At 38.3% G+C, this 144,179-nt stretch overlaps 2 protein-coding genes across 2 annotated transcripts; both read left to right on the forward strand.

The window, feature by feature from the left end:
* The first annotated feature begins 6,339 nt into the window (after nt 1-6,339).
* On the forward strand, nt 6,340-91,305 carry LOC142346284 (uncharacterized). Its single transcript, XM_075398798.1, has 6 exons — nt 6,340-6,453; nt 7,393-7,462; nt 56,976-57,067; nt 65,787-65,878; nt 67,657-67,724; nt 90,528-91,305. Exons 1-6 carry the CDS (start codon nt 6,340-6,342, stop codon nt 91,043-91,045), a joined length of 954 nt encoding a protein of 317 aa, XP_075254913.1. The 3' UTR covers nt 91,046-91,305.
* Nucleotides 91,306-94,650: 3,345 nt separating this feature from the next.
* LOC142346285 (trypsin alpha-3-like) lies at nt 94,651-97,204 on the forward strand. Its single transcript, XM_075398799.1, has 2 exons — nt 94,651-94,744; nt 96,687-97,204. The coding sequence occupies exons 1-2, from the start codon at nt 94,651-94,653 to the stop codon at nt 97,202-97,204; spliced, it is 612 nt and encodes a 203-aa protein (XP_075254914.1).
* The last annotated feature ends 46,975 nt before the right edge of the window (nt 97,205-144,179 follow it).

Here is a 144,179-nt window from a genome sequence, read left to right on the forward strand (position 1 = left end):
AGAGAAATCATATATCTGGTTGTTCTTTTTATCAGTTGCTCAAATTTAAGACTAAAGGGATTATGTAAAAATAAATGGTTTTAAAATAAAGGTACTTATAAATTTGTTTAACAGATTACGGTTAATTTCTAGAATCAAACAGATCGAAAATTTGTTTAAAGCATACGTGCAAGCTGTTCTCCAATATGAAGCACGGATCTATGAAATTTGAAACAGTACAGCTATTCGACTGATTGATACAAAATTTAGGCAAATCAACAGAAATATTTCAGAAAAATTTGGCTATCAACAGATAAAGAGCGGACAAGTCTGAATTTTTTAGCATAAGAACTGCATGTCTATGAACTATTGAACTTTAGAACCAAAATATTAAGACCTGAGCAGAAAAGTTATAAATTATGTATAGAAAAACTGGAACAAAAACGAATGGTCAGTAAAAAACTGAAATCTATTAAATTTTCTCCAGAGTTTAGTCCAAACGAATTGGAATACGAAGTAGAAAAATGCTTAATTTTTCTAAAAAATTTGATTCTAAATATCTTGAGTCTGTACCTACTAATAGCAGATCAGAAACTAGCACTCATAAGCTTACATTCTTCATCAATTATATACGGGGAAATGACAACATCGCCTATCTTTATTTTTAGTTTTCTTAATTTTTTTATTAATGCAGTACATAGATAAAAGTTCTGGTTATTGGTATCCTCAATATCAGTTCTTTGCTGAAATATTGTAAAAAAACTCTGTAACTATTCTTTTCGATTGCAGTCTCATAGTCTCTAATCATGCCAAAACAGACTGCTTCACATAGGCATCAGCCGACTGGACGTAAAAGCCTTTTGATGTCCTTTCAAGTATGTATGTAAATTAGTTATATCAACTAATTGTTTATATACAGAGAACAATTTCATGCTCAACGTAACGATTTGTGCACTCACTTATTTCATCCAAATTAATTATTCAACGTCCATTTAAAAATAAAACAAAAAAAAACAGCTTTGTAGCTGGACATTACCAAGGGCATGGTTTTTCTAGCTGAGCGAAATTTGGTGTTTAATTGATAATTTTAATTTTTATTTTGATGAATGGCATATGCTTTGACTGCCTCTTTTTCAGCCAAAAAATTTTCTGTCCTTTTAGTAAAATAGGAAATTACTGTCATCGCTGACCTCATTGCTATAGACGTTTATCTACATCAAGCTTTCTGTTACAAAGCATGAACTGATCTTTTTTTGGTATATTGAACGCTTCCTGTCTTTGCTTCAATTTTAGACAATTAAGCCAAGAATGGGTTTGAGCACGAATAGATTTTTGTTTACAAACGTTTATTACCGAGCATCATTGACAAGCTACCTTGTTAAATTAAGCAAAGAGTCACAAAACCTAACTTCTTGTAGTTGCATAAAGCAGATTTTTGTACGGTGTATTTTATGTAAGAGTTAAGATAGTTCTTAGAAACTTACAACTTGTAGCTACGTTAAAGGATGATTTTATCTGAGACCTCATATAATTTACCCGCATTATCTGAAAAAATTGTTTTACATAACTTCAAATCAATTCTGCATTGGAATACAGACAGATTAAGAAGAAGATTTCTATCAACTTTTTTAAAAAAAATCTCAGAACTTTTGACTTTCGGGACATGCAGGAATGATTTTTCAACTTTTCGCGGTTAAGTGCAACTTAAATATCAAGTTTTTTCACAGGGTCATTTAAGTTATTCTGTTGGTCGAGAGAAGCCTAGCTCAAGAATTGCTCAGCAAGATGAAGATGATAAGGAACCTGGTTTTTCTAATTAATATTTGCAACCAAGTTTTTGGTGAATTGGGTGACGATGAGATGGGTGAAAGGGCGATAGTGAATGGGTATAAAGCGCCCCAGAGACCCTTTTACGTGGCAATCAAGTGGGCTAACTTTTGTGGAGGAAGCATTATATCCCACAAACATGTCCTCACTGCCGCACACTGCATCAAAGGTAGTTTAGAGAAACAAGATTTACAGGATCTCTTCTGTTTCGACCCCCCCCCCCCCCCAGTGTTTTTTACGCCCCCCCCCCCCCCACACACACACACACACATTACAAATTATATGTTGTTATATAGCACGTTACTATGTAAAAAAAATAGCGCGTGGGGGCAGCATGCTTAGAGCAGTTATTAATTACAGTGCCCACCTTCACGAAAACAACCCCCCCCCCCCCCCGGATTGTTTCTAGACCCAGCAATCATAAGGCCTTATGAATGGTGGGTCTAGAAAAAATCCCACAGAAATGAACCCAAAAGAAAACAATCCCGAGTTAATACTTCATTTGTGACCAGTAATTTAAAGAAAAATCATTTGGACGTATGCCTAAAAACACCTGGATCGTGTTATTTGTTCAGTCCTGCTGGTTTCACATCAAGTCCCTCGGTCAAATGAGATAATTCCTCTAATTTCATTGACTAGTTGAAATGAGGTTCGATCCAGATTAAAGAGTTAAGGCACGGAAGTTGCAGTCACTGTTGCAATCAGACACTCTATTTGCAAACATTAATGATACTTTTAGATTAATTTATCAATATGTACGTTATGCAACCCCCTCTAGTTGAACATCATATGTTGTTGCAGGTGATTTCGCAAAGCTTTCATAGCAGGAAAAATATACCAGCATTAAAACTGAGAGTGGAAAACTATTTCGTATTAGTTGATTTTTATTGTTCATTTTCTGTTTATACCCAACTTAAGTTTTAAGTTTAGATATTTTTGCATAAGCAGGTCATATATCTTTGTTTTTGATTTTCTTCGCTATCTGATTGAACTGGTCTACATGAAGAAATCACGTATTGTGTGATCTGCAGCACACCCAGTCCAAATTCATATTGAAAAAGTAAAATTAGTAAACAGTCACAAAACAAAAATGTAATTCAACGGTAATCATATAGCGGACGTATAGCTATAAAATCCAACTACATATACAAAAAACCAGGACAGATTTGGAACCGCTGAAACAAACTGGGTGGTGTAGCGTTCCTAGTGACCAATGATTGGGAGAGCAGCCGTTACCTTTGGTCCTAAGGCTTTGTCAGTGGAATTAAAACTGCTTGGCAATTTATCAAGAAAATTAATAAGTTGTCTCTTTGTAGACAAAACAATCATTCAAGGATCGAACTGCTGCTTAACTTATGAAACAAAGTGAATCGATCACAAAATTGCAGCAACCTGGAAAATCAAATTAAAATATGTTGTGAGCAGCTGCAACATAAATGCACAAAAGCTGCAAAAAAGTGGAAAAAAATTCTCCAGCAAGTTCAAAGCAGTCTATCAGCAAAAACAAGAGACCGACAACCGATTTCAACAGCTCCCTGAACAACTAAGTAATTTGAATTTGATTAGAAATTTTAAAACAAAAAAAGTATTCTGCAAACTAATCGCCGTCTGCTTACCATATACATCCGGGGACTAAGAACTATGACATATTAACAAATTGAACCCATTTGTTCAATCAATCAAGAAGAACCATTGTAAAACAGTTGCAACGGATATAAACTCTCCGTCAGTCAATAGGGAAAGATAATGAAAGCAAAGGCGGTGGATCAAAAACCTCAAGCATGCTGTCCAAGAAGAGATGAGAAACTTGCTGCATTTGAGAAGAATTAGTCGTCAAAGCTTCGTTTGAAACATGAAAAGGAATTTCAGCAAGAGATGAACAAGCAATTTCAGCTGTAGCTAAAATTTGAGCTAGATCTGAAAAACGTGCCTGAGCTAGATCTGCTTTTGTTTGAGTTGATTCCTATTCAAATGCAGAAAAACAAGAGGCAGTCAAGTATCCTCTTGACTTCACCAGACAGCAAGATACAAAAGAAAGCTACAGTCACAAATGGAACGTTCAAAAATGGACACGGGAACACTTACCCAGAAGCAACATTTGATTGGGGGTGGCCATGCAAGCCATGACAATGAAGTAGAGGGCGTTACAGATTAAACCACGGTCAAGAAAACTTAATGCACGACATACCGAGTAGAAGCAGTCAACTACCAAATGAGTTCTTTCAACTGTAATCCAATTGAATGGCCAGTGTGGTCAAGTGTATTTGCCGCTACCATGCATCCATGTAATATTCCTTATAAAGAGCAAATGAGTTTTGCGAGAAGAGTTTTAGTTGGTAACGCCAAGGCAGCTCTTACGGGCATGGGTTTTTTTTACAATTCAAAGAATTTGAATTTAAATGGGGCGCTGTTTCTTTTTAAGATGTGTTCACACATTTTTCAATGACTTTGATCTTTCAAAACGGGACATTAAGTTTCATTAGAGCCCAAAGTTGGCTCTAGTAGTCCTTCAAGTGCTTAGAGGGGTGCAGTTGCTGGGATTGCCTTAATTTAAGGTGAAAAGTTCATATTTAGGAATTTTTGGGCTCAAAATGGTTCAATTTTTCATGTTTTTTGTGTGATTTTTTTGAGTTTTTTGTTTAATTAGCTTAGGTTGAAGTTTTTAAAACTTGATGAAGGCTTTTTGCGAGACAAAATGACTTGCTATGATCATTTTATGAGCTATATGATTTGGTACTGCAAACACAAACACGCTGATACTGATTCAAGTTTTTAAGTGATACTGATTTTTGCAATTTTTTCAAGTTTTTTGAATTTTTTTTTTCATTTTTGTATATTTCCAGCTCCAGGGGCCAGGGATTCTCCTTTCAAGTAATAGGGCACTCTATAGTTTGTAGTAGCAATTTGACAAAATCTGCAACTTTTTAAGCTTTCCTAAAGTTTTTGTCGATTTCTGATATTTGTCAATTACCAAGTGCCAGAAAATTTATTCCACGGTTTCATAAAAAGTTCCTGCATGGTTGTTATTTTCAATGGATTTGGTTTCAACAATTTAACCTTTCGGATTACAGAAAATTTTTGTTAAAATTTTCAATTTTTTTCAAGTTTTTTGCATAATATTTGTCTTTTATTCAGTTTTTCTTGCCTCAGTAGCCAAATAACCTCATCCAGGCTTTGATAGTTTTTCATTAAATAGTTGCTATGGGGAAATTGAATGGTTTTCACCATTTAAATGGAAAGAATTTCTATTTTTTCAAATTTGAAATTTTTTCTAAAACTTATTGTCTATCGATCTTTGAGCCAATGAATTTTTTAAGGCTTGGAATTGGGTTACTGAATAGCCCTTAGAGAAACAGAAATGATTTTGAACATATTAATATCACGAGTTTCAGCAGCATTTCATTAAATTTTGCAATTGATTTCATTTCTTTTTAATTTTTGCTGTCAATTTTGAGTTAATCGATCTTCAAGTGCCAAAGAATTTTTTCAGGTCTTGCAGATGTAATGCTGGACCGATTTCAGAAACAAAAAGTGTTTTTGAGCATATTTTGGAAATAGGTATATTTAAAGGGATCAAATTTTGCCTTAGGGGTAAAAGCTTCAAGAGTTTTAGCAATGAGTATATTTTTGTTTAGTTTGTTTGATTGTTTTAATTTCTCATATTTTTGGGATGATTTTGTTTGTGTTTTGGCTGGCATTGTTCAATTGACCTTATGGTCAGGTAGAGTACTTCTAAGTTTTTCTCACGCTTGATCACTACTAGAACCAAAGTTCGGTACCTCTCAACTGCTTGTGAACCCCGATCTTGATCCGACTCAGTTTTTACAGGCTCGGAATTCATCAGACTCAGAAATGGTCCCTGAATATATTATATGTACTAATGACCGATCACTAGTCAGGCTATCCAAATTCTGTACGGAGTGTCATCAAAAACTTATATCATTAACTTATGCAATCTGGCGCTAGAGTCACGTGGGTGCTTAAATTGTTGCTTTGCTCAGTTACCAGCATTAGCTTCTCGTTTTTTTTAATGTCAGTTGCCATTTTAAACTAATCTCTAATTTTTGTGCACACAATTCTTCCGAGTCAAGATTTCAGCACGATTTCAGCGCATTTTTTTTGCTGAAATCAATTTTTTTGTAACTTTAAAATTTCAGCACGTTTTCTGCATAACTTTTAGCAACTTTTCAGCGAATGTCTTACAAAGTTTCAGCGCATCCGCCTCAAATGTTCAGCGCCTTTCAATGCATTTCTTACAACAATTCAGCACTTTGAAAAGATCAGATGGCTCATCTCTTTGTGATGATTATACTCGATTGAGCGTTTTTCTTACAGCTCTTACAAGTCTCAGCGTATTTCAGATAATTTTTTCCAAAGGTTCAGCACACTTCAGCACCTTTCAGCGCATTTTTATACGACGTTTCTGCGCTAAAACTGTGAAAATTCAGCGCCTTTCAGCGATTTTACATGCGTTTTTAATTGTAACAACGTGACAATTTGCTGTACTCATTTGGCCTTGCTTTGAGTGTGCAAATGAGAACTTGTTTTGTGGAATTGGGAAAACACAAACAGTACAAGCGGTCCTCACTTGACTTGATTGATCTAGATTCTGGTCTTGCTAAGAATCGCGTGAGGTTTCACCACCCGGTATGCAAAGTGGCTAACTACTGAAGAAGTGAACTTAAATTTTAGTGACATTGAAATGCCTGATGGAGCGAATGTAATAACCCAGCTTGTGGTATATCAAAATAACAGTCGCTAATTCATCAGAGCTTTGGTGCAACAGCAGCATACCTTCTGGAGGGCGCCATTCTGGAGATATTAGGTTGGAGTGCTCTAAGTTCTAATTCACTAAGCAGTGTACGGAGGAGTTAGGTGATACAACAATTGGTTTGTTACACTAATAGCACTCTATTTAGTAGCAGAATGATTCACGCTACTGTATAACCCATATTGGTAGATGGGAAGGTGAGAACACATGGGTGGGGATTTGTTGAAAGCGCCTCTTCATCACAATTTCATTGCGCAACACTTTTTTTACGTTTATTAATTATTACACTGTGAATGACTTTAACAAGTGGACTCACTAGTTCTCATAAAATAAAACAAAGGACATACTGCCATAGAAATGAACATTTTCTGCTAAGTTTCCATAATCATTTTCTGCTAAGTTTTTTTGATCACGGGTAAGAAACTCGATCACCGGTATTTTGAGTTCCTCGCCTACAAAAATTGAAGAATTGAACAAACAAATGAACTTTCCTCTTGTAGCTATGAAAAGTTGTAAGATACTTGATTGGTTGATTTTCACATTCGTTTTTTTTTCAACGTATTTTACGGCCACTTTACCGGTAACATTAGGATTATGTTGTTATGGCTACACTACCGTCAGAACAACAGGAAATTTGAGCACAGCAAATGGAATCTATCATAGCATTGGAACACCAATAACTAATTTCTTTCCATTTTTATTGGGTCAACTTTGGAGCGGTTATAGAAGCAAGTTAGCAAATTATTTTTTTTCGCCCAGGCGCCATGTTTGTTTTTTTTTTAATTCAGAAACGCCGGAAACAATCTGGATAACAGCTAATAAGACGCGGGAGGGCAACAATTCCAAGCGAATATGATGGGACGTGTGACGAAAGACTTTTAAAGAGTTAGTCTGTAGAATTGGAATTTCTCCACTTTTTGTAACTTTCTAAAAGCTCTTTCCTCAGTCGATATTTGACAGCGAAGGTTAAAAAAAGCAAAACTGAAATAATTGACTTCTTTGTTAAGTTCATTTTTAAATGACTTAGTGAATAGACGCACATAGGAAAGAGGAAACTGTCCAGAGTATTTTTGAGCAGTGAAAATTGATATTACATTGGTTTCCTTGTTGAAGTTAATAAAAATGCATTGTTTTATTCGGAAAATAAGAAAATCCATCAAAACTGTAAAGCTACATCTTTTCATTTGCTCATGTTCAATACAAAAATTTTGTTCATAGGGTCAACGATCAAGAATATCTACACCGATTTTCGTTCTATTGACCTCAATGAATTTTATTAGAATTTTTGTCATTGAATTTGTCGGATTCTTATGCTTGATATTAGAAAACTGCAACCCTGTAATTTCAGTACAAACTTCTCTGGTTTCATGAAAAAACTAACTAAAAAACCAACTTAATTTTAGATTTGAAATAAACCCCAATTTGAGTTTTAACGAGCTGCGCATTTAGCGCGTTTGGTCATGCCTCGCCAGCCAAGGCCACGGCTTAGCGGCCCACTTGACTTGATATGAAACTATCAAAACCAAACAAACTATCACGACCGAAATTCAAGATTATAATAGGGGTTTTTGTCATTAGGGGTTCATTTCCCATCTTATAGTGTACGGGCACTCCACTGTAAAAAAATTAAAATTTTCCACTGTTAAAAATTTAAAGAAAATTTCAGTTGAAATTTTGTAGAGATTTAACCATAAAAGATAGCAAATGATAGCAAATGGATTGTTATTGTGAGAAGAATTTTATCATCAAATTCGCTGCAAAAGGGAAGCAAGCCATCCTTTTCTATCAAGTGCACAATTTAAGTAAGAGAACCATATTTCCAATTCTGCCCGACAAGAGCGATTGAAAATCATTAGTAAACAACGGAAATTGATGAAACATTTATAGCAAATTACGGATCTTAGTGCATTTCACAGAGATATTTTATCAAATTTTTTTTAAAATTGAATAGGAGTTGAATACATTCTTCCGATAGCTTGTTGCAACGTAGAACCTGCTGGTACTCGCTAACATCGGCTTTAGTTGAAAAAATTTGATTTTAATCTAACCTTCGAATTTAAACTGTGATTCATCAGTCGGTTGTTAGCTTAGGGATAAGTCCAGTTAGGTATTATTGATCCCAATTTTTGGGTGCTTGTGTTAGACTTAGTTAAAGTAACAGATATGTTATTTTGTTACAATTTTGCATTTTTTTGATGCCTGTTTTTTAAATTGTGATTTAGTTATAATTGTTAAATTTTACTTAAAGTGTGTTTACTATCAACACTTGTCAACAACCAGGAGCAAAGTAGGGGAAATATTTTGTTAAAAAGAAGACGGACCACACCTAACTAAACCTTTTGGTATTGTGAGATTTGTGGGCTATTGTTTTCCCGTGATAGGCAGCCTAATTAAAATTCAGAATCATACAGTATCCTTGAGGTTTTCTGGATGATATAACTCTGGATGAATGCGACCATTTATGCAGCAACTCATTTTTTGGTTTTTCCTGGGTTGCCACATTCCAAAGCATGCTACAATTGCAACAGCGTCCGAGTACGACGAGCAAATAAGTGGCAGAGAGCAAGGTTATGTCATTCCTGAAGTCCAAAATCATACCTTGATATGATATTCACGATACATCTGCTACTATCCTGGCAAACTTGGAAAAGGGTCTGCCCTGGCTTTAACCCCGCCAGCAGTTTTCCTTCCAGTGCAACATTTGGAACTGCAGATATTCAGGAGAATACGAAACAATGGTTAACTACTGTTGTCACCTGGCTTTATAACTCCAAGTAAAAACAGCGATGTTGACAATACATATGACTATAGCGAATGTTAGGGTGAACAAGTTTTCGATCTCTTGCTTTGATCTAAATTTCAGTGATCGACCACTTTTCTGTCTTGACTCGACAGTTTTACTAGTGAAAAAGAGTGGAGGAGATTGCCGAATAAAATATGAGAAAGGTAATCCATACAGGTTGTGCAGTACATACCAAATAGGAAATAAAGTAAACAAAATCGGGTTTTTCTTTAGTTTTTTTTGAACCCACGGCATTTCCACAAAGACGCTAACATGAATAAAAAGTGCGTTCTCTGGCTTCAACGGATAATTGTGGCACAGTGATCACCCATGCAATCTTCGATTTCGGGGTTTGTTAAATTTTAGACCGAAACCGAAAAGAAGAAGTTTCTGGATGAAAGCTAAGGAGTATTTTTTTGCGTTGGCAATGTTATTGGGTTGGTAATCATAAGGCTCAAAGTTCGTTTTCTAGAAAAAAGATGAGCACATTAAGCAAAATACTGTCGGCACAGGTATTAGTTTTGGTTTCTCGTGCTTTGCTTTTGCCCTGGTGTGCTTTCGCTCGTTGTGCGAGTAATCAAGTCATCAATCGCAATTTTTCAATGTTTGTTTTTTGCTGCTCTTATGTTGTGTTCACTTTTTCTTTTTTAGGTTTTGATGACAGCCGAGGACAAAGTGAGGACACCCGAAATTGATCTGGAGGGGTAGCGCTAGCTGGAGAATTTTGTGGGTTCTTCAATGCGCTGAGGTTGGTCTTTTTTAAGCCTTTTTCTCTTAGGAATTTTGTCTGGGTTCTGCTTAGCCCACGTGATTGCTTACGCTTTCTTAGGAATGGGGTTTTATAGTGGTTTTTGCGCTATCCCACTCCACTAGACTTTTGGCGCAGGCCATAGGTGTTACTTTGCTTGGATTTGCTCTTGCATTTGTTTGCTTAGTTTTTGGGTAGGAGGGCCCTGCTTGTGTCTTGCCGGTTTAAAGTAACGTTTTTGTTCCCTGCCCCCTTAGTTGCACGGCACAAACTTTAGGTGTCAATTTTTGGGCTATGTTTTTTGCCCTGGTGTGCTCTCGCTCGATGTGAGGGGAACTCACTCACTGCTTTTCGATGATCGTTTTCGCCGTGGTTCTGTTGTGTTCACATTTTTTAGGTTCTAACATCCGAGGAAAAAGAGAGGACATCCAACTGGAATCTGCAGCTGCAGGCTGGCTGCAAGGTCTTCTGGTTTCTTCCACCCGTTGAGTCTGTTTCTTTTTGGCGTCTTTGTTTGCGGTTTCTTTCTCTTAGGATATTTGGATGGGCTCTGCTTAGCCCACTTGTTTGCCTGCGCTTTCATAGGAGTGGGGTTTTATTGCGCCTGTTGTGCTATCACCCTGAACTAGTCTTTTGGTGCGGGCCATAGGTGTTACTCTGCTTGGATTTGCCCTTGGATTTGTTTGCTTTGGTTATCGGTGAGAGGGATCTCCTTTGACTGTGCCAGTTTATTTAAATCTTTTTTGTTCACCTGCGCACTCAGGTGCTCGGCACTTGCTTTAGGTTTTGATTTTTGGTGCTTTGCCTTTGCTCTGTTGTGCTTTAGCTCTGTGTTGGAGTAATTATGCTATCATGCACAATTCTCGTGGCTGATTGTTTTTGCTGCTGTTCTGTTGTGTTCAGTTTTTATTTTTTAGGTGCTGACGACAGTCCGGGACGAAGTGAGGACACCCAAACTCTATCTGGAGCGGCGGGCTAGCTGAAGAACCTTCTGGCCTCTTCAACTCGCTAAGGTTAGTCTTTTTGGCGTTTTTTGTGTGCATTGTTTACTTAGGAAAACTTTCTGAGCTATGCTTAGCCCGCTTGTTTGTTGCACTTGCTTAGGAATGGTTTTTTTATTAGTTTTTGCGTTTTCTCACTAGTCTTTTTACAAAGGCCAAAGATGTTGCTTTGCTTGTCTTTAGTTTTCTTAAATTTTAGCTGGCAGGGCTCTCATTTTGACTGTGCCGGTTTTTTTTAACGTTTTTCTGTTTAATTGCGCCCTAAGTTAATATGCACAGGCCTTAGGTTTTGATTTTTTAGGGCTTTCTTTTTTGCTTTGGTGTGCTTTCTCTCGGTGTGGTGCGGGCATAGGTGCTGGTCTTGTGTTGCGTGTCATAGGTGCTACATTGCTTAGCTCACATGTTTGCCTGCACCTGCTTAGGAAGGGTTTTTTTAGTATTTTTTGATGTATCTCACTCCAATAGTCTTTTGCAGCAAGCCATATGTGTTAACTGGCTTGCCTTTGTGGTTGCCTTTAGTTGTTTTTTTTTGCAAACCCGGCCCAGAACGGGGGGCAGTTTTGGCGGGAGGGTCTTCTGGCTTCTTCAACTCAGGGAGTTTGGTCTTTTGGAGTTTTTTTGTGCGTTTTTTTTTCTTAGTAATTTTGTCTGGGCTTCGATTAGCTCAAATGTTTGCCTGCATATTCATAGAAGTTGAGCTGTACAGCACTGATTGCGCTATCACACTCCACTAGTCTTTTTGTGCGAGTCATAGGCGTTGGTTTGCTTTGATTTGCTCTCAATTTTGATTGCTTAGTTCTTGAGTGGGATGGCTCTGCTTTTGATTTGCAGGTTTTACGTAACTCTTTTGTGCACGGCAGAAGCTGTAGCTGTTGAATTTTGGACTTTGTTTATGACTTGGTGTGCTCTTGCTCGGTGTGAGGAGAGTTCGTGCACTGTTTTCCCATGACTATTTTTGCTGATCTCCTGTCGTGTTCACATTTTTAGGTTCAGATGACAGCCGAATAAAAAAAGGAGATCCAACTGGAATATGGAGCGGCCGGTTGGGTGCAGGGTCTTCTGATTTCTTCAACCCGTTGAGCTTGGTCCTTTAGACGTTTTTTGCCGTTGTGTCTATTAGGAAATTTGCCTGGGCTCTGCTTAGCCCACTTGTTTGCTTGCACTTTAATAGAAGTGGGGTTTTATTGCGCTTGCTTTTTGTTCTATCACCCTGCACCAGTGTTTTGGTGCGGGCCATAGGTGTCATTGCTTGCATTTGTCCTTGTATATGTTTGCTTGGGTTATCGATGGGAGGGATCTCTTTTTGACTGCGCCGGTTATTTAAAGTTTTTTTTGGTTCTCCTACGCGCTTAGGTGCTCGGCACAGGCATTAGTTTCTAATTTTTTTGTGCTTTGTTTTTGCTTTGTTTTGCGTTTGCTCTGTGTGGAAGTAATCATGCCCTCCTGCACTTTTTTTGCATGTTTGTTTTCGCTGCTGTTCTGTTGTTTTCAATTTTTTCTGTGTATAGGTGCTGACAACAGTCGTGGGCAAAGTGAGAAACCCGAACTCAATCCGCCGGAGCGGCGGGGCTAGCTGGAGAATCCCTTGACCTCTTCAATCCGCTAAAATTGTTCTTTTGGCGTTTTTTGTGCCTTTTTCTTTTAGGAGTTTTGCCAAAACAATGCTTAGCCCACTTGTTTTCCTGCCCTTGCTTAGGGATGAGGTTTGTAAATACTTTTTGAGCTATCTTACTTCACTGGTTTTTTGGCGCAAGTTATAGGTGTTGCTTTGCTTACATTTGTCATTTCCTTTAGTTGCTTAGATTTTGGACGGCATGGCTCTCTTTTTAACTGCGCCGGTTTTTTTGTTTTTTACCGTTTTTTTTTCAACTGTGCATTTAGGTGCTCGGCACAGACATTAGGTTTTGGTTCTTTTGAGTTTTGTTTTGCCCATTTAATAATTTGCTCGGTGGCGGGAATTCGTGCTCTATTCTTGCTTGTTTTTTGACCATTTTTTAAACGTTTTTGTCCAGCAGTGACCTGAGGTGCTCGGCAGAGGCATGAGATTCTGGTTTTTTGGGCTTTAATTTTGCTCTGGTGTGCTTTAGCTTGCTGTGGTGCGGGCTGAGTCTTTTCTTTTTTGACATCTTTTTTGCCGTTTTTACTCTTAGGAGTTCTGCTCGTGTTCTGCTTACTCCACTTGTTTGCCTGCATTTTTATAGGTGTGGGGTTTTATTGCCCTTTTTGGACTATCACCTTGCAATAGTCTTTTGATGCGGGCCATTACTGTTTCTTTAATAAGCCCACTTGTTTGCTTGCACTGGCTTAGGAATGAGGTTTTGTTGTTTTTTTTGCGCTATGTCACTCCTCGAGTCTTTTGGATTAGGCCATAGGTGTTGCTTTGCTTATATTTTTCAGTGCCTTTAGTTGCTTATATTTTGGTAGGCATGGCTCTCATTTTGTCTATGCCGGTTTTTTAAACGATTTTTGTTCACCACTGACCTTAGGTGCTCGGCACAGGCATCAGGTTTTGGTTTCTTTGGGCTTTATTTTTGCTCTGGTATGCTTTAGCTCGGTGTGGTGTGGGCCATAGGTGCGAATCTTTTGGTGCAGTCATAGGCGTTTTTTGTATACCCCACGTGCTTGCCTGCACTTGCTCAGGAATAGGATTTTATAAAACTTTTTACTTTTTCTCACTCCACTAGTCTTCTGGCGCAAGCCATAGGTGTTGTTTTGCTTGCCTTTGCTCTTGCCTTTAGTGGCTTAGATTTTGGGTGACTGGTCTCTTAATTCAATTGTTCCGGATTTTTTTTAGTTTTTTTTTGTTAAACTCTGCACTTAGGTGCTCGGCACAGGCATTAGGTTTTGGTTCTTTTGATTTTTGTTTTTGCCATTTTGTTCATTTGCTCGGTGTGGCGGGAATTCGTTCTCTTTTTTTGCATGTTTTGTTTTTGCTGCTGTTCTGTCGTGTTTATATTATTTTGGTTCTGACGACAGCCGAGGAAGAAGAGAGGTCATCCAACTGGAATCTGAAGCGGCGAGTTGGCTGCAGGTTCTTCTGTTTCCTGAAACCCGGTGAGGTTGTCCTTTTGGCGTCTTTTTAAATCCTTTTCTCGTAGGTGTTTTGCCTGGGCTATGCTTAGCCCACTTGTTGCCTGGACTCATATAGGAGTGGGGCTATGTAGCGTTTTTTGACCTATCCCCCTCCACTACTGTTTTGGCTTGGGCCATGTGTATCACTTTGCTTGGATTTGACCTTGCTAGTTGGATTTGAACATTGCCTTTAGTTGCTTAGATTTTGGGCGACATGGCTCTCATTTTGACTGAGCCGGTTTATTTAAACGTTTTTCTGTTCACCGGTGACCTTAAGTGCTCGGCACAGGCATTAGAGTTTTGGTTTTTTTGGGCTTTAATTTTGCTCTGCTGTGCTTTAGCTTGGTGTGGTGGGAGCAATAGGTGCGGGTCGTTTGTTGCGGCCATAGGTGACTTTTGCTTAGCCCCATGTTTGCCTGCACTTGCTTCGGAATAGGGTTTTATAAAACTTTTTACCTTTTCTCACTCCACTAGTTTTTTGGCTCAGGCCATAGGTGTTGTTTTGCTTGCCTTTGCTCTTGTGTTTAGTTGCTTAGATTTTGTGTGGCAGTACTGTCATTTTATTTAACATTTCATTTTGTTCAAGTGCACCCTGAATTGCTCGGCACAGGCATTAAATTTTGGTTTTTGAGCTTTTTTTGCCCTGTTGTGCATTTGCTCGGTGTGGTGGAAATTCGAGCGCTATTTTTGCATGTTTTGTTTTTGCTGCTCTTCTGTCGTGTTCATATTTTTTTGGTTCTCGCGACAGCCGAGGAAAAAGAGAGGACTTCCAACTTGAATCTGGAGCGGCGGGTGTGCTGCAGGGTCTTCTGTATTCTGAAACTCGGAGAGATTGGTCCTTTTGGTGTCTTGTTTTTTTGTCCTTTTCTCATAGGTGTTTTGCCTGGGCTCTGCTTAGCACACTTGTTTGCCTGCACTTTAAGAGGATTGGGTTTATATAGCCTTTTGCACTATCCCACTCCACTAGTCTTTCGGTGATGGCCAAGTGTGTCACTCAGCTTGGATTTGCCCTTACTTTTGGTTGACTAATTTATGAATGGAAGGGATCTTCTGTTGACTGAGCCGGTTTTCTTGAAATTTGGGTTCAACTTTGCCCTTAGATGCTCGGCACTGGCATTAGGTTTTGATTTTTGTGTTTTCCTTTTTGCATTGATGTCCTTCCGCCTCGTGTGGTAGTAATCGTGTAATCAGGGACATTTTTTGCATATTTGTTTTTGCTGCTGTTCTGTTAGCTTGTTCTTTTGTTTAAATGTTTTGGCGACCATAGGTGTTGCTTGGCTTTTTTTCTTGCCTTTAATTGTTTAGATTTTTGGTGACAGGGCTCTCATTTTGATTGCGGCGGATTTTCTAACGTTTTTTTTCAACTGCGCTCTTAGATGCTAAGCACAGGCGTTAGATTTTCATGGACTTTTTTTGCTTGATGTTGGTAGAATTCATGCACTGTTTTTACAGCCAAGGATGAAGAGAGGAAGAGAGGGCATCCAACTGGAATTTGGAGCGGCGGGCTGAATGCAAGGTCTTCTGGTTTGTTAAACCCGGTGAGGTTGATCCCTTTTGGCGTTTTTGGAACTTTTTATCTTTTAGGAATTTTGCCTGGCCTCAGCCTAACTCACGAGTTTGTCTGCATTTTCTCACAAGTGGGATTATCTAGCGCTTTTTGTGCTATCCTTCTCCAAAAGTTGCTTGGTGCAGGTTATATATGTCATTTTTTCCTTGGCTTTGCTCTTGCCTTTCCTTGCTGAGGTTTTTGTTCTAAGAACACATGTTTCAGCTGTGCCCGATTTACGTTACGTTTTTTGTGCCCTGGGCCCTGGGTGCTCAGCACAAACATTAGGTTTGGTAGTTTGGGTTTTGTTTTTGCGCTGGTGTGCTTTGGCTCATAATGGCGAAATTCATGCATTAATTTTTTTGTTTGTTTTTAATGTCCTGTTGTGTTCAGTTTTTTTCCTTTTAGTTTTAAGCGACAGGCGAGGACAAATAGAGGCCCCAAGGCCTGAATCTGGAGCGGGGAGACGGCTTGGATGGTCTTCTTGCTTCTTCAACTAGTTGGTTTTCAGAGCATTTTTGCATGCTTTTTTTGCTGCTGTTGTGCTGTGTTCACCTATTTCTTTTCTTAAGGTTCTGGCGACTGCCGAGGAAAAAAAAGACGTCAAACTTTAACCCGTGGCTGCGGGCTTGCTGGAGGGGTCTGGCTTCCTTAACTTGGCGAGATTGGTATTTTTGCTAATTCTTCGTCCAATTTTCTCATAGGTATTTTCCCTGGACTTTGCCTAGACCATGTATATGCCTGCGCTCTATTCTGCCGTAATGTGCTTTCGCTCCGTATGAGGAGGAATCACGCACTATTTTGCAGCTATACTGTTCTTTTCAATTTTTCTCTTTTTTTTGTGACGACAGCGGACAACAAAAAGATGACACCCGACCTGGCTCTGGAGTGGCGGTTATGGCTGGAGTGTCTTCTGTCTTCTTCAACCCGTTGAGGTTTTTTTGCGTTTTTATGTGCCATTTATTCTTAGAAAATTTGCTGGAGCTTTGGTGGTGTCTCATAGCGCTTTTTACGTTGTCCCCCTCCACTACTATTTTTCAGGTCAGAGATGTTGTTTTGCTTGTGCTTGGCTTTGCTATTGTATTGAGCTGCTAAGTTTCTGGATGCGAGGATTCTGTCTTTGACTGTGCCAATTCCACGAAAAGTTTTTAATGTTACCAGCGCACTTGGGTGCTCAGCACAGGCATTAGGGTCTGATTTTTTGTGGCTTTGTTTCACCCTGGTGTGATTTCGCTTTGTGATGAGGTTAAGCTTGCATTTTTTTCCATATTATCCCATGTTGCTATTCTGTTGTTTTCGATTTTTTTTTCATTTTTTTGGTTTCTCACGACAGCCGAGGACATCGAGAGGAAAACCGACCTGGCTCTGGAGTGTCAGTGCAGGCTGGAGGGTCTTCTAGTTTCTTCAACCCGTTGAGGTTGGTCTTCTTTGCGCGTCTTGTTTGTGCCTTTTTCTCTCTGAGGATTTTCGCCGGGACTTTGATTAGCTTGTGTGTTTGCCTGCACTTTGTTAGGAGTGGGGTTTTATAGCGCCTTTTGTTCTATTCCCCTCCACTACTCTTTGAAGCAGTGTTTTTTTGCTTGGCTTCGCTCTTGCAATTGGTTGCTTAGCAATTGGATGGGATGGCTCTCCTTTTGACAATTCCAGGTTTACGTAACATTTTTTGGTTCTTTGGGCCCTTATGTGTTCGGAACAAATTTTGCTCGATGTGGGGGATAAATATGCAGTAATTTTACATGTTATCTATAGCTGCTGTTCTGTTGTATAAACTTTTCAATTTTTTGGTTGCTCACGACAGCCGAGGATAACAAGAGGACAAACGACCTGGCTCTGGAGTCGCAGTGCCGGCTGTAGGGTCTTCTGGCTTCTTCAACTTGTTGAGGTTGGTCTTCTTTATGCGTCTTGTTTGTGCGGTTTTCCCTAAGGATTTTAGCATTGGCTTTGATTAGCCCGTGTGTTTGCCTGCAATTTTTGTGGAGTGGGTTTCATAGCGCTTATTGCGATTTCTCCCTCCAATATTTTTTTTGCAGCAGGCCAAAAATTTTACTTTGCTTGGCTTTGGTCTTGCATTTGGTTGCTGAGATTTTGGAAAGGACGGCTACCTTTTCGGTGCGCCGGTTTTACTTAGTTTTTTTTATTCTCTTGCGCCCATAGGCACATGGATTATGTTTTGGTTTTTTGGATTTTGCTCTTGTGTGCTTTTTCTCGGTGAAGGAGAGTAATCAGGCACTATTTGTGTATGTTGAAATTTGACGCTGTTCTGTAGTGTTCACTTTTTTTTTCTTGGATTTTGACGTCAGCCGAGGACAAACAGAGGACACCCGAACTGGATCTGGAGTGGCGGTGGTGGCTGGAGAGTCTTCTGGTTTCTTCAATCTGGTGAGGTTGTCCTTCTTTTTGCGTCTTGTTGGTGCCTTTTTCTCTAAGGATTTTCACCTGGGCTTTGTTTAGCTCATGTGATTGCCTGCACTTTCTTAGAAGTGGTGTTTTATAGCACTTCTTCTTCTTTCCCCTCCGCTACTTTTTGAAGCAGGCTTTAGGTTTTAGTTTGCTTGGCTTGGCTCTTGCACTTCGTTGCTTAACGTTTGGATGGGATGGCTCTCCTTTTGACAATTCCAGGTTTACGTAAAATTTGGTTGCTCTCTGGGCCCTTGTATGCTCGGAACAGATTTTAGGTTTAGGTTTTTTGGGTTATGCTTTTGCTCTGTTTTATTTTTGTTCGGTGTGGGGGATAAGCATGCACTTGTTTTGCATGATATCCTCTTGCTGTTCTGTAATATTCAATTTTTTAAAATTTTTTGGTTGCTCACGACAGCCGAGGACAACGAGAGGACACCCGATTCGCTCAGCTTAACTCACGAGTTTGTCTGCATTTTCTTAAAAGTGGGATTTTCTAGCGTTTTTGTGCTATCCTTCTCCAAAAGTTGCTTGGTGCAGGTTATATATGTCATTTTTTTCCTTGGCTTTGCTCTTGCCTTTCCTTGCTGAGGTTTTTGATCTAAGATCACAATTTTTTTTTATTCTCTGCGCCCTTGGGTACAGGGATTAAGTTTTAGGTTTTCGGATTTTGCTCTGGTGTGCTTTTGCTCGGTGAGGGAGAGTCATCAGGCACGACTTCTGCACGTTGAGTTTTGATGATGCTCTGTTGTGTTCACTTTTTTTTTTATCTTTTTTAGGTTTTGACGTCAGCGGAGGATGTGGAGTGCTTTCGTTCAATTTTTCTTTTATTAACGTGCCATAGGCGTGGTACTACTGACTGTAAGGTCGTCTCGCTTCTTCAACCTGTTGAGGTTGGTCTCTTTGTTCGATTTCCTTTTGCCATTTTCTCTCAGCATTTTTGACTGGCTTTGGTAGGCCCATGTGTTTGCACAAAATTTTTTGGAGAGGGTTTTATACTGCGTAGGTTTTGGTTTATTGGGCTTTGCTTTTGCCCTGATGTGCTTTTGCTGGGTAGGGGGGAGTAATCAGGCACTATTTGTGCAAATTGAAATTGCTGCTATTCTGTTATGTTCACGTTTTTCTTGGTTAGGTTTTGACGTCAGCCGAGGACAAAGGTAGGACACACAACCAGGATCTGGAGTAGCGGTGCCGGCTGGAGGGTCTTCTGGCTTGTTTAACCCTGGGAGGTTGCTCTCTTTCGCGTCTTTTTTGTGCCTTTTTCTCTTAGGACTTTCGCCCGGTCTTTGAAAAACCCATTTTACTGCCTGCATTTTCTATGGAGTGGAGATTATAGCGCTTGTGGCGCTATCCCACTCCACTATTCTTTATTAGAAGGCCAAAGGTGTTGCCTTGCTTGGCTTGCTATTGCTTTCGATTGCATAGATTTTTAGTGAGACGGCACTCATTTTGACTTTGCCAGTTTTACAAAATATTTTTCATTGTTCCCAGCGCCCTTAGGTGGTTGGCACAGGCATTAGGTTTGGTTTTATTGGGCTTTGCTTTGACCTAGTGTGCTCTCGCCTGGTGTGAAGCTTAAGCTTGCAATATTTTTCTATATTACACTTTGCTGCTGCTCTGTTGTTTTCAGTTTTTTTCCTTTTTTGGGTTCTCCCGAGGGCCGAATACAAAAAGAGGACACCCGAACTGGCTCTGGAGGGGCAGTGCTAGCTGGAAGGTCTTCTGGCTCCTTCAAATCGTTGGGGTTGATCTTTTTGTGCGTTTTTTGTGCTTTTTTCTCTTGGAAAAGTAGTCTGGGCTTTGACTAAACCATGTGTTTTCCTGCCATTTTTTTGGTGTGGGGTTTTATGGCTTATTTTGTAGTATTCCCCTCCACTACTTTTTGAAGCAGGCCATAGGTGTTAGTTTTCTTGGCTTTGCTCTTGAATTTGGTTGCTTGGTTTCTGGATGCGAGGGCTCTCATTTTGACTGTGCCAGTTTTGCGTAACCTTTTGTGTTCCCTGTGGCCTTAGGTCGGCACAGGCAAAGTTTTTTTGATTATGGGCTCTGTTTTTGCCCTGGTGTGCTCTTGCTCTTTGTAGAGGTAAGCATGACCTGTATTGCATCTTATTGTTTACTGACATTCCGTTGTGTTCACTTTGACATTCCTTGACTTCTGCGACAACCCAGAACAAAAAGAGTACATTAGACCTCCTCTGGAGTGGCAATGCTGGCTCGAAGGTCTTCTGGCTTCGTCACACAGTTGCGATTTGTCTTTTTGTGTGTCTTTACTGTGTCTTTAGTTCCCTTAACCTTTTCGCTTGGGTTTTGATTAGCCCATGTGATTGAAGGCACTTTTTTGGATTGGGTTTTATAGTGCTTATAGCGCTATCCCCGCCAATAATTTTTGCGGCAGGCCAAAATTTCTTTTTTTGCTTGGCTTTGGTCTTAGATTTGGTTGCTGAGATTTTGGAAAGGACGGCTACCTTTTGACTGCGCCGGCCATACGTAATATTCTTATTCTCCTGCACCCTTAGGCACAGGGATTAGGTTTTGGTTTTTTGGATTTTGCTCTGGTGTGCCTTTGCTCGGTGAGGGAGAGTCATGAGGCACGATTTCTGCATGTTAAATTTTGATGCTGTCCTGTGGTGCTCAATTTGCTTCTTTTTTAAGTTTTGACGTCAGCGGAGGAAGTTGAGTGCCTTTGTTCATTTTTCTTTTATTAACGTGCCATTGCCTTGAGGTGCCTTCCCTCAATTTTTTTTGTTAATGTTCTGATGACTGCCGGAAACAACGAGAGGACACACGACCTGGATTTGGAGTAGTGGTGCTGGTTGGAGGGTCTTCTGCATCTTCAATCCGGTTATCTGGTCTTCTTTATGTGCCTTGTTTGTGCCTTTTTGTAAGGTTTTCGCCTGGGCTTTGATTAGCCCATGTCTTTGCGTGCATTTTCTATGGAGTGTTGTTTTCTTGCGCTTTTTGCGCTATCCCCCCTCGCCTGCTTTTTTGAAGAAGGCCATAGGTGTTAGTTTGCTTGGCTTTGCTCTTGAATTTGGGTGATTACCTTTTGGATGGGACGGCTCTCCTTTTGACTGTGCGTATTCTTTTTGTTCTCTGTGCTTTTATTGGCTCGGCACCAAAATAGGTTTTGATATTTTGAGCTTTGCTTTTGTTTTACAGTTTTTCGCCCGGCATGGGGGATAAGTACGCATTATTTTTGCATGTTATCATTTGTTGCTATTTTGTTATATTCCTCTTTTTCAATTTTTTGTTTGATCACGAGAACCGAGGACAACGAGAGGACATCTAACCTAGCTCTGGAGTGGAAAGGCTGGTTGAGGGTCTTCTGGCTTCTTCAACCCTATGATGTTGGTAATTTTGTGTGTCTTTATTGTTTTTTTTGTGGCGTTTTATTGCGGTTTTTGCGTTATTACCCTCCCCTGCATTTTTGAAGCAGGCCATAGGTGTTAGTCTGCTTGGCTTTGCTCTTGAAATTTGTTGATTAGCTTTTGGATGGAATGGCTCTCCTTTTGACTGTGCCAGTTTTACGTAATATTTTTTGTGCTCTTATTTGCTCGGCACAAACATTAGGTTTTGATTTTTTGAGCTTTGCTTTTGACCTACTGTATTTTTGTCTGGTGTGGGGGATAAGTACGCAATATTTTTGCGCGTTATATTTTGTTGCTATTTTGTTGTATTCACTTTTTTAATTTTTTGGTTGCTCACGAGAGCCGTGGACAAGGAGAGGACATCGGACTTAGCTCTTGGGTGGAAGTGCTGGCTTGAGGGTCTTCTGGCTTCTTCAACCCTATGGGGTTCGTCTTTTTGTGCGTCTTTATTGTGCTGTTTTCCCTTTGGATTTTTGCCTGGGCTTTAATTAGCCCGTATGTTTGCCAGCATTTTCTTTGGAGTGGGTTTTATAGCGTTGTTTGCGATATCCTAATCCACAATTCTTTTGCAGCAGGCCATCATTTTTACTTTGCTGGGATTGCTCTTGCGTTTTGTTGCTCAGATTTTGGCAAGGAGGGCCACCTTTTGGCTGCCCCGGTTTTACTTAACATTTTGTTTCCCATGCACTCCTCGACTCAGGGATTAAGTTTTGGTTTACTGGGCTTTGGTTTTGCCCTGATGTGCTTTTGGTGGTTGAGGGGAAGTAATCAGGCACGGTTTGTGCATGTTGAATTTTACTGCTATTCTGTTAATTTCATTTTTTTCTTTTTTAGGTTTTCAACACAGCCGAGGAAAACAAGAGGACACCCGACCTAGATTTGGAGTCGCGGTGCTGGCTGGAGGGTCCTCTGGTTTGTTCAATCCGGTGATGTTGGTCTTTTTGTGCGTTTTGTTTGTGCCGTTTTCTCTGTGGTTTTTGCCTGGGCATTGATCAACCCATGTGTCTGCCTATACTTTCGCTTTTTGCGCTATCACCTCACTACTCCTTTGCCGCAGACCATAATTTTTTACTTTGGTTGGCTTTGCTCTCGCTTTTGTTTGCATAAATTTTGGGAAGGAGGGCTACCTTTTGGTTGCGCCGGCTTTACTTAGCAATTTTGTTTCCCTGCGGCCTTAGGCACAGGGATTAGGTTTTGGCTTCTTGGGTTTTTGCCCTGGTGTGCGTTTGCTCGGTGTGGGGGAAGATTTCTGAGACAACCCAGGACAAAGAGAGGTCATTCGACCTCCTCTGGAGTGGCAATGCTGGCTGGAAGGTCTTCTGGCTTCGTCAAACAATTGCGATTTGTCTTTTTGTGCGTCTTTACTGTGCCATTTTCCCTTAAATTGTTCGGCTGGGTTTTGATTTGCCCATGTGTTTGAGTGCACTTTTTTGAAGTGGGTTTTATAGCGCCTATTGCGCTGTCACAGCCAATAATTTTTGCTGCAGGCCAAAAATTTTACTTTGCTTGGCTTTGGTCTTGCATTTTGTTGCTGAGATTTTGGAAAGGACAGCTACCTTTTGACTGCGCCATCTTTACTTAAATTTTTTATTCTCCTGCACCCTTAGGCACAGGGATTAGGTTTTGGTTTTTTGGATTTTGCTCTGGTGTGCTTTTGTTTGGAGAGGGAGAGTCATCAGGCACGATTTCTGCATATTGAATTTTGATGCTGTTTTGTGGTGTTCATTTTTTTTCTTTTTTAGGTTTTGACGCCAGCGGAGGAAGTGGAGTGCCTTCGTTAAATCTTTCATTTGTTAACGTGACAGTGCCTTGGGGTACCTTCCCTCAATTTTTCTTTTTAATGTTCTGACGACTGCAGGAGACTGCGAGAGGACACCCGACCTGGATCTGGAATAGTGGTACTGGCTGGAGGGTCTTCTGGCTTCTTCATTCCGGTTAGTTTGGTCTTCTTTACGCGCCTTGTTTGTGCCTTTTTCTTTAGGATTTTTGCCTGGGCTTTGATTAGCCCATGTGTTGGCGTGCATTTTCTGTGGAGTGGGCTTTTATTGCGCTTTTTGAGCTATTACCCTTCCCTGCTCTTTTGAAGCAGGCCATAGGTGTTAGTTTGCTTGGCTTTGCTCTTGCATTCGTCTGCTGAGATTTTGGAAAGGACGGCTACCTTTTGACTGCGACGGCTTTACTTAAACTTTTTGTTCTCCTGATCCATTAGGCGTTGGGATTAAGTTTTGGGTTTTTGGATTTTGCTCTGGTGTGCTTTTGCCCGTTGAGGGAGAGTCATCAGGCACGATTTCTGCATGTTGAAGTTTGATGCTGTTCTGTTGTGTTCACTTTTTTCTTTTTTAGGTTTTGACGTCAGCGGAGGATGTGGACTGCCTTGTTCACTTTTTCGTTTATTAACGTGCCACTGCCTTGGGGTGCCTTCGCTCAATTTTTCTTTTGTTAATGTTCTGACGACTTTTGGAGACAACAAGAAGACACCCGACCTGGATCTGGAATAGTGGTACTAGCTGCAGGTTCTTCTGGCTTCTTCAATCCGGTTAGGTTGGCCTTCATTATGCGCCTTGTTTGTGCCTTTTTCTTTAGGATTTTTGCCGGGGCTTTGATTAGCCCATGTGTTTGCGTGCATTTTCTGTGGAGTGAGCTTTTATTGCGCTTTTTGAGCTATTACCCTTCCCTGCTCTTTTGAAGCAGGCCATAGGTGTTAGTTTGCTTGGCTTTGCTCTTGCATTCGTCTGCTGAGATTTTGGAAAGGACGGCTACCTTTTGACTGCGACGGCTTTACTTAAACTTTTTGTTCTCCTGATCCATTAGGCGTTGGGATTAAGTTTTGGGTTTTTGGATTTTGCTCTGGTGTGCTTTTGCCCGTTGAGGGAGAGTCATCAGGCACGATTTCTGCATGTTGAAGTTTGATGCTGTTCTGTTGTGTTCACTTTTTTCCTTTTTAGGTTTTGACGTCAGCGGAGGATGTGGACTGCCTTGTTCACTTTTTCGTTTATTAACGTGCTACTGCCTTGGGGTGCCTTCGCTCAATTTTTCTTTTGTTAATGTTCTGACGACTTTTGGAGACAACAAGAAGACACCCGACCTGGATCTGGAATAGTGGTACTAGCTGCAGGGTCTTCTGGCTTCTTCAATCCGGTTAGGTTGGCCTTCATTATGCGCCTTGTTTGTGCCTTTTTCTTTAGGATTTTTGCCGGGGCTTTGATTAGCCCATGTGTTTGCGTGCATTTTCTGTGGAGTGAGCTTTTATTGCGCTTTTTGAGCTATTACCCTTCCCTGCTCTTTTGAAGCAGGCCATAGGTGTTAGTTTTCTTGGCTTTGCTCTTGCATTTGGTGGCTAGGTTTCTGGATACGAGGGCTTTCCTTTTGACTGTGCCAGTTTTGCGTAACCTTTTTGTGTTTCATGTGGCCTTAGGTCAGCACAGGCATACGTTTTTTTTGTTTTTGGGCTCTGTTTTTGCCCTGGTGTGCTTTTGCTCTATGTGGTGATAAGCATGCAGTGTTTTGCATCTTTTTGTTTACTGTTATTCCGTTGTGTTCACTTTTTCATTTCTTGATTTTTGACGACAACCCAGGACAAAAAGAGGACATTCGACCTCTTCTGGAGTGGCAGTGCTGGCTGGAAGAACTTCTGGCTTCGTCAAACATTTCCGATTGCTCTTTTTTTGCATCTGTATTGTAACATCTTCCCTTTGGCTTTTCGCCTAAGTTTTCATTAGCCCATTTGTTTGAATGCACTTTTTTTGTAATGGGTTTTATTGCGCTTAATGCGCTATCCTAGCCAATACTTTTTTGCAGCAGGCCAAAAGTTTTACTTCGCTTGGCTTTGGTCTTGCATTTGGTTGCTTAGATTTCGGAAGGGAAGGCTACTTGTTGACTGCGCCGGCTTTACTTAAATTATTTTTTTTCCAGCGCACATAGGCACAGAGTTTAGTTTTGGTTTTTTGGATTTTTCTCTGGTGTGCTTTTGCTTAGTTAGGGAGAATCATCAGGAACGATTTTTGCCTGTTGAATTTTGATGCTGTTCTGTTGTGTTCAATTTTTATCTTTTTTAGGTTATCACATCAGCTGAGGAAGTGGAGTGCCTTCGTTCATTTTTTCTTTTAATGACGTGCCATTGACTTGGGGTGCCGTCGCTCAATTTTTCTTTTGTTAATGTTCTGACGACTGCCGGAGACAACAAGAGGACACCCGACGTGGATCTGGAGTAGTGGTGCTGGCTGGAGGGTCTTCTGACTTCATCAATGTAGATGAATATATGCCCTTTTCTGCCCTTGTTCTGCCCTTTTCTTTTAGGGTTTTCGCCTGGCCTTTTGATTAACCCATGTGTTTGCGTGCAATTTCTATGGACTGAGGTTTTCTTGCGCTTTTTTGCATTATTCCCCTCCCGCGCTCTTTTGAAGCGCACCATAAGTGTTAGTTTGCTTGGCTTTGCTCGTACAATTGGTTGATTAGCTTTTGGATGGGATGGCTCTTCTTTTGATTGTGCCAGTTGTGCGTAATTTTTTTTGCTCTCTGTGCTCTTATTTGCTCGGTACAAATATTAGGTTTTGATTTTTTGAGCTTTGCTTTTGTCCTACTGTATTTTGCCCAACTTTGGGGATAAATACGCACGATTTTTGATTGTTATCTTTTCTTGCTATTTTGTTGTTTTCATTTTGTTAATTTTTTGGTTGCTCACGAGAGCGGAGGACAACGAAAGGACATCCGACCTAGCTCTGGAGTGGAACTGCTGGCTTGAGGGTTTTATGGCTCCTTCAACTCTATGAGGTTTTTCTTTTTGTGTGTTTTTCGTGCCATTTCCCTTAGGTTTTTCGCCTGGGCTTTGATTAGCCCATTTGTTTGAATGCACTTTCTTTGGAGTGGCTTCTATAGCGCTTATTGCGCTATCCCCGCCCATACTTTTTTTGCAGCAGGCCAAAAATTTTACCTTGCTTGGCTTTGGTCTTCCATTTGGTTGCTGAGATTTTGGAAAGGACGTCTAGATTTTGACTGCGCAGGCTTTACTTAAATTTTTCATTCTCCTGTGCTCTTAGGCACAGGGATTAGGTTTTGGTGTTTTGTGTTTGCTCTGGTGTGCTTTTGCTCGGTCAAGGAGATTCATCAGGCACGATTTCTCCATGTTGAATTTTGACGCAGTTCTTTTGTGTTCATATTTTTTCTTATTATGTATTGACGTCAGCGGAGGATGTGGAGTAACTTCGTTCAATTTTTCTTCTATTAATGTGCCATTGCCTTAGGGTGCATTCGATCAATTTTTCTTTTAATGTTCTGACGACTGCTGGAGGGTCTTATGGCTTCTTCAATGCGGTTAGTTTGGTCTTCTTTATGCTCCTTCTTTGTGCCTTTTTTGGGACTTTCGCCTGGGCTTTGATTAGCCCATGTCTTTGCGTGCATTTTCTGTTGAGTGGCGTTTTATTCCGGTTTAAGCGCTATTAGCCTCCCCTGCTCTTTTGAAGCAGGCCTGAGGTGTTAGTTTAGCCTTCTTCAACCTTATGAGGTTCGTCTTTTTGTGCTTCTTTATTGTGCTGTTTTTCCTTTGGATTTTTGCCTGGGCTTTGATTAGCCCATATGTTTGCCAGCATTTTCTTTGGAGTGGGTTTTATAGCGTTGTTTGCGCTGTCCTACTCCACCATTCTTTTCAAGCAGGCCATCATTTTTACATTGCTGAGATTGCTCTTCCATAGGTTGCTCAGATTTTGGGAAGGAGGGCCACCTTTTGGTTTTACTCTGTTTTACTTAACATTTTTTGTTACATTCGCTCCTCGGCACAGGGATTAGGTTTGGGTTTATTGAGCTTTGCTTTTGCCCTGATGTGTTTTTGGTTGTTGAGGGTGAGTAATCATGCACTATTTGTGCACGTTAAATTTTACTGCTATTCTGTTAAGTTGACGTTTTTCTTTTTTAGGTTTTCACCTCAGCCGAGGAAAAAATGAGGACACCTGAACTAGATTTGGAGCCGCTGTGCTGGCTGGAGGGTCTTCTAGTTTGTTCAACCCATTCAGGCTGGTCTTTTTTTGCGTCATGTTGGAGCCTTTTTCTCTTCGGTTTTTTGCCTGAGCTTTCATCAACTTATGTGTTTGCCTGTACTTTTGATTTTTGCGCTCTCACTCCACTAATTTTTTGCCGCAGGCCATAATTATTAATTTGGTTGGCTTGGCTATCGCATTTGGTTGCTTAGATTTTGGGAAGAAGGGCTACCTGTTGGTTGCGCCGGCTTTACTTAACATTTTTGATTCCCTGCGCCCTTAGGCACAAGGTTTAGCTTTTGGCTTCTTGGGCTTTTGCCCTGGTGTGCGTTTGCTTGGTGTGGGGAGAATTCATGTGCTATTTTTGCATATTTGTTTTTGACTGAATTTCTATTGTGTTTTTTTAGATCCTGACGACAAACCAGGAGAATTAGAGGACACCCGACTTGGATATGGACTGGTGGCGCTCGCTGGAGGGTCTTCTAGGTTTTTCAACCCATTGAGTTTGATCTTTTTTGTGCGTCTTTTTTGTGTCTTTTTTAACATGAATTTTGTCCGGGCTCTGTTTAGTGCATTTGCTTGCCTGCATCTCCTTTAGAGTGGGGATTACAGCGCTTTTTGCGCTGCCATATCCAGTACTCTTTTGTAGCAGGTCAAAATAGTTACTTTGCCTGGCTCTGCTCTTGCATTTGGTTGCTTGGTGGGAGGGCTCTCATTTTGACTGTGCAAGTTTTACTTAACGTTTTTGTCTGCACTGCGACCATAGGTGCTCGGCACAGGCAATAGGTTATTGTTTTTTGGGCCCTGGTGTGCTTTAGATCGCAATGGGGGAGCAATCAAGCACCCTTTGTGCATGTTGAATTCTGCTGTTGTTCTGTTGCGCTCACCTTTTTTTCATTTTAAGGTTTTGATGTCAGCCGAGGACAAATAGAGGATTACTGACCACGATATGGAGAGCTGGCTGGAGGGTCTTTTGGCTTCTCGATGCCGGTTTGGATGGTCTGCTTTATGCGCCTTGTTTGCGCCTTTTTCTTCTAGGATTTTCGCCTTTGCTTTGGTTAGCCCATATGTTTGCGTGCATTTTCTGTGGAATGGAGTTTTTTTAGGCTTTTTGCGCAATTCCCCTCCCCTGCTATTTTTAAGCAGCCAATAGGAGTTAGTTTGGTTGGCTTTCCTCTTGCAATTGGTTAATTAGCTTTTGGATGGGATGGTTCTCTTTTTGACTGTGCCAGTTTTACGTAACAGTTTTTGTTCTCTGTGCTCTTATTTGCTCGGCACAAAGAAGATTGGGTTTTGATTTTTTGAGCTTTGCTTTTACCCTACTGTATTTTTGCTCGGTGTGGGGGATATGTACGCACTATTTTTGCATGTTATCATTTGTTGCCATTTTGTTGTATTCACTTTTTAAATTTTTTGGATTCTCACGAGAGCCGAGGGCAACAAGAGGACATCCGATCTAGCTCTGGAGTGGAAGTGCTGTCTTGAGGGTCTTCTGGCTTCTTCAATGTGGTGAGGTTGGTCTTCTTTATATGCCTTGTTTTTGCCTTTTTCTTCAGGATTTTCGCCCGGGTTTTGATTAGCCCATATGTTTGCCAGCATTTTCTTTGGAGTGGGTTTTAGAGCTTTGTTTGCGCTATCCTACTCCACCATTCTTTTCCAGCAGGCCACCATTATACTTTGCAAGGATTGCTCTTCCATAGGTTGCTCAGATTTTGGGAAGGAGGGCCACCTTTTGGCTTTACTCTGTTTTACTTAAAAATTTTTGTTTCCATTCGCTCCTCGGCACAGGGATTAGGTTTGGGTTTATTGGGCTTTGCTTTTGCCCTGATGTGCTTTTGGTGGTTGAGGGGGAGTAACCAGGCACTATTTGTGCGTGTTGAATTTTACTGCTATTCTGTTGAGTTCACTTTTTTCCATTCTTTTTTTAATTCACTTCAGCCGAGGTAAAAAGAGACATCCGACCTAGATTTGGTGTCGTGGTGATGTTCTTCTGGATTCTTCAATCCGTTGATGTTGATCTTTTTGTGCGTCTTGTTGGTGCCTTTTTCTCTTCGGGTTTTGCCTGGGTTTTGATCAACCCATGTGTTTGCCTGTACTTTCGCTTTTTGCGCTATCACCCCACTACTCTTTTGCCGCAGGCCATAATTCTGAAATTGGTTGGCTTGGCTCTCGCATTTGGTTGCTTAAATTTGGGAAGGAGGGCTACCTTTTGGTTGCGCCGGCTTTACTTTACATTTTTGTTTCCCTGCACCCCTAGGCACAGGAATTGGGTTTTTGGTTTTTTGGGTTTTGCTTTTGCCCTGGTGTGCGTTTGCTTGCTGTGGAGAGAATTCATGTGCTCTTTGTGCATGTTTGTTTTTGCTGAATACCTATTGTTTTTTTAGGTTCTGACGACAAATGAGGAAAGTTAGAGGACACCCGACTTAGATATGGTGTGGTGGCGCTCGCTGGAAGGTCTTCTGGTTTGTTCAACCCATTGAGGTTAATATTTTTCGTGCGTATTTTTTTGTGTCTTTTTTCCCGTGAATTTTGTCCGGGCTTTGTTTAGCCCAATTTTTTGCCTGCATCTTTTTTGGAGTGGGGATTATAGCGCTTTTTACACTATCCCTCTCCAGTGCTCTTTTGTAGCAGGCCGAAAGTGTTAGTTTGCATGACTTTGCTCTTTGATTTGGTTGCTTGGCTTTTTGGTGCGAGAGCTCTCCTTTTGACTGTGCCAGTTTTACTTAACGTTTTTGTCTTCTCTACGATCTTAGGTGCTGTGCACAGGCATTAGGTTATTGTTTTTTTGCGCTCTGTGCCGATGAGGTTGGTCTGCTTTGTGCGTCATGCTTGTGCCTTCTCCTGCCTTCTGAGTTTTGCCTCTGCTTTGATTGGCCCATTTGTTTGCCAACACTTTTTTTTTGGTGTGGTTTTTATAGAGCTTTTTGCGCCATCCCCCTTCACTACTCCATAATTTTTACTTTGCTTGGTTTTGCTCTTGCATTTGGTTCCTTAGATTTTGGTTAGGAGGGATTTTTTGTTCCCCTTCGACCCTAGGACCAGGGATCAATTTTTGGTTTATTTGGCTTTGCTTTTGTTCTGATGTAACTCTGCTCGGTGACGGGAAGTAACCAGGCACAACTGCAGGTTGAACTTTGATGCTGTTATAATGTATCACTTTTTTAGGTTTTGACGTCAGCCGAGGACAAACAGAGGACACCCGAGTGGATCTAGAGTTGCGGTGCTGGCTGGAGGGTCTTTCAGTTTTCTCATCTTGGTGAGGTTGGTGATCTTTGTTCGTCTTGTTTGTGCCTTTTTCTCACAGAATTTTTTGCCTAGGCTTTGATCAGCCCATGAGTTTGCCTGCACTTTCTTTGGATTTGTGTTTAAAAGCACTTTATGTCCTATTTCCGCACTACCGATGGCCATAATTTTTACTTCGGTGGGCTCTGCTCTTGCACATTGTTGCTTATGTTTTGAGAAGAAAGGTGCTCCGCACAGGCCTTAGGTTTTGGCTTTTTGAGTTTTCTTTTGCACCAGAATGATTTAACTCTAAGTGGGGTAATCTTGAATTGTTTTGGTGTTTCTGTTGTTCTGATATGTTCGCTCTTTTTCTCTTTTTAAGTTCTGATGACAGCCCAGGAAAAGGAGAGGACACCCGACCAGAATCTGGAGTGGGGGTGCATCAAACACGTGATGTTCTTCTTTTCTGACACCTTTCTGAGTTTTTCTTTTTGGAATTTTGCTTGGGTTCTGGTTAGCCCACGTGTTTGCCTGCATATTTTTAGGAGTGTTGTTTTATAGCCCTTTTTGCGCTATCCCCTTCTACTACTCTTTTTCGCAAGCCATACCTTTTGTTTTGCTTGGCTTTGCTCTTTCTTTTGTTTGATTTCGTTTTTGGGTTGTAGGGCTCTCGTTTTGAGTATGCCGGTTTTACTTAACATTTTCCCCCTGCGCCCTTAGGCAGAGGGTTAAGGTTTTGGTTTTTGTTGGGATTTGCTTTTGCCCTTGTGCGCTTTTGCACGGTGTGGAGAGAATTAATGCGCTTTTTTGCAGGCTTATTTTTGCTGCTGTTCAATTGCATTAATTGCAAGTTTTTTTAGATTCTGACGACAAACAAGGAAGGATAAAGGACACACAATTTACATGTGATTAGGTTTTGGTGTTTTGAGTTTGCTCTGGTGTGCTTTTGCTCGGTCAAGGAGAGTCATCAGGCACGATTTCTGCATGTTGAATTTTGACGCTGTTCTTTTGTGTTCATATTTTTTCTTATTATGTATTGACGTCAGCGGAGGATGTGGAGTAACTTCGTTCAATTTTTCTTTTATTAATGTGCCATTGCCTTGGGGTGCCTTCGCTCAATTTTTCTTTTTAATGTTCTGACGACTGCTGGAGGGTCTTATGGCTTCTTCAATGCGGTTAGTTTGGTCTTCTTTATGCGCCTTCTTTGTGCGTTTTTTGGGATTTTCGCCTGGGCTTTGATTAGCCCATGTTTTTGCGTGCATTTTCTGTTGAGTGGCGTTTTATTCCGGTTTAAGCGCTATTAGCCTCCCCTGCTCTTTTGAAGCAGGCCATAGGTGTTAGTTTGCTTGGCTTTGCTCTTGCAATTGGTTGATTAGCGTTTGGATGGAATGGCTCTCTTTTTTATTGTGCCAGTTTTACGTAATATTTTTTTTGCTCTTATTTGCTCGGCACAAACATTAGGTTTTGATTTTTTGAGATTTGCTTTTGACCTACTGTCTTTTTTTCTGGTGTGGGGGATAAGTACGCAATATTTTTGCACGTTATATTTTGTTGCTATTTTGTTGTATTCACTTTTTTTAAAAAATTTTTTGGCTGCCCACGAGAGCCGAGGACAACGAGAGGACATCCGATCTAGCTCTGGAGTGGAAGTGCTCTCTTGAGGGTCTTCTGGCTTCCTCAATGAGGTTAGGTTAGTCTTCTTTATGTGCCTTGTTTTTGCCTTTTTCTTTAGGATTTTTGCCTGGGTTTTAATTAGCCCATATGTTTGCCAGCATTTTCTTTGGAGTGGGTTTTAGAGCTTTGTTTGCGCTATCCTACTCCACCATTCTTTTCCAGCAGGCCATCATTTTTACTTTGCTAGGATTGCTCTTCCATAGGTTGCTCAGATTTTGGGAAGGAGGGCCACCTTTTGGCTTTACTGTGTTTTACTTAACAATTTTTGTTTCCATTCGCTCCTCGGCACAGGGATTAGGTTTGGGTTTATTGGGCTTCGCTTTTGCCCTCATATGATTTGATTGTTGAGGGGAAGTAATCAGGCACTATTTGTGCACGTTAAATTTTACTGCTATTCTGTTAAGTTCACTTTTTTTCTTTTGTTTTAGGTTTTCACCTCAGCCGAGGAAAAAATGAGGACACCTGAACTAGATTTGGAGTCGCTGTGCTGGCTGGAGGGTCTTCTAGTTTGTTCAACCCATTGATGCTGGTCTTTTTTTGCGTCATGTTGGTGCCTTTTTCTCTCCGGTTTTTTGCCCGAGCTTTGATCAACTTATGTGTCTGCCTGTACTTTCGTTTTTTTGCTATCACTCCACTATTTTTTCGCCACAGGCCATAATTCTGACTTTGGTTGGCTTTGTTATCGCATTTGGTTGCTTAAATTTTGGAAAGGAGGGCTACCTGTTGGTTGCGCAGGCTTTAATTAACATTTTTGTTTCCCTGCCCTTAGGCACAAGGATTAGGTTTTTGCTTCTTGGGTTTTTGCCCTGGTGTACGTTTGCTTGGTGTGGGGAGAATTCATGTGCTATTTTTGCATTTTTGTTTTTGCTGAATTTCTGTTGTGTTTTTTTAGATCCTGGCGACAAACCAGGAAAATTAGAGGAAACCCGACTTGGATATGGACTGGTGGCGCTCGCTGGAGGGTCTTCTAGGTTGTTCAAACCGTTGTGTTTGATCTTTATTGTGCGTCTTTTTTATGTTTTTTTTCTCATGAATTTTGCCCGAACTTTGTTTAGCGCATTTGTTTGCCTGCATCCTTTTCGGAGTGGGGATTACAGCGCATTTTGCGCTACCCTCTCCAGTACTCTTTTGTAGCAGGTCAAAATATGGCTCTGCTCTTGCATTTGGTTGCTTGGCTTTTGGTAGGGAGGGCTCTCCTTTTGACTGTGCCAGTTTATATAACGTTTTTGTCTTCTCTGCGACCTTAGGTGATCGGCACAGGCATTAGGTTGTTGTTTTTTGAGCTTTGTTTTTGACCTGGTGTGCATTTGATCGCTGTGGGGGGAGCAATCAGGCACCCTTTGTGCATGTTGAATTTTGCTGCTATTCTGTTGAGTTCACTTTTTCTCTATTTTTTTTTGGTTTTCACCTCAGCCGAGGAAACAAAAAGAGGACACCCGACCTAGATTTAGAGTCGCGGTGATGGCTGAAAGGTCTTCTGGTTTCTTCAATCCGGTGATGTTGATCTTTTTGTGCGTGTTCTTGGTGCCTTTTTCTCTTCGGTTTTTGCCTGGGTTTTAATCAACCCATGTGTTTGCCTGTACTTTTTTTTTTGCACTATCACCCCACTACTCTTTTGCCGCAGGCCATAATTCTTAATTTGGTTGGCTTGGCTCTTGCATTTGGTTGCTTAAATTTGGGAAGGAGGGCTACCTTTTGGTTGCGCCGGCTTTACTTTACATTTTTGTTTCCCTGCACCCCTAGGCACAGGGATTGGGTTTTTGGCTTTTTGGGTTTTGCTTTTGCCCTGGTGTGCGTTTATTTGCTGTGGAGAGAATTCATGTGCTCTTTGTGCATGTTTGTTTTTGCTGAATACCTATTGTGTTTTTTTAGATTCTGACGACAAATGAGGAAAGTTAGAGGACACTCAACTTAGATATGGTGTGGTGGCGTCTTCTGGTTTGTTCAACCCGTTGAGGTTAATATTCTTTGTGCGTCTTTTTGGTGTCTTTTTTTCTCGTGGATTTTTGTCCGGGCTTTGTTTAGCCCATTTCTTTGCCTGCATGTTCTTTGGAGTGGGGATTATAGCGCTTTTTACGCTATCCCTCTCCAGTGCTCTTTTGTAGCAGGCCAAAAGTGTTAGTTTGCATGACTTTGCTCTTGGATTTGGTTGCTTGGTTTTTTGGTGGGAGGGCTCTCCTTTTGACTGTGCCAGTTTTACTTAACGTTTTTGTCTTCTCTACGATCTTAGGTGCTGGGCACAGGCATTAGGTTATTGTTTTTTTGGGCTCTGTTTTTGCCCTGGTAAGCTTTTGCTCGATGTGAGGGAGCAATCAGGCACCATTTTTGCATGTTGAATTTTGCTGTTGTTCTGCTGCGTTCACTTTTTTTGTTTTAAGTTTTTGACGTCAGCCGAGGACAAATGGAGGATACCTGACCACGATATGGAGATCTGGCTGGAGGGTCTTCTGTCTTCTTCATGCCGATGAGGTTGGTCTGCTTTGCGCGTCAAGTTTGTGCCTTCTTCTTTTACGTGTTTTGCCTGTGCTTTCATTGGCCCATGTGTTTTCCCGCACTTTCTTTGGTGTGATTTTTATAGAGCTTATTGCGCCATCCCCCTTCACTACTCCATAATTTTTACTTTGCTTGGTTTTGCTCTTGCATTTGGTTCCTTAGATTTGGGGTAGGAGGGCTACCTTTTGATCGCGCCGGTTTTACTTAATTTTTTGTTCCCCTGCGCCCCTAGGCCCAGGGATCATTTTTTGGTTTATTTGGCTTTGCTTTTGTTTTGATGTAATTTTGCTCGGTGACGGGAAGTAACCAGGCACTATTTCTGCATGTTGAACTTTGATGCTGTTATAATGTATCACTTTTTTAGGTTTTGATGTCAGCCGGGGACAAACAGAGGACACCCGAGTGGTTCTAGAGTTGCGGTGCTGGCTGGAGGGTCTTTCAGCTTTCTCAACTTGGTGAGGTTGGTGTTCTTTTTTCCGTCTTGTTTGTGCCTTTTTTTCTCCCAGGATTTTTTGACTCAGCTTTGATCAGCCCATGAGTTTGCCTGCACTTTCTTTGGATTTGTGTTTAAAAGCACTTTATGCCCTATTTCCCCACTACCGATGGCCATGATTTTTACTTCGGTTGGCTCTGCTCTTGCACATTGTTGCTTATGTTTTGAGAAGGAAGGTGCTTCGCACAGGCCTTAGGTTTTGGCTTCTTGAGTTTTCCTTTTGCACCAGAATGATTAACTCGAAGTGGAATAATCATGCATTATTTTGGTGTTTCTGCTGTTCTGATATGTTCGCTCTTTTTCTTTTTTAAGTTCTGATGACAGCCCAGGAAAAAGAGAGGACACCCGACCAGAATCTGGAGTGGGGGCGCATCAAACACGTGATGTTCTTCTTTTCTGACACCTTTTTTAATTTTTCGTTTTGGAATTTTGCTTGGGTTCTGGTTAGCCCACGTGTTTGCCCACACATTTTTAGGAGTGTTGTTTTATAGCCCTTTTGGCGCTATCCCCTTTTACTAGTCTTTTTCGCAAGCCATACCTTTTTGTTTTGTTTGGCTTTGCTCTTTCTTTTGTTTGATTTCATTTTTGGGTTTTAGGGCTCTCGTTTTGAGTATGCCGGTTTTACTCAACATTTTCCCCCTGCGCCCTTAGGCAGAGGGTTTAGGTTTTGGTTTTTTGGGATTTGCTTTCGACCTGGCGCGCTTTTGCACGGTGTGGAAAGAATTAATGCGCTTTTTTGCAGGCTTATTTTTGCTGATGTTCTATTGCATTTATTGCAAGTTTTTTAGGTTGTGACGACAAACGAGGAAAGATAAAGGACACCTAAATTACATGTGATGTGATGGTGCTTGCTAGAGGGTCTTCTGGCTGCTTTGCTTCTTTTTTGTGCCTTTTTTGCCTGGGATTTTTGGTTGGGGTTTGATCAGCCCTTGAAATTGTCTGCACTTCTTTAGAGTGGGGTTTATTAGCACTTTATGCTCAATCCCTCAACTTCTTTTTTGCTGCAGGCCATAATTCTTAATTTGGTTGGCTTTGCTCCTGCATCTGGTTACTTGGATTTTGTGAGGTAGGGCTACCCTTCGGTTGCGCCGGTTTTTCTTAACAACTTTGTTCCTCTGCGCCCTTAGGCACAGGGAATAGGTGTGGGTAGATTTCACGCGCCATTTTTGCATGTTTGTTTTTGCTGCTATTCTTTTGCTTTCATACTTTCAGATTCTGACGACAAACGAGGAAGAAGATAATTCACTGGTTTCGGATATGGAGCAATGGCGCTCGCTGGAGAGTCTTTTGGCTGCTTCAATATGGCGAGGTTGATCTTTTTTGTGCGTTTTTGGTGCCTTTTTCTCTTAGGAGTTTTGCTCGGGCTTCGATTATCTCATGTTTTTGCCTGCATTTTTTGGAGTGGGTATTATAGCGCTTTTTGTGCTTTCCCTCCACTAGTTTTTGACGCAGGCCATAGTGTTTACTTTCCTTGGGTGTGGCCTTGCATCTAATTGCTTAGGTTTTGGGTGCCAGGAGTCTCCTTTGACGGTGAAGACTTTACTTTACGTTTTTTTGGTCCGCTGCGCACTTAGGTAATTGAATCAGGCATTAGCTTTTTTTGGTTTTTTGGGCTGTGCTATTGTCCTCATCTTCATTTTCTTGGTGTTGGCGGGGTAATCATGCGCTATTTTTATATGTTTTCTTTTGTAGATGTTGTGTTGTGTTCTTTTTATCTTTTTAACGTTTTGGTGACAGCCAAGGACAACTAGAGGACACAAGGCATGGATCTGGAGCGTTCAGCCGAGCTGGATTCTGGACTCTCCATCCCGGACCAGTTGGTCTTTTTTGGCGTGTTTGCCTGCGTTTTTTATGAGTCTGGTTTTATAGCCTTTGTTTACACTGTCCCCCTCTTGCATTTGGTTCCTTAGATTTTGGGTACGAGGGCTACTTTTTGATCGCGCCGGTTTTACTTAATTTTTTGTTCCCGTGCGCCCCTAGGCCCAGGGATCATTTTTTGGTTTATTTGGCTTTGCTTTTGTTCTGATGTAATTTTGCTCGGTGACGGGAAGTAACCAGGCACTATTTCTGCATGTTGAACTTTAATGCTGTTATAATGTATCACTTTTTTAGGTTTTGATGACAGCCGAGGACAAACAGAGGACACCCGAGTGGATCTAGAGTTGCGGTGCTGGCTGGAGGGTCTTTCAGTTTTCTCAACTTGGTGAGGTTGGTGTTCTTTTTTCCGTCTTGTTTGTGCCTTTTTTTCTCCCAGGATTTTTTGACTCAGCTTTGATCAGCCCATGAGTTTGCCTGCACTTTCTTTGGATTTGTGTTTAAAAGCACTTTATGCCCTATTTCCCCACTACCGAAGGCCATGATTTTTACTTCGGTTGGCTCTGCTCTTGCACATTGTTGCTTATGTTTTGAGAAGGAAGGTGCTTCGCACAGGCCTTAGGTTTTGGCTTCTTGAGTTTTCCTTTTGCACCAGAATGATTTAACTCGAAGTGGAATAATCATGCATTATTTTGGTGTTTCTGCTGTTCTGATATGTTCGCTGTTTTTCTTTTTTAAGTTCTGATGACATCCCAGGAAAAAAGAGGACACCCGACCAGAATCTGGAGTGGGGGCGCATCAAACACGTGATGTTGTTCTTTTCTGACACCTTTTTTAGTTTTTTTTGGAATTTTACTTGGGTTCTGGTTAGCCACGTGTTTGCCCACACATTTTTAGGAGTGTTGTTTTATAGCCCTTTTTGCGCTATCCCCTTCTACTAGTCTTTTTTCGCAAGCCATACCTTTTGTTTTGTTTGGCTTTGCTCTTTCTTTTGTTTGATTTCATTTTAGGGTTGTAGGGCTCTCGTTTTGAGTATGCCGGTTTTACTTAACATTTTCCCCCTGCGCCCTTAGGAAGAGGGTTTAGGTTTAGGTTTTTTGGGATTTGCTTTCGCCCTGGTGCGCTTTTGCACGGTGTGGAAGGAATTAATGCGCTTTTTTGCAGGCTTGTTTTCGCTGATGTTCTATTGCATTTATTGCAAGTTTTTTAGGTTGTCACGACAAACGAGAAAAGATAAAGGACACCTAAATTACAAGTGATGTGATGGTGCTTGCTAGAGGGTTTTCTGGCTGCTGTGCTTCTTTTTTGTGCCTTTTTTGCCTAGGATTTTTGGTTGGGGTTTGATCAGCCCTTGAACTGGTCTGCACTTCTTTAGAGTGGGGTTTATTAGCATTTTATGCTCAATCCCTCAACTTCTCTTTTGCTGCAGGCCATAATTCTTAATTTGGTTGGCTTTGCTCCTGCATCTGGTTACTTGGATTTTGTGAGGTAGGGCTACCCTTCGGTTGCGCCGTTTTTTCTTAACAACTTTGTTCCTCTGCGCCCTTAGGCACAGGGAATAGTTGTGGGTAGATTTCATGCGCCATTTTTGCATGTTTGTTTTTGCTGCTATTCTGTTGTTTTCATATTTTCAGATTCTGACGACAAACGAGGAAAAATATAATTCACTGGTTTCGGATATGGAGCGATGGCGCTCGCTGGAGGGTTTTCTGGCTGCTTCAATAGGGCGAGGTTGATCTGTTTTGTGCGTTTTTGGTGCCTTTTTCTCTTAGGAGTTTTGCTCGGGCTTCGATTAGCTCATGTTTTTGCCTGCCTTTTTTGGAGTGGGTATTATAGCGCTTTTTGTGCTTTCCCTCCACTAGTTTTCGACGCAGGCCATAATTGTTACTTTGATTGGGTTTGGTCTTGCATCTCATTGCTTAGGTTTTAGGTGCCAGGGCTTTCTTTTTGACGGTGCATCTTTTACTATACGTTTTTTGTTCCGCTGCGCCCTTTGGTAATAGGCACAGGCATTAGATTTTTTTTTGGTTTTTTGGGCGTTGCTATTGGCCTGATGTTCATTTTTTTGGTAGGGGGAGGGTAATCATACACTATTTTTGCATGTTTTCTTTTGCTGATGTTGTGCTGTGTTCTTTTAATCCTTTTTTAACGTCTGACGACGGCGGAAGACAACTAGAAGACACATGACATTGCCCTGTTGCGCTTTTGCACGGTGTGGAGAGAAATGATGCGCTTTTTTTGCAGGCTTATTTTTGCTGATGTTATATTGCATTCATTGCAAGTTTTTTGTTAGTTTCTGACGACAAACGAGGAAAGCTAAAGGACACACAAATTACACGTGATGTGATGGTGCTTGCTAGAGGGTCTTCTGGCTGCTGTGCTTCTTTTTTGTGCCTTTTTGCCTAGAATTTTTGGTTGGGGTATGATCAGCCCATGAAATTGTCTGCACTTCTTTCGAGTGGGGTTTATTAGCACTTTTTGCTCAATCCCCCCACTGCTCTTTTGCCGCAGGCCATAGTTCTTATTTTGGTTGGCTTTGCTCCTGCATCTGGTTACTTGGATTTTGTGAAGTAGGGCTACCCTTCGGTTGCTCCGGTTTTTCTTAACAACTTTGTTCCTCTCCGCCCTTAGGAACAGGTGTGGTTTGAGGCAGGCAAAAACATGAGCTAATCGAAGCCCGAGCAAAACTCCTAAGAGAAAAAGGCACCAAAAACGCACAAAACAGATCAACCTCGCCATATTGAAGCAGCCAGAAGACCCTCCAGCGAGCGCCATCGCTCCATATCCGAAACCAGTGACTTATATTCTTCCTCGTTTGCCGTCAGAATCTGAAAATATGAAAACAACAGAATAGCAGCAAAAACAAACATGCAAAAATGGCGCATGAAATCTAACCACACCTATTCCCTGTGCCTATGGGCGCAGAGGAACAAAGTTGTTAAGAAAAACCGGCGCAACCGAAGGGTAGCCCTACCTCACAAAATCCAAGTAACCAGATGCAGGAGCAAAGCCAAGCAAATTAAGAAATATGGCCTGCAGCAAAAAAGAAGTTGAGGGATTGAGCATAAAGTACTAATAAACCCCACTCTAAAGAAGTGCAGACAAGTTCAAGGGCTGATCAAACCCCAACCAAAAATCCTAGGCAAAAAAGGCACAAAAAAGAAGCACAGCAGCCAGAAGACACTCTAGCAAGCACCATCACATCACATGTAATTTAGGTGTCCTTTATCTTTCCTCGTTTGTCGTCACAACCTAAAAAACTTGCAATAAATGCAATAGAACATCAGCGAAAATAAGCTTGCAAAAAAGCGCATTAATTCTTTCCACACCGTGCAAAAGCGCACCAGGGCGAAAGCAAATCCCAAAAAACCAAAACCTAAACCCTCTGCCTAAGGGCGCAGGGGGAAAATGTTAAGTAAAACCGGCATACTCAAAACGAGAGCCCTACAACCCAAAAATGAAATCAAACAAAAGAAAGAGCAAAGCCAAACAAAGCAAAAGGTATGGCTTGCGAAAAAAGACTAGTAGAAGGGGATAGCGCAAAAAGGGCTATAAAACAACACTCCTAAAAATGTGTGGGCAAACACGTGGGCTAACCAGAACCCAAGCAAAATTCCAAAAAGAAAAACTAAAAAAGGTGTCAAAAAGAAGAACATCACGTGTTTGATGCGCCCCCACTCCAGATTCTGGTCGGGTGTCCTCTTTTTTTCCTGGGCTGTCATCAGAACTTAAAAAAGAAAAAGAGCGAACATATCAGAACAGCAGAAACACCAAAATAAAGCATGATTATCCCATTTCGAGTTAAATCATTCTGGTGCAAAAGGAAAACTCAAGAAGCCAAAACCTAAGGCCTGTGCGAAGCACCTTCCTTCTCAAAACATAAGCAACAATGTGCAAGAGCAGAGCCAACCGAAGTAAAAATTATGGCCATCGGTAGTGGGGAAATAGGGCATAAAGTGCTATTAAACACAAATCCAAAGAAAGTGCAGGCAAACTCATGGGCTGATCAAAGCTGAGTCAAAAAATCCTGGGAGAAAAAAAGGCACAAACAAGACGGAAAAAAAGAACACCAACCTCACCAAGTTGAGAAAGCTGAAAGACCCTCCAGCCAGCACCGCAACTCTAGATCCACTCGGGTGTCCTCTGTTTGTCCTCGGCTGACATTAAAACCTAAAAAAGTGATACATTATAACAGCATTAAAGTTCAACATGCAGAAATAGTGCCTGGTTACTCCCCGTCACCGAGCAAAATTACATCAGAACAAAAGCAAAGCCAAATAAACCAAAAAATGATCCCTGGGCCTAGGGGCGCACGGGAACAAAAAATTAAGTAAAACCGGCGCGATCAAAAAGTAGCCCTCGTACCCAAAATCTAAGGAACCAAATGCAAGAGGGGGACAGTGTAAACAAAGGCTATAAAACCAGACTCATAAAAAACGCAGGCAAACACGCCAAAAAAGACCAACTGGTCCGGGATGGAGAGTCCAGAATCCAGCTCGGCTGAACGCTCCAGATCCATGCCTTGTGTCCTCTAGTTGTCCTTGGCTGTCACCAAAACGTTAAAAAGATAAAAAGAACACAACACAACATCTACAAAAGAAAACATATAAAAATAGCGCATGATTACCCCGCCAACACCAAGAAAATGAAGATGAGGACAATAGCACAGCCCAAAAAACCAAAAAAAAGCTAATGCCTGATTCAATTACCTAAGTGCGCAGCGGACCAAAAAAACGTAAAGTAAAGTCTTCACCGTCAAAGGAGACTCCTGGCACCCAAAACCTAAGCAATGAGATGCAAGGCCACACCCAAGGAAAGTAAACACTATGGCCTGCGTCATGAACTAGTGGAGGGAAAGCACAAAATGCGCTATAATACCCACTCCAAAAAATGCAGGCAAAAACATGAGATAATCGAAGCCCGAGCAAAATTTCTAAGAGAAAAAGGCACCAAAAACGCACAAAAAAGATCAATCTCGCCATATTGAAGCAGCCAGAAGACCCTCCAGCGAGCGCCATTGCTCCATATCCGCAACCAGTGAATTATCTTCTTCCTCGTTTGTCGTCAGAATCTGAAAGTATGAAAGCAAAAGAATAGCAGCAAAAACAAACATGCAAAAATGGCGCATGAGTTCTACCCACACCCAGCAGAAGCACACCAGGGCAAAAGCAAAGCTCAAAAAAACCACTCCTAATCCCTGTGCCTAAGGGCGCAGAGGAACAAAGCTGTTAAGAAAAACCGGCGCAACCGAAGGGTAGCCCTACTTCACAAAATCCAAGTAACCAGATGCAGGAGCAAAGCCAACCAAAGTAAGAATTATGGCGTGCGGCAAAAGAGCAGTGGGGGGATTGAGCATAAAGTGCTAATAAACCCCACTCTAAAGAAGTGCAGACAAGTTCGAGGGCTGATCAAACCCCAACCAAAAATCCTAGGCAAAAAAGGCACAAAAAAGAAGCACAGCAGCCAGAAGACCCTCTAGCAAGCACCATAACATCACATGTAATTTGTGTGTCCTTTATCCTTCCTTGTTTGTCGTCAGAATCTAAAAAAACTTGCAATTAATGCAATTGAACAGCAGCAAAAATAAGCCTGCAAAAAAAGTGCATTAATTCTCTCCACACCGTGCAAAAGCGCACCAGGGCAAAAGCAAATCCCAAAAAACCAAAACCTAAACCCTCTGCCTAAGGGCGCAGGGGGAAAATGTTAAGTAAAACCGGCATACTCAAAACGAGAGCCCTACAACCCAAAAATGAAATCAAACAAAAGAAAGAGCAAAGCAAAACAAAACAAAAGGTATGGCTTGCGAAAAAAGACTAGTAGAAGGGGATAGCGCAAAAAGGGCTATAAAACAACACTCCTAAAAATGTGTGGGCAAACACATGGGCTAACCAGAACCCAAGCAAAATTCCAAAAAAAACTAAAAAAGGTGTCAGAAAAGAACAACATCACGTGTTTGATGCGCCCCCACTCCAGATTCTGGTCGGGTGTCCTCTTTTTTTCCTGGGCTGTCATCAGAACTTAAAAAAGAAAAAGAGCGAACATATCAGAACAGCAGAAACACCAAAATAAAGCATGATTATCCCATTTCGAGTTAAATCATTCTGGTGCAAAAGGAAAACTCAAGAAGCCAAAACCTAAGGCCTGTGCGAAGCACCTTCCTTCTCAAAACATAAGCAACAATGTGCAAGAGCAGAGCCAACCGAAGTAAAAATTATGACTATCGGTAGTGGGGAAATAGGGCATAAAGTGCTATTAAAACCTAAAAAAGTGATACATTATAACAGCATCAAAGTTCAACATGCAGAAATAGTGCCTGGTTACTTCCCGTCACCGAGCAAAATTACATCACAACAAAAGCAGAGCCAAATAAACCAAAAAAAGATCCCTGGGCCTAGGGGCGCAGGGGAACAAAAAATTAAGTAAAACCGGCGCGATCAAAAGGTAGCCCTCCTACCCCAAATCTAAGGAACCAAATGCAAGAGCAAACCCAAGCAAAGTAAAAATTATGGAGTAGTGAAGGGGGATGGCGCAATAAGCTCTATCAAAAACCACACCAAAGAAAGTGCGGGAAAACACATGGGCCAATCAAAGCACAGGCAAAACTCGTAAAAGGAGAAAGCACAAACATGACGCGCAAAGCAAACCAACCTCATCGGCATGAAGAAGACAGAAGACCCTCCAGCCAGATCTCCATATCGTGGTCAGATATCCTCCATTTGTCCTCGGCTGACGTCAAAAAAATTAAAACAAAAAAAGTGAACGCAGCAGAACAACAGCAAAATTCAACATGAAAAAATGGTGCCTGATTGCTCCCTCACATCGAGCAAAAGCACACCAGGGCGAAAACAGAGCCCAAAAAACAACAACCTAATGCCCGTGCTCAGCACCTAAGATCGTAGAGAAGACAAAAACGTTAAGTAAAACTGGCACAGTCAAAAGGAGAGCCCTCCCACCAAAAAGCCAAGCAACCAAATCCAAGAGCAAACTCATGCAAACTAACACTTTTGGCCTGCTACAAAAGAGCACTGGAGAGAGATAGCGTAAAAAGCGCAATAATCCCCACTCCAAAGAAGATGCAGGCAAAGAAAGGGGCTAAACAAAGCCCGGACAAAATTCGCGGGAAAAAAAGACACCAAAAAGACGCACAAAAAAAATTAACCTCAACGGGTTGAAAAAACCAGAAGACCTTCCAGCGAGTGCCACCACACCATATCTAAGTCGGGTTTCCTCTAACATTCCTCATTTGTCGTCAGAATCTGAAAAAAACACAATAGGTATTCAGCAAAAACAAACATGCACAAAGAGCACATGAATTCTCTCCACAGCAAGCAAACGCACACCAGGGCAAAAGCAAAACCCAAAACGCCAAAAACCCAATCCCTGTGCCTAGGGGTGCAGGGAAACAAAAATGTAAAGTAAAGCCGGCGCAACCAAAAAGTAGCCCTCCTTCCCAAATTTAAGCAACCAAATGCAAGAGCCAAGCCAACCAAATTAAGAATTATGGCCTGCGGCAAAAGAGTAGTGGGGTGATAGCGCAAAAAAAGAAAGTACAGGCAAACACATGGGTTGATTAAAACCCAGGCAAAAACCGAAGAGAAAAAGGCACCAACAACACGCACAAAAAGATCAACATCACCGGATGGAAGAAACCAGAAGACCTTTCAGCCATCACCGCGACTCCAAATCTAGGTCGGGTGTCCTCTTTTTTTCCTCGGCTGAGGTGAAAACCAAAAAAAAATGGAAAAAAAGTGAACTCAACAGAATAGCAGCAAAATTCAACATACACAAAGGGTGCCTGATTGCTCCCCCCACAGCGATCAAATGCACACCAGGTCAAAAACAAAGCTCAAAAAACAACAACGTAATGCCTGTGCCGATCACCTAAGGTCGCAGAGAAGACAAAAACGTTATATAAACTGGCACAGTCAAAAGGAGAGCCCTCCCTACCAAAAGCCAAGCAACCAAATGCAAGAGCAGAGCCATATTTTGACCTGTTGCAAAAGAGTACTGGAGAGGGTAGCGCAAAATGCTCTGTAATCCCCACTCCGAAAAAGATGCAGGCAAACAAATGCGCTAAACAACCTAGAAGACCCTCCAGCGAGCGCCACCAGTCCATATCCAAGTCGGGTTTCCTCTAATTTTCCTGGTTTGTCGTCAGGATCTAAAAAAACACAACAGAAATTCAGCAAAAACAAATATGCAAAAATAGCACATGAATTCTCCCCACACCAAGCAAACGTACACCAGGGCAAAAGCCCAAGAAGCAAAAACCTAATCCTTGTGCCTAAGGGCGCAGGGAAACAAAAATGTTAAGTAAAGCCGGCGCAACCAACAGGTAGCCCTCCTTCCCAAAATTTAAGCAACCAAATGCGATAACAAAGCCAACCAAAGTAAGAATTATGGCCTGTGGCGAAAAAATAGTGGAGTGATAGCGCAAAATGCGAAAGTACAGGCAGAAACATAAGTTGATCAAAGCTCGGACAAAAAACCGGAGAGAAAAAGGCACCAACATGACGCAAAAAAAGACCAGCCTGAATGGGTTGAACAAACTAGAAGACCCTCCAGCCAGCACAGCGGCTCCAAATCTAGTTCAGGTGTCCTCATTTTTTCCTCGGCTGAGGTGAAAACCTAAAACAAAAGAAAAAGTGAACTTAACAGAATAGCAGTAAAATTTAACGTGCACAAATAGTGCCTGATTACTTCCCCTCAACAATCAAAAGCATATCAGGGCAAAAGCAAAGCCCAATAAACCCAAACCTAATCCCTGTGCCGAGGAGCGAATGGAAACAAAAATTGTTAAGTAAAACAGAGTAAAGACAAAAGGTGGCCCTCCTTCTCAAAATCTGAGCAATCTTTGGAAGAGCAATCCTAGCAAAGTAAAAATGATGGCCTGCTGGAAAAGAATGGTGGAGTAGGATAGCGCAAACAAAGCTCTAAAACCCACTCCAAAGAAAATGCTGGCAAACATATGGGCTAATTAAAACCCAGGCAAAAGTCCTAAAGAAAAAGGCAAAAACAAGGCACATAACGAAGACCAAACTAACCACATTGAAGAAGCCAGAAGACCCTCAAGACAGCACTTCCACTCCAGAGGTAGATCGGATGTCCTCTCGTTGTCCTCGGCTCTCAGCCAAAAAATTAAAAAAAAGTGAATACAACAAAATAGCAACAAAATATAACGTGCAAAAATATTGCGTACTTATCCCCCACACCAGAAAAAAATACAGTAGGTCAAAAGCAAATCTCAAAAAATCAAAACCTAATGTTTGTGCCGAGCAAATAAGAGCAACAAAAATATTACGTAAAACTGGCACAATAAAAAAGAGAGCCATTCCATCCAAACGCCAATCAACCAATTGCAAGAGCAAAGCCAAGCAAACTAACACCTATGGCCTGCTTCAAAAGAGCAGGGGAGGGTAATAGCGCAAAAAGCGGAATAAAACGCCACTCAACAGAAAATGCACGCAAAAACATGGGCTAATCAAAGCCCAGGCGAAAATCCCAAAAAACGCACAAAGAAGGCGCATAAAGAAGACCAAACTAACCGGATTGAAGAAGCCATAAGACCCTCCAGCAGTCGTCAGAACATTAAAAAGAAAAGTTGAGCAAAGGCACCCCAAGGCAATGGCACGTTAATAAAAGAAAAATTGAACGAAGTTACTCCACATCCTCCGCTGGCGTCAATACATAATAAGAAAAAAAGTAATTACAACAGAACAGTATCAAAATTAAACATGCAGAAATCGTGCCTGATGACTCTCCGTCACCGAGCAAAAGCACACCAGAGCAAACTCAAAACACCAAAACCTAATCACATGTAATTTGTGTGTCCTTTATCCTTCCTTGTTTGTCGTCAGAATCTAAAAAAACTCGCAATTAATGCAATTGAACAGCAGCAAAAATAAGCCTGCAAAAAAAGCGCATTAATTCTCTCCACACCGCGCAAAAGCGCACCAGGGCAAAAGCAAATCCCAAAAAAACCAAAACCTTAACCCTCTGCCTAAGGGCGCAGGGGGAAAATGTTAAATAAAACCGGCATACTCAAAACGAGAGCCCTACAACCCAAAAACGAAATCAAACAAAACAAAGAGCAAAGCCAAACAAAACAAAAGGTATGGCTTGCGAAAAAGAGTAGTAGAACGGGATAGCGCAAAAAGGGCTATAAAACAACACTCCTAAAAATATGCAGGCAAACACGTGGGCTAACCAGAACCCAAGCAAAATTCCAAAAAGAAAAACTCAGAAAGGTGTCAGAAAAGAAGAACATCACGTGTTTGATGCGCTCCCACTCCAGATTCTGGTCGGGTGTCCTCTCTTTTTCCTGGGCTATCATGAGAACTTAAAAAGAGAAAAGGAGCGAACATATCAGAACAACAGAAACACCAAAACAATTCAAGATTACCCCACTTAGAGTTAAATCACTCTGGTGCAAAAGGAAAACTCAAAAAGTCCCAACCTAAGGCCTGTGCGGAGCACCTTTCTTCTCAAAACATAAGCAACAATGTGCAGGAGCAGAGCCAACCGAAGTAAAAATTATGGCCTGTGGTAGTGGGGAAATAAGGCAAAAAGTTCTATTAAGCACAAATCCAAAAAAAGTGCAGGCAAACTCATGGGCTGATCAAAGCCTAGGCAAAAAATCCTGGGAGAAAAAGGCACAAACAAGACGAACAAAGATCACCAACCTCACCAAGTTGAGAAAACTGAAAGACCCTCCAGCCAGCACCGCAACTCTAGATCCACTCGGGTGTCCTCTGTTTGTCCTCGGCTGACGTCAAAACCTAAAAAAGTGATACATTATAACAGCATCAAAGTTCAACCTGCAGTTGTGCCTGGTTACTTCCCGTCACCGAGCACAATTACATCAGAACAAAAGCAAAGCCAAATAAACCAAAAAATGGTCCCTGGTCCTAGGGGCGAAGGGGAATAAAAAATCCCTCCTAACCAAAATGCAAGAGCAAAACCAAGCAAAGTAAAAATTATGGTGTAGTGAAGGGGGATGGCGCAATAAGCTCTATAAAAACCACACCAAAAAAGTGCGGGCAAACACATGGGCCAATCAAAGCAGAGGCAAAACTCGTAAAAGAAGAAGGCACAAACATGACGCACAAAGCAGACCAACCTCATCGGCACAGAGCGCAAAAAAACAATAACCTAATGCCTGTGCCCAGCACCTAAGATCGTAGAGAAGACAAAAACGTTAAGTAAAACTGGCACAGTCCTCCCACCAAAAAGCCAGGCAACCAAATCAAAGAGCAAAGTCATGCAAACTAACACTTTTGGCCTGCTACAAAAGAGCACTGAAGAGGGATAGCGTAAACAGCGCTGTAATCCCCACTCCAAAGAAAATGCAGGCAAAAAAATGGGCTAAACAAAGCCCGGACAAAATTCACGGGAAAAAAGACACAAAAAAGACGCACGAAAAATATTAACCTCAACGGGTTGAACAAACCAGAAGACCTTCCAGCGAGCGCCACCACACCATATCTAAGTCGGGTGTCCTCTAACTTTCCTCATTTGTCGTCAGAAACTAAAAAAAAAACAATAGGTATTCAGCAAAAACAAACATGCACAAAGAGCACATGAATTCTCTCCACAGCAAGCAAACGCACACCAGGGCAAAAGCAAAACCCAAAAAGCCAAAAACCAATCCCTGTGCCTAGGGGTGCAGGGAAACAAAAATGTAAAGTAAAGCCGGCGCAACCAAAAGTTAGCCCTCCTTCCCAAATTTAAGCAACTAAATGCGAGAGCCAAGCCAACCAAATTCAGAATTATGGCCTGCGGCAAACGAGTAGTGGGGTGATAGCGCAAAAAGCGAAAGTACAGGCAAACACATGGGTTGATCAAAACCCAGGCAAAACCCGAAGAGAAAAAGCACCAACAAGACGCACAAAATGATCAACATCACCGGATTGAAGAAACCAGAAGACCATCACCACGACTCCAAATCTAGGTCGGATGTCTCTTTTTACCTCGGCTGAAGTGAAATAAAAAAAAGAATGGAAAAAAGTGGACTCAACAGAATAGCAGTAAAATTCAAGATGCACAAATAGTGCCTGATTACTCCCCCTCAACCATCAAAAGCACATCAGGGCAAAAGCAAAGCCCAATAAACCCAAACATAATCCCTGTGCCGAGGAGCGAATGGAAACAAAAATTGTTAAGTAAAACAGAGTAAAGCCAAAAGGTGGCCCTCCTTCCCAAAATCTGAGCAACCTATGGAAGAGCAATCCTGGCAAAGTAAAATGATGGCCTGCTGGAAAAGAATGGTGGAGTAGGATAGCGCAAACAAAGCTCTAAAACCCACTCCAAAGAAACTGCTGGCAAACATATGGGCTAATCAAAACCCAGGCGAAAATCCTAAAGAAAATGGCAAAAACAAGGCACATAAAGAAGACCAACCCAACCACATTGAAGAAGCCAGAAGACCCTCAAGACAGCACTTCCACTCCAGAGCTAGATCGGATGTCCTCTTGTTGTCCTCGGCTCTCGTGAGCATCCAAAAAATTTAAAAAGTGAATACAACAAAATAGCAACAAACGATAACATGCAAAAATAGTGCGTACATATCCCCCACACCGAGCAAAAATACAGTAGGGCAAAAGCAAAGCTCAAAAAATCAAAACCCAATCTTCTTTGTGCCGAGCAAATAAGAGCACAGAGAACAAAAACTATTACGTAAGACTGGCACAGTCAAAAAGAGAACCATCCCATCCAAAATCTAATTAACCAATTGCAAGAGGAAAGCCAACCAAACTAACTCCTATTGGCTGCTTGAAAATAGCAGGGGAGGGGAATTGCGCAAAAAGCCTAAGAAAAGCCCATTCCACAGAAAATGCACGCAAACATATGGGCTAACCAAAGCAAAGGCGAAAATCGTAGAAGAAAAAGGCGCAAACAAGGCGCATAAAGCAGACCATCCAAACCGGCATCGAGAAGCCAAAAGACCCTCCAGCCAGCTCTCCATATCGTGGCCAGTAATCCTCTATTTGTCCTCGGCTGACATCAAAACCTTAAAACGAAAAAAGGTGAGCGCAACAGAACAACAGCAGAATTCAACATACACAAAGGGTGCTTGATTGCTCCCCCATTGCGATCTAAAGCACACCAGGGCCCAAAAAACAATAACCTATTGCCTGTGCCGAGCACCTATGGTCGCAGTGCAGACAAAAACGTTAAGTAAAACTTGCACAGTCAAAATGAGAGCCCTCCCACCAAGCAACCAAATGCAAGAGCAGAGCCATGCAAAGTAACTATTTTGACCTGCTACAAAAGAGTACTGGATATGGCAGCGCAAAAAACGCTGTAATCCCCACTCTAAAGGAGATGCAGGCAAGCAAATGCACTAAACAAAGCCCGGGCAAAATTCATGTTAAAAAAGACATAAAAAAGACGCACAAAAAAGATCAAACTCAATGGGTTGAAAAACCTAGAAGACACTCCAGCGAGCGCCACCAGTCCATATCCAAGTCGGGTGTCCTCTATTTTTCCTGGTTTGTCGTCAGAATCTAAACAAAACACAATAGAAATTCAGTCAAAAACAAATATGCAAAAATAGCACATGAATTCTCCCCACACCAAGCAAACGCACACCAGGGCAAAAGCCCAAGAAGCCAAAACCTATTCCTTGTGCCTAAGGGCGCAGGGAAAGAAAAATGTTAAGTAAAGCCGGCGCAACCAACAGGTAGCCCTCCTTCCCAAAATCTAAGCAACCAAATGCGATAGCCAAGCCAACCAAATTAATAATTATGGCCTGCGGCAAAAAATTAGTGGAGTGAGAGCGCAAAAAGCAAAAGTACAGGCAAACACATAAGTTGATGAAAGCTCAGGCAAAAAACCGAAGAGAAAAAGGCTCCAACATGACGCAAAAAAAGACCAACATCAATGGGTTGAACAAACCAGAAAACCCTCCAGGCAGCACCGCGACCCCAAATCTAGCTCAGGCGTCCTCTTTTTTTCCTCGGCTGAGGTGAAAACCTAAAAAAAGAAAAAAGTCAACTTAACAGAATAGCAGTAAAATTTAACGTGCACAAATAGTGCCTGATTACTCACCCTCAACAACCAAAAGCACATCAGGGCAAAAGCAAAGCCCAATAAACCCAAACGTAATCCCTGTGCCGAGGAGCGAATGGGAACAAAAAATGTTAAGTAAAACAGAGTAAAACCAAAAGGTGGCCCTCCTTCCCAAAATCTGAGCAACCTATGGAAGAGCAATCCCAGCAATGTAAAAATGATGGCCTGCTGGAAAAGAATGGTGGAGTAGGACAGCGCAAACAACGCTATAAAACCCACTCCAAAGAAAATGCTGGCAAACATATGGGCTAATCAAAGCCCAGGCAAAAATCCAAAGGAAAAACAGCACAATAAAGAAGCACAAAAAGGCGAACCTCATAAGGTTGAAGAAGGCTAAACTAACACCTAAGGCCTGCTTCAAAAGAGCAGGGGAGGCTAATAGCGCAAAAACCGGAATAAAACGCCACTCAACAGAAAATGCACGCAAAGACATGGGCTAATCAAAGCCCAGGCGAAAGTCTCAAAAAAGGCACAAAGAAGGCGCATAAAGAAGACCAAACTAACCGCATTGAAGAAGCCATAAGACCCTCCAGCAGTCGTCAGAATATTAAAGAAAAATTGAGCGAAGGCACCCCAAGGCAATGGCACATTAATAAAAGAAAAATTGAACGAAGTTACTCCACATCCTCCGCTGGCGTCAATACATAATAAGAAAAAATGTGAACACAAAAGAACAGCGTCAAAATTCAACATGCAGAAATCGTGCCTGATGAGTCGCCTTGATCGAGCAAAAGCACACCAGAGCAAACACAAAACACCAAAACCTAATCCCTGTGCCTAAGAGCACAGGAGAATGAAAAATTTAAGTAAAGCCTGCGCAGTCAAAATCTAGACGTCCTTTCCAAAATCTCAGCAACCAAATGGAAGACCAAAGCCAAGCAAGGTAAAACTTTTGGCCTGCTGCAAAAAAAATATTGGAGGGAGAAATCGCAATAAGCGCTATGAAACCCACTCCACAAAAAATGCAGGCAAACACACGGGCTAATCAAAGTCAATGCTAAAATCCATAGGGAAAACCGCACAAACAAGACGCATAAAGAAGACCAACCTCAACAAGTTGAAGAAGCCAGAAGACCCTACAGCCGGCACTGCGACTCCAGAGCCAGGTCGGTTGTCCTCTCGTTGTCCTCGGCTGTCGTGAGCAACCAAAAAATTAACAAAATGAATACAACAAAATAGCAAGAAAAGATAACAATCAAAAATGGTGCGTATTTATCCCCAAAGTTGAGCAAAATACAGTAGGACCAAAGCAAAGCTCAAAAAATCAAAACCTAATAATTGTACCGAGCAAATAAGAGCACAGAGAACAAAAAAAAATACGCACAACTGGCACAATCAAAAGAAGAGCCATCCCATCCAAAAGCTAATCAACCAATTGTACGAGCAAAGCCAAGCAAACTAACACTTATGGTGCGCTTCAAAAGAGCGCGGGAGGGGAATAGTCCAAAAAGCGCTAGAAAACCTCAGTCCATAGAAATTGCACGCAAACACATGGGTTAATCAAAAGGCCAGGCGAAAACCCTAAAAGAAAAGGGCAGAACAAGGGCAGAAAAGGGCATATATTCATCTACATTGATGAAGTCAGAAGACCCTCCAGCCAGCACCACTACTCCAGATCCACGTCGGGTGTCCTCTTGTTGTCTCCGGCAGTCATCAGAACATTAACAAAAGAAAAATTGGGCGACGGCACCCCAAGTCAATGGCACGTCATTAAAAGAAAAAATGAACGAAGGCACTCCACTTCCTCAGCTGATGTGAAAACCTAAAAAAGATAAAAATTGAACACATTAGAACAGCATCAAAATTCAACAGGCAAAAATCGTTCCTGATGATTCTCCCTCACTAAGCAAAAGCACACCAGAGAAAAATCCAAAAAACCAAAACTAAACTCTGTGCCTATGTGCGCTGGAAAAAAAATATTTTAAGTAAAGCCGGCGCAGTCAACAAGTAGCCTTCCCTTCCAAAATCTAAGCAACCAAATGCAAGACCAAAGCCAAGCAAAGTAAAACTTTTGGCCTGCTGCAAAAAAGTATTGGCGGGGATAGCTCTAGATCTTGCGCAGCGACGCTCTTAGGTGCTCGACACAGACTATAGTTTTTGTTTTTTGGTCTCTGCGTTAGACCTGGTTTGCTTGTACTCCGTGTAGGGTTAACCAAGGTCTTTTTGCATGTTCGCTTTTGTAGCTGTTTCCTTATGTCCAGTTTTTGTTTTTTATCTGGTGCGCTTGCGCTAGGTGTGTGTGTGTGTGTGTGTGTGAGGGGGGGGGGGCTGGGCTTAATCATGCACTTTTCTGAATGTTTGTTTTTGCTGCTGATCTGTTGTGTTCATTTTGTTTTGAGTTCTGACGACAGCCGAGGAAAAAGAGAGGAGAATCTGCATAGTTTTGGAGCAGAGGGAACAGCTGTAGTGTCTTCTGGCTTCTTCAACCTGGTGAGGTTTATCTTTTTTGTGCGTTTTTGTGCCTTTTTTTCTTAGAAAAATTGCCGAGGCTTTAAATAACCCAAGTTTCTGCCTGCACCTTCCTTGGAGTGTTGTTATACAGTGCTCTTTCCGATTTCCACTGCACTAATTTTTAGCGTAGTCCGTATGTGTTGCTGTGTTTGGCTTTGCTCTTGCCTTTGGTTGCTTATGAATTGGGATGGAGGGCTACTTTTTAACTGTTTTAGTTTAACTTAACGTTTTTTGTTTCCCTGTGCGATTAGGATTTGGCACAGGTATTTGAGTTTTTGGGCTTTGCGTTTGCGTTTGGGCTTCGGGCTTTGCGTGTGCTTGCGGAGGTTGTATGGTAAACCATGAAATTTTTCATCCGACCTTCTTCATCTGTAGCGGCGGGCTGGCTGGAGGTTCTTCTGGTTTTCTGAACCCGTTAAGCATGGTCTCGTTTGCTTCCTCCCTGTGCCTTTTTCTCTTAGGAACTTAGCCTCGGCTCTGCTTAGCCCACTCGTTTTCCTGCACAATCTTAGAAGTAGGGTCTCATAGTGTTCTTTGTGCCATCAACCTCATAAAATTTTTTAGTGCGAGACAAAAGTAATATTTTGCTTGGATTTGTTTTGCATTTGGTTGCTTAATTGTTGGTTGGGATGGCTCTCCTCTTGACTCTGCCAGTTTTGCGTATTTTTTTGCTATTCCCTGTGCCCTTAGGTGCACCTGTCACGCACTAGTTGTTGATATCCGACCTTGATCTGGAGCGGTTGGCTGGTTGGTTGGTCTTCTGGAATTTTCAACCCCTTGAGGCTGGTCTTTTTTGGCGCGTTTTTGTGCCTCTTTCTATTTGGTATTTTAGCTGGGCTATGATTAACCCACGCGTTTGATTACGCTTCTTTAGGAGTGGGGTTTTAATGCGCTTTTTGCGGTTTCCCTCTCCACTACCTTTTTCCGCAGGCTTTAGAATTTGCTTTGCTTGGTTTTGCTCTTGACATTGATTGCTTTGTTTTTGGGCCGGGGGGCTACATTTTAACTCTGTCGGTTTTACTTAAAATTGTTTTCCCTGCGCCAATGGTTGTTGGGCGCAAGAAATAATTTAAGTGTTTGTGGCTGAGTTTTTGCCCTGGAGTGTTTTTGCAAGGAGTGCTTGTGTTTGTGTGTGTGTGTGTTTGTGTGTGTGTGTCTTTGTTTGTATGTATGTGTGTGTGTCCGTGTGTTTGTGTATGTGTGTGTATGGGTCGGGGCGTAATTATGCACTTTTTTGCATAATTGTTTTTGCTGTTCTAGATACTACATAGATCTCGCGCAGCGACGCTCTTAGGTGCTTGACACAGACGATAGTTTTTGTTTTTTGGGCTCTGCGTTAGACCTGGTTCGCTTGCACTCCGTGTAGGGTTAACCAAGGTCTTTTTGCATGTTCGCTTTTGCAGCTGTTTTCTTATGTCCTGTTTTTGTTTGTGATCTGGTGCGCTTGCGCTTGGTGTGTGCGTGTGTGTGTGTGGGGGGGGGGGTCGGCTTAATCATGCACTTTTCTGCATGTTTGTTTTTGCTGCTGATCTGTTGTGTTCATTTTGTTTTTAGGTTCTCACGACATCCGAGGGAAAAAAAGGAGAATCTGCATAGTTTTGGAGCAGTGGGGCGGTTGTAGGGTCTTCTGGCTTCTTCAATCCGGTGAGGTTTATCTTTTTTGTGCGTTTTTTGTGCCTTTTTTGTTGAGAAAAATTGCCGGGGCTTTCAATAACCCAAGTTTCTGTCTGCACCTTCCTTGGAGTGTGGTTATACAGTGCTTTTTCCGATATTCACTGCACTAATTTTTGGCCCCGTGCATTTGTGTTGCTTTGTTTGGCTTTGCTCTTGCCTTTGGTTGCTTTTGATTTGGGACGGAGGGCTACTTTTTAACTGTTTTAGTTTAACTTAATGTCTTTTTTCCCCTGTGCACTTAAGGTTTGGCACAGTTATTTGAGTTTTTGGGCTTTGCGTTTCCTTTGGTGTGCTTGCGAAGGTTGTAGGGTAAACCATGCAATTTTGCATCCCACCTTCTTCATCTGGAGCGGCGGGCTGGCTGGAGGTTCTTCTGGTTTTCTGAACCCGTTAAGCATGGTCTCGTTTGCTTCCTCCCTGTGCCTTTTCCTCTTAGGAACTTTGTCTCGGCTCTGCTTAGCCCACTCGTTTTCCTGCACGTTCTTAGAAGTAGGGTCTCATAACGCCCTTTGTGCCGTCAACCTCCCAAAATTTTTTTGTGCGAGACAAAAGTGTTATTTTGCTTGGATTTGCTTTTGCATTTGGTTGCTTAATTGTTGGTTGACATGGCTCACCTCTTGACTCTGCCAGTTTTGCTTAACTTTTTGCTGTTCCCTGCGGCTGTAGTGCACCTGTCACGCATTAGTTGTTGATTTTCGACCTTGATCTGGAGCAGTTGGCTGTTTGGATGGTCTTCCGGATTTTTCAACCCCTTGAGGCTGGTCTTTTTGGGCGCGTCTTTCTGCCTCTTTCTATTTGGTATTTTAGGTGGGCTATGATTAACCCACGCGTTTGATTACGCTTCTATAGGAGTGGCGTTTTAATGCGTTTTCTGCGGTTTCCCTCTCCACTACCTGTTTCCACAGGCTGTAGACGTTGCTTTGCCTGGTTTTGCTCTTGCCTTTGATTGTTTTGTTTTTGGGACGAAGGGCTACATTTTGACTCTGGCGGTTTTACTTAAAATTCTGTCCCCTGCGACAATGGTTGTTGGGCACAAGAATTATTTTTAAATTTTTGTGGCTGAATTTTTGCCCTGGTTTGCTTTTGCAAGGAGTGCTTGTGTTTGTGTGTGTGTGTGTGTGTGTGTGTGTCTGTGTGTGTATGTGTGTGTGTGTCCGTGTGTGTTTGTGTATGTGCGTTTATGGGTCGGGGCGTAATTATGCACTTTTTTGCATAAATGTTTTTGCTGTTCTATATACTACATAGATCTCGCGCAGCGACGCCAGCTCGAGGGTTTTCTGGCTTCTTCATACCAGTAAATTCTGGTTTTTTTGCTCCTTTCGTGTCTTTTTCGCTTAGAAATTTTGTCTTGTTCCACTACGCACTTAGTTGCTTGTCACAGGCGTTAGTTTTTGTTTTTTGGGCTCTGCGTTAGACCTGGTTTGCTTGCACTTGGTGTAGGGTTAACAAGGAATTTTTGCATGTTCGATTTTGCAGCTGTATTCTTATGTCCAGTTTTTTAGTTTTTTGTTCATGGTTTTTTTTGCGCTAGGTGTGTTTGTGTGTGTGGGGGGGTGGGCTTAATCATGCACTTATCTGCATGTTTGTTTTTGCTGCCGATCTGTTGAGTTCATTTTGTTTTAGGTTCTGACGACAGCCGGGGAAAAAGAGAGGATAATCTGCATGGTTTTGGAGCTGTGGGGCCAGCTTTAGGGTCTTGTGGCTTCTTCAACCCGGTAAGGTTTATCTTTTTTGTGCATTTTTTGTGCCTTTATTTTCTTAGAATATTTGTCGGAGCCTTAATTAACCCAAGTTTCTGCCTGCACCTTCCTTGGAGTGTGGTTATACAGTGCTTTTTCCGATATCCACTGCACTAATTTTTGGCCCAGTGCATTTGTGTTGCTTTGTGTGGCTTTGCTCTTGCCTTTGGTTGCTTATGATTTGGGATGGGGGGCTACTTTTTAACTGTTTTAGTTTAACTTAACGTCTTTTGTTCCCCTGTGCCCTTAGGATTCGGCACAGTTATTTGATTTTTTGGGCTTTGCGTTTCCCTTGGTGTGCTTGCGAAGGTTGTAGGGTAAACCATGCAATATTGCATCCGACCTTCTTCATCTGGAGCGGCGGGCAGGCTGGAGATTCTTCTGGTTTTCTGAACCCGTTAAGCTTGGTCTTGTTTGCTTCCTCTCTGTGCCCTTTCCTCTTAGGGACTTAGCCTCGGCTCTGCTTAGCCCACATGTTTTACTGCACGTTCTTAGAAGTAGGGTCTCATAACGCCCTTTGTGCCATCAACTTCCCAAAATTTTTTAGTGCGAGACAAAAATGTCATTTTGCTTGGATTTGCTTTTGCATTTGGTTGCTTAATTGTTGGTTGGGATGGCTCTCCTCTTGACTCTGCCAGTTTTGCGTAACTTTTTGCTATTCCCTGTGCCCTTAGGTGCACCTGTCACGCACTAGTTGTTGATATCCGACCTTGATCTGGAGCGGTTGGCTGGTTGGTTGGTCTTCTGGAATTTTCAACCCCTTGAGGCTGGTCTTTTTTGGCGCGTTTTTGTGCCTCTTTCTATTTGGTATTTTAGCTGGGCTATGATTAACCCACGCGTTTGATTACGCTTCTTTAGGAGTGGGGTTTTAATGCGCTTTTTGCGATATCCCCTATTCCAGTTTTTGGCGCTGGTCATAGGTGTTGCTTTTCGTGAAATTGCTTTTGCCTTTTGTTGCTTAGTTTTTGGGATGGAGGGCTAATTTGCAACTATTCCGGTTATATTTAACGTTTTATGTTCTTTGCGCCCTTAAGTGATTGGAGCAGGCTTCAGTTCTTGATAAGGGCTTTGCGTTCGTTCTGGCGAGCTTGCGCTCGGTGTCATTATGCATGTTCGCATTATGCATGTTTGTTATTGCTGTTTTTCTGTTGTGTTCATTTTTTCTTTATTAGGTTCTGAAAACAGCCATGGAAAAAGAGAGGACTCAAGAACTGAATTTAGAGCAGCGGGACTGGCTGCAGTGTCCTCTTGTTTCTTGAAGCCAGTAACATCAGTCATTTCGGCGACTTTTGTGTGGAGTGGAGTTTTTAACGCTTCCTTCGCTTTTAATTTCACTAGTCTTTTTGCGCAGGCTATAGGTGTTGCTTCGTTTATCTGTGCTCTTGCCCTTGGCCGCTTAATGTTTGGGATGGAGGGCTACTTGTTAACTCTACCAACTTTGCGTAACGGTTTTACGGTTTTATTCGCTTGCGCCATTAGTTGCTCGGCACAGGCACTGGTTTTAGATTTTTCGGCGTAGTTTTTGGCCTCGTGTGCTTGCGCTAGGAGTGTTTTTTGTTTGTGTGTTTTTTTATATGTGTGTATCTGTGTGTGTGTGTGTGTGTGTGTGTGTGTGTGTGTGTGTGTGTGTGTGTGTGTGTGTGTGTGTGTGTGGGTGGGTGGGTGGGTGGGTGGGTGGGTGGGGCGGGGGCGTAATCATGAATTTTTTTAAATTTTTTGTTTTTTGCTGTTGTTCTGCTGTTTTGAATTTTTTTTCTTTTTTTTTACGTTCTGACGATAGTCGAGGATAAAAAGAGGAGATTCTACTTAGATCTGGGGCAGCAAGGCCGGCTGGAGGATTTTCGTACTTTTTCAAACCGTTGAATTTGCTTTTTGGCGCTTTTTGTGCCTTTTTCGCTGAGAAAATTTTTGTCGAAGCTCTGCTTAGCGCAGTTGTTTGCCTGCGCTCTATTGGAAGTGGGAATTCTGTGGGTTTTTTTTTGAGCTATCCTTCTCCAACAGTCTCTTGGCCATAGGTGCTGTTTGCCTGCACATTCTTTGGGTTTTGGTACCTGCACCTTAATAGCCTGCACCTTTCCTAGCGCTTTTTGCACTATCCCGTACACAATTTTTTGGCGCAGGTCATAGTTTTTGCTTTGGTTGGCATTGTTTTTTGCCTTTCGTTGTTTAGTTTTTTGGGAAGACGGTCCAATTGTTTACTATTCCGGTTTACTTAAGGTTTTATGTTCCATGCGCTCTTAGGTAACTGACACAGGCTTTAGTTCTTAGTTTGGGGCTTTGCACTGGTTCTGGTGAGCTTGCACTCGGCGTAGGATTAATCATGCATTATGCAAATTTGTTTTTGTTATTGTTCTGTTGTGTTCATTTTGTCCCCTTGTTTTTAGATTCTGACGACAGCCGAGGGAACATAGAGGAGAATCGATCTGGATCTGGAGGTGTGGGGCTGGCTAGAGTGTCCTCTTGTTTCTTGAAATCAGTGAGAATAGTCCTTTTGGCAACTTTTTTGCTATTTTTTTGCACATAATTTTTGTCTGGTTATTGCTCGGCCCACGTGTTTGCGTGCACTCCCTTAGAAGGGGATTTTACAACGCTTTCTGCGCTTTCACCTTCACTAGTCTTTTTGCGCAAGCCATTGGTGTTGCTTTGTATGGCTTTGCTTTTGCCCTTGGCTGCTTAAGTTTTGGGATGGAGGGTTACCTTTTGGCTCTACCAGTTTTGCGTAACAGTTTAAACAGTTTTTATTGCCCTGCGCCAATAATTTCTCGGCAGAGGCATTATTTTAAGGTTTTTTGGGCTGAGTTTTTGCCCTGGTGTGCTTGCGCTAGGAGTAAGTGTGTTGGTATGTGTGTGTGTGTGTGTGTGTGTGTGTGTGTGTGTGTGTGTGTGTGTGTAAGTGTGTGTGTGTAAGTGTGTGTGTGTGTGGGAGGCTTATCACTTATTTTTTGCATGTTCGTTTTTGCTGTTGTTCTGCTGTTCTTTTTCTCCTTTTAAAGGTTTTGATAACAGACGAGGACTTTAGCGCATTTTTTGTGCCTTATTCTTTTAGGAGTTTTGACTAGGTTTCACTCGCCGCACATATCTGCCCGCGCTTTCATAGGAGTGGGGTTTCATAGCACTTTTTGTGTTGTCCCCTCCACTAATTTTTTGCTTTGCTTGGCTTTTTTTCCTGCACTTAGTTGCTAAAGTTTTGGGAGGGAGGACTACTTTTTGACTGTTTTGGTTTAACTTACCATTTTTTGTTCCCGGTGCTCTTAGGTGCTCGGCACAGAGATTGTAAGGACATTTTTTGACTCTGCCAGTTTTACTTAACGTTTTTTATTCTTCATGCGCCATTAGTTGCTCGGCACAGGCACCATTTTTAGGTTTTTTGGGATTAGTTGTTGCCTTGGTGTTCTTGCGCTAAGTGTGTTTGTGCGTGTGTTTGTGGGGTGGGGCTAATCAGCCGAGGATTAAGAGAGAAAATTCTATATAGATCTGGAGCAGTGCGACCAGTGGGACAATTTTCTGGGTTGTTCATACCGGTGATTTTGGTTTTTCGGAGCCTTTAGTGCCTTTTTCGCTTATAAATTTTGACTTTTTTTCCACTGCGCATTTAGGTGCTCGGCACAGGCCTTAGTTTTTGGCTTCTTTGGGTGTGCGTTTGCCCTGGTGTTCTATCGTTGTATAGTTGATCATACACTTTTTGCATGTTTGTTTTTGCGTTTGTTCTGTTGTGTTACTTTTGTTTCATTTTTTATGTTCTAGCGACAGTCGAGGAAAAACAATGGATGCCCAAACTGGATCTGGAGGGATGGGCAAGAGGGATTGTTCTCTTTCTTCAATCAGAAATTCTTCTCTTGTTTTTCCTCGACTATCGCTAGAACATAGAGAATGAAACAAAAGTAACACAACAAAACAAACATGCAAAAAGTTCGTGATCAAAAAAAAAACGAGCGCGAAGTCCGGAAACAACGGACAAAAGCAGCTCAGAGTGACCTCAGCAATGCTATATTAGAGTACCAAAAACTCTACTACAGAAAAAAGAAATTGTTTTTTGACGAAAGTCTTCGTGATATTTCAGAAGCTCCAGACAGAAAAAAGTTCCAGATCTTGAATTCACTCCTAGGGAAAGGCTGTAAGTCAAAGCTCCCGAGTTTTACAAACGCAAGCGCCCTAGCTGAAAGATTTTAAATCTTTTTCCGGGAAAAAGTCTGCAAAATCACCTCGAAATTTACCAACTTTACTGTAGACTGCAACGAGGTCTCGTCTCGAATTACAAAATTCATAGCTGTCAACGAGGAAAACTTACAAAGGGCCCTTGCGAAAATATCAGCATCGACCAGCTACCACGACGTAATTCCATATATAGTATTTAAAAATTTCTCAGCATCTTTTATGCCTTCATTAATCCTACGTTTCAATACGTCATTTGAACTAGGAGTTTTTCCGGATGATTTTAAGATTGCGATAGTGTTTCCCAAGCTGAAAAATGAAAGTCTTGATCCTGAAATTCCATCAAATTATAGACCTATTAGTAACCTAATCTTTTTATCCAAAGTCCTTGAATGTCTTCCCTTTGAGCAATTTATAAGTTATTTAAATGTGAACTCACTCCTAGATGATCAGCAATCCGCCTACCGTGCAACTTTCTCCACAAAAACTGCCTTATTGCATACTTTCGCGAACACACGAAAGATGCTTGATAAACGTTCGTTTGTTTTCACAATGGCTCTTGACTTGCAAGCGGCTTTTGATACCGTGAACCGCTACTTCTCTTACATATTTGTGAAGATCGTTTTGGCATAAGGTATACAGCCATAAAGTTGCTTCAGTCTTATCTCTTGGGAAGAATTAATTTGTTTTAGTCAACGATTCAGTCTCAAAACCAGCACTTCTCGATTCTGGTGTACCTCAGGGTTCCATGTTTGGGTCTATGCTCTTCAGCGTCGTCTTACACCATTGGGTGACCTACTCAAAGAAACTAAACTAAATTATCAACTATATGCTGATGATACTCTCCTCTATGAACCCTCTTTCCGTTTAACTTACCATTCAAATGTTTTGTACTGGTTTGCGAATGCTGGCCTACAGGTTAACGACAGTAAAAGAGAAGCCATTCTCATTTCAAGCGTAAAGAATGCACCAAGTATCAGCGAATGCTGGCCTACACGTTAACGAACGTAAAAGAGAAGCCATTTTCATTTCAAGCGTAAAGAATGCACCAAGTATCAGCTCCATAAAAGTCGGAAACGTCAAAGTAAAGCTATCTAACTCCTTGAAATGGCTTGGCGTTACAGTTGATAAACACCTTGATATGGATAAGCAAGTGAAAACTGTTGCTAAAAACTGCTTTTACTACCTCCGAATAATCCATTCTCTTCAAAATTTTGTTGATTTTGAAATACGCATAGTGTTGGTTAGATTTATAATCATAAGTCGCCTAGACTACTACAATCCGATCCTTAACGGACTTGGCATGAAAAAATTGTCCATTCACCAGAAGGTCCAAAATCGGGCACTTAGATTTGTTTACCGGCTACATCCTTGGTGCTCTGTATCAATTCACCTTCATGACTTTCACTGGTGGCCGATTTACAAGAGAAAAGATGTTGTGTTCAGCTTTCCTCTTTTCAGAATCTGACGACGAGAGGACACCCGATCTGGATCTAGAGCAGCGGGACTGGCTGTTAGCACCATTTTGTTTTTTTTACATATGAATTATGCCTGGCTTCTACTGAGCGCACATGTTTGTCTGCGTTCTCTTTGGAGTGGGGTTTTCTCGCGTTTTTTGGGCTATTCCCTTCCACTAGTCTTTTTAGCCGCGTCATTTTTGTTGCTTTGCCTGGCTTTGCACTTTTCTTTGTTGCTTGGGTTTTGGTTGGGAGAGCTCTTCTTTTGATTGTGTCGGTTTTACTTAACGGTTTGTTGTTCCCCTCCACCTTTAGTTGCTCAGCAAAAGCATTTGATTTTCATTATTGGAATTTGCTTTTGCTATGGGGTAATTTCACTCGCAATTTTTTTTGCATCTTTGTTTTTGCTGCTGTTCTGCTGCGTTCACTTTTTTGGTCAACGATTCAGTCTCAAAACCAGCACTTCTCAATTCTGGTGTACCTCAGGGTTCCATTTTTGGGTCTATGTTCTTCAGCGTCATCTTACACCATTGGGTGACCTACTCAAAGAAATTAAACTAAATTATCAACTATATGCTGATGATACCCTCCTCTATGAATCCTTCTTCCGTTGAACTTACCTTTCAAAAAGTTTGTGAATGCTGGCCTAAAGGTTAACGAAAGTAAAAGAGAAGCCATTCTCATTTCAAGCGTAAAGAATGCACCAAGTATCAGCTCCATAAAAGTCGGATACGTCAAAGTAAAGCTATCTAACTCCTTGAAATGGCTTGGCGTTACAGTTGATAAACTCCTTGACATGGATAAGCAAGTGAAAGCTGTTGCTAAAAACTGTTTTTACTACCTCCGAATAATCCATTCTCTTCGAAATTTTGTTGATTTTGAAATACGCATAGTGCTGGTTAAATTTACAATCATGAATTGCCTAGACTACTGCAATCCGATCCTTAACGGAATTGGCATGAAAAAATTGTCCATTCTCCAGAAGGTCCAAAATCGGGCATTTAGATTTGTTTACCGGCTACATCCTTGGTGCTCTGTATCAATTCACCTTCATGACTTTCACTGGTTGCCAATTTACATGAGAATTTACAAAAGTCTTTTTCACAAAGATGTGATTCCAGACTATTTAGACGTGTTTGAAAAACCAGCAAAAACTTCCCGAAATGGAGTGATATTGGTTGTACCCAAAAGGTCTTCAAAACTTGGACGAGAGGCTTTTGATTACCAAGGTGCTGTATTGTGGAACAAACTCCCCAAGTGGATCAGAGAACAGAATGGAGTTGACCAGTTCAAATCAGCTTAAAAAACATTTCTTTTCCGTGACTTTTTTTTACTCCTAATACGGAACAATACACTTCTGAGTCTGAAGAAAGAAGTGTATAAACAAACGATGATGATGATGATGATGATGATGATGATGATGATGATGATGATGATGATGATGATGATGATGATGATGATGATGATGATGATGATGATGATGATGATGATGATGATGATGATGATGATGATGAAAAAGGTGAGGTTACTCTTCTTTGACAACTTTTTTGTTGCTTTTTTTGCGGAGGACTTTAACCTGGGCATTTATGCTCAAGTGTTTGCGCGCGCCTCGTTAGGAGTGGATTTTATAGCGCTTTCTGCCCTTTTTCCCTTCATTAGTTTTTTTGGGCGCACACCATAAGTGTTGCTTTGTTTGACTTTGCTCTTGCTCTTGGTTGCTTAATTTTTTGTTCCCCTGCGCCCTTAGGAGCTTGGCACAGACGTTAAGTTTTGGTTTTTTGTGCTTTGCTTTTACTTTGGTGTGCTCTCGTTCAATGTGTGTGTTTTTGTGTTTGTGTGGCAGTGGTGGTGGTGGTGGTGGGGGGGTTTAATCATGCACTGTTTTTGCACATTTGGTTATTCTGCTGTTCTATTGTTTTCGAGTTTTTTTGTCTTTGGAGAGCTACCTTTGGACAGTACAGGTTTTACTAAACGTGTCTTTGTTCCCCGGCACCTTTAGATGATCGACACAGTTATTAATCTTTGTTGTTTGGGTTTTGCTTTTGACCTGCTGTGCTTGGCTTGATGAGAGGGGTAACCGTTTACTTTTGTGCTTATTTTTTGCTGTTCCGCTGTTGTGTTCAGCTTTCCTCTTTTCAGAATCTGACGACGAGAGGACACCCGATCTGGATCTGGAGCAGCGGGACTGGCTGTTAGCACCATTTTGTTTTTTTTTTTACATATGAATTATGCCTGGCTTCTACTGAGCGCACATGCTTGTCTGCGCTCTCTTTGGAGTGGGGTTTTCTCGCGTTTTTTGGGCTATTCCATTCCACTAGTCTTTTTAGCCGCGTCAATTTTGTTGCTTTGCCTGGCTTTACACTTTTCTTTGTTGCTTGGGTTTTGGCTGGGAGGGCTCTTCTTTTGATTGTGTCGGTTTTACTTAACGGTTTGTTGTTCCCCTCCGCCTTTAGGTGCTCGGCACATGCATTTGATTTTGATTATTGGAATTTGCTTTTGCTATGGAGTAATTTCACTCGCAATTTTTTTTGCATCTTTGTTTTTGCTGCTGTTCTGCTTCGTTCACTTTTTTTCTCTTTTCTAAGTTCTGACGAAACCGTAGACAAACAGAGGAGACCCGAACAAAATCTAGAGCTGTGGCGCTGGCTGGAGAGTCATCTGGCTTATTCAACCCGGTGAGGTTGATCTCTTTTCCGTTATTATTTTTGATGGGGCGTTGCATAGCCCTTGTGTTTGACTTGCTTTCGCCTTCTTTGGAGTGGGCTTTTAGCGCTACTCCCTCAAATAGTTTTCTTTGGTGCAAGCTAAAGGTGCTGCAGGGCTTGGTTTTGCACTTGCCTTTGGTTGCGTAGGTTTTGGGATGGAAGGCTACTTTAAATCTGCCAGTTTTAGTTAACGTTTTTGATTCCCATGCGCCATCTGATGCTCGGCACAGGCATTATCTTAAGGTTTTTTGGGCGTATTTTTTGCCCTGGTGTGCTTGCGCTAGATGTGTGTGTCCGTGTGGGGTGGGGGTAATAATGCAGTTTATTTGCATGTTTGTTTTTGCTGCAGATCTGTTGTGTTCAACTTTTTCTCTTTTTTAGGTTCTGACAACAAGCGAGGACAAAAAGAGGAGATTCTATATAGATCTGCAGCAGCAAGGCCGGCTGGAGGGTTTTCTGTCTTTTTCATACCGGTGAGTTTGGGTTTTGGCGCCTTTTATGCCTTTTTGCTTCGAGATTTTGTCTAAGCTCCGCTCAGCCCAACTATTTGCCTGCGCACTCTGAGTGGGTTTTGTGGTGCTTTCTGCGCTCTCCTCCTCCATTATTCGGTTGGTCCAGGCCATAGGCGCTGCTTTTGTGGTTTAGATGGAAAATTCATTGTATCATTTGCGGGGATAATTTCATTAACATTATTTAAACTTAACTTAGTTCTTTTTTTAGTTTAGTTTCATAGATTATTTCATTCACTTCAATTTGAAGATCAAATCTTAATCATTCATTCCTTATTCCATTTGTTTACACAAAGTTGTAATACATTGTCTGTCCACGTTGTCTACTTTGCAGTTTCGCCACCAATTCCTTATTTAGTAATGATGTTGTAAATGTTGCATGATCAAATTGATGATCAAACTATTGGTTAAATTCTTAATTTCATTCTCTCTTATTCAAATACAGCCTTTAGTTGAATCTCTTTTCATCCGAAAAACGCTCAGAATAAAAGAGCTAATAAAATTGATATTCGCTAAGCGAATCACTAGTCAGAAAGTACATTCGCAGAGCGAATACCACTAAATGTTTGTCAACGATTTGGATTAATTCATTCAGCAAAGATAATTGTGCTTTACCGTCGCGAATATGCAGGTAATTTGGAACAAACAATTTTGGAAATTCGCTTAACAAATCAATTAACTTATACACAACACGATTTTTGTATGACATGGCGCAGTCAGCCCGCAAATCTCACAAGACTCCACTCTGAATCGAACCCTTTTGGGAAAAAGCTATATCCAACTCACCGATACGATGAGAAAAAAGGCGAATTAAGGTAAAGTTGGCCTTTCTCGCAAGAGAAAACATAACGCTAGACAATTTGCTTCAAAGAAAATCAACCCAGTTTAAACTGCCACCCGAAACAAAATCTGAAATTGCTATCGAGGATGCAACCGAACACACAGAACAAGATCGTCAAATTTGTAATAGTCAGCTGAAACTTCAATGGGAATTAAAGTGTCAGAAAATAACTGAAGCAGGCATTCTGTGTGGCGAAAGACCGCGGACACTATGTGACTTTTACATGGGCCTTGCTTAGCCCACATGTGTTCTTGCCCCACCTTGCGATTGGATTTTACAGCATTTTCTGCGCTTTCCCCTCCACTAGTTTTTTGTTGCCGGCCTTAAGTGTTGCTTTGCTTCGTTTTGCTCTTGCCCTTGGTTCGCTAAAATTTGGGTTGGAGCGCTATCCTTTTTCACAGTGCTGATTTACCTATTGTTTTTTTGTTCCCCTACGTCTTTAGGTGCTCGGCACAGGCGTTAGGTAGGTTTTTGGTGTTTTGGGCTCTGCTTTAACCCTGGTGTGCTTTCGCTCGTTGGGGCGGGGGGGGGGGGGGTAATCATGAACTGTTTCCCACATTTGCTTTTTCTGTTGTTCTATTGTCTTTGTTTTTTCTCTTTCCTTTTTTTGCGCTATCCCACTAGTTTTTTGGCGAACGCCTCAGTTGTTGATTTGCTTGGCTTTGTTCTTGTCTTTGAGCGCTTGGTTTTTGTTTGGGAGGGCTCTGTTTTGCCTCGGACAGATTTTGCTAATTTTGTTACCCTTCCCACTTGGGTGCTTGGCATAGGCCTTAGGTTTTGATTTTTTGAGCTTTCTTTTTGCACCAGTATGATTTAACTCGAAGTGGGGGTAATCATGCATTATTTTGGCGTTTCTACTTCTTGCTGCTGTTCAGTTATGTTCGCTCTTTCTCTTTTTAAGTTCTGATGACAGCCCAGGACAAAGAGAGGACACCCGACCAGAATCTGGAGAGGAGGCGCATCAAACAGGTGATGTTCTTGTTTTCTGACACCTTTCTGCCGTTTTCTTTTTGGAATTTTGCCTCGGTTCTGCTTAGCCCACTTGTTTGCTTGCGCCCTTTTAGGAGTGGTGTTTTATAGCGTTTTCTGCGCTATCCCCTTCTACTGGTCTTTTTTCGCCTGCCAAACCTTGTGTTTTGTTTGGCTTTGCTCTTTCTTTTGTTTGATTAGATTTTTGGGTGGTAGGGCTCTCGTTTTGAGCATGCCGGTTTTACTTAACGTTTCTGTTCTCCTGCGCCCTTAGGTGCTCTGCAGACGCATTAGGTTTTGGTTTTTTGAGCTTCGCTTTTGCTCATCTCTTGTGTTTATTTTTTGTTCCTTTCTTAGTTTTTGACGACAGCTGAGGACAAAAAGAGGACACTAGACTTGAAAGTTGAGACATGTTGCTTTGTGCGGCATTGTTTTTGCTTTCGGGCGGTTAGGTTTTTGATGAGAGGGTTTTTTAGCCTGTGCCAGTTTTTCGTGCTTTTATTTGTTCCCCTGCCCCATTAGGTGCTCGGCACGGGCAATAGGTGTGGATTTTTGGGCTTTCCATTTACCTTGGTGTATTGTTGGCTTGGTCTGGTGAGTAATCATGCACATTTTGCGTTTTTTCGTTTTTCTGCCGTTCTGTGGTCTTCAGTTTTCTTTTTTTCAGGATCTGATAACCACCAAGGACAATTAGAGGAAAACTGACCGTCATTTAGAGCAAGGGTGGAGGGGGGCTGGCTGGTTAGAGCGCCTTCCGTCTTCTTCAACCTGGTGAAGTTGGTCTTTCTGGTTAGCTTTTATCATAGTTATTTTGCTTGGGCTTTGCTTTGCTTGAGCTTTTTTTTAATCTGTGACAGTGTTTGGACTGCTGGATTTTTGTTACTCTGATTCCTTAGGTGCTCTTCCCAGGCGCTACGTTTTGATTGTTGTGCTCTGCTTTTGCCCATGTGTGTTTTCGCTCAATTTTTTGCTAATAATCATGCACTTTTTTCACCTGGTGTTGTTGTTGCTTTTCTGTTGTGTTCACTTGTTTCTTTTGTAAAGTTCTGACGTTAGCCAAAGACGAGGGAAAGACGCCTGACCTGGATCTGGAGAAGCGGGGTTGTCTGTCTCTTTGGCGTCCGTCTGTTTCTCTCAGCTGTTTTGCTTGAGCTTTGATTTCCCCACGTGTTTGCTTTTGCCTTCTTAGGACTAGGTGTTTCAGCAGTTTTTGCGCAATCCTTTTGCAGTACGCTTTTGGCGGAGATCTTGGGTGTTGCTTTGCTTTGCTTAGCTCTTTTCCTTTGGTTGCCTAGGTCTTAGATGGGACGGATCTCTTTTTGCCTGTGTCAGTATTTCTTAGCCTTTTCCCCTCCGCATTTAGGTGCTCTGCACAGGCAATTGGCTTTAATTTTCACGCATTTTTTCTGTCCTGGTTTGTTTTGGCTTGGAGTGGGGTTGACCATGTACACTTGAGCATGGGTTTTGCTTATTTTCTGTTGTGTTCTTTTTTTTCAGGATCTGATGACAACCGAGGACAAAAAGAGGACAACCAAACTAAATTTGGAGCGGGTGGGCTAGGTGGAGGGTATTCAAGCTTATTCAATCCGGTGAGATTGGCGTTTCTGTTGCATCTTGTGCGCTTTTTCTCATAATTGTTTTGCTTGGGCTTTGATTTGTCTATGTATTTGCCTGCATTTTTGTAGGATTAGATTTTTGTGGTAATTTTTACTGTCCCCCTTGACTTGGTTCTGAGGCAGAATCTAGGTGTTGCCATAAGAGGCTTCGCTATTTCTTCTGGGAGCTTAGGTTTTCTGTGTGAGTTTTAGGTTTTTGGCCTTAAGTTTAGGGTTCTGGACTTTGCTTTTGCCCTGGTGGATTTGGGTTCTGTAATGGTGAGTAACCAAATACTTTTGCACGTTTTGTTTTGCTGCTGTTCTGTTTTGTTCAGTTGTTTGTATACGGTGTCTGATGACAGCCGAGGTCAGGGAGGACACCAGACATGTATCTGGAGTGGCGGGAATGAATGGAGGGCAGGTGCCCTTTTGTCACTTTTTCTCTTAGTTGTCTTATTGGCGCTTCAGTTTGCCCACTTGTTTGCCTGTGCCTTCGTAGGATTAAATTTTGTAGCAGTTTTTGCGGTATCCCACTCAATTACGCTTTTGCTTGGATTGGCTTTGCTCTTGCATTTTGGTGCTTATGTTTTTGCTTTGAGGGTTCTTTTTTTGCCTGTGCCGGTTTTTTTCTTGCCATTTTCCCCTGCCTACAATAGCTGCTCGGAGGAGTGATCTGGTGTTTTTTTTGGGCTTTGCTTTGGCCTGATGTGCTTTTAATAGGTGTGAGGGTAACCCTGCACTTTTGAGTAACCACGCTCATTCTTAGCATTTGTTTGCCCAAACTTCACTCATTCCTTGCGTCCTTTTTCAGGCAAAATCCCGCTAATTTCTGGTATATTTAAGCAAAAATTTTGATCATAAAGTGTAAGAGCTTGGAGAGGACTTTGCTAAACTATCCGTTCAAATTCCTACCATTACTACAGATGAATTAAGACGGATACGTTCGTAATGCACTGACTGACTGAAGTTTTATTTGAACTTTGATTTTTCGAGTTCACACTTAAGTGTTGATGGAGACAAAATTGTGTGTGCTAACCTGTCAATAAATTTTGCCTCCGAAACCAGTTTTGCGAACTCTTGATAAGTAAAAACTATATTCAAGGAAAATCGAAACACAGTTTGTTCAACTATTTTCCCCTTCAATCCCACTTCGACCATTCTCTCATATTAGCTGATAACGATAGTTTAATTAACGGTTCTGGGAAAAACCCCACCAAAACACCAAAAACAAACCAAAATAATTTTAAATAGGAAATAAACACTCATTTTATTTTTTAATGTTGTTAGGGATAATTTGATTGGTTTTTATAGCTTAATATCAAATTACACTAAGGCATGGCCTTGGATCGCAAGGCATGTCTAAATGCGCTAAATGCGCAGCCCGTTAAAAGTCAAATTTGTTTCTTATCTAAAATTAAGTGAGCTTCTTTACGTTGAGTTTCTGCCGTAACCGCAATTAACAACTCTTTTTGAGCTCTGCTGCTTTTTTATTTAAGATCTGCTGTTTTATCCGTTTGTTAATGAAAATATAAGAAACCTCGTTGAATTTCAGATCACAAAATTTTTTTAACTAGCTTTATATAAATTGAATTGAATATAAAGATTTAGATATAAATAACTTTTAAACTAACTTCAAATAACTATTTAAATAAGAATTTACTGACTTTTATATAACTACCTAAATAACTTTAGATAGGTGATAAGCTGTCATCTTGAAAACAATTTGGAGATCTTCAATATATCAGATTCAGCAAATCTCCGATTCAACAATTGATATAACTAGTGTAATGTTTAAGATAAATGAGATAACTGAGTTTGATTGAAATTTTGATTTTGACATTTTTGAGGACACGGTATATCAACGATCGGAACCTTCTCAATGGGATATCTATCCCATGTTAATTTAATTACATTTAAGGGGCAATACTAGATTTATCACAATTTTAGAATATGCGACATTGGAATATGATAACTCTTCACTTTTTGCGCTTTTCGTCAGAGAACAATTGTCCAGAACAATTGGAGAAAATTGAGAAGAGTCAAAATTTGTTAAGTTGTGACGTGAACAATTGGGTCTTTCCCAATATACCCCCCCCCTCAGCTTAATGGTCAGATAAGCTATATCCCCATCATTAAAAAAAATGCCACTCTAAAAAACGTGCAGGTAAATTTACCTAAAAATTCAAGTAAACATCAAAACTCTGCATGTATTTCAGCGTTACTCCACACTACCTGCACGCTACTTTCACGTACCCGCAAATGGAGGTAAGTTTACCTGAATTATGTATGTAGTCTCCGTGCACATTTTACCTGCAATTTACCTGACCAGCCCAAATTTCAGGTAACTTTACCTGCAAAATTTTTCTTAAATTTGCCCTAAATTTAGCCTTGCAATTAATGTTCTGTAAAGGTAAATTACCTGAAAAATTAAGGTAAAATATGCAGGTAGAGTTACCTAAAATTTGGTCTGTTTAGGTAAATTGCAGGTAAAATGTGCAGGGGACTACATGCCGTTTCATGTAAAATGGATTGCATTTGCAGGTACGTGCAGGCAACGCGCAGGTAGTGTGGAGGAACGACTAATTACATGCAGAATTCCGCTCAAATTACCTGAAATTTTAGGTAAATTTACCCGCAATTTTTGTCATGAGAGGAACCGGGTTTTAGCAAAGAACTCCGCAAATTTTGTCTTAGCTTTTCCAAGGGCCTCTTAAGCTTCCCTTACAAACAGAGACGGTGCATTGATCTCCCGAAGGAGTTCACCCGACTCAAACAGCCATATAAAAAAACAGAGAACCGAAAACTGCTAAGACAGGGGGTTCCAAAATGCTCAAAAATAATAGTAATTGGGCACTAGGGGCGAAGGGCTTGCAAAGGGCACACAAAAAGTTGGGGTAGTGCGCGTTAATAAAAGAGCAGATAACGGGGAGGGGTGATGCGCAAGAAAAAAGCGTAAGGGCTGGGGTTTTCGCAAGCCACAAAAAGTTGGGGTAAGATGCAAGAAATAATGTAGCAAAAGATGGGGTAGGAAACGCGGAGAACACAAACTGGTGGGTTTTGCGCAATATACAGAGAGCTGAGCGCAAAAATACCTGAAAAAAACTCAAAATCAGGTAAAAAAGCAATGATGGAGATCAATCATGAAAATGATGGAGATCAATCAAGCAGCCAACAAAAACAAGTCTATCAGTTGCCGATGCAAAATTTTCCTTATAGCAGTGGAAGCTTGGCACTCGATGACTTTGCGGTTCAGGGCTTAGGTGTTTTGCTCCTTTGTCCCAATTATTTACTTTTAGAGTCCCTTCGCCTGCACCATTGCCACAAATTTCGTGCTCCAGATTGAAAATTTCTGTGCCTTTTCCTGTGTAGGTCAGCAGCTTCACTATCTGTTGATCAATCGTAGTTTGAGCAGGCAAGTTAGTTGTGAAAAGAAATTGTACTAAGCACAAAAGGATTATGACTATCAAAAACAAATTAGTTTTGCTTTAAGAAAATTTCAGGGCTCACAAACTGTTGGGTTAGGGATTTTCGCAAGCGGAAAAAAAATCGTATTTATCTAGGTAGAAATATCAATTTCTTAAAATGAGAGAATAACAAATATGATATTATATAGAAGATAGAGATTTACAGAAGAGATCTGATCATTAAATCAAGATGGTAATTTGATTTTGGGGATGAAGAAAAAGCTGAAAAAATAGCTGTTTCAATATCTTTTATCAGTGAGAGAAAGCCAAGATAAAAAACTAATTTTAGCACATTATTTACAGTGGGGTTACCAAATATAGTTTGTTTATGCAAATTTCCCAAAACTCAGTCACAAGAGAGGTCATAAAAGGTATGCATTTAAACTTTTCCAAGAACTCGTTCACGTTTCCGGTGTGTGATATCTCTGACTGTAGAGATACAATTCGTGTCACTAATCCACTTAGAGTTAGGTGAATGGATTCGAGGCGCGAATCCAACTTTTACTGAATTAGTGGATTACCACTTTTAGACTTAGCAGCAATCGTGTTGCGAGTGTAGACAAAATTATTGAGATTGGATTTCCTTCTCAAATCCAATAGGAGCTCGACTAGTGCAAAACAGACTAGATTGAATGCAACTGAATTCAGAAACAAGATTCAAGAGAATGAATAAATAATCAAAAGTGGGGGATGTGAACAATCTGAAATATTGACTTTTTAGTCGGCGGTAAATTACTTGTATTATGAAATGATGACTTTAGTCTGACAAGGACAAGAATAAATTATTTAGTACAACTTAATGGATATGAACTAAAATAAGGTACAACCGTACCACATATCCTGGGCTATGATGAGCGGGTGGTATTCATCTTCGATGAGCGGGTGGTATTCACTCCTGCACGTGTGGAATTTGTGTGAGGAACGCTGTTAAAGTGCTGTGATTGACAGGTTTGTGGTGTGGTATTTACATAAATTGCTGCAATCGCGTCACAAATGCGGGTAATTGTTGCTACCGCAAATGCCTCGTCATATTTGTTTGTAACTTTTGCTTTTTGATTTGGTTGGCGAGAAATATAATCTACCAGCCCCATTTTTGCACCGGGTATATGTTCAATATTAAAATCAAAAGATAAAAGACGATCGATCCAGCGTGTTAATCTACTATTATAGGATTTATTTGATCTATGTTCTTTCATAATGGATAGTAATGCTCGGTGATCTGTGATAATTGTGAATGATTTTCCAAATAAATAATATTTAAAATATTTTACAGACCACACCACACCTAATAATTCGAGTTCATTAATACTATAGCGTTCCTCATTAGAGTTAAGGAAACGAGACGCAAATGCAATTGTGTGCCATCCCGATGGCGAACTTTGTTCTAATGCTGCTCCTAAACCCGCTCTTGAAGCGTCGCATTTGATCCGCGTTTCCAAGTGAGGTTTATAGTGTGTACTTTCTGTGGTGTTTGCAACTTTATCTTTAATTGCTTGGAAGTGTGTATCATGTTCGATGTTCCAAATGAATTTTGTGTTCTTTTTTAATAAAGGACGAAGGGGATGACACAATTGAGACAAATTAGGGATAAACTTTCCGAGGTAATGAACAGAACCTAAGAAAGAACTAAGTTGTTTTAAATTTTTAGGTGCTGATAGTGAAGCGATTGCCGCTGTTTTTGACTCAACTGGAGCTATTTCTGATTGACTAAACTTATGTCCCAACCATTCGATTTCGGTCTTTGCAAAATGACATTTAGGTAAGTTGATTCGTAAGTTATCCTCATCTAATTTCTTTAAACATTTATAGACGAGTTTTATGTGGTCATCTTTAGAACCACGACTAACTACTATAAAGTCATCCAGAAAACAGTAGGTATTTTGAAGTCCGACTAAAGTGTAATCGATCACTTTTTGGAAAGCTGCTGGCATATCAGTTAAACCGTAAAAACCTGTAATAAAACGTTATGTTCTAGTTTTCTCACCGCTAATGATATTAAAGTTACAGTGTTGAGCCGTTTCCGGATCTAATTTAAATTGACTGTATGCGTACTTCAAATCCAGCGTTGAATAATGTGCTGTTTCTTGTGATGCGGATGTATTCAAATTCTGTTGAATTGTGTCAATCAAATTATCAATATTTGGCATTTGATATTTGTTTTTATGAATAGATTTATTTAAGATTTTGGAATCTAAAGCTAATTTAACTGTTTTATCTCTTTTAACTGTAATGACTATAGGGGATATAAAATTTTTATCTGAACAACTATTTAATTTTATGATGTGTTTTTCGTCAAGTAGTTTTTTAAGTTCTATATTAACGAGTGGTTGTAAGTTAATTGGAACTCGTCGCTCTTTTTGATGTGTAGATGTAAATTCATTATGAAATGTTGACTTTACTGAATGTTTTAAAGATTTACCGACACGAGTGATGAGATCTGGAATATCAAAAGAGATCTGCCTCTTGATTGGACATTGATTTTGATCAATATTAGCAACTTGTTTCAATTGAATAACAGAAAAGCCTAGCTTTGGAAAGAGATCTCGTCCAATGATGGGTCGGTGACCGTCTTCTACGACAGTTACATCAACGCCCGTGGCTATCCAGTCATTACACTTTATTGATGTATTGATTACACCTACAATCTTGATTATATCCTTAGAAAAGGTTTTCAGATCATGTATTTGGGGTGACTGTACCCAATAGCTTTCGTTGCATTCGGAAACCACTGTGTCCGCCAGACTTTTGTTTACAATAGTGCATACGCTGCCCGAATCCACCAATGCTTTTGTGTATGTATTTCCAACACAAATGTCTAAATTTACGGGTTCTACTTCACGAGTGTCGGTTTTGATGGAAATTGCAGTTACACAGTTATCGTTATAGTCATCGTAATCAGAGTCATAATTGGCATCGTAAATGCTTTTCTGCTGTAGGAGCTTGCTGATATTGTTAACTTGTTCAGCCGCCGTTGTTGAAGTACCTACTGTAGCCGCCTCAGAAACCGAGTCATCTACATAGTTTACTCTAGGTTTTGGTTTACTAGATTGTTTTGATTTGCGACAAACTTTTGCAAAGTGATTAGCGATTCCACAATTTTTACAAGATTTTCCACGAGCAGGGCAATTTTGTCTATGAGAAGGAGTCCAGCCATAGCCACAATTTGGGCAAATCGTAGGTTTGACAAATTGGTTTGTCGGTGCTCCAGTTCTATTCCACGATCCTTGAACACTCTTTATTGGTTGACTTGAAATTTCATTTGTAGTGTTGGGAATTGAAGTTCCAGAAATTTTCAATTGGTTGTGTATTCCCATTTCAATGTTCATTGCCACCTCGAGAGCTTTTTTAGCCGTCCGTGTTTCTTTGAGTAGCTCCCTTTGGATTTCACCATCTTGCATATTAGCAATGAAGACATCTCGAATGATCGACTCCTCGTGACTTCCCAAATCACAGTTTAGAGACATCTCTCGAAGACACCCGTAGAACTTTTCCACAGGTTCTCTTTCATTTGTTTCCGAGTGAGAAATGTGTATCGATCAAATTTGATATTTCTTTGCTTCGTGAATACACCATCAAGACAATCCCAAAGAATTTTTGTTGTCACTCTATCTATCAAGATATTCGGCTCTTGTGAACCGAATATTCGTCTCACTTCCATTCCCAAGCTGAGTTATATTAGAGAGACTGCTTTGCTATCACAGTACTTCCAAGGTTTTTCTCCACACAGTATGCCAACAAGTTCTATTTTTTGACATCTATTGAGCCACGAATTTTTGAGCTGTTCGTTTCTGGTACGTCGATCTCGTTCACTTTGAGCCGTGCTATTTTCGACATCATCCTCGTAAATGGGTTCTGGGGGTAGAGTGACTTTGTCCGGAGGGTCGTCAAGGAGAGTGTCAATTAATATTCCTTCTTTAGCCATGATAGCCAACTTTAGCATGATCTGCCATCTATCCCATCGCAATGGAGGTTCAAGTGTTGGTTTATCCCAAAAGGGCTCGATTCCCAAGAGTGCACGTTCTTTAGTTGCTGACTGCGCCATGTGATATCTCTGACTGTAGAGATACAATTCGTGTCACTAATCCACTTATAGTTAGGTGAATGGATTCGAGGCGCGAATCCAACTTTTACTGAATTAGTGGATTACCACTTTTAGACTTAGCAGCAATCGTGTTGCGAGTGTAGACAAAATTATTGAGAGTGGATTTTCTTCTCAAATCCAATAGGAGCTCGACTAGTGCAAAACAGACTAGATTGAATGCAACTGAATTCAGAAACAAGATTCAAGAGAATAAATAAATAATCAAAAGTGGGGGATGTGAACAATCTGAAATATTGACTTTTTAGTCGGCGGTAAATTACTTGTATTATGAAATGATGACTTTAGTCTGACAAGGACAAGAATAAATTATTTGGTACAACTTAATGATATGAACTAAAATAAGGTACAACCGTACCACACGGTGGTATCGTAATCATTCAATACGTGCTGGGGAAATTCTACTTCAAATAGTCTAACTCTGATAATAGTTATCTAGATTCACCAGTTTGAGCAAAATACTGATTCTAAGCACCATTAATTGAAGATTCATCAAATTTGCTCTTGCTTTTGTATTCTGTTAAGTTCAATTTTTTTTCTAATAATTTTAACTATGTTCAAGACTACAGTATAATCGAATTTCTAACACTTTGATTTGCTTAGCTCTTGCTTTTGAGTGCTGAGGTTTTAGATGGGACGGATCTCTTTTTGCATGGGCAAGTTTTTCTTACCCGTTTCCCCCTCCGCACTTAAGTGCTCTGCACAGGCAATAAGCTTTAGTTTTCACGCATTTTTTCTGTCCCGGTTTGTTTGGGCTTGGAGTGGGGTTAATCATGTACATTTGATCATTGGTTGTTTGCTTCTTTTCTGTTGTTTTCCTTTCTCCTCAGGATCTGATGACATTCAAGGACAATGAGAAGACACCCAACTTAAATTTGGTGCGGGTGGGCTGGGTCGCGGGTATTCTGGCATATTGAATACGGTGAAGTTGTTTTTTTTCTTGCCTTTTTAACGCTTTTTTCTCTCAAGTGTTTTGCTGGTATTTTTGTTTTTTTCCTCGTTGTTACTTGCACGTACTTAGGATCAGGTTTCTTGGCACATTTTTCGCTATCTCTTGGCTTTTAGGCAGAATCTAGGTGTTGCACTGCGAGGCTTTACTATTGCTTTTGGGTGCTTAGGTTTCGTTGTGAGTGCTCTCTTTTTACCTGTGACAATTTTTTTGCCCCTTTTGTTCTCCTGTCCCCTTGGCTGCTCGTCACAGGCCTTGCAATTTGGGTTGTTGGTCTTTGCTATTGCTCTGGTGGATTTAGGTTCTTTAATGGTGGGTAATCGTGCACTTTCGCAAGTTTTGTTTTGCTGCTGTTCTGTTTTGTTCAGTTTTTGTTTGTTTTCGGTATCCGACGACAGGCGAGGTCACGGAGCGGACACCCGACCTGGATCTGGAGTGGCGGGGATGGATGGAGGGCAGGTGATCTCTTGTCGCCTTTTTTCTTAGGTGTTTTGTTGGAGCTTTGCTTTGCCCACTTGTTTGGCTGCGTCCTCTTAGGACGAAGTTTTTTTAGCACTTTTTGCCGTATCCCCCTCAACTAGGCTTTTGGTGGAGGGCCTAAGTGTTGCTGTGATTGGCTCTGCTCTTGAATTTTACTGTTTAAGTTTTGGGTCGGAGCGTTCTTTTTGTTGCCAGTGCCGGTTTTTTCTTGCCATGTTTCTTCCGTGCCCCCATTAGCTGCTCGGAGGAGGAATTAGGTTTTTGTTTTTTGGGCTTTGCTTTGGCCTGGTCTACTTTGGCTAAGTGTGAGGTTAACCCTGCATTTTTGGGTAATCACGCCCATTCTTATCATTTGTTTGCCCAAATTCTGCTCATTTCTTGCATTTTCCGCGCAAATTTCACTCATTCCGATCATATAATGTAAGGGCTTTGGGCGGATTTTGCTAAACTATCCGCTCAAATTCCTACCATTACGAGAGATGAATTAAGATAAATGCGTTAGTAATGCACTGAATGCTTAAAGTTTCATTTGAACTTTGGTTTTTTAAATCACACTGGTGTTGATGTGGAAAAATCGTGTGCTTATCTGTCAATAAATATTGTCTCAATTCAAAACTTTTAAAGTTGTTGTTTACTCTGAAACCTCACTTTGGGTTCCATTTAAATGTTGACTGTGGAGCCTCGTGGTCGACATTGTTTTTAATTGTGGCATTAAATGTAAATACAATAGGTATTGCATGTACTCAGTACAAATAGCATTCAAGCGCGAGTTTTAGAACGTTAGGAAAATTATCTGGAAACGCCTATTATCTCTAATTACAAATAAATACACACCTAATTATCTCATCTGAATAAATCGGATTAATGGTCTAATTATTAGAATTTTTGTTGTAACAGCGCTACTTATTTCCTATAAGTTTTAGGAAAAAAGTTTGTGTATGGACAGCCTCAAATGCTTTCTTCAGGAATTTATTCCAAGGGCAATATTGGGCGTTTCTTTTTCCATGTCTTTTTTGTTCTTTATATGTTGTTGTTAATTTGTGCTCTCTACAGATATTCGCACTAAGCTGTTGACTGATAATTAACCAAAACTTTTCCGTAGCCTTTCCTCTTCAACAGCCAACTACGTGTATTTGGCATAGCAGACCCAAATTTTTTGGCATAGCAGTCCTGAAAACCCAGTTTCGTCGCACCAGATTTTTTGGCTGAAAATCTCACAAAGATTTCATTGTGAAGATCAATGAATCTTTAGCCCATGTTTGCTTTGATATGACAGGTTGGCCGTTGTTGACATTCGTTCCATTATCTTTGATATTCGGCTTCCCTAAACCCTAAACTTAGTGCACTTTAGCCTGGATAATTTTACCACACTTACCAAGCGCCGCTGACATTATGGCGTGCTAGCCTCCAATATCCAAACAATGTACCCCCCCGTCTACTGGCTGGAGAAGTTGGTGTCTATAGTTTGCTCTGGGAAATTAGAATTAAAAATTCTCTTTCAGAACTCGACTGTCGATGTGTTGTGTCGCTGTTTCACAGTTGAATCGCTTGACATTGTGAGGAAATGTTATAGTGTCATTGGTCAAATATCAAAAATGTCACTGGAAGCCGATGTCAGCGGGTGTATATTCTGTTTTTTTCTGCCTCCGAATTAGTGTCGCGAACTCTTGATAAGTAAAAAATATATTCAAGGAAAATCGAAACACTGTTTGCTCAACTATTTTCCCCTTCTTTCCGACCTCGACCATTATCTCCTATTAGGGGAAAACGGCAGGTTGAACTAACGGGTCTAGGTAAAAAACCCCACGAAAAATAAACCCCACGAAAAACCCCACGAAAAATAAACTAAAAATTTTAAATAGGAAACAAACATTTATTTTAAATTTTAATTTTGGTCGTGATAATGTGTTTGGTTGTGATAGTTTAAATCAAGTCCCACGGCCCGCTAAGGCATGGCCATGGCTAGCGAGGTGTTGTCTTCTGATTTTCTAATTAGGCTAACAGTGAGGGGAATCTGTCGCCCAGAAGATCAATCAAATAAAATAACCAAAGGTTTTGAATTAATGAAGCAAGCGTTACCTTGTTACTCTGATATTTCCCCTGTTCCACTTTTGTATGCTGTTGCAAATTAGATTGCCTTGAAATAAGTTAATTCACAATCGGGCTCGTAATATCAATTCTAGTTATATGGATAACTAATGTAAGCAAATTACTTGTACATCAATGGAAAGGACAAACTTAAGACAATTTATAATAGTAATTAAAAAAAACAATAACCGCTGTTAACTTCCCAAAGGAACTAAATCGAAATTGCTCACAGTATCCAATTTGGTCTTGCAACTGCAAACTTTCAGAGTTCAGTCTCTCTCTCAATCTCTTCCCTGTTTTCACACAATCTTTTAAACCAACTACATCTGTTTTGTCACACAAAACCAACTACTTTCTCTTGCTTGTGCAAAAATCTCTAATGTGTCTAAAGTTTTGAATTCTCAAAAAGTTCTCCAATATATGCAAAAAATTTCTCTGTGTCACTTCAATTTATACTCAACCAATACGCTCTTATAAGCAAACAAACCTTAATATCTTAAGTAAGTATTGCAACTTACACTTGAAATCTGTTACATTCTGCAGGAGGGCTTTGTCTTCTATGCAAACAAATCAAAATCAACTTATGTTCTGTCATTCAACTGCTACCAACCATTGTTCAACTTCTGCTTATCTTTTTAGTAAACAACCCTTTTACTCTTATGTAAACAAACCCACTTCTCTTTATCTCATGTATGCAGTTGAAATATCAATCAGTGTTTGCTTAGTAAAAATTAAACGTTGCTCTGAAATGTTCTTATTCCTCTCTTCCCGCTATTAAATTAACCAGCTGCAATGAATCCCTGTCAAAAATCATGTGTTGAACAAATAACTGAACCCAATCTTAAACCAACGACCAATTTTAATGTCCAATATTGAAATCATTTCATGCAATTCCTTGTAACTATACACTCCGATGAGACCAATTTTCCTGAAAACCTAAAAATGTGACATCTAGGGGTCATCCAACTGTCACCCGTCCAAAATGAGTGGCCAAGTTGATAAAACTGATTGTTGTCATGAAAATTTCTCTCTTAGTTTTACTTTCCCACAAAATGTCATGGACTATTTCCAAATTGAAAAGGAGCAATAACTGCGCACACTTTTTATTGACCCAAAAATTCCAAACTTATTAACTCTTGAAGTAGTGGTCAAAAGGTCTTCGGGTAAACTTTTCAAGTAAATATAGGGTGTCAACATCCTACCTGCAAAGTTTCATGAAAAACCAACCAGCAGTTGCGAGTCGTTTGCAAATTGAATTTTTCAAGAAGTCGTGTCGACCAGAATCCGAAAAATCCCAACTCGGGAAAAATGATCGGGGTAAGTTTGTTTTGTCACTAATTGTCCCCGGTTATCATTTTGTTACCATATCAAAATTTTTTGTGGGCCAGAAAGTTGTATTTTTTGGTTTTCGACTTTTGGTTCATCCCACAGCGCCGGCGTGCAGTCAGAATCTGGGGTTAAAAATATCACCAATCGAAAGCCCTTAAAAAGTTACACTAAACCTCCAAGAATCATAGGGCTGCTACCAATACTCCACGAGCAACTCAAATTTCAAGTTCAACAACACATGCGTGCGCTAGATCCGTGTAGACTGGTGTGGCGCGTGTCAAATCGGGCATTAAATTTGGATTCCTCGTACACAAATTAGTCTTTCTCCCAAATTCAAGGACAACCCGATTTCAATTTTTCGAAAAAAACTACTTCATTTTAGATGCTAACTACCTTCCTGTGATAATTACCAATAATCTCAAAGATCACCATTTTGCATTCTAAATGTTTCGCATTATCATGCAAAATCTTAGTTCATAGGTGCTTGACATTACGACTGATTAATCCCACTATTTCTGACTCAAATGGTCGTATTTCACAGTAAAATACCTAAAAACTTTCCAATCACACTACTTCCGGTGTTAATAACTGGAGGATGGGTGGTCTGATTGGCCTTAGAATTAAAACCGAAATAGAGAACCATTAGGGGTCCACCCATCATTGATTTGTTATCAACCAATAATTCCTTCCCATCCCGGGGGGATCGGACAATTTCTGTCCCACGGTATTTCGAATAACAGATAAACTGCACTTTTTTCAAATTGCAAATGAAATTTACCCACAACTTTCTAAACCCTTCCCATGATCACCCATTATATTACTCTACAAGTACTTGCTAATACGATTGGTTTATACCGTTATTTTATCCATAAACAATCAAATTTTTACTTAGAATATGAAAAATTTTGAATAACACCACTGTTGGTGCTTATAACTCAGTTCAAAAAAATGTAACTGGCCGCGCATCCCTATTATATATGGACAATCATTAGGGGAACATGGCCACAAATTTTCAGAGTCCAATGATGAACATAAGTTAACGAGTTGAGGCGTACCATATTTAGGGTGCCCATTATTTTGCAAATTCAAAATGGAACTTATATGAAACTTCAAATCAAAATTCCAATTCTGTTCTAAGTGTCTAGTTCACTTCAAATGTTCGCTCTCTAGTTTTTCTAAATTTAAATCACTCATTTTGACTTTGGCCTGACGCACAAATACAATTTTGCTAAGTGAACAAAATATATCGACAGCTCAATATGCTTTTGTTCATTAATTTGTTTGTTTAAGATATATCACTCCTCAACTCCACCTCTCCTGCGCCTTCAAAACAATAACCCTTTAACAGAGAAGGCTTAATTCAAACACCTAGTTAACTTGTCTAAGTTGACCTAAAATATCTAACTTACTCGCAGTATCTGCTTATGACAATTTCCGGTCTCCCTCCTAGATCATTATTCTCCCGAATAATTGCAAGGCGTTCTCCTATAAACTTTTATAGTCAACAGTTCCAGTAAATTAGTCTAACAACTCCGCAAGTGATCAAAATTTTGGCTTGCAATTATCAAATTGACTGCACTAAAACTTGAATGGCCGTTGATTAAATCAGATTTGAAAACACTTTCGCATTTTCGCATTTTAACAAATTCTGGCCATTGCCTTTGACATACTAATTCACGGGGAACCCCAAAACCACTAAAGTAGGAAAACAAATCTAAATACTGATCTACCAAAGTTACACATTTCCCTAAATCATCTTTTTTTCTTTGAAAAAATTTTTCCGAATTCTATTGTGCTTGATCAAATTTTCCAAATAAAACAAATATAAGCAATGGAGGTAAAAATTCGGTAAAAAGGTTTGAATATCTTAGCTATCAGCGTCCCTCTCATCTTACACTCGTGCACCGGTATATGAAATATGAAAAGCTTCTTCCTCTGATACTTGAATTGATGTCCACCTTTTTTCCGCTGTAGCTGCCATTTCTCCTGTAATCCTGCCTTGACTGCTGCCTTGATGCTTCGAAACTACTCCACTTTTCTTTCCAGCTCAAAAATTGGTTTTCTAGCAAAAACTTTGCAGTCTCCGGAAATCGCGATGCAGTCTTTTCCATTTTCTGCTCAAATTTCATCGAAAACCCACTAAATTCCTCCCTCATGAGCTGTTGATGATCAAAAATACAATCGCGCAACCCTCTCACCATTAACTTCTGCCTTAATTTCCCTGTTCAGTCAATTTCAGCACTTTCCTCTGGATGCCCATCCGTTGGTTCGACGCAAACACCATCATTAAGCTTACTTTCATACAATTTCGATTGCACCCATTCCTTCAGTTCCTTTCCCAACTGAGCAAAATTACTTCAGTCACCTGCTTTTTTATCGTTTTGACCCTTACTTCTGTCATTCAGATACTAACTGCCAATCAATTCTTCCTGAGCTAGTCCAATTCACCAAAGTGTACACAGGGCACTCAGTGGTACAAATATGTATCTCATCAGCCACGTGTGTTGCATTGCAGAACTTTTGGTCCAAACGTCCTGTTGTTAACGTCCCCGGCTCCCAACATATCGTTTCTGCTAGCTTCGACAATGAGCCAAAATTGCTTGCTTTTGCAGTTACCTTGTCGCATACTACTGAGTTCAAACTTGCGGCAAAACTAGTCTTGCTACTCGCATCGTTGGCATCAAGTTCGTCTAAATGCAAAAAATATTTATCCGAATTACTTTCAAACAAATAGTCATCATCTGACTGTTCATCGCTTAGCTCCTTAGACTCTGCTGACATTAAACTATCCTTTTCAATAGCATGATGCTCATCTGGTCCACAATACTCGACACTCCGCGCGATGATCTTTTTCTGTGGGAACTTTTCTGCTTCAACTTTTCTGCTAAGCGCTGCTTTATAAATTTACTGATTCTTTTGACCACAATATTCCTCAGTAAACTCGACCTCAGTTCTAGTTTGCACTTCATAGCCGTAACCCGGACTTCTCATTTTACTACCACTCTCCGCAACTCTCGTATCTTCCAGTTCTCCGAACAGATCATTACTAAAAGCTCCTATTCCTGATACACCACAGTCGGACCCAATGCCAAACCATTCAGAACCTTTGCCAGTTTGCCGAAATTCGACCATTAATGCAGTGTCAATGCTTCTACTTGCATCAACCATCTGTCTGTGAGAACACTGCTTTCACGTTCTCTGATCCGCAGAATCACTGGTTTCAATGAATTCCGCCCTACTTCCCGCTTTTCCTCTAACAAACAAATTGTAGCTTCGCTCATAAAAAAATTGTAGCTTCACTCTTGTCAAACTGATACAGCGTCTCTGTCAATGTCCATGCTTGTTTCGCTGGAGTCGTCCGCCAAAAACTTCTTGGTAAATCACTTACTAGATTCAGTGTCTGCCCACACAATTTTGTGAGAAACAACTTCAACATCTCTTCTTCCGTCCATCCAAGATAAATGCCAGTGCTCAAACAATGTTCACGCCAATCTTCTCAAAATTAGTAGCCTGGTGAAGGAAAACGCTTCACCAATTGAAAACCAAACATAAATAAACTATTGGTAAACCAAATTGCAAATGTAAGTCAATTTTCGGTGCGCTCTTAGCGGTTTTTCCAACGAAAAAATTTGCAGGCTCTCAAAATTTTGAGAAAAAAATTTACAGCTTTACAGCAAAAAATAACAAAGGAACAAAGCCCACTCAGGAGCGCAACTGTCGTCTTCAAAAATTCTAACCAGGCAAACAGTGAGGGGAATCTGTTGCCCAGAAGATCAACCAAATAAAATAAACCAAAAGTTTTGAAACGGTGAAGAAAGCTTAACCATGTTACTCTGATGTTTACAATCTTCCACTTTGTAGGCTGTTGCAAATTAGATTGCCTTGAAATAAGTTATTTCACAATCGGGATCGTAATATCAAATCTAGTTATATAGATAACAAATGTAAGAAAATTACTTGCACATCAAAGGAAAGGACAAACATAGGACAATTTATAATATTAATTAACCTAACTTAAATAAACAATATCCGCGGTTCACTTCCCAACGGAACTAAATCAAAATCTCTCACAGTATCCCAACTGGTCTTGCAATTGCAAACTTTCAGAGTTCAGTCTCAATCTCAATCTCTTCCCTGTTTTTCATACTATCTTTTGAAGTTTTGTCACACTAAACCAACTACTTTCTCTCGCTTTTGCAAAATTTTTTGTTTCTCACTTCAATATTTACTCAATCAAAACGCTCTTATCTTGAGCAGACAAACCTTAATCTCTTAAGCAAACATTGCAATTTATACCTGAAGTCTGTTACATTCTCTAGGAGGGCTTGGTATCATATGCAAACAAAAAAATATCAACTTATGCTCTGTCATTCAACTGCTACCAACCATTGTTTAACTTTCTCCTTATCCTTTAGCAAACAAGCTTTGCAATCTTATGTAACCAAACCCACTTCGCTTTATCTCATATATGCACTTGAAATGTCAATCAGTCTTTGCTTAGTAAACATTGAACAATGCTTTGGAAAGTTTTCATTTCACTATTTCTGCTTTCCAAGTAACTAGCTGCAATCAATCCCTGTCAAAAATTATGTGCCGAATAAGCAACTAAATCCAACTTTAAAACAAAAGCCAATTGTAATTTCCAAGTTTAAAACCATTTCATGCAATTCCCAATAATTATAAAAGCCGATGAGATCAATTCTCTAAATTTGACATCTAGGAGTCATCCAAAGGACACCCGTCTAAAATGACGGGTCAGGTTGATAAAACTTATTATTGTCATGGAAAGTTATTTCATAGTTTCACTTTCCCACAAAATTTCATGGCCTTACTCTAAATTGAAAACGAGCAATGACTGCGCACACTTTTTTTATCGATCTCCTGGATGACTCCAAAATTTCAAACTTATTAACTCTTGAAGTAGTTGTCAAAAAGTCGGTATTTTTTAGTAAATATAGGGTGCCATCAACCTGCTTGCAAAAGTTTCATGACGAACCAACCAGCAGTTGCGAATCGTTTACAGTTTGAATACTTATTAGGAGTCGTGTCAACCAGAATCCGAAACATCCGAAATCGGGAAAAGTGATCGGGGTGGGTATATTTTGTCACTAACTGTCCTGGGTCATCATACTTTTACCCTATCAAACTTATTTTGGGGGCCAGAAATTCGTATTTTTTTCGGCTTTCGGGTCATCCCTCAGCTCTGGCGTGCGGCCGGATTCTGGGGGTAAAATTACCGCCAATTGAAAGCCCTTGAAAAGTTACACTAACCCTCCTAAAATCATAGGGCTACTACCAATACTCTACGAGCAACTCAAAAATCGAGTTCAACAGCACAGGAGTGCGCTAGTTCTTTGCAGGCTGATGTGGGGTCAAATCTGGCATTAAAATCGAATTCCTCGTACACAAATTAGTCTTTCTCCCACATTCAATGTCAATCCGATTTCAATTTTCCGAAAAAATACTACTTCATTTTAGGTGCTAACTACCTTCCTGTGATAATTACCAATAATCTCAAAAATCACTATTTTGCAAACTAAACGTTTCACATGATAATGCAAAATCTTAGTTCATACGTGCATTACATTACGGCTGATTAATCCCACTATTTCTGACTCAAACGGTCATATTTCACAGTAAAATACATAAAAATTTGCAAATCACATTACTTCCGGTGTTAATAACCGGAGGATGGGGGGTCTGATTGGCCTGAAAATTATAGCTGCACTAGGATATTATATAGAGGTTCCTCCGTCATTGATTGGTTATCGACCAATACCTCCTTCCCATCCCGGGGGCATCGGACACGTTCTGTCCCACGGTAATTCGAAAAACTGATATATTGCTTTTTTTAATTTCAAATTGCAAATGAATTTTACCTGCAACTTTCTAAACCCTTCCGATGATCACCCAAAATATTATTTTACAAGTACTTGCTAGTACGACTGTTTTTTTTTCATCCATATACTTTCAAATTTTTTCTTAGAATATCAAAACTTGCGAATAACACCACTTTTGGTGGTAATAACTCAGTTCGAAAAGATGTAACTGGCCGTGCATCCCTATTATATATGGAAAATCATTAGGGGAACATGGCCACAAATTTTCGGAGTCCAATGATGAACATAAATTAGAGAGTTGAAGGGTACCAGATTTGGGTTGCCCATTATTTTTGAAATTCAAAATGGAACTTTTATGAAATTACAAATCGAAGTTCGAATTCTGTTCTAAGTATCTAGTTCGCTTCAAATGTTCGCTCTCTAGTTTTCTTCTAAATTTAAATCACTCATTTCGACTTTAGCCTGATGCACGAATACAGTTTTGCTAAGTAAACGAAATATATCGAAAGCTCAATATGCTTTTGTTCATTAATTTGTTTGTTTAAGATAGATCACTCAACTCCGCCCTCTGGCGCCTTCGCAACAATAACTCTTTAAGAAGGAACGTTTTTTTCAAACACGTAATTAACTTGTCTAAGTTGACCTTAATGATCTAACTTACTCGCAGTATCTTTTTATGACAATTTCCTGCGTTCTACACGAGGCATGAGCAAATGATCAAACGCACTAAGCGCGCAGCTCGTGTGAAATCAGGTGGGGATTTGTTTCATATATCTTAAATTAAGTGGGGGGTTTCCGAGAACAGAATTAACCTTCTTTTTTTTTAGCTCTGCAGCTTTTTTTATTTACTACATCCAGAATTATCCCGCTTTTTAATGAAAAATTAAGAAATCTCGTTTAACTTGACTTTAAATAACTCTTTTAAACAGCTTTAAATAATTTTAGATAATATTTAGATCGAAATAACTTTCAAAGTATTTTCAAATAACTATCTAAATAACAATTTAATAGCTTTGATATAACTATTTAAATAACTTTAGAGAAGTGATAAGCTGTCATCTCAAAAACAAGTTAAAAATTTTCATCAAACCAAAATCAACAAAGCTCCGATTCAACATTCGATTCAACCCGTCGACTGTTTAAGATAAACGAGGTTGCTGAGTTTGATTGATTTTTTGATTTTGACATAATTGAGGACACACTTTAAAAGGTCGGAATTCTCTTAATGTGACATCTATCCTATGTCAATTTATTGAATAGCCGCGTCAGCAATTCCAGGCGGTTATTATTGCGCTACTATTTTTTTCTATCGTCTAACAGAATTTTGTTCGTCTTACCCTGAATTCTTGGAATTGACTTTTCCAATGACTTCAGTGACTTCGTTTGCCTTACAGTTAAAATTTTGTTTGTGACGTTATTTCTGCTTTTAATTCAATTGCGTGACTTACCTCACTCAAAATATTGACTTCTAAACTCACTTATGGAACTTTAATTTTTATGAACAGTTGCTAATTAAAGGTCAAAAGTGTGTGTAGAATTTAAAATTCAGCTAAGGTGGTTCGGGGGCCTTAGCCTCTAAATTCCGACAAGTTTTGAATATAACTTCCAAGTTTTGATATTCTCTAGGTTAGCCATCTAGGCGATTTTAATTCTCTCAAAACCTTCTGTCCTAACTAACTTATAGCGAAAAACGGGCATAATCTTATACTCAGAAAAAGTTAACTTACACCAGCTAACTTCTAGTACTTCTGCCTACAGAGAAAAATTATATCAAAAACAAGCCGAAATCAAACTACGAACTCTCTGTCTTACCAACAGAAAGGAGAGACTTCACTTACAAAATTAAACTGAAAAAAAGCTCTAAAATCTACAAAAATCAAGCGGTATATATATATATATATATATATATATATATATATATATATATATATATATATATATATATATATATACTCCGCAAAAGTATATAATAGAGACATAATCAAGTCCGATTTCTTTTTAAACTAATCTTATGCAAAAAAGTCCCAAAAAATCACATGGCTGAATTAAGTTTATCCCCAATTTGGTAAGTAACCACTAATTTGAGCTGAGTGTTTTTAACTTTCATTAAAATTTCTAAATACCCTCAGTTTAGACAATGTCAGAATCGCCATTAGTAATCAAAATCAATATTTGTTCAATAAACCATTTAAAAAGTTCTAACTTAATTGGCCATTATTCTTTCATTAAAATTTAATTCGTAACTTCTGAGAAATAACCCAAGGTTAGTACTTTGCTAAAATTTCTTAAGTTTTTTTGATTTTCTTAAGATATCTTAAGTTAGAAATTCCATTTCAACAGTGTGCATCTAAGTAGTGCGAAACTTATATGCCCTAAATCCTGAGTAATAGAGTCTTGAGTTTTAATATCGAACATTAATTTTGAAAAAGCTCCATCAGGGCTTTTTCCTTGTAGAGCAAGTGTGTCTCACAAAAATTACAGTCCGAATCTAACCAAGAAAGTCTGGTGGTCTTTTAAAAAGCTGGTGGTCGATCTGTCAACCTTATTTCTTTTGTTGGTTCAATTCATGGTAGGCCACAAGCGTCTATCGTGGCTTTTTTCCGGCAATCTGCCGGCTATGCTTACATTTATGGTTCAATACTAGATTTATCATAATTTTAGCATATGTGACATTGGAATGTGATAAATCTTCACTTTTTGCGCTTTTCTTCAGAGAAAAATTGTCCTGAACAATTGGAGAAAATTAAGAAGAATCAAAATATGTGAAGTTGTGCCAACATGAACAAAGGGGTCTTTCCGATTAAGACCCCCCCCCCCCCCTCCCAGCTTCGTGGTCAAATAACCTATAGCCCCCCAATCATGGCAATTATACCATAATGGGGGGTTATATAATTTGGGGGGGGGGGGGGGGGCTATAATGAGAAAGACCTGAACAATTTTACAAGGAGTTTAAATTTAGGCACAGACACTAATATTGAATACGGTGACTTCACAGACCATAACAGTGAGAAAAGGAAAATCAAAGGGACTGCCAAAATACACGAAAAGTATGACAATAAAACCCATGCAAACGACATCGCCATCATCACACTCTCTGAAAGGGTCCCCTCATCAAACGTAATCCCAATGTGCACAAAGACCTATAGAGACTCAACCCTTGCTGTCTGTGGAATGGGTTCTACAAAGGGCGGAAAGCCATTTGTTTCCACTGATTCCCTTTTAGAAGTCAGGTTACGAGAAGTTGACTGTCACTCATCTGGACTGGGGAAGTCCAGTGAATCGCAGATTTGTTTGGTAGGAGATAAAAAAGACAGTTGCCATGGAGATTCAGGAGGTCCAGTCTTTCCAGTCTCTGAAACAGACAAGGCACAGTGTTTATATGGTGTGGTCAGTTATGGATCAGACAATTGTGATGGGTATGGTGTGTATTCCAGGGTTTCACACTATCTGGACTGGATCAAGAAAAACATGAAGTAATTGGTTGATGTTTTTTTGTACATTTTTTGTCAGCTCTAAGCTTTCCAGTTAAGAAAATTCACCTCTCATTGAAAATAGCCCCAGTCTCTTTTATAAAACTGTAGTTGGTTCGTTTGAAGCTGATGAAATATAAATGGATTGCTATACGTAGAAACAAAGCCATTGCCAACGTAACAACGTCGTTTAAACAGCATCAAACAAGTTTAAATATTATTTAAACAAGTAGTTTACTTCTAAATGTAAGAAATACGTTTAATAAACTTCGCTTTTTTAAAAGAATTAAGACGGTATCCGACGAAAAACTATACATAAATTAAGAAAAAAAATGTGAATTTGATTTAACGACCAAACAAAGGAACTTGAATGATCACAAAGTGAATCCCTTTTCTGAATTTTGAAGAGGAGATGGTAAAAAAAATTGATGATTGCCTCATTTGTATCCGGTCATCGAGAAAATCCACTCCCTCCATATCTTCTAAACTAACTTTGTGTAAATAAATAAAAAGATTTGACGTTACATCAATGCACATCTATGATCATCTTTATGGCCCATCTATTCTTGACTGTTTGAAAAAATGAAAACTTCAAAACAAAAACAATCAGAATCTCGAAATTTGCGAAAACAACGCTTATCGAAAATCTCGCCTACTCGTTTTTGCCAGTAATTTGATCCGTCTTAGAGTTTTATATGATACCAAATATTTTTGCACCCAACCACGGAGTGTGAAGTCAAAATTCCAGTAAAGCAAAACTGCCCAAAAAATTACGTGACATTTTTCTAATTGGGAAAAACAAAGAGAAGCTAATACAGAAAAAAATACGATTAAAAATTATCGAAGAGTCATCTGAAAACTGACAAAAAGCATGAAACAGGTTCTAATAAGCACTTCAGAAACTTCGCTGATTCAGTGCTCGGTTACAAAGACAGGGATTTTTTAAAATCAAAAGATGTATATATATATATATATATACATATATATTCATATATATATATATATATATATATATATATATATATATATATATGTATATATATATATATATATATATATATATATATACTGAGACATACACACAAACATATACACATATAAATACACACAAACGTAGCAAATAATTTTTTTAGATTGGTCGGATTACGGAAATGTAAATGGGAAAGTTCTGATTTTACTTGCGAACTGTTACTTCTATTTAATTAGAAACCATTTTGCTTACTATTTGAAGGCTTCTACCTTAACAGTAAGAACAAAAAAGTCAATGCAAAAAAAATAAAAGAATAATTGCCAAGGAAATATATGGTCAGAAAAAAAACATTAAGACGCAGTTGTGGAAATTTAACAGCAGGATTTAGGCTAAAAGAAGCTATGTAAAGGCACATGACATAAAATTATAATACAAAAGAAGTGAAACAAAGGTAAGTAAGAATTCACATGAAAGCAATTGGTTACAAATTTTGTTTTTCCTTCAAATATTGAGAAACATTTTTCTGTCTATTTAAAATTTGTCCAATATTCACATTTTTACGGAAAACGATAGGCGTCTAACAGAATTACTCAGCACAAGTATCTTCAAAAACCAATTGTATGCCAAAACAAATGATTGAGTTTTCCTCAAAGTTTAATTATTTCAAAATGATGTTTTCGTGGAAATTTTTACATTTATATTGCTATGCATTTGTTTCAAATAATTTAAAAGTTTCGGTGCTGGTAAGATTTTTTGATGAATAGTATTGGTGGAAAACATAAATGCTTATAAAAGAAAAATGAATTGAATGGAGCCTCAAATAGAGTCTATAATGAACGTTCCGTTTTCTAAAAATAAAAATGAAACAATATCTTTTGGTGAGTGGAGTAGTAGCAACCTAACTTTTTCTTTCCGTTAAAACTCCTAAATAGAGAAAAAATTTTACTCCAGGAGTCCAGTTACTAGTTCTTAATGTTGTTGAGTTATTTAAATCGTACTAAAGAGTTAGATTTATTATGAATCTGAAGCTCTGAGCGCTACCTGGACATCAGAGTTTTTTTTTGGGATGAGTGGTTGTTTCGGATTTGTCTGGTTGGTCGCAAGTTGTCCATGTGATCTGAATGTGTGAAGCGTGATCAAAAATGCTCAGTTTTCTGAAATCTTGTTAATGAAAATAACAATAAGAAGCAGTGAAACAACTTTGCTTTTTAATCAATATATAAAAGCAACGTATCGTAAAAAAAACAAAAAAAAACAATCTTACTAACAAAAAATTTAAGTTTTGTACAAAAAGACAAAAATAAAACCGCAAAAAATAACTCAGAATAAAAAATTTAAATTACACCAGATGTTTCAGGAAGAATTAAGGATATACCAAGAGAGAATTCCAGAATTATTTAGATGATGTGTCGCAATGAACAAAAAAAAGTTTTTAAAAATTATTCTGGAGTTTTCTATTTGTTTTTCTATTTTTAAAAACTACCCGGGTCAAGGTTTGGCGGTGAATTATCGTAAGAAATGCGGTGAAATGCGGCGAAAAAATTTAACCGCTTATTTCTTACATCTTTTTGCGGTGAATGCGGTGAATAACGGTGAGTTATTTATTTTCACCGCGTTCTCAGTAGTCTTACAAAAAAATTTCCTTACACTGGTTCGAACCTGTTACTTCCTACAGGCCTTCAACTTCTTATTCCACTGCGCCAACTGTAACGTATTTCTATCATATTTCTTGAGAATTTAAATCAGATTAAGTAAAAGTTTTAAAGCAAATGTGGTGAATTGTTTTTTTTTCACCGCATTCACAGCGTTTCCTACATTAATTTGCCACAAAAGTTGATGCGGTGAATTTTTGTAAGAAATGCGGTGAATTTCGCGGTGAAATATTTCTCTTCACTGCTTTCTCCGCAATCACCGCATTTCTTACAAAAATCCACCGCATTCACCGCATTTCTTATAAAAATTCACCCAAAAACCTCGACCCGGGTATTGATCCTTTGAAAGTTTTTTCCAGCTCTTCTCTTCTGATAAAATTGTTATTTTACCAACAGAAGCCATTGAATGACCTGAAATCAGCTTTCTGGTCGTATACAGCTAAAAACAAATAGTTTTGATTAGATGTTTTCTTTCTTTTAGGTCACAAGGTCTCTGAAATTTGGAACAGTGATAGCTCACTTTGAAACCCAGTCAACGTTTTTCCAAGGTAGCATTAAGATTTTATTTTATGGTGCTCAAAAGATTTCCGAGTATTGTAGATGGCATACTAAGGAGTTGATCAAGAGAAAGAAAAATATCTTGTCAACGGAATTTTTAAGTTAAAGAAGTATTTAATACCCTGTACCATTTTTGTTGGGCTGTATTTTACTTCAGTTTAAAATAATAACTGATTATCTAGGATTAAACCTAAGTATTTTTCTTCCAATTCTCCTTAATTTCTTGCGCATGGACTATAAAAAAATCGCGTTTGGACTTGCAATGATTTATTACCTGGGTTTAATTGAGCTGTTAGGAATTTTTAGAGTTGTCTGGGCTGTTTCGCAGGTGCGGCCATTGGTCTGGGCATTGTTTTACTACATAGCTGTCTGGTTTTTCTTCATACTCCGTTCGTTAGTTGCCTGATCATAAATGAACGACCTGGGAATGGTATGATTGGCGACCAAGAGATGTCGGTGAACAAACGCACGAATATCGAGAGCAGACGAGATCTCAACAATGGAGTGTATCAAATTTGGAGAGCTTGTCGGTCGTCTTTTGCTTGTATTGTAAATTGATCTTGCTCAATTTGATTGAAATAAAAAGTAAAATCTATTTATCTTGAAAAGTGTCCCCATGCCACAGTTTGACTCCGACAATAACTCAATAACTCCGAAGCATTTTTTTTTAAATTGGGGGAATGAGGGTGCATAACGTACTGGGGTTGGCACTAAAGGAAAAGATTTAAAAAATTGCGGCCGCTAATGTGTTTGTTCGACTTTGCTTGAATATTTCTAGTTGCATATCCTAATATGTAACCCTAAAACGGATCCACAATAAAAACTGCGGAATTGAAAAATATTTTTGATGACTGAGTTTGAGAGATGTTGTGAGAGTGTAATTTTGAGACTTGTTTAAGTTTCTGTTTTGAACCCATTCCTTCTCCCACCATCTGTTCACTTTGTATGTAATTGTGTTTAAGTTTTCTTTGGTTGCAATTTACAGTCTACCCTAGTTGATTGAGGACGGTTATCTTGCAAGATCTTGCAAGAATCTTGCAAGAATCTTGCAACACTATGCATCATCTTGCAAGACTCTTGCAAGATTCTTGCAAGATCTTGCAAGATAACCGTCCGAAATGCAAGAGTCTTGTAAGATAACCGACCATCTTACAAGACTCTTGCAAGATAACCGTCTTGCAAGAAGCGCCGGAAATGTGCCTTAGCTGCTGCATGGGCCTCTTTGGCTTCTTTGAAGATTAGAGAATAGGATTCGACCTATTCTCTAACCGTCAAAGAAAAGAAGAGAGACCCTAAAATTGCTAAGGCTAAAACGTATAAATAGGAACATCATCTAAATGCGCAGAAGGGGTCACAGAAAGGGCAGGGGGTTTTTTGCGCTGCAGCAGGGGTCACAGAAAGGGCAGGGGGTTTGTGTGCTGCAAAAGAAAGCAAACAAATATAAATAAGAACATCAGCAAAACACAAGCACATGAGAGGGGGCACAGAGGAGGGGTGGGGTTGAAGCGCAAAAGAAAAGGAGCGAGAGAGAAGGGTGGGGTTAAAAAGTCCCAAAAAATCACATGGCTGAATTAAGTTTATCCCCAATTTGGTAATTAACCTCTAATTTGAGCTGAGAGTTTTTAACTTTCATTAAAATTTCTAAATAACCTCAGTTTAGACAATGTCAGAACTGCCTTTAGTAATCAAAATCAATATTTGTTCAATAAACCATTTATAAAGTTCTAACTTATTTGGCCATTATTCTTTCATTATAATTTAATTCGAAACTTCTGAGAAATAACCCAAGGTTAGTACTTTGCTAAAATTTCTTAAGTTTTTTTGATTTTCTTAAGATATCTTAAGTTAGAAATTCCATTTCAACAGTGTGCATTTAAGTAGTGCGAAACTTATATGCCCAAAATCCTGAGTAATAGAGTCTTGAGTTTTAATATCGAACATTAATTTTGAAAAAGCTCCATCAGGGCTTTTTCCTTGTAGAGCAAGTGTGTCTCACAAAAATTACAGTCCGAATCTAACCAAGAAAGTCTGGTGGTCTTTTAAAAAGCTGGTGGTCGATTTGTCAACCTTATTTCTTTTGTTGGTTCAATTCATGGTAGGCCACAAGCGTCTATCGTGGCTTTTTTCCGGCAATCTGCCAGCTATGCTTAGATTTATGGTTCAATACTAGATTTATCATAATTTTAGCATATGTGACATTGGAATGTGATAAATCTTCACTTTTTGCGCTTTTCTTCAGAGAAAAATTGTCCTGAACAATTGGAGAAAATTAAGAAGAATCAAAATATGTGAAGTTGTGCCAACATGAACAAAGGGGTCTTTCCGATTAAGACCCCCCCTCCCAGCTTCGTGGTCAAATAACCTATAGCCCCCAATCATGGTAATTATAACATAATGGGGGGTTATATAATTTGGGGGGGGCTATAATGGGAAAAACCTGAACCATTTTACAAGGAGTTTAAATTTAGGCACAGACACTAATATTGAATACGGTGACTTCACAGATCATGACAGCGAGAAAAGGAAAATCAAAGGGAGTGCCAAAATACACGAAAAGTATGACAATGAAACCCATGCAAACGACATCGCCATCATCACACTCTCTGAAAGGGTTCCCTCATCAAACGTAATCCCAATGTGTACAAAGACCTATAAAGACTCAACCCTTGCTGTTTGTGGAATGGGTTCTACAAAGGGCGGAAAGCCATTTGTTTCCACTGATTCCCTTTTAGAAGTCAGGTTACGAGAAGTTGACTGTCACTCATCTGGACTGGGGAAGTCCAGTGAATCGCAGATTTGTTTGGTAGGAGATAAAAAAGACATTTGTCATGGGGATTCAGGAGGTCCAGTCTTTCCAGTCTCTGAAACAGACAAGGCACAGTGTTTATATGGTGTGGTCAGTTTTGGATCAGACGATTGTGATGGGTATGGTGTGTACTCCAGGGTTTCACACTATCTGGACTGGATCAAGAAAAACATGAAGTAATTGGTTGATGTTTTTTTGTACATTTTTTTGTCAGCTCTAAGCTTTCCAGTTAAGAAAATTCACCTCTCATTGAAAATAGCACCAGTCTTTTTTATAAAACTGTAGGTGGTTCGTTTGAAGCTGATGAAATATAAATGGTATACGTAGAAACAAAGCCATTGTCAATGTAACAACGTCGTTTAAACAGTATCAAACAAGTTTAAATATTATTTAAACAAGTAGTTTTTTCTAAATGCAAGAAATACGTTTAATAAACTTTGCTTTTTCAAAAGAATTAAGACGGTATTGTAAATTAACAAACATAGTAACCGACGAAAAACTACACATAAATTAGGAAAAAAAGTTCTGAATTTGATTCAACGACCAAAAAATTGATGATGAATTTGCCTCATTTGTATCCGGTCATCGTGAAAATCCACCCCTTCCATATCTAATCTAAACTAACTTGGTGTAAATAAATAAAAAGATTTGACGTTACACTCAATGCACATCTATGATCACCTTTATGGCCCATCTATTATTGACTGTTTGAAAAATGAAAACTTCAAAACAAAAACGATCAGAATCCCGAAATTTGCGAAGACAACGCTAATCGAAAATCTCGCCTACTCGTTTTTGCCAGTAATTTGATCCGTCCTAGAGTTTTATATGATCTCAAATATTTTTGCACTCAAACACGGAGTGTGAAGTCAAACTTCCAGTAAAGCAAAACTGCCCAAACAATTACGTGACATATTACTCATTGGGAAAAACAAAGAGAAGGTAACACAGAAAAAAATACGATTAAAAAATATCGAAGAGTCATCTGAAAACTGACAAAAAGCATGAAACAGGTTCTAATATGCACTTCAGAACTTCGCTGATTCAGTGCTCGGTTACAAAGACAGGGTCCTTTTTTAAACTCAAAAGAGGTATATATATATATATATATATATATGTATTCATATATATATATATATATATATATATATATATATATATATATATATATGTATTCATATATATATATATATATATATAAATTTAAAATTATATACATATATATATGTATATCATCAACGTAGCAAATAATTTTTTAAATTGGTAGGTTACGGAAATGTAAATGGAAAAGTTTTTGATTTTACCTGCAAACTGTTACTTCTATTTAATTAGAAAACATTTTGTTTACTATTTGAAGGCTTCCACGTTAACAGTAAGAATCAAAAATCAATGCAAAAGATTTTTTTAGCAAAATGAATTAGAGAATAATTGCCAAGGAAATATATGGTCAGAAAAAAACAAAAAGACGCAGTTCTGGAAATTTAACTGCAGGAGTTAGGCTAAAAGAAGCTATGTAAAGGCACAAGACAAAAAATTAAAATACAAAAAAATTGAAACAAAGCTAAGTAGGAGTTCACATGAAAGCAATTGGTTACAAATTTTGTTTTTTCTTCAAATATTGAAAAAACATTTTTCTGTCTTTTTAAAATTTAGTCAAATATTCACATTTTTTACGGAAAACGTTAAGCGTCTAACAGAAATACTCTGCACAATTATCTTGAAAATTCAATTGCAAGCCAGAAAAATGACTGAGTTTTCCTCAAAAATTAAATATTTCAAAATGATGTGTTCGTGGAAATTTTTACATTTCTATTGCTATGAATTTGTTTCAAATTTTTTAAAAGTTTCGATGCTGGTAAGATTTTTTAATCAATAGTATTGGTGGAAAACATGCATGCTTATAAAAGAAAAATTGGAGTCTCAAACGAACGTTCCGTTTTCTAAAAATAAAAATGAAACAATATCTTTTCGTGAGTGGAGTAGTAGCAACCTAACTTTTCTTTCCGTTGAAACTCCTAAATAGAGAAAAAATTACTCCAGGAGTCCACTTACTAGTTCTTCATGTTGTTGAATTATTTAATACGTACCAAAGAGTTAGATTTATTACGAATCTAAAGCTCTGAGCGCTGCCTGGTCATCTGAGGTTTTTTTTGGGATGGGTGGTTGTTCCGGATTTGTCTGGTTGGTCACAAGTTGTCCATGTGGTCTGAATGTGCGAAGCGTGAGCAAAAATGCTGAGTTTTCTGAAATGTTGTTAACTTTTTAATCAATATAAAAAAGCAACGTATCGTAAAAAAAACAAAAAAAACAATCTCACAAACATAAATTTAACTTTTCTACAAAAAGACAAACATAAAACCGCAAAAAATAACTCAGAATAAAAAAAAATTACACCAGATATTTCAGGAAGAATTAAGGATATACCAAGAGAGAATTCCAGAATTATTTCGATGATGACTTGCAATGAACAAAAAAAAGTTTTTTTAAATTATTCTTGAGTTTTCTATTTGTTTTAAAAACTACCCGGGTCAAGGTTTGGTGGTGAATTATCGTAAGAAGTGCGGTGAAATGCAGCAAAAAAATTAACCGCTTATTTCTTTCATTTTTTTGAGGTGAATGCGGTGAATAACGGTGAATTATTTATTTTCACCGCGTTCTCAGTATTCTTACAAAATAACTTCCTTACACGGGTTCAAACCTGTTACTTCCTACATGCCTTCAACTTCTTATTCCACTGCGCCAACTGTAACGTATTTCTATCATATTTCTTGAGAATTTAAATCAGATTCAGTAAAAGTTTTAAAGCAAATGTGGTGAATTTTTTCCCACCGCATTTACCGTGTTTCCTACATTAATTTGCCACAAAAGTCGATGCGGTGAATTTTTGCACGAAATGCGGTGAATTTCGCAGTGAATTTTTATAAATCCGGTGAAATGCGGTGAAATATTTCTCTTCACTGCTTTCTCCGCAATCACCGCATTTCTTACAAAAATCCACCGCATTCACCGCATTTCTTATAAAAATTCACCCAAAAACCTCGACCCGGGTAATGATCCTTTGAAAGTTTTTTCTAGCTCTTTACTGATAAAATTGTTATTTTACCAACAGAAGCCATTGAATGACCTGAAATCAGCTTTCTGGTCATATACAGCTAAAAACAAATAGTTTTGATTAGAAAAAGCACCGTCGAAATGTTTTCCTTCTTTTAGGTCACAAGGTCTCTGAAATTTGGAACAGTGATAGCTCACTTTGAAACCCAGTCAATTTGTTTTTCCAAGGTAGCATTAAGATTTTAGTTTATGGCGCTCAAAAGATTTCCGAGTATTGCAGATGGCATCTAAGGAGTTGATCAAGAGAAAGAAAAATATCTTGTCAACGGAATTTTTAAGTTAAAGAAGTATTTAATACCCTGTACCATTTTTGTTGGGCTGTATTTTACTTCAGTTTAAAATAATAACTGATTATCTAGGATTAAACCTAAGTATTTTTCTTCCAATTCTCCTTAATTTCTTGCGCATGGACTATAAAAAAATCGCGTTTGGACTTGCAATGATTTATTGCCTGGGTTTAATTGAGCTGTTAGGAATTTTTAGAGTTGTCTGGGCTGTTTCGCAGGTGCGGCCATTGGTCTGGGCATTGTTTTACTACATAGCTGTCTGGTTTTTCTTCATACTCCGTTCGTTAGTTGCCTGATCATAAATGAACGACCTGGGAATTGTATGATTGGCGACCAAGAGATGTCGGTGAACAAACGCACGAATATCGAGAGCAGACGAGATCTCAACAATGGAGTGTTTCAAATTTGGAGAGCTTGTCGGTCTTCTTTTGCTTGTATTGTAAATTGATCTTGCTCAATTTGATTGAAATAAAAAGTAAAATCTATTTATCTTGAAAAGTGTCCCCATGCCACAGTTTGACTCCGACAATAACTCAATAACTCCGAAGCATTTTTTTTTTAAATTGGGGGAATGGGGGTGCATAACGTACTGGGGTTGGCACTAAAGGAAAAGATTTAAAAAATTGCGGCCGCTAATGTGTTTGTTCGACTTTGCTTGAATATTTCTAGTTGCATATCCTAATATGTAACCCTAAAACGGATCCACAATAAAAACTGCGGAATTGAAAAATATTTTTGATGACTGAGTTTGAGAGATGTTGTGAGAGTGTAATTTTGAGACTTGTTTAAGTTTCTGTTTTGAACCCATTCCTTCTCCCACCATCTGTTCACTTTGTATGTAATTGTGTTTAAGTTTTCTTTGGTTGCAATTTACAGTCTACCCTAGTTGATTGAGGACGGTTATCTTGCAAGATCTTGCAAGATAACCGTCCGAAATGCAAGAGTCTTGTAAGATAACCGACCATCTTACAAGACTCTTGCAAGATAACCGTCTTGCAGGAAGCGCCGGAAACGTGCCTTAGCTGCTGCATGGGCCTCTTTGGCTTCTTTGAAGATTAGAGAATAGGATTCGACCTATTCTCTAACCGTCAAAGAAAAGAAGAGAGACCCTAAAATTGCTAAGGCTAAAACGTATAAATAGGAACATCATCTAAATGCGCAGAAGGGGTCACAGAAAGGGCAGGGGGTTTTTTGCGCTGCAGCAGGGGTCACAGAAAGGGCAGGGGGTTTGTGTGCTGCAAAAGAAAGCAAACAAATATAAATAAGAACATCAGCAAAACACAAGCACATGAGAGGTGGCACAGAAAAGGGGTGGGGTTGAAGCGCAAAAGAAAAGGAGCGAGAGAGAAGGGTGGGGTTAAAACGCGCTGAACACAAAAGCACAAAGAAAAGCAGATCGCCGTAGGCGAAAGGGGATGGGAAGAAAAAAAGCAAAGGGGAAAAAGAAACAAAGAGAAAAAACAAGCGAGCGCACGACCAAGAACGAGCGAGCGCACGAGGGAGACGGAGCAGGCGCAGGAGGGAGAAAGAGCGAGCGCAAACGACCGAGAGAACGAGCGAGCAGGAGCGTCGGGGACAAAGAACACGCGCGAAAACAAAAAAAACAGAAAAAAAGCAGAAAAAAAGAGAAAAAATTGCCCGGAAGGCATACCTAGACAAACAGAATGAAACTAGAGAGACGAAAGGAGCAAGTTCACCTAGAGGGAGAGAGAGAAAGAGAGAGAAAGAGCGAGAGAGAGAGAGAGAGAAAGAGAGAGAGAGAGAGAGAGAGAGAGAGAAAGAGAAAGAGCCAAAAAGAGAGAGCGAGAGAGGAGAGAGAGAGAGAAAGAGAGAGAGAGAGAGAGAGAGAGAGAGAGAGAGGATAGAGAGAGAGAGAGAGAGAAAGAAAGAGAGGAAGAGAGAGAGAGGAAAGATGAGAGAGGAGAGATAGAGAGAGAGAAAAAAGAGCGAAAAAGAGAGAGAGGGAGAGAGAGAGAGAGAGAGAGAGAGAGAGAGAGAGAGAGGGAGAGAGAGAGAGAGAGAGCCAGAAAGAGAGAGAGAGAGAGAGAGAGAGAGAAAAGAGCAAGAGAAAGTAACAGAAAGAACAGCAAGAAAGCAACGAGAAATTAAAAAAGGGCAAGAGAGTCAAGGAGAGAAAAGAAAAACACTAAAACAACAAGAAACAATAGACATTCAGAGTTTGTCATAATCATTATTCATGAGCTTCAATGGTTGTCATCACTGTGAGAGCTCAGAAAACTGATGCTACCATCACAGCGCATCAATGGAACAACATGGAAAAACAACAAAAAGTAGAAAGAGGATGCTTCAAACAAACCTACAAGCAGCAAAACAAATCTAAAATAGGTATGGAACTTCAGAGTCTTTCATAATCAAAGATCATGGTTTTCAATGGTTGTCATTACCGTCCGCGCTCAGAAAACTGTTGTTTCCATCACAGCGCATCTTTGAAAAAACAAGAGAAGCCGACAAAAATGGCAGAACGAGTATCATTTAAGCAAACCAAGAAAAGAAAACAAAAGAGAAATAGGACTAAGCATTCAGAGTATTTCAGAATCAGTGACTATAGTTTTCAATGGTTGTCATCACTATGAGTGCTCAGAAAACTGATGTTTCCATCACAGCACATTGTTGCAACAACTTAAAAAACAAGCGGAAAAATCAAGAACAAAGCAAACCTACAAAAAGGGAAAGATCTTAAAAACGACATCTTAAAAAAATAGTTACCAGAAAAAAAAGACAACAGGCCAACCAAGAGCAGCTAATCAGCTTGGAACGAAACATCAAATACCAGGAACAAGCTACAACAAAGGAAAAAAGTGGTCAATGGAACAAAGGAACTTGAAACAGTTTCGCAAAGCACTCATATTGCTGACAGAAGAGTCGGTTTTAATCACTGTGCTTCACACAAAATGCAGGACTTGGTCGGGCAGGCACAAAAAAACAAATTACAACCCAGAGAAAGGACAAAGCAGCAGAGAAACGACAAACAAAACCTGCCCACCCAAGTCCCAAATGTCACTTAACTTATCCAAAACAAAACACATAAAAGAACAAGAAACGACAGAGGAAAAACAAAAGCTGAGAAAAGAAGGGAAGATCACAACAAAAGCAGACAAAAGCTGACAAAAACTCACCAGAAAGGACAAATCAGATATCAAATACATCAAATACCAGGAACAAGCTACAACAAAGCAAAAAAGGTGTCAACGGAACAAAGGAACTTGAAGCAGTTTCGCAAAGCACTCATATTGCTGACAGAAGAGTCGGTTTTAATCACTGTGCTTCACGCAAAATGCGGGACTTGGCCGGGCAGGCACAAAAAAAACAAAAAACAACCCAGAGGAAGGACAAAACAGCAGAAAAGAAACGAAGACTGGAACAACACCTGCCCACCCAAGTCCCAAATGTCACTTAACTTATCCAAAACAAAACACAAAAAAAGAACAAGAAACGACAGAGGAAACACTTAAGCCGAGAAAAGAGGGGAAGACCAAAACAAAAGCAGACAAAGGCTGACAACAAGTAATCAGAAAAGACAAATCAGATATCAAATACATCAAAAACCAGGAACAAGCTACAACAAAGGAAAAAAGGGGTCAACGGATTAAAGGAACTTGAAACAGTTTCGCAAAGCACTCATATTGCTGACAGAAGAGTCGGTTTTAATCATTGTGCTTCACGCGAAATGCGGGACTTGGCCGGGCAGGCAGAGAAAAAACAAAAAATAGACAAAACAACAGAAGAGAACAACACAAAAAATGGCCACTGAAATTCTAAAGTCACTAATTAACGATAAAAGAAAAGTGAAGGAACGACATGAAAAATTTTCAACTGATCAAAGGAAATTGAGACAGTTTTACAAAGCACAACAATTGCCGACAGAACGGTCGGTTTAATCACTGTGCATCACGCAAGAGGCCGGACTTGGCCCAGAAGAGAAAAACAATCCGAAAAAAGGACAAAGCAGCAAAAAAAACGAAGAAAAACAAAACCTGCCCACCCAAGTCCCAAATGTCACTTAACGTATCCAAAACAAAACAGAGAAGAACAAAAAATGACAGAGATAAAGTCATCTGAGCAAAGGAAAATGGAACAATTTAACAGTTTAAAATAGTGCTTATCACAAAACGTCGTAATTGGAGAGAAAAACGACGAAAAAAAACGTACACCATAGCACAAAAAAGAGAAGACCACAACTAAGCCCATCTATCTAATTCCCAAAGATGACATAACTTATCAAATACAGAAAACCAAAAAAGCACATCAAGTAACAAACGGTTTGAAAGCTATCAGAATCAAGAACTCAAAAACAATCGAGAGAACACTAATATAATTGAAATACAGACAAAATTTATCACAGTTGAGCACAGGAAACTCGCACCTTTGATGAGTAGGCAGACAGTAACTGCCACCAAATAAAAAAAGGAACCAGAAAGAAGAACTGCCTACCAAAAACCCAATTGCACTAAATATTGAGAAAACAAAAACATTAAGACACTAAAAAAGGAAAAGCAGTCAAATCAATTATCATGATTTGATACAAATTATAAGCTACAGTAATTTGTTCAGAGTTCAACATTGAGTGGCGTTATAAAAAGTTTGAATTTTATAAAATATCGAGTAAGGTATTGAATCATTCTACATCAAACAACCCAATGAACCATCAAAAAAAAGCAAGAAGATTGGATTGAAGATAGGGTTCAACATCAAATGAAGGACCAAAATTTTACTCAGCAGAACAATGGAAAAAATGCAACAACCAAGCGAAACAAACAAAATTTAGAGACATCATATTATCAAAAATAGAGCCGATTCTACAATCGACTTGCAGAAATTGAACCAACAGTGCCTTATGTAAATAAAAAAAAAGAACATTTTAAGAGCTTCAAAAATCAATTAAAACTCAAAGCGAAAAAATCAAGGAGTAATTACTCAACTATCACATTCGCAAAGGTTGGGCTAACAAATTTAACATAACCGGTTAACAATAGAGCGGTGCAGCAATTGTTTAAAATCAAGTTTTCCGTCATTATTCAAATATTTAACATAACCGGTTAACAATAGAGCGGTGCAGCAATTGTTTAAAATCAAGTTTTCCGTCATTATTCAAATGGCACTTATCGAAATTATCAATATGCTTCTCTTTTAGTTTTGAAGGGACATACTGGCGTCCTAAGTTTTTGAATAAATAAAAGTTTACTTCTTGAACAAGTTTTTCATCAACATCGCGTCTTTTTATCAGACCCAGCGTTAGAACTTTGACACCCTTTCTGCCTAAGACACGACTGAACGCAATTAGATTGGCAGCCACCTCAATTGGAGGCTTTGCCTCATTGTCGAAGAACTTTGTCAAGTCATTATTTCCGACAGCAACTAAAACAAACTTGTATTGGGATGCCGCCAAAACAACATGCGGTCCGAGTTCGTTCGATCGCATGCCTCCGAAACTAAGAATATCAACACCATATTTGGATATTAACGGATCGCTTTTGATGTCATCTTTCATCCGTTTGGTGTTGGAATCGCCAATCAGCAGTATTGAACTAAATCAAAGCAATTTGCACAAATTTGAACGAAAAGCAAACAACTCAAATTAGCACATAGTTATCAGCAAAGTTTTTTCCATAAAAAAATGAAATATCTAACCTTAAGATGAAGGTAACCATCCACCGATCGAGCCTATAAATAAATTAGAGGGCAGTATCAATGTTACTCAAAGCATTTGTGTTTTTTTAATTTTTTTCCACGAAATACCGAACACAAGCAAACAAAAAATCTAAATCCAAAAAATATGTTGATTCTACAACCAACATTGCCAAAAAACATTAAAATCTGTATTCTGAAATATTTTTAATTGTGCTCATAGCCTTCTTTGATTACGCTGACAATATAGCAGCCAGAAGCAGGGAGGACAACTGTTTTATAAGCAAGTTCATCTACTAAAATCAGAACGGGAGACCCTGGATTAGATATTTGGAAAAAAAATGGGAAGGGGTCAGAATAATTGAACATTTTCAAATTTGTCATCTCTACAAATGGAAGGCAGAGAGCATGATTTAAACCATTTTTTAAAACAAAACACTCTATCAACACAAAACTGCCGTCACTTTTTTGAAGAATGCATTCTCCTAAATTTTCATTAACACGCATATAAGAAAGGGAACAAAGTTTTTTTCCGTTTTCATTAACGAATCGTCCTCCAGCTGCTTCAATTGAATTTTCACTAACAAATTTTTTCGAGCAATCAGTTAATTTTGTTAGACTAGTTATTATAGAATTTTTCTCAGTCGTTCCGTTTTGCATAGACTGTTGTTCAAATAATCTTTGATGTTTCAAAAACCTGATGAACATTTTTTCGGGATTCTTGATGGTACCTGAAAGCGCAGAAAGCAGCATATGGTTAGCCGATTCGAAGCAAAAAGCTGTAAAAAGAAATAGTGGTCCGTTCCGCTTCACTTGTTCCACTAAATGACGCATGGTATGAAAATTAAAAGATTGTGATTCCTCTCCATAGAGATGAACAAAATTTTGAAAAAAAAGCTCTATTAAATTATCAGCGTGTCGAAGATCCGAGGAGTGAATATCTTTATCACTTAGAAGACGAACTGCAAAGCTCAATTTGCAGAAACTTTCGTAGTAATCATTAGGCAAGAGCACATTTTTTAATGCCAAAGGTCCAAGGTGAAAAAAAAACAACTTAAAATCAAAAGCTTTCCAGAAATTGAGTTCAGATAACTTTTTTGGTCTATGAAGTATTTCGAAAGGAACTTTACAATTTAGAATTGTCTTCTCGAGCTCTAAAGCTGATGGACCTTTGACAAGTGAAACTATCATTTTTGATAAAACCTTTGCTGTTCCTAGGAAAACCTGGTGCATGGGATCAATTGGACAATCCCAGGGAAGACTTAAAAATTTGTTCAAAGGTGTATACGATTTAACTCCATTAACAACTGTTTTTGTTTTGTCTGCCAAGTCGCCACATCGCTTAAAAGAATCGTTTTCTCGCAGTATGAAAGTTTTCGAAACCTTAAACAACATTCGATTACTTTTATGGAAGCCTTTAATAAAACAATGAGGGCAACTACTATAACCCATATGCTGCTTCATGCACAGTACATACGCTGTAGCGGACATGTCACAAACAATTGATCTTATTTTAAATGTTACACGCCCCAATGGTGGACACAGGTCAGTTGCTGCGCTGCATAGATTTTCAATCTCCACACCAAGTTTGCTAAGAAACTCCGAAAAATCAGGTTTTCCCCCATACCAAAGTCCAAAAAGGCAGATATTTAAGAAACTTGATCTTAAAACAGGAGGCAAGTTATAAAGTTGAACCCAAACTGGCCATACAGCTAGCTTACTAGACTTAAAAACTGGAGCACCGTCTGTGTTTAGAACTAACTGCAGCTCTCCCTGACAAAAAACATCTGATGCATACTCCCAGCTGCAATTATTTGACCAGCTTTGCAATATATAAGACGAATTTTTTGAGGCAACTAGTGCGAGTTGAGATATCAAATCAGCAATAAGGAACTTAGAATCGACGTAACTATTAGTTGTTATTATCGGAAGGTTGTAAATTGGCAGATCTGCAAAAATTTTATTGGGAGACGGTAAAGTTTGAGCAAAAAGCTTGAGCATATCTGCTCTGGCAATATCAGATAATTTATGTTTTTCACTTAATTTTTCAAATTTTTTCATAAACTCGTCATGTCGAATATCTGCTCCTTCAAACAAAAAAAAATCAAGCGAGTCAAAAGAATCAGGATCAAAATTAGGTGCATCATTAGGTGGTTTATCTTCGAAAACATGAAGAGAGATAGGTGTAGACATGACCTGAGCATCTTCAACATTTTGCACAACAGGAGTTTCATTTATAGCCAAAAGGTTAATATCCCGAGATCCTTCATCCGATTCACAACTTTGTTCAACTTCGTCACGACAGCCTACAAAATTAAGTATAGTCTCATCAGTGTCTTTTACGTCAAGGCTACCAAAAACAGAATCGTAAGTTAAGTGACTGTGTTGATCATCGTTTTTATCTAAGATTTCTGGAAAAAACATTCGAGCACGCGGTGGAAAACCTTTCCTAGAAAAACGCTGATTAAAATTGAAATTTTCCTGGTGTTTTTGTGAAATTTTGGTTACTTTTCTCTTTTTAGTGACAGGGATATCAGGGAAGGGATCGCCGTGCAAATGCTTATGCGGGCACAGACAATCTTTATTGTTTTCTCCGAAAAAGTGGTTGTGGTAAGATATTGTCAGTTCTTCGCCCTCCTCAATTACACGCAAAGGAGCACATACCATAATATTTTCAACTTTTACATAACTAACGTTCGGTTTACAAGACGCGTTAATGAAAGAAATCGGGCCTAACATAATCCATTGCATTCCCACGCGCGAACTACACATTACTGAATAGTCATTATAACCCGGTATTATCTCAGCCTCTTCAATTGGCACTAGGTACCCAATCAAGCCCGGTATTTCGGTACTAAAATCTATTTTGTATTTTGCAAAAACTCCAAGTTGTGTAAAGGAAGCGTCCTGGAGATAAGAAACCGGTTTGTAAACAACATGTTTGAAACTTTTTCCGTATTCAGAATCCAAAAAAATTTTGACATCACAGAGAAAAGCTTTTCTCAAACTGATATCGAGATTTAAACCATGGGCACTCACCAAATTTGTGTTGATCCATTTTTGTGTTAGCTCGCTGTCAATTTTAGCAATTTCCTGCCAACTGATATCAAGTTTGGAGAACTGCTTCGCCACTTGCGCGTAGAGTTTAAACTTTTTGTAGTCAAGGATAGACATTATTGATCTTAAAAATGATATGATCTTAAAAAAAATGACCAGCAAAAAAACTTTAAGTTTAAATCGCCCAAAGGAAAAAACGATTGACAACTTTTATGTATCACAGAATTCAAGAAAGTTGAAACCGAACAACAAATCAGATTAGCTTCTGAGATAATCGAGAACGTTCGTGACGGCCCAGAGAGTTTGCAGCGTCTTTGGCTTTTCTCAGGGCATAAAGACTATCACCGCATAGTCGTCTCACAGCTTCTAAAATCAATTAAAAATACTTGATACAAAAAAAACGGGCAACATAGTAATGGAGCAAAAAATCGAACCTTTGAAAAACCATTCATCTTCTTTTGAAGCCATTTTCCGCCCTACACAATTTGCATTCGATCGCTGACCGAACCAGCAAAACTCAACTCTCTCATCAAACGTAAACATTTTACGCGCCAGAAACCTTCCAATAGCACCATAGTCATCTGTAGGACCATCATAGGCCAAGCGATTCTCTCCTTTGTACATGAGTTCACCCTTGACTTTTATTTTAGCACACTTTGCTCGGCGTTCGTTCTGAAAAAAAGGGAAGGGCTCTATAAAGAGAAGTTTCTTATTGCCAGAATTATTCACTTACCAAAAAAACTTACCCACTATCTAAAATATTTTAAAAAGCCTTTAAGCGTATGGAATTTCAGTGTAAAAACAAAGCTGTTAGTTCATAAAAAAAGTAGTGTGGCCTTTGATAAGAATTTGAGACAGTTATCACGAGATGTTAAAATAATTTCAAAATGGCAACTAAAAAATAACAGATCAAAAAAACACTAAAAGAGACCAACATAGGAAAACGTGTATCAATAAACAGAACAGAGAACAACCGATTGCTACCAACCGGATCAAAGATTACTTTAATAAAAAGCGAAAAATTAGCGTTTATATAAACTTACGAGCTCTTGTAGACCTTGTGCAACATCCAGCAACCGATTTCTTGCTTCAACTTCAATTCCATTACTCTTACGCACACCACGTTCCAACTTCTCAAAATAGCTCAGGGACATTTTAAACCCGGGCACAAAATTGGACATAGCTCAATCTAAAAACAATCTTCCTTTATTGATCAAAATAAAACAAAATGCGCAGAAATTGAGGAACAGCTGAGAGAAATTAAAACATGAAATATTAATGCAAATGTGCATGAGAATTTGATTTTCGGCAGCAAAACAAATCCAGAAACTAAGAAGACCCAGGGCAACATAAATACTTAGATAAAAAACTCGGAACCAGAAATTGAATTTCGGAAAAGGACCTATGCAATGATAGTTACCTACATCAAAATTCAAAATATTCTTTCAAATGAGTCACGAGCATTATTTCAAACGCTTTTCACGCATGCATTGATTAACTAATCGTAAAACATTCGAAAATACTCTCTTGGAAAATTGATCACCCAATACAAATGTCAAAGCTTTTTCAAAAAGCTCAGTACGCTCCTCATCCGCTGCAATGCGATCGGTATTAGACAGAGTTTTCTTAGGCTTTATGACAATTTTTCTGCGTTCATCTGCAGACCATAGCTCCATAATTATATTGAATGCTTTTTCAACAGGAGTTGATCCACCCAGGCTGTACAAATTTACGCCATTATACATCAGCTCAGGAAGATTTTTGTCTACTTCATCAATTTTGTGATCATTAATATTGGAGATTGGAACCGAAGCTTCTGACAGCCGATATATTTCGTCCAGAGATCGTCTAGCGAACTTCGACAGATCGTCCAAGATTTTATCACTTCTATCCATTCTTGCTTCCATTCGATCCATTAGTCGTTCAAAACGTTTGACAATAGCAAGCTAAGAAAAAAAGACAATTTAGTTTAAAAAAAAAACAAGTAAAACCCATCGCAAATCCAACAACTTCGATATGATGCTCTATCAACAACTCTTACTATGTATCTCAAAATTGTTACAGAACCGCTGAAAACTTAGCTGATAAATTTTACAGAAGATATCTCGAAACAATTTTACCCCACTCAATTCAACCTACTCAAATTTACCCGAAAACAATAGCCGCTACCGGCTAAAGAAACAAAAACATACCACTTCAGCTTTGCTCACGACGGACTCAATGTCTTTCTGAACTTTGTCAGTTGACGCGACAGGAAAAGTTGGCTCATCAGAGTCGGTACCTTCGGAATCCGACGGACAAGATTCAACCGGCATAGCAGGGAAAGACTTAGAACATTTTCGCAGACTGCCAGAACTTGATTTCTGACTCCCAACGTTTTTACGCGGATCATTGTTTTCCTTTTCTCGTTGCTTTTCTGTTTCAATTTCCTGTCGCGCGTCTTCGAACTCCTGCGTCAGGTTCATATCTGTAGGAGCCATACCCTTCTTAAGCTTCAAGGTCATTAAAACTGCTACTCGTTCCAATATTTCACTAGGGCCACTCGTTATGACCAACCCATTGATAAACTCCTTTGGCTTCTTGTCAGACTTAAACGGCAAATCTTCCCATTTCAGGGAGAGTTTCATTGAATTAGTAAGATGATTCGGCCAACTCCCGTGACCCGGTTTCAAGACAGAAATTTTGTTGTCGCAGTCAAAGTACACCAGAAAGACGTAATTCTTAGGAAACTCTACGTCGTCCACCTTATTCGCATTTCTAGCAGACTTCTTTCTGAGACCAGTGGGACCACCGGAATTTGAAACAGGAGTTAATTGAGAGCCACTCATTCTAAAATAAATTATTCGGTATTTTTCAGGTTTTCTTTTTAGTTAACAATCCTTGGAATAAAAATAAAAAACATAGCTGGCAGATTGCCAGAAAATAGCCGCAATAGCTTCGTAGATCTGCAGTCTCAGACAAACAATAAAAAAGACAGACCAAAAAACTCATTGAAGGCTATATATGTTCTATTTTCATTAAAAATCTGTTTAAGATTTTGCTGCCTCTATCAGCTGCTCTCAAATAACTTCGTGCTAAAAACTCGCTCCAATAAGAGCGAGGATGACGTCACGCACGCAATCCAGATGAAATTGCATGCACGAATGAACAGAAAGCAGATTTGAAGTGGTTGTGACGTCATATGGTCGTAACAAAAATCGCGACGACGAAACTAAAAAAAAACCGAGAAGGCCAATAAAAGTACCAAGTATCTTTGTGCGACTATTAATAAAGCGCGATTTGAGCGCACTTTGGGCCAAACAACGACCTTACAAAAGTTTCTTTCTCGGCGGACAATTGAACTAACTGTCTTGCGAAAAATTGTACAAAAAAATAATTGAATTTATTTAAGTTTTATTCAAGTCAGTTTGAATTTTGGAAAAAACTTAGCTGATAACTGCGAGCATTAAATATTCAATATCAAATTTGATTTACCTCATTTTCAAGCGCTGAAACACATAGAGAACAACTTAGGTGAAAGAAACAACGATAAAAAAACTAACAAGTGCTACCACTTGCTATAGCAAGAACACACAAAAAATCCTAACGCGTTGATCAGTGCTACCACTGACCAAACAGACAAAGCAAGCTAAACCGAAAATTGTTACACATAGTGCACCAGTGGCCGCTTATTATTGCCAATTCAAACACCAAAGCACCAAAACAGGCGAGCTACGCGGTGAATACGGGTTGTCTCGTTTTTTTTTTTTCAGTTTGCTGATAATGTCCAAAGTTAATTTTTGAACAAAACCTAACGCACAGAACAAAACCTGCCCATATATCTTCTTCAATATCATTCTGCTCAGGTTATGACATTCGACTTTGACGCCGAAAGACGCAAGATAAAGAACTCAAATATAAAAAAAGACAAGAAAAAAAAAGAAAAGACGAGACAATCCTTCACCAACAAAGATTTTATTATTGCATAATTGGATTGATTGAGATGGATATTACTCACTCGAAGTTTGATGTCGTTCTGGCTTGTAGCTTGGTAAGACAACTGAAGTTGATAAGGTTGCAAATTAAAGTTTCAAATCAAAACAAACCTGAAAAAGTTTGTTTTAGAGAACATATAGACAACGTACATAAGGCATAAAGAACAGAGCACTAATAATATAACACCAGACTGGGGAAACACTGGGGATGCTAAAGTATATTGAGATACGAGTTGAAAACATCAATCAGACCCAGACGATGTGATTTATAGACCAAGAAAAATCAAAATTTGGGTACTGTACCAGGTCCTGATATGCCCCCTAGTACCCAACCTACATCTCTAAAAATTTCAAAGATAACACTGTAAAAACAACTCCAACTACCCAGAATTTGTTTTGGGAGATTGTCACGGGTGTTTTGGGTCACTATAAGGCCACCATTGGCGAATCAAGGGTGCGTACCAGAGGTACGTACCAGAGCCGATTTCATGGGTAAATTGGGAGGGTATTCAGAGGTTAATAGTTCAATGATGCCCGATCCAAATAAAACGGCACCTATATCAAATTAAACCTTGTTTCAGGACCTGTTCAGATCACCAAACAAAATTAAAATCGAACAACTACATCAAAAGTTATTAGGGATCAAAGGTATCGTACCGGAGCCCAATCTCATGGGTACTCAGAGGTGAATAACTCAACAACGCAGGACTCAATTTAAACGGTACCTATATCAAAATAAACCTTGTTTGAACACCTCTTTAAATCATCAAACAAAATTGAAATCGAACAACTACAGCAAAAGTTATTACAGATCAAAGGTACCGTACCGGAGCCCATTTTCATGGGTAAAATGGGCGAGTACTCAGAGGTCAATAACTCTGCGACGCCCGGACCAAATTAAACGCTACCTATATCAAATTAATCCTTGTTTCAGGACCTGTTCAGATCACCAATCAAAATTAAAATCCAACAACTACATCAAAAGTTATTACGGATCAAACGTACCGTACCGGAGGTCATTTTCATGGGTAAAATGGGCGAGTATTCAGAGGTCAATAACTCTGCGACGCCCGGACCAAATTAAACGCTACCTATATCAAAATAACCCTTGTTTCATGACCTGTCCAGAACACTAAACATAATTAAAATTGAACTACTCTACTGGGAGATATTCACAATTTAAGGTGCAATGGCAAATCCCATGTATATTCCATTATTTGACCAACATTTGATCAAAATTATAACCAAAAATTTGGTTATGAATCTGAAACTTTGTCCAAACCTTTCCGGTACCATAACAATGCTATGGGTACCGTTAATAACACAAACAGAAGCCCGGAACCATAAGTTATAAGCTGAAACCCGTCAAAATGGTCAAAAATGGGGTAAAATGGGGGGGTGCGTGTCCTGGACAATTTTTCGACAACCGCTGAACGAAACGTAACGAACCGTATGTCAAATGAAACTAGAGCTTACGGCGAGTTCAACGAGCCAGCAAAATCCAAAATCCGTTAAGTTTTCAAGGAGATATTTCAAAATTAAGGTTTGGTACCAAGTCAAAAATTGCACCCGGTACGTGACCTGAATCGTCAAAATTTTCATAGTAAACACTGAAACATGTACACACTATAGTGTACACACTATAGTGTAATGTACACACGTGTACACACTATAGTGTAATTCCTTCAGGACATAATACTGGGTGTAATAAGCCATAATTTGACAGTAAAATACAAAATTATCAACATTTTATCAACCTCTGCAGCAAAGGCACGTTTTCGTCAAAAATGGGGGTACTTCACGTGCAGAGTGAAAATTGAAGACCTAAACGTCGGAAAAGTGTATAGAAAACCATGCAAAACGGACTCCACACGTAATGACGAAGCTAAAGAACCATTTCCTGTAAGTTAAAGCGCCAATTTTGAAGTTTCGAAAATCGGCCTCTCCGATATGTACCCAAAATAGGGTTATTTCCGGTTTAAGTCTCAAAATTCATCCTTGAACTCGCTGATATACAACGTCAACCAGCACGAATCAGTGAGGGGGGCTCATGCGCTACAAAACGAGCCTACGTTCGCTTAAATCCGTTCGGTACTCTCAGAGATATTAACAAACTACCGAAACGTACTCAATTTATTTTCAGACATATTCAGGACTGTTCCTGCCAAAAAAACGCTCTACGACCAAGACGCGCTAACGCAACGTGATTCGGGGGCGTACAGTAGGTCCGGGGTGACCGTTTCGCTATGTCTTGTTTGTGAAGACATTTTTCACAATATTTTCAAATGCATGTTTAATGTAGAATTTTTGTAAATGCGTTTTTTAGAGAACACTACACCGAGAACAGCTGGACTCACAAAAAATGAAAAAAAAACTTTAACCACCGAGTTTATAAATGTCAGCAACCTCTTAAACTACTTGGAAATAGAAGGAAAAAGGTAGGTAGGCCCGGGGAAATAATCCAAAGTCAACAATAACAACTGCAGGACAAATGCAGCACATTTTTCTCCGAACACAGACATTAAACATCTTTTGCACCCACAAAGAGCAGAATAAGAGTGAAACGTTTGAGTTGTAGTAGCTCGCGGGCCAGTGGCAGATCCAACATGGGTTCGCTACACATTTTATTTGGTCGTTGTAATGGTGTTTCACGAATTGCGTAGGAACAATTAGAAATCAGCAAATATCAAGTTTTGAATCTTCATTTGCTTTCGAATGAATACTGTTTAATTTTTTTGTTTAAACCAAAATGAACCATCCAATTTTCCTAATAGTTGCAGCACTTTGTTAGATTATAAGTTCCGGTCACTTACGGCCATCAAATGTCAAAAACATCAAAAAGTGATGCTAATTTTAAGAAAAAAATGAAAAAAAAAATCAGCAAAATTTCAAAAAAAAAACATTTTTAATAACTACTCAAGCACTTTTAACCTTAGATGAGTTTCTTCATACAACCCCGGGATTCGAGAATACCATTTAACTTAACTGCGACAATTGTAGAGACCAAGGAATAATAAATATAACGGGAATAAAAGAGTCTTCTATAAAAAAAGAAAGGAACAAAAAATTTAAATGGAAAGTTTACAAACATAGGGCTTTGATATTACTATTTTTATCTTTTAGCTGTGTTTACTATGTTTCAGGAGCGCTGCACTGCCATACGAGGGGTTAAGAACGGATTGGAAGGTTGACAAATCTGACCATTTACGATTTTCGCAAGATAAAGCTTCACCAGTGAAAAATGTTATATTATCGCAAGTCAAAACGTTTGATTTACTTTTTTACAGTAACTATGTCTTTTATCAGTCTCAATTTATTACTGACAACTGTTTTTGGTGGTATTTGCAACATAATAGTGATACAAAGCTAATGGACTCACAGAAAATTATCGTTTACAGTTTAAAAATTTCGATTAAATCATTATATATCATAAGCTGAAACGTACTGCAGGCTTTTGTATCACCATTTTTAGTGCTTACCACATCATTCACGCTCGGTGTGAACAGAGCAAACCATTGAATTGATAAATGATTTATTTTTGTGGAAACAGGTATGTCAAATACGTTATCGACGGCAAAGTTTATATGAAACTTTCCGTTGAGGCGCGAGAGAAGAATTAATTCGAGGAAAAAAAACTTTAGACCCCATTTTTTGTCCTTAATCTGTGTGCAAACTTCAGTGGGAGTGCCGTTTGGCTATAGGAAGAACTTAGAAAGGATTAGAAGGATGAGAAATGTGACCATTTACGATTTTCGCCAGGTACACCTTAAACCAGTGAAAAATGCTATGTTATCACCAGTCAAAACGTTTGATTGACTTTTTAGCAGGAAATATGTCTTTTATCAGTCTCAAATTAACACTGACAATTGTTTCTGGTGGTAATTGCAACATAATAATGATCCAAAGCGAATGCACTCACAGAAAATTATCGTTTACAGATAAAAAAAGTTGATTAAATCATTATATATCATAAACTGAAACGTACTGGATGCTTTTGTATGACCATTTTTAGTGCTTACGACATCATTTACGCTTGGTGTGAACAGAACAAACCATTAAAATGATCATTGAATTATTTTTGTGGAAACGAGTATGTCAAATACGTTATCAACGGAAAGTTTATATGAAACTTTCCGTTGAGGCCCGAGAGAAAAATTAATTTCAGGCAAAAAAATTTTGGACCCCATTTTTTGATTTTAAACTGTGTGCAGACCTCAGTTGGATTGCCGTTTGGCTATAGGAAGAACTTACAAAGGATTAGAAGGATGAGAAATGTGACCATTTACGATTTTCGCCAGGTACACCTTGAACCAGTGAAGAATGCTACGTTATCCCCAGTCAAAACGTTTCATTGACTTTTTAACAGAAAATATGTCTTTTATCAGTCTCAAGTTAACACTGACAATTGTTTTTGGTGGTAATTGCAACATAATAATGATCCAAAGCAAATGCACTCACAGAAAATTATACTTTACAGATAAAAAAGTCAATTAAACCATTATATATCATAAGCTGAAACCTTCTGGATGTTTTTTATGACCATTTTTAGTGCTTAACACATCATTCACGCTTGGTGTGAACAGAACAAACCATTAAAATGATCATTGAGTTTTTTTTGTGGAAATGAGTATGTCAAATACGTTATCGACGGCAAAGTTTATATGAAACTTTCCGTTGCGGACCGAGAGAAAAATTAATATACGGCAAAAAATTTTTGGACCCCATTTTTTGATTTTAAACTGTGTGCAAAACTCAGTGGGAGTGTCGTTTGACTATAGGAAGAACTTAGAAAGGATTAGAAGGATGAGAAATGTGACCATTTACGATTTTCGCCAGATACACCTTGAACCAGTGAAAAATGCTATATTATCACCAGTCAAATTGTTTGAATGACTTTTAAACAGGAAATATGTCTTTTATCAGTTTCAAAGTCACACTGACAATTGTTTCTGGTGGTAATCGCAACATAATAATGATCCAAAGCGAATGCACTTACAGAAAATTATTTTTTACAGATAAAAAAGTCGATTAAATCATTATATATCATAAACTGAAACGTTCTGGGGGCTTTTTTATGACCATTTTTAGAGCTTAACACATCATTCACGCTTGGTGTGAACAGAACAAACCATTAAAAAGATTATTGAACTATTTTTGTGGAAATGAGTATGTCAAATACGTTATCGACGGCAAGGTTTATATGAAACTTTCCGTTGAGGACCGAGAGAAAAATTATTATAAGGCAAAAAATTTTTGGACCCCATTTTTTGATTTTAAACTGTGTGCAAACCTCAGTTGGAGTGTCGTTTGGCTATAGGAAGAACTTAGAAAGGATTAGAAGGATGAGAAATGTGACCATTTACGATTTTCGCCAGGTTCACCTTGAACCAGTGAAAAATGCTATGTTATCACCAGTCAAAACGTTTGATTGACTTTTTAGCGGGAAATATGTCTTTTATCAGTCTCAAAGTCACACTGACAATTGTTTCTGGTGGTAATCGCAACATAATAATGATCCAAAGCGAATGCACTTACAGAAAATTATCGTTTACAGATAAAAAAAAGTCGATTAAATCATTATATATCATAAGCTGAAACGTTCTGGGGGCTTTTTATGACCATTTTTAGTGCTTAACACATCATTCATGCTTGGTGTGAACAGAACAAACCATTAAAACGATCATTGAACTATTTTTTTGAAATGAGTATGTCAAATACTTTATCGACGGCAAAGTTTATATGAAACTTTCCGTTGAGGACCGAGAGAAAAATTAATATACGGCAAAAAATTTTTGGACCCCATTTTTTGATTTTAAACTGTGTGCAAAACTCAGTGGGAGTGTCGTTTGACTATAGGAAGAACTTAGAAAGGATTAGAAGGATGAGAAATGTGACCATTTACGATTTTCGCCAGATACACCTTGAACCAGTGAAAAATGCTATATTATCACCAGTCAAATTGTTTGAATGACTTTTAAACAGGAAATATGTCTTTTATCAGTCTCAAAGTCACACTGACAATTGTTTCTGGTGGTAATCGCAACATAATAATGATCCAAAGCGAATGCACTTACAGAAAATTATTTTTTACAGATAAAAAAGTCGATTAAATCATTATATATCATAAACTGAAACGTTCTGGGGGCTTTTTTATGACCATTTTTAGAGCTTAACACATCATTCACGCTTGGTGTGAACAGAACAAACCATTAAAAAGATTATTGAACTATTTTTGTGGAAATGAGTATGTCAAATACGTTATCGACGGCAAGGTTTATATGAAACTTTCCGTTGAGGACCGAGAGAAAAATTATTATAAGGCAAAAAATTTTTGGACCCCATTTTTTGATTTTAAACTGTGTGCAAACCTCAGTTGGAGTGTCGTTTGGCTATAGGAAGAACTTAGAAAGGATTAGAAGGATGAGAAATGTGACCATTTACGATTTTCGCCAGGTTCACCTTGAACCAGTGAAAAATGCTATGTTATCACCAGTCAAAACGTTTGATTGACTTTTTAGCGGGAAATATGTCTTTTATCAGTCTCAAAGTCACACTGACAATTGTTTCTGGTGGTAATCGCAACATAATAATGATCCAAAGCGAATGCACTTACAGAAAATTATCGTTTACAGATAAAAAAAAGTCGATTAAATCATTATATATCATAAGCTGAAACGTTCTGGGGGCTTTTTATGACCATTTTTAGTGCTTAACACATCATTCATGCTTGGTGTGAACAGAACAAACCATTAAAACGATCATTGAACTATTTTTTTGAAATGAGTATGTCAAATACTTTATCGACGGCAAAGTTTATATGAAACTTTCCGTTGAGGACCGAGAGAAAAATTAATATAAGGCAAAAAATTTTTGGACACCATTTTTTGATTTTAAACTGTGTGCAAAACTCAGTGGGAGTGTCGTTTGACTATAGGAAGAACTTAGAAAGGATCAGAAGGATGAGAAATGTGACCATTTACGATTTTCGCCAGGTACACCTTGAACCAGTGAAAAATGCTATATTATCACCAGTCAAATTGTTTGAATGACTTTTAAACAGAAAATATGTCTTTTATCAGTCTCAAAGTCACACTGACAATTGTTTCTGGTGGTAATCGCAACATAATAATGATCCAAAGCGAATGCACTTACAGAAAATTATCGTTTACAGATAAAAAAGTCGATTAAATCATTATATATCATAAGTGGAAACGTTCTGGGGGCTTTTTATGACCATTTTTAGTGCTTAACACATCATTCATGCTTGGTGTGAACAGAACAAACCATTAAAACGATCATTGAACTATTTTTTTTGAAATGAGTATGTCAAATACTTTATCGACGGCAAAGTTTATATGAAACTTTCCGTTGAGGACCGAGAGAAAAATTAATATAAGGCAAAAAATTTTTGGACCTCTTTTTTTGATTTTAAACTGTGTGCAAACCTCAGTGGGAGTGTCGTTTGGCTATAGGAAGAACTTAGAAAGGATTAGAAGGATGAGAAATGTGACCATTTACGATTTTCGCCAGGTACACCTTGAACCAGTGAAAATTGCTATGTTATCACCAGTCAAAACGTTTGATTGACTTTTTAGCGGGAAATATGTCTTTTATCAGTCTCAAAGTCACACTGACAATTGTTTCTGGTGGTAATCGCAACATAATAATGATCCAAAGCGAATGCACTTACAGAAAATTATCGTTTACAGATAAAAAAGTCGATTAAATCATTATATATCATAAGCTGAAACGTTCTGGGGGCTTTTTATGACCATTTTTAGTGCTTAACACATCATTCATGCTTGGTGTGAACAGAACAAACCATTAAAACGATCATTGAACTATTTTTTTTGAAATGAGTATGTCAAATACTTTATCGACGGCAAAGTTTATATGAAACTTTCCGTTGAGGACCGAGAGAAAAATTAATATAAGGCAAAAAATTTTTGGACCTCTTTTTTTGATTTTAAACTGTGTGCAAACCTCAGTGGGTTTGTCGTTTGGCTATAGGAAGAACTTAGAAAGGATTAGAAGGATGAGAAATGTGACCATTTACGATTTTCGCCAGGTACACCTTGAACCAGTGAAAATTGCTATGTTATCACCAGTCAAAACGTTTGATTGACTTTTTAGCAAAAAATATGTCTCTTGTCAGTCTCAAATTAACACTGACAATTGTTTCTGGTGGTAATTGCAACATAATAATGATCCAAAGCGAATGCACTCACAGAAAATTATCGTTTACAGATAAAAAAGTCGATTAAATCATTATATATCATAAGTGGAAACGTTCTGGGGGCTTTTTATGACCATTTTTAGTGCTTAACACATCATTCATGCTTGGTGTGAACAGAACAAACCATTAAAACGATCATTGAACTATTTTTTTTGAAATGAGTATGTCAAATACTTTATCGACGGCAAAGTTTATATGAAACTTTCCGTTGAGGACCGAGAGAAAAATTAATATGAGGCAAAAAATTTTTGGACCTCTTTTTTTGATTTTAAACTGTGTGCAAACCTCAGTGGGAGTGTCGTTTGGCTATAGGAAGAACTTAGAAAGGATTAGAAGGATGAGAAATGTGACCATTTACGATTTTCGCCAGGTACACCTTGAACCAGTGAAAATTGCTATGTTATCACCAGTCAAAACGTTTGATTGACTTTTTAGCGGGAAATATGTCTTTTATCAGTCTCAAAGTCACACTGACAATTGTTTCTGGTGGTAATCGCAACATAATAATGATCCAAAGCGAATGCACTTACAGAAAATTATCGTTTACAGATAAAAAAGTCGATTAAATCATTATATATCATAAGCTGAAACGTTCTGGGGGCTTTTTATGACCATTTTTAGTGCTTAACACATCATTCATGCTTGGTGTGAACAGAACAAACCATTAAAACGATCATTGAACTATTTTTTTTGAAATGAGTATGTCAAATACTTTATCGACGGCAAAGTTTATATGAAACTTTCCGTTGAGGACCGAGAGAAAAATTAATATAAGGCAAAAAATTTTTGGACCTCTTCTTTTGATTTTAAACTGTGTGCAAACCTCAGTGGGTGTGTCGTTTGGCTATAGGAAGAACTTAGAAAGGATTAGAAGGATGAGAAATGTGACCATTTACGATTTTCGCCAGGTACACCTTGAACCAGTGAAAATTGCTATGTTATCACCAGTCAAAACGTTTGATTGACTTTTTAGCAGAAAATATGTCTCTTGTCAGTCTCAAATTAACACTGACAATTGTTTCTGGTGGTAATTGCAACATAATAATGATCCAAAGCGAATGCACTCACAGAAAATTATCGTTTACCGATAAAAAAGTCGATTAAATCATTATATATCATAAGCTGAAACGTTCTGGGGGCTTTTTTATGACCATTTTTAGTGCTTAACACATCATTCATGCTTGGTGTGAACAGAACAAACCATTAAAACGATCATTGAACTATTTTTTTTGAAATGAGTATGTCAAATACGTTATCGACGGCAAAGTTTATATGAAACTTTCCGTTGAGGACCGAGAGAAAAATTAATATAAGGCAAAAAATTTTTGGACCTCTTTTTTTGATTTTAAACTGTGTGCAAACCTCAGTGGGAGTGTCGTTTGGCTATAAGAACAACTTAGAAAGGATTAGAAGGATGAGAAATGTGACCATTTACGATTTTCGCCAGGTACACCTTGAACCAGTGAAAAATGCTATGTTATCACCAGTCAAAACGTTTGATTGACTTTTTAGCAGGAAATATGTCTTCTGTCAGTCTCAAATTAACACTGACAATTGTTTCTGGTGGTAATTGCAACATAATAATGATCCAAAGCGAATGCACTCACAGAAAATTATCGTTTACCGATAAAAAAGTCGATTAAATCATTATATATCATAAGCTGAAACGTACTGGATGCTTTTGTATGCCCATTTTTAGTGCTTACGACATCATTCACGCTTGGTGTGAACAGGACAAACCATTAAAATGATCATTGAATTATTTTTGTGGAAACGAGTATGTCAAACACGTTATCGAGGCAAAGTTTTAATGAAACTTTCCGTTGAGGACCGAGAGAAAAATTAATATAAGGCAAAAAAATTTTGGACCCCATTTTTTGATTTTAAACTGTGTGCAAGTTTCATTGAGAGTGTCGTTTGGCTATAGGAAGAACTTAGAAAGGATTAGAAGGATGAGAAATGTGACCATTTACGATTTTCGCCAGGTACACCTTGAACCTAGTGAAAAATGCTATGTTATCACCAGTAAAAACGTTTGATTGACTTTTTAGCAGGAAATATGTATTTTATCAGTCTCAAATTAACACTGACAATTGTTTCTGGTGGTAATTGCAACATAATAATGATCCAAAGCGAATGCACTCACAGAAAATTATCGTTTACCGATAAAAAAGTCGATTAAATCATTATATATCATAAGCTGAAACGTACTGGATGCTTTTGTATGACCATTTTTAGTGCTTACGACATCATTCACGCTTGTTGTGAACAGAACAAACCATTAAAACGATCATTGAACTATTTTTTTTGAAATGAGTATGTCAAATACGTTATCGACGGCAAAGTTTATAATGAAACTTTCCGTTGAGGACCGAGAGAAAAATTAATATAAGGCAAAAAATTTTTGGAACTCTTTTTTTGATTTTAAACTGTGTGCAAACCTCAGTGGGAGTGTCGTTTGGCTATAAGAAGAACTTAGAAAGGATTAGAAGGATGAGAAATGTGACCATTTACGATTTTCGCCAGGTACACCTTGAACCAGTGAAAAATGCTATGTTATCACCAGTCAAAACGTTTGATTGACTTTTTAGCAGGAAATATGTCTTCTGTCAGTCTCAAATTAACACTGACAATTGTTTCTGGTGGTAATTGCAACATAATAATGATCCAAAGCGAATGCACTCACAGAAAATTATCGTTTACCGATAAAAAAGTCGATTAAATCATTATATATCATAAGCTGAAACGTACTGGATGCTTTTGTATGCCCATTTTTAGTGCTTACGACATCATTCACGCTTGGTGTGAACAGGACAAACCATTAAAATGATCATTGAACTATTTTTGTGGAAACGAGTATGTCAAACACGTTATCGAGGCAAAGTTTTAATGAAACTTTCCGTTGAGGACCGAGAGAAAAATTAATATAAGGCAAAAAAATTTTGGACCCCATTTTTTGATTTTAAACTGTGTGCAAGTTTCATTGAGAGTGTCGTTTGGCTATAGGAAGAACTTAGAAAGGATTAGAAGGATGAGAAATGTGACCATTTACGATTTTCGCCAGGTACACCTTGAACCTAGTGAAAAATGCTATGTTATCACCAGTAAAAACGTTTGATTGACTTTTTAGCAGGAAATATGTATTTTATCAGTCTCAAATTAACACTGACAATTCTTTCTGGTGGTAATTGCAACATAATAATGATCCAAAGCGAATGCACTCACAGAAAATTATCGTTTACCGATAAAAAAGTCGATTAAATCATTATATATCATAAGCTGAAACGTACTGGATGCTTTTGTATGACCATTTTTAGTGCTTACGACATCATTCACGCTTGTTGTGAACAGAACAAACCATTAAAACGATCATTGAACTATTTTTTTTGAAATGAGTATGTCAAATACGTTATCGACGGCAAAGTTTATATGAAACTTTCCGTTGAGGACCGAGAGAAAAATTAATATAAGGCAAAAAATTTTTGGACCTCTTTTTTTGATTTTAAACTGTGTGCAAACCTCAGTGGGAGTGTCGTTTGGCTATAAGAAGAACTTAGAAAGGATTAGAAGGATGAGAAATGTGACCATTTACGATTTTCGCCAGGTACACCTTGAACCAGTGAAAAATGCTATGTTATCACCAGTCAAAACGTTTGATTGACTTTTTAGCAGGAAATATGTCTTCTGTCAGTCTCAAATTAACACTGACAATTGTTGCTGGTGGTAATTGCAACATAATAATGATCCAAAGCGAATGCACTCACAGAAAATTATCGTTTACCGATAAAAAAGTCGATTAAATCATTATATATCATAAGCTGAAACGTACTGGATGCTTTTGTATGCCCATTTTTAGTGCTTACGACATCATTCACGCTTGATGTGAACAGGACAAACCATTAAAATGATCATTGAATTATTTTTGTGGAAACGAGTATGTCAAACACGTTATCGAGGCAAAGTTTTAATGAAACTTTCCGTTGAGGACCGAGAGAAAAATTAATATAAGGCAAAAAAATTTTGGACCCCATTTTTTGATTTTAAACTGTGTGCAAGTTTCATTGAGAGTGTCGTTTGGCTATAGGAAGAACTTAGAAAGGATTAGAAGGATGAGAAATGTGACCATTTACGATTTTCGCCAGGTACACCTTGAACCTAGTGAAAAATGCTATGTTATCACCAGTCAAATCGTTTGATTGACTTTTTAGCAGGAAATATGTCTTTTGTCAGTCTCAAATTAACACTGACAATTGTTTCTGGTGGTAATTGCAACATAATAATGATCCAAAGCGAATGCACTCACAGAAAATTATCGTTTACCGATAAAAAAGTCGATTAAATCATTATATATCATAAGCTGAAACGTACTGGATGCTTTTGTATGACCATTTTTAGTGCTTACGACATCATTCACGCTTGTTGTGAACAGAACAAACCATTAAAACGATCATTGAACTATTTTTTTTGAAATGAGTATGTCAAATACGTTATCGACGGCAAAGTTTATATGAAACTTTCCGTTGAGGACCGAGAGAAAAATTAATATAAGGCAAAAAATTTTTGGACCTCTTTTTTTGATTTTAAACTGTGTGCAAACCTCAGTGGGAGTGTCGTTTGGCTATAAGAAGAACTTAGAAAGGATTAGAAGGATGAGAAATGTGACCATTTACGATTTTCGCCAGGTACACCTTGAACCAGTGAAAAATGCTATGTTATCACCAGTCAAAACGTTTGATTGACTTTTTAGCAGGAAATATGTCTTCTGTCAGTCTCAAATTAACACTGACAATTGTTTCTGGTGGTAATTGCAACATAATAATGATCCAAAGCGAATGCACTCACAGAAAATTATCGTTTACCGATAAAAAAGTCGATTAAATCATTATATATCATAAGCTGAAACGTACTGGATGCTTTTGTATGCCCATTTTTAGTGCTTACGACATCATTCACGCTTGGTGTGAACAGGACAAACCATTAAAATGATCATTGAATTATTTTTGTGGAAACGAGTATGTCAAACACGTTATCGAGGCAAAGTTTTAATGAAACTTTCCGTTGAGGACCGAGAGAAAAATTAATATAAGGCAAAAAAATTTTGGACCCCATTTTTTGATTTTAAACTGTGTGCAAGTTTCATTGAGAGTGTCGTTTGGCTATAGGAAGAACTTAGAAAGGATTAGAAGGATGAGAAATGTGACCATTTACGATTTTCGCCAGGTACACCTTGAACCTAGTGAAAAATGCTATGTTATCACCAGTCAAAACGTTTGATTGACTTTTTAGCGGGAAATATGTCTTTTATCAGTCTCAAATTAACACTGACAATTGTTTCTGGTGGTAATCGCAACATAATAATGATCCAAAGCGAATGCACTTACAGAAAATTATCGTTTACAGATAAAAAGTCGATTAAATCATTATATATCATAAACTGAAACGTTCTGGGGGCTTTTTTATGACCATTTTTAGTGCTTAACACATCATTCACGCTTGGTGTGAACAGAACAAATCATTAAAAGTATCATTGAACTATGTTTTTGGAAATGAGTATGTCAAATACGTTATCGACGGCAAAGTTTATATGAAACTTTCCGTTGAGGACCGAGAGAAAAATTAAAATAAGGCAAAAAATTTTTGGACCCCTTTTTTTGATTTTAAAATGTGTGCAAACCTCAGTGGGAGTGTCGTTTGGCTATAGGAAGAACTTAGAAAGGATTAGAAGGATGAGAAATGCGACCATTTACGATTTTCGCCAATTACACCTTGAACCAGTGAAAAATGCTATGTTATCACCAGTCAAAACGTTTGATTGACTTTTAAGCAGGAAATATGTCTTTTATCAGTCTCAAATTAACACTAACAATTGTTTCTGGTGGTAATCGCAACATAATAATGATCCAAAGCGAATGCACTCACAGAAAATTATCGTTTACAGATAAAAAAGTCGATTAAATCATTATATATCATAAACTGAAACGTTCTGGGGGCTTTTTTATGACAATTTTTAGTGCTTAACAGATCATTCACGCTTGGTGTGAACCGAACAAACCATTAAAATGATCATTGAACTATTTTTGTGGAAAAGAGTATGTCAAATACGTTATCGACGGCAAAGTTTATATGAAAATTTCCGTTGAGGACCGAGAGAAAAATTAATATAAGGCAAAAAATTTTTGGACCCCATTTTTTGATTTTAAACTGTGTGCAAACCTCAGTGGGAGTGTCGTTTGGCTATAGGAAGAACTTAGAAAGGATTAGAAGGATGAGAAATGTGACCATTTACGATTTTCGCCAGGTACACCTTGAACCAGTGAAGAATGCTATGTTATCACCAGTAAAAATGTTTGATTGACTTTTTAGCAGGAAATATGTATTTTATCAGTCTCAAATTAACACTGACAATTGTTTCTGGTGGTAATTGCAACATAATAATGATCCAAAGCGAATGCACTCACAGAAAATTATCGTTTACCGATAAAAAAGTCGATTAAATCATTATATATCATAAGCTGAAACGTACTGGATGCTTTTGTATGACCATTTTTAGTGCTTACGACATCATTCACGCTTGTTGTGAACAGGACAAACCATTAAAATGATCATTGAATTATTTTTGTGGAAACGAGTATGTCAAATACGTTATCGAGGCAAAGTTTTAATGAAACTTTCCGTTGAGGACCGAGAGAAAAATTAATATTAGGCAAAAAACTTTTCGACCCCATTTTTTGATTTTAAACTGTGTGCAAACCTCAGTGGGAGTGTCTTTTGGCTATAGAAAGAATTTAGAAAGGATTAGAAGGATGAGAAATGTGACCATTTACGATTTTCGCCAGGTTCACTTTGAACCAGTGAAAAATGCTATGTTATCACCAGTCAAAACGTTTAATTGACTTTTTAGCAGGAAATATGTCTTTTATCAGTCTCAAATTAACACTGACAATTGTTTCTGGTAGTAATTGCAACATAATAATAATCCAAAGCGAATGCACTCACAGAAAATTATCGTTTACCGATAAAAAAGTCGATTAAATCAATATATATCATAAGCTGAAACCTTCTGGGTGCTTTTTTATGACCATTTTTAGTGCTTACGACATCATTCACGCTTGGTGTGAACAGAATAAACCATTAAAATGATCGTTGAGTTATTTTTGTGGAAACGAGTATGTCAAATACGTTATCGAGGCAAAGTTTATATGAAACTTTCCGTTGAGGACCGAGAGAAAAATTAATATTAGGCAAAAAATTTTTGGACCCCATTTTTTGATTTTAAACTGTGTGCAAACCTCAGTGGGAGTGTCTTTTGGCTATAGGAAGAATTTAGAAAGGATCAGAAGGATGAGAAATGTGACCATTTACGATTTTCGCTAGGTACACCTTGAACCAGTGAAAAATGCTATGTTATCACCAGTCAAATCGTTTGATTGACTTTTTAGCAGGAAATATGTCTTTTGTCAGTCTCAAATTAACACTGACAATTGTTTCTGGTGGTAATCGCAACATAATATTGATCCAAAGCGAATGCACTCACAGAAAATTATCGTTTACCGATAAAAAAGTCGATTAAATCATTATATATCATAAGCTGAAACGTACTGGATGCTTTTGTATGCCCATTTTTAGTGCTTACGACATCATTCACGCTTGGTGTGAACAGAACAAACCATTAAAACGATCATTGAACTATTTTTTTTGAAATGAGTATGTCAAATACGTTATCGACGGCAAAGTTTATATGAAACTTTCCGTTGAGGACCGAGAGAAAAATTAATATAAGGCAAAAAATTTTTGGACCCCTTTTTTTGATTTTAAACTGTGTGCAAACCTCAGTGGGAGTGTCGTTTGGCTATAGGAAGAACTTAGAAAGGATTAGAAGGATGAGAAATGTGACCATTTACGATTTTCGCCAGGTACACCTTGAACCAGTGAAAAATGCTATGTTATCACCAGTCAAATCGTTTGATTGACTTTTTAGCAGGAAATATGTCTTTTGTCAGTCTCAAATTAACACTGACAATTGTTTCTGGTGGAAATTGCAACATAATAATGATCCAAAGCGAATGCACTCACAGAAAATTATCGTTTACCGATAAAAAAGTCGATTAAATCATTATATATCATAAGCTGAAACGTTCTGGGGGCTTTTTTATGACCATTTTTAGTGCTTAACACATCATTCATGCTTGGTGTGAACAGAACAAACCATTAAAACGATCATTGAACTATTTTTTTTGAAATGAGTATGTCAAATACGTTATCGACGGCAAAGTTTATATGAAACTTTCCGTTGAGGACCGAGAGAAAAATTAATATAAGGCAAAAAATTTTTGGACCCCTTTTTTTGATTTTAAACTGTGTGCAAACCTCAGTGGGAGTGTCGTTTGGCTATAGGAAGAACTTAGAAAGGATTAGAAGGATGAGAAATGTGACCATTTACGATTTTCGCCAGGTACACCTTGAACCAGTGAAAAATGCTATGTTATCACCAGTCAAAACGTTTGATTGACTTTTTAGCAGGAAATATGTATTTTATCAGTCTCAAATTAACACTGACAATTGTTTCTGGTGGTAATTGCAACATAATAATGATCCAAAGCGAATGCACTCACAGAAAATTATCGTTTACCGATAAAAAAGTCGATTAAATCATTATATATCATAAGCTGAAAAGTACTGGATGCTTTTGTATGACCATTTTTAGTGCTTACGACATCATTCACGCTTGTTGTGAACAGGACAAACCATTAAAATGATCATTGAATTATTTTTGTGGAAACGAGTATGTCAAATACGTTATCGAGGCAAAGTTTTAATGAAACTTTCCGTTGAGGACCGAGAGAAAAATTAATATTAGGCAAAAAACTTTTCGACCCCATTTTTTGATTTTAAACTGTGTGCAAACCTCAGTGGGAGTGTCTTTTGGCTATAGAAAGAATTTAGAAAGGATTAGAAGGATGAGAAATGTGACCATTTACGATTTTCGCCAGGTTCACTTTGAACCAGTGAAAAATGCTATGTTATCACCAGTCAAAACGTTTAATTGACTTTTTAGCAGGAAATATGTCTTTTATCAGTCTCAAATTAACACTAACAATTGTTTCTGGTAGTAATTGCAACATAATAATGATCCAAAGCGAATGCACTCACAGAAAATTATCGTTTACCGATAAAAAAGTCGATTAAATCATTATATATCATAAGCTGAAACGTTCTGTGGGCTTTTTTATGACCATTTTTAGTGCTTAACACATCATTCATGCTTGGTGTGAACAGAACAAACCATTAAAACGATCATTGAACTATTTTTTTTGAAATGAGTATGTCAAATACGTTATCGACGGCAAAGTTTATATGAAACTTTCCGTTGAGGACCGAGAGAAAAATTAATATAAGGCAAAAAATTTTTGGACCCCTTTTTTTGATTTTAAACTGTGTGCAAACCTCAGTGGGAGTGTCGTTTGGCTATAGGAAGAACTTAGAAAGGATTAGAAGGATGAGAAATGTGACCATTTACGATTTTCGCCAGGTACACCTTGAACCAGTGAAAAATGCTATGTTATCACCAGTCAAAACGTTTGATTGACTTTTTAGCAGGAAATATGTATTTTATCAGTCTCAAATTAACACTGACAATTGTTTCTGGTGGTAATTGCAACATAATAATGATCCAAAGCGAATGCACTCACAGAAAATTATCGTTTACCGATAAAAAAGTCGATTAAATCATTATATATCATAAGCTGAAACGTACTGGATGCTTTTGTATGACCATTTTTAGTGCTTACGACATCATTCACGCTTGTTGTGAACAGGACAAACCATTAAAATGATCATTGAATTATTTTTGTGGAAACGAGTATGTCAAATACGTTATCGAGGCAAAGTTTTAATGAAACTTTCCGTTGAGGACCGAGAGAAAAATTAATATTAGGCAAAAAACTTTTCGACCCCATTTTTTGATTTTAAACTGTGTGCAAACCTCAGTGGGAGTGTCTTTTGGCTATAGAAAGAATTTAGAAAGGATTAGAAGGATGAGAAATGTGACCATTTACGATTTTCGCCAGGTTCACTTTGAACCAGTGAAAAATGCTATGTTATCACCAGTCAAAACGTTTAATTGACTTTTTAGCAGGAAATATGTCTTTTATCAGTCTCAAATTAACAATGACAATTGTTTCTGGTAGTAATTGCAACATAATAATGATCCAAAGCGAATGCACTCACAGAAAATTATCGTTTACCGATAAAAAAAGTCGATTAAATCAATATATATCATAAGCTGAAACCTTCTGGGTGCTTTTTTATGACCATTTTTAGTGCTTACGACATCATTCACGCTTGGTGTGAACAGAATAAACCATTAAAATGATCGTTGAGTTATTTTTGTGGAAACGAGTATGTCAAATACGTTATCGAGGCAAAGTTTATATGAAACTTTCCGTTGAGGACCAAGAGAAAAATTAATATTAGGCAAAAAATTTTTGGACCCCATTTTTTGATTTTAAACTGTGTGCAAACCTCAGTGGGAGTGTCTTTTGGCTATAGGAAGAATTTAGAAAGGATTAGAAGGATGAGAAATGTGACCATTTACGATTTTCGCTAGGTACACCTTGAACCAGTGAAAAATGCTATGTTATCACCAGTCAAATCGTTTGATTGACTTTTTAGCAGGAAATATGTCTTTTGTCAGTCTCAAATTAACACTGACAATTGTTTCTGGTGGTAATTGCAACATAATAATGATCCAAAGCGAATGCACTCACAGAAAATTATCGTTTACCGATAAAAAAGTCGATTAAATCATTATATATCATAAGCTGAAACGTACTGGATGCTTTTGTATGACCATTTTTAGTGCTTACGACATCATTCACGCTTGTTGTGAACAGGACAAACCATTAAAATGATCATTGAATTATTTTTGTGGAAACGAGTATGTCAAATACGTTATCGAGGCAAAGTTTTAATGAAACTTTCCGTTGAGGACCGAGAGAAAAATTAATATTAGGCAAAAAACTTTTCGACCCCATTTTTTGATTTTAAACTGTGTGCAAACCTCAGTGGGAGTGTCTTTTGGCTATAGAAAGATTTTAGAAAGGATTAGAAGGATGAGAAATGTGACCATTTACGATTTTCGCCAGGTTCACTTTGAACCAGTGAAAAATGCTATGTTATCACCAGTCAAAACGTTTAATTGACTTTTTAGCAGGAAATATGTCTTTTATCAGTCTCAAATTAACACTAACAATTGTTTCTGGTAGTAATTGCAACATAATAATGATCCAAAGCGAATGCACTCACAGAAAATTATCGTTTACCGATAAAAAAGTCGATTAAATCATTATATATCATAAGCTGAAACGTTCTGTGGGCTTTTTTATGACCATTTTTAGTGCTTAACACATCATTCATGCTTGGTGTGAACAGAACAAACCATTAAAACGATCATTGAACTATTTTTTTTGAAATGAGTATGTCAAATACGTTATCGACGGCAAAGTTTATATGAAACTTTCCGTTGAGGACCGAGAGAAAAATTAATATTAGGCAAAAAACTTTTCGACCCCATTTTTTGATTTTAAACTGTGTGCAAACCTCAGTGGGAGTGTCTTTTGGCTATAGAAAGAATTTAGAAAGGATTAGAAGGATGAGAAATGTGACCATTTACGATTTTCGCCAGGTTCACTTTGAACCAGTGAAAAATGCTATGTTATCACCAGTCAAAACGTTTAATTGACTTTTTAGCAGGAAATATGTCTTTTATCAGTCTCAAATTAACACTGACAATTGTTTCTGGTAGTAATTGCAACATAATAATGATCCAAAGCGAATGCACTCACAGAAAATTATCGTTTACCGATAAAAAAGTCGATTAAATCAATATATATCATAAGCTGAAACCTTCTGGGTGCTTTTTTATGACCATTTTTAGTGCTTACGACATCATTCACGCTTGGTGTGAACAGAATAAACCATTAAAATGATCGTTGAGTTATTTTTGTGGAAACGAGTATGTCAAATACGTTATCGAGGCAAAGTTTATATGAAACTTTCCGTTGAGGACAGAGAGAAAAATTAATATTAGGCAAAAAATTTTTGGACCCCATTTTTTGATTTTAAACTGTGTGCAAACCTCAGTGGGAGTGTCTTTTGGCTATAGGAAGAATTTAGAAAGGATTAGAAGGATGAGAAATGTGACCATTTACGATTTTCGCTAGGTACACCTTGAACCAGTGAAAAATGCTATGTTATCACCAGTCAAATCGTTTGATTGACTTTTTAGCAGGAAATATGTCTTTTGTCAGTCTCAAATTAACACTGACAATTGTTTCTGGTGGAAATTGCAACATAATAATGATCCAAAGCGAATGCACTCACAGAAAATTATCGTTTACCGATAAAAAAGTCGATTAAATCATTATATATCATAAGCTGAAACGTTCTGGGGGCTTTTTTATGACCATTTTTAGTGCTTAACACATCATTCGTGCTTGGTGTGAACAGAACAAACCATTAAAACGATCATTGAACTATTTTTTTTGAAATGAGTATGTCAAATACGTTATCGACGGCAAAGTTTATATGAAACTTTCCGTTGAGGACCGAGAGAAAAATTAATATAAGGCAAAAAATTTTTGGACCCCTTTTTTTGATTTCAAACTGTGTGCAAACCTCAGTGGGAGTGTCGTTTGGCTATAGGAAGAATTTAGAAAGGATTAGAAGGATGAGAAATGTGACCATTTACGATTTTCGCTAGGTACACCTTGAACCAGTGAAAAATGCTATGTTATCACCAGTCAAATCGTTTAATTGACTTTTTAGCAGGAAATATGTCTTTTGTCAGTCTCAAATTAACACTGACAATTGTTTCTGGTGGAAATTGCAACATAATAATGATCCAAAGCGAATGCACTCACAGAAAATTATCGTTTACCGATAAAAAAGTCGATTAAATCATTATATATCATAAGCTGAAACGTTCTGGGGGCTTTTTTATGACCATTTTTAGTGCTTAACACATCATTCATGCTTGGTGTGAACAGAACAAACCATTAAAACGATCATTGAACTATTTTTTTTGAAATGAGTATGTCAAATACGTTATCGAGGCAAAGTTTATATGAAACTTTCCGTTGAGGACCGAGAGAAAAATTAAAATTAGGCAAAAAAATTTTGGACACCATTTTTTGATTTTAAACTGTGTGCAAACCTCAGTGGGAGTGTCTTTTGGCTATAGGAAGAACTTAGAAAGGATTAGAAGGATGAGAAATGTGACCATTTACGATTTTCGCCAGGTACACCTTGAACCAGTGAAAAATGCTATGTTATCACCAGTCAAAACGTTTGATTGACTTTTTAGCAGGAAATATGTATTTTATCAGTCTCAAATTAACACTGACAATTGTTTCTGGTGGAAATTGCAACATAATAATGATCCAAAGCGAATGCACTCACAGAAAATTATCGTTTACCGATAAAAAAGTCGATTAAATCATTATATATCATAAGCTGAAACGTTCTGGGGGCTTTTTTATGACCATTTTTAGTGCTTAACACATCATTCATGCTTGGTGTGAACAGAACAAACCATTAAAACGATCATTGAACTATTTTTTTTGAAATGAGTATGTCAAATACGTTATCGACGGCAAAGTTTATATGAAACTTTCCGTTGAGGACCGAGAGAAAAATTAATATAAGGCAAAAAATTTTTGGACCCCTTTTTTTGATTTTAAACTGTGTGCAAACCTCAGTGGGAGTGTCGTTTGGCTATAGGAAGAACTTAGAAAGGATTAGAAGGATGAGAAATGTGACCATTTACGATTTTCGCCAGGTACACCTTGAACCAGTGAAAAATGCTATGTTATCACCAGTCAAAACGTTTGATTGACTTTTTAGCAGGAAATGTGTATTTTATCAGTCTGAAATTAACACTGACAATTGTTTCTGGTGGTAATTGCAACATAATAATGATCCAAAGCGAATGCACTCACAGAAAATTATCGTTTACCGATAAAAAAAGTCGATTAAATCATTATATATCATAAGCTGAAACGTACTGGATGCTTTTGTATGACCATTTTTAGTGCTTACGACATCATTCACGCTTGTTGTGAACAGGACAAACCATTAAAATGATCATTGAATTATTTTTGTGGAAACGAGTATGTCAAATACGTTATCGAGGCAAAGTTTTAATGAAACTTTCCGTTGAGGACCGAGAGAAAAATTAATATTAGGCAAAAAACTTTTCGACCCCATTTTTTGATTTTAAACTGTGTGCAAACCTCAGTGGGAGTGTCTTTTGGCTATAGAAAGAATTTAGAAAGGATTAGAAGGATGAGAAATGTGATCATCAATATAGAACTTTCCGTTGAACCGAGAGCTCCCTTCAATGGACTGAAATCATAAGATAACATGGTCTTTGAGTTAATTGGGGTTTAGAATTCTTCTTTTATATTTAAAATTTTGGGACGTCTATCTTGCAAGATTCTTGTAAGATTCTTGCAAGGTAAGCGTCCGGATCTTGCATCTTGCAAGATTAGCGTTATTTGCAAGTATCTTGCAAGATCTTGCAAGATAAACGTTATTTGCAAGAATCTTGCAAGATCTTGTAAGATAACCATCCTTGCTCGTCTAGGGTAGTAATAACTATTTGGCCATGCGGGGCAGGCCGGCTGCTGGTTTGAAAGAACAGTTGTTTATTTAACTTGATTTATACATTTATAACCCAGTCTCTAATCTAATTTGGGCTTGATAACTCCCCTTTGGAGCGTCTCTTTCATATCTGCAATTAAACAGATTCTTGCATGATTACACGACATTAAAGTGTACCTCTTAACCAAAATTTCAACCAATCACATCTCGAATTGAGAAAGAGGGCACTTTGATGGGTTCAGAATTTAGATTTGGGCTGCGAACTTGATTTGCTTTGAAGCAACCATAAAACACGCCTATTTGTTCGTGAAAACTAAACAATAATATCAATATAACTCGAATAATTTATGGCCTGTGCTCTTAGATAGCTTCAAATATTTAGAAACAACAACGCATGTTATATGAGTGTCGCTTAATTAATCAGGAACAAAGTGAAACGTAATTGGAGCGGTGAGTTAGTTAAGCAAAAATTCAAAACATTAAATAATGGTCAAAGTTTTGAAGATAAGTCTAGCAATGACATTATTTTGTGAAATATAATACGGCTAAAATGAAGCATAAACTGCAGAGTAGGCCATAGGCTAGATCACAAAGATATTATCAAAGGTTTTTCTATAGTTTAGTTTATGTTTTGAGATCAAGGTTTTATTGCCGAGCCACTTTTGCTCACATGCACTTCTCCAATCTGATAAAACTAACTTGGTTATTCACGCCAACTTCACAAGTTATTTGAAGCTGTGTTAGCTGATGAAATGGTTGCTTGATTTTATTGCCCACCCTAAAATTCGCTAATTGGATCACTCCACTATCGCTGTTTGAACACAAAGCCAGTTTGATCTTTAGTTTGAGAACATTCCATTTCACAAAATTCTCTTTTTCATGCTTCGTGCTGATATTTTTGCAATGAAAAATAACATTTTGCCCCAACATTCCACGTAAACTTTTGTCTGGTCATTTTAACTAATTTGTACTTGTATTGATTACTCACAATCTAGTACTTGAGCAAAGAACACATTAAAGGTAAAACTATATGGGTCTTTTTTCCTACCCTCGCCTAAGCGACCAATATGAAAAGAATGAAACGACCACTAAATGTAAGAAAGACTAATGTTTTCAAATTGAACAACTGTACTACTAAGACTGTAGGTTAGTCGTCCATTAGGCACGAGTCTTTATAGTTACAAAAATGTTGCTATATATATATATATATATATATATATATATATATATATATATATATTCTGTACTTATTCTAAACATATATATATATATATATATATATATATTCTGTACTTATTCTATACATATATATATATATATATATATATATATATATATATATATATATATATATATATATATATATTCAGTACTTATTCTATACATACATACATATATATATATATATATATATATATATATATATATTCTGTACTTATTACTTATTCTATATATATATATATATATATATATATATATATATAGTTTGTTTTACTAATTACTATTTGAAATTTTCCATTTGTCTGTATTTGAAAGACTATTAGAGCACATTGTTCTCGATGAGGAATGAATGTTTGTTAATGCTATCTCTCAATTTCGGCTGTCCAGTTTCTCAGTATTTAACTTGAAAAACTAGAAAAAAATAATTTTAGTTTAACTAGCTATTATAAATAAGCTAAAGAAAAGAGGCTACCAAATTCTTGTTATTTCAAAAAAAATGACTTATAATACCTGTGGAACTCCAGCATTTAGAAATTAATTGTAAAATTTGACTACAATATACACAGAAAAACTCAAATTTTCTGTAGAAAACAAAACCAACGATTTTTCATGTTCAAACTGAACATACGAATCAGAGAAACCAAATATGCCGAATGTAAGGAACTGTGCATACTGAATCTAAGAGACTGAACAATCTCTTTCCTATTTGAGAGTGTTGCATCCTGAGTGTTTTTGTAATAGCCATTACAGCTTAATAAGTTGTCTTCATTCTCTCGTTAGATGCGACCATGGCACTACCGATTTTTCGTATCTGTAACATCATCCTGCTGACGAATCTGCATGCTTTTTATATTTCTTAAAAACTCTTAAAAATTTCTTAAATATTTCTTAAATACTTCTTGAAAATTTCTTAAAAATTTTTCACTCAATATCAAAGTCTTTTACAACGTAATAATTTATTGTGTGTTTTTTTTCCTATTAACGTGTGTCGAAAACCAAAAAAGACTGCATATTTTATACCATTTGTTGCGACTGAGGAAAGAGCAATGCTTTCCATGGTTGAGTTTATGTGAGCATTCTAAAAGACAGAGGCGAAGATCTTTCGTTGGCATCATGCACTTCTTACCCGTGACAACCCAGAAATCTTAACCTAATCTTACATTAATGTCAAATAAACACAGAGCAGTCTGTTATATTTTCTTAACTTTGGAAATAAAGGGCTCTGAGTAGGGGAAGATGATTTCTATGTGGCACCAAATGCGGTCATTAAGAAAACAGATAGTCTGAAAGAATTATACCTTACGTGGAGGACATTTTGCTCCCAAAGCGAACTTAGCAAAACTTAGCAAAAAGACTAAAGTTTTAAAAGAATCAAATTTTAGTCAATCTGAGAGCCAACTAATCTGTATAACAGTTTCTAATGGTTCTAAATACAATTCGGTTTCACTAAACAAAGAATTGGGTTAAAGTAAATAATCAAATATTTATCATTTATAACATCATTGCTACTTGTTTCTGATTGGTTAATCAAGAAAATGATTTTGGTCATTGTTTACATAGTAAATGTCAAATTACTGCAATATTTACTTTTGTTGACATAAACACGGATGGTTATTACGTGGCTCTAAATGCCTCAATTGTACGGTATTTGACCTTTCTTTAATGATCATCCAAAATATCATAAAATAAACAACTTAAGAAATTTAACAATAAATATCAAAATATTGAAAAATGCTAATTTTGCACCATATAAGTGCTAATAGCCACACTTGTGGGTCTGATGCAATAACGTTCGTTGGGTCCATGAGTAGTTCAGAGGTAACCCTAACCGTGTGCCATAACCTCGGGTTGCTCGGGTTTTGCCTTCCAAAAATCGGGGGGGGGGGTGTACAGATTTTCGGTCCCGACTTGTAAAATTTTTCAGTTTTGACCATTTTTGAGTTTTGGCAAATTTCAAATTCTTTTCAGTTTCAAACGTTTTTTCTTGCTGTCTGATGGCTTATGTAGCTGATTTGAAGTGGCGCCAACAGATACAACTTTTTGAACAGAATCACTTGCTTCGTTCTTCAAACTGATTTTTTGCGGTCTTTCTCGAACAAACAAATTTTTGAGAATTCACCTAGCTCTACCTTTAGAAACTGTACTGTAGCAAAATCAAGCGTTATGGATCAATCTAATACGCTCAATTGAGGTTTTGAGATCTTTTAAAACGTCGTAAACTAATTGTTTTTGAATTTTTCTGACAATCTTGCGGGTCTTCTGCTCGATTTTTTGGCATCGAAACTGTTATTTTGGTCCTGATATCAAGTTCAGTTACTCTTGTATTTCGTCCATGACTGGCCCGAGCCTCAATAATTTCTAACTCAGTTAGCTCCGATTGGGAGCGAACATACTGGGATAGACGTGAAAGCAATAGATCGAGAAACATAGGTGTTCAAATTTTCAGAATTCGTTACTCAAGCCCCTACTAATACGTGAGTGCTGCTATGCTAATTGGGTACGCGTGTTATAGACTGCTCATGACATTATACAACATGCCATATTATTTTGTCATGTCGTTTGTGCTAGGCTCGATTCAGTATTTTTTTCATCAATTTTATGATTTTCTTGTTTTGAAATTGAACATACCCCACAGTTTCTTACGTTTATAACCGAACATAATGGTTTTAAGAATTTCAACACTTCGAATCTGAGAGAACGAAGACACCGATTCTAAGAACCTCAACAGACTTATCTTCCGTTTAATAATTGTTTCTGACAATTGACCCACTTGAAGGGGACAATATTTCATTTCCCGATTAAAATTAAATGTTCAAGACAGAATCATAGGAGCCGATGTCTGAAGAATAGACCTGGACAACATCTGATCAGAGGTCTGTTTGCTCAGAAACAATTTAATCAAAGCCGGCATATTTTTTACCATTTAAAAAACAGTATAAGAACGAAATAGCAGAAGCTAACTTGCTCATAGCCCAATATGTAAAAAAATAATGTTTGAAACAAAAAACTAAATTTCGCACTTAACACTTTCATTTAACTCAAAACTCAAAAAAATTTGAAAAAATTGTACGGAATATAACCAAATGCTGGCTAGTCTATATTCTTCAAACAGTTAAAACTAACAAATTGTGTAATTTTTTTTATCAGATGACAGAATTTTTTTCTTTGGTCAAATTATAGTTTGTAATTTTCAAAGATCAATCTGATCAATAGTTGCTAATTTCATTAAACGTGATGAAATTGCCCGAAAAAAAATTGTTTAGAGTCATGCCTTCAGATAACGTACCTTTTTTGCCCCATTACACAATTTTGCGACAACACTGATCGTACACTATGATTGAGTCTTGAAATGATGATCAAAACTTGATAGTTTGCTATTACAGTTTTTTTTTAAAAAATAAAACAGCTGGTAATTGGAAGCTGGAAAATTTTTAACGTCACCTGCATATTAAAACTGATCCGCAGTGAAAGAATTCATGTTTTCATACTGAAATCAATACCGACTGAGAACCCAAGAAATGCAATAGAACACAAGGTTCCAGTCCTTTTTGTGTTTTTATTCATTTTTTTTCATTTTTGCAATGTAGCTATATTGTAACTTATCAATATAAACTACTCTCTGATAGTTTTTTTTAATCCTCTTATAAGCAGCTAATTTATGGAACAAAATAATAAATACTAAAGTGGTTTGTATTTGTAGTACCTTGAAGCGTTGGAAAATTAAAAAAAATCTGAATTCTTTAAACAGCAATCAGAAATAATGTTATCTGTTTAATGCAAAAACAATGGTGACCCTTCTGCAAGTCATTTTTAACTGAGAACACCAAGTAAGTAGTGGGTTATATATATATATATATATATATATATATATATATATATATATATATATAAGCAACCACTTTCTAAACGGAAGATCGCATAGCACATATTGCCCACTACTACCATAAATAAAATTAATGAATTTCACACAAATTAAGCGACTTTCAAAGCGAATAAAAAGGTTGAAAAATCGCCTGAAATACCACTTTTAAACCATGGTTCTTTCCATATCGTTAAAATAAAACCAAAAAAGGAAGAGCGTACCGGCGTTGAAAAAAAATCTCCAATGAACAAAAAAGAGTGTCTAGGTGCAATGAATTTTATCACACGAAAAATTTTGTTCAAATAAATATTTTAAGACGCACATGTTACATCTAAGCCAACCTCATCGGTGAACACGTGCAAACACTTCTGAACAGGTTTGAACACGTTCAAATTGTGAACTCAGTCTTTTTATCTTCTAATATATTAAATGTAAGTCGCACTTGAACGCAATGTTTAGCAGCGCTCCTATGTTCACATGTTTTAGCAATCCTTAAGAATGCAGGCCACACAATCATGCCTAAGAACCTGCTCTGCAAATGTTTTTTTTCGCTTATTAGCATACAGCTTAGCAAAAACAAGCAAAACAAAAAAGGCATTGACAAAAATTTTGCTTATGTAGCAATGGAATAGAGCTATGGCTGTCAAGCGAGGGACATGGGTTCGAGCCCAAGTAAGGCAGGAAAAGGATGTATAATTTACTCTGAAATAAATTTGGGATTTGCTTGTTTTGTTTTAAATTTTCTCTGCAGTGAACACGTCCAAACCAGTGCAAACATGTTCCAACACGTTCAAAATGTGCATTTTTATAATTTTACGCTATTTGAAAGCACTTTGAAAGCAGATTCGGAATACATATTTTCTACTAAAAAGGGTTGAATCTTTTTACTGACTTTACAGTTTCACCCAATTAGCTGGTTCTATCTGTTCTGTTTAAAGACACGTTCGAATAAGTTCAAAGTGTGCGTTTGAACTTAAAAAAATGGTACAATTGCCCAAAAAAAGTTGCAATGCTCCAAATGTTTCAATGATTTAAAATGCATTTATGAAATAATAATCATCGCAGATTTTTAATGCTAAAAGTGATAAAAGCTGACTTAATATTTCGGTTTTTCTAAAATGTTTTTTTAAAAAAGTTTTTAACGATAGGTTATGTGGTATTAAAATTTAGCTTAGGTTTATTTCTTTCTAATGTTACCAAGTGCATTTGTAAAATAATAATTATCGAAGATTTGTTATTGTTATAAGTGATAAAGAATGACTTACTTTCGCGGTTTTTCTCAAATATAGAAAAGAAACTATTACAGTCTATGAAAAAACTAGAACCACTGGTAAATGAAGCTAAGAGAGCCTATTATTAAACCAGAAATACCAAAAGAAAAAAACACTATAGAGAAAGAAACCACAAGAAACAGATTAGAAAATAAATTCAAACGGCAAGAATATTTTGTTGACATAGAAGAGTTGTTTGGTCCATTAACAAAAACATTAGATTTTAATAAAAATTTTTTGACGAGCAATAAAATTTCAAAAACAAACGCTACAAGCACTACAGAATTTACATTTCACAATACCCTAAACAATATCTGATTACAAAGGTAATAAGTTTACAGTTGACTATGAGATAAATATATTTCTGGTACAAATGAGAAAACGAACAAAAAAAAGAATTAAAACAAATTAACGTAACCTCAAACAAATGTAAAACAAATTTTTGTAGAAAAATCCCTAAATACCCATGGAATAAAAACAAAACCACATCTTCAGATTTTTTCTGCGTTTTTATATGTTTGTTACTAATAAAGATGCAGTTGTACGAGATATAACAGGAGATAACAGGAATATATTTTTTTTCAATTTTGTCGTTGAAACAACAATAGCAACAATTTTTATATAAAAGAAGTATGTTGTCCACAGATGACAAAGTTATAAAAAAAATTTCTTCATTATGCAAAGTTGAGACATGATCTGCTGATCTAATTGATAAATCATGTTTCGGTAAATTAAAAAATAATAAGAGTTTCATAAAAAAATTGTAGATGTATTTAACAAACAAGATTGGGCTTTACCTTTCATTGAAAAAATATGGTATAACTCTGACTAATGGTTTTAAAATAACTTTACTTCAGGGTCGATTACAAGAAAAAGCATGGGTTGAAAGAAGCAGTGAGTTTTATAATAAAACACATAAATCTTAACTATTCAACATAAAACAGATTTTTAATTAACATTTAGTGATTTGAATGCAGCTTTTATAACGTGATACATTAGATCATTTTAATACATAATTGATTAGCCAATGTTTACAAAGGGTGATGGTATTTGGATGAACATTCCAATTGATGCTACTATAACATGTAACAAAAACATTTTTGTATTTTAAAAAAGGCCCCTGCTGATGCATAAAACAATCCGAAAAAGTTTAGACATACACTCGGTGCAAAAAATTCAAAACAAAATGTAATTTTGGCGATGATGCAAGAAATTCTGATAAACGTAATTTGTTTTCAAAACCATGCACATCTATTTGGAATAGATCACATTCAGATTGAAATAATTATAATGCTAAGAGGACAATTACCAAAATATAAATTAGAAGAGATTATTGGTAAAAAAATAAAAGATAATTATAGTGATTGAGATTTACAAAAGTCTAATTTTAACTGTGAAAAAAATCATGAACTTAGAATCGGTCAGTTTCTTCTTTTCATGAAAACAAAACAGATTCAACAAAACAAAAACCCAAAAGGTAAAAACTGACAAGTAATGTAACTATAAACAAAGCACATTAATTTTTTTAGAAGAAAATGAAAGCATTGACATGAATAACAAGCTTATTGTTAAAAACTGCCTATTCCTACGATTGTTAAAGATGCTGTCAACAAAGAAAATTGCGATAAAACTTCTTAATAAAATCTGCTAATAATATAGATATATGAATTAAAAATATAGTTGAGATACGTATATGAGTGTTTGAAATATTTAATACAGATCAGTTTAAAAAAAATTATTTCTTCATCCATATCTTCAATTGATGCTAATACAATTGAAAAATTAACTGAATACACAACATTAAAGCAGCTATATTCAAAAAATGTATC

The sequence above is a fragment of the Convolutriloba macropyga genome, chromosome 9, assembly GCF_964194025.1.
Source record: "Convolutriloba macropyga chromosome 9, txConMacr16.3, whole genome shotgun sequence".
NCBI lineage: Eukaryota > Metazoa > Xenacoelomorpha > Acoela > Convolutidae > Convolutriloba > Convolutriloba macropyga.

Bases quoted from the DNA above. Each gene is read 5' to 3' on its own strand.
- LOC142346284 (XM_075398798.1), top strand. From the start codon at position 6,340: ATGAGAACTTGTTTTGTGGAATTGGGAAAACACAAACAGTACAAGCGG. The intron at 57,068-65,786 runs GTAAGGTTTATC...TCTCTTTTTTAG, and splicing joins CTTGTGGCTTCTTCAACCCG to GTTCTGACAACAAGCGAGGA. The intron at 65,879-67,656 runs GTGAGTTTGGGT...TCTCTTTTTAAG, and splicing joins TTTCTGTCTTTTTCATACCG to TTCTGATGACAGCCCAGGAC.
- LOC142346285 (XM_075398799.1), top strand. From the start codon at position 94,651: ATGATTGGCGACCAAGAGATGTCGGTGAACAAACGCACGAATATCGAG. The intron at 94,745-96,686 runs GTCGGTCGTCTT...GTTTAAATTTAG, and splicing joins GTATCAAATTTGGAGAGCTT to GCACAGACACTAATATTGAA.